Source organism: Sinohyriopsis cumingii, chromosome 16 (assembly GCF_028554795.1).
Source record: "Sinohyriopsis cumingii isolate HCF-2022 chromosome 16, ASM2855479v2, whole genome shotgun sequence".
Taxonomy (NCBI): domain Eukaryota; kingdom Metazoa; phylum Mollusca; class Bivalvia; order Unionida; family Unionidae; genus Sinohyriopsis; species Sinohyriopsis cumingii.
Window position 1 is genome coordinate 35,782,420 of NC_142976.1, and position 144,179 is coordinate 35,926,598.

The following is a 144,179-nucleotide window of genomic DNA, read 5'->3' on the forward strand; positions in this document are numbered from 1 at the left end:
ATATTCCATAGGAAGGTATTCCATAAGAAGATATTCCATAGGAATATATTCCAATAAAAGGTATTCCATAGGAATATATTCCAAAATAAGATATTCCAAAAGAATGTATTCCATAGGAATATATTCCAGAAGAAGATATTCCTAAAGAAGATATTCCATAGGAAGGTATTCCAAAAGAAGAGATTCCATAAGGAGGTATTCCGTAGGAAGATATTCCATAGGAAGATATTCCAAAAGAAGGTATTCCATAGAAATATATTCCAAAAGAAGATATTCAATAGGAATGTATTCCAGAAGAAGGTATTCCATAGGAAGATATTCCATAGGAAGATATTCCTAAAGAAGGTATTCCATAAGAAGGTATTCCAGAAGAATGTGTTCCAAAAGAAGATATTCCATAGGAATGTATTCCAGAAGAAGGTATTCCATAGGAAGGTATTCCATAAGAACGTATTCCATAAGAAGGTGTTGAAGAAGATATTCCAAAAGAAGATATTCCATAGGAAGGTATTCCATAAGAAGGTGTTCCAGAAGAAGGTGTTCCAAAAGAAGATATTCCATAGGAAGGTATTCCAAAAGAAGATATTCCATAGGAAGGTATTCCAGAAGAAGGTATTCCATAAGGTGTTCCAGAAGAAGGTGTTCAAAAAGAAGATATTCCATAGGAAGGTATTCCAAAAGAAGATATTCCTAAAGAAGATATTCCATAGGAAGGTATTCCAGAAGAAGGTATTCCATAAGAAGGTGTTCCAGAAGAAGGTGTTCCAAAAGAAGATATTCCATAGGAAGGTATTCCAGAAGAATGTATTCCATAAGAAGGTATTCCAGAAGAAGGTATTCAATAAGAAGGTGTTCCATAAGAAGGTGTTCCAGAAGAAGATATTCGGTATTTGGGCAATTTATGTCCAAGAGATCTTTGAAGGAAATGGATGGAAACTGGTTACATTTTAATATTTTAGCTGTTGTATTTTGAACAATGCGATATCGTGAGTCAAAGAAAAATTATAAATAAATAAATTCGTTGGAAACATAATTTTAATATGCAGATTACTGGTACGTTTTAGACACTTTTAATTTCTCAGAATATTGAAGTTGAATATAAAGATTACTGGCAAGCTTTAAATACCTTGGTTTTCTTTGACTGTGCTGAAAAATGGCGTTAAGCCCACAACAAGAAAACAAAATAAATTTCAATAATCCTAAATATCCTAGCACAAGTCAAAATATATATATAGAAAGTTCCCAAATGAATTCCAGTCGTCTTGGATGTCTTGATAAAACGCAATGATCCAATCTAGAATGTTTATGAATGAGTTCACAATCCAAAGAAATGTATCATTCCACACTGTAATGAGCACGTTTTAATTCCAGTGAATAGAAAAATAATTCCTCTTGAATTTTATCTGATTTAAAGAACACAGCTGTAAACTCTGATCACAAAAACTGATTCCCACAGACTGATATAAAACAGGAATGAATAACTTTTGTATCAAATCCCTATTTATACACAGCATTAGTTGATCTATGTCGTAAACGATATGAAGCAAGCCAACGGAATAAACCTAGCTAATTGTAAACAAGACTGACCTTGAACTCAATTGCTATGCAAACATCCAGTTTACAATCATAGATAAACTATAGCTATATAAACATGTGTTTTATATCTTATAATCATATAAATGAAGTATACATAATAGTACTGTTTTAAAGGAAATTGTTTGTTCCTTAGATTATTGGGGCTATGGTGTGATTGACCGTGTGTGTTGTCGTGCACACCGTGTTGTACTAGACAATGTGTATTGCGGTGCACACCGTATTGTACTAGACAGTGTGTATTGTGGTGCACACCGTATTGTACTAGACAGTGTGTATTGCGGTGCACACCGTGTTGTACTAGACAGTGTGTATTGCGGTGCACACCGTGATGTACTAGACAGTGCGTATTGTGGTGCACACCGTGTTGTACTAGACAGTGTATTGTGGTGCACACCGTGTTGTACTAGACAGTGTGTATTGTGGTGCACACCGTGTTGTACTAGACAGTGTGTATTGCGGTGCACACCGTGTTGTACTGGACAGTGTGTATTGCGGTACACATCGTGATGTACTAGACAGTGTGTATTGTGGTGCACACCGTGTTGTACTAGACAGTGTGTATTGTGGTGCACACCGTGTTGTACTAGACAGTGTGTATTGCGGTGCACACCGTGTTGTACTAGACAGTGTGTATTGCGGTACACACCGTGATGTACTAGACAGTGTGTATTGTGGTGCACACCGTGTTGTACTAGACTGTGTATTGCGGTGCAGTCTGTACTGAGTCGCTGATGTTATCCTAGCAGTGAAATCTGGTACTCACAGTTGCTATGGTTACATTTCAGTCTCTCCCACCACCCACTCAAAAAATACTGGATAAATTATTAATAGTAGGAAGTACATTTTGATTAAAATTTATTTTGGATTTAGACACATTGACCGTTCAAGACTAAAAAGTACAATGTACGGAATATTTAGGGAATGTAATTGCATATCGAGTCTTGTTCTATAGGGATGTGAAAATAATGTTTCAATATGCTTACTCCTAGCACACACAAGTAAGATAACAAAAGAAAATATACTCTCAGGTTTATATGACAAAAGGCATTTACCACTATGGCAATATTTACAGGTGTTAAGATATATTTTATGAAGATGTTATGTACGAAAAATTTTGACACTGTCAGAGATGAGAGAATTTTGCCCCCATCTTAATTTAGAAAACACTTTTACTCTCATCATAAACTTGTTGCTGGAAATGGATGCGGTTCCTCACTATAATTTTGCATATGGTCATTCTTGCTATACACAAACTTGCTTTGACTATAGAGGAGACCGTTTAGTCTTCACTTAATCATGTCATATAACTCAATATATAACAAATGTAATGTGGGATCGGTCTATTATGAGCAAAACAAAATGTTCCCAATGACACACCATTGACTGAAGTAGCTTTAAGTGTACTCTTCAGGATAGATAATGGACGTCGTCATAGAATGTGTCTCCTAAAACCAACAAATATGTATCCGAAAAAGCAAACAGAAAACATAAAATTGCCATAGCCTAAACGATGACATTTTGTTTAAATTGTTAAATTAAAAAAGAGATGACTTTTTATATCAAAGTTACGTATATATTTTGCTTGTGTCCCAGATACGAGTAACTGTGAAAAGAAACTTGCAATATGTTTCGATGTTGCGTAAAATGTCTTTCCTAGAAAATAAGACCTAAATTAAAGGGCTCTTTTTGCCCTGCCAAAAGTATTGAAGGGACGTATAGTGTTGCCCTGGTTTACATTCATTTGTCGCACTTTGATTAAGGTTTATTTAAGTTTCTGAGTCATAATTGACTGCAGGGCCTTGCAAAGAGATGAAGTCGGGTGATGTTCTTTGAATATCTTTCTAGTTACTTGTTATTTTGGCAATAATTTATGTATATTAGCTAATGTTGGAAATAGACTATGCTCACTAAAAATGTATGAAATACAAGCTAAATGCTCTCCCTACGTACCCATGATAAAATTGCCATTTAGAATAAGGCCATGCCATAATGACAAAAAGGGGGGAAAAGATAATATTGATACCTGCAAAATCATTTTTTCTTCTTCTAGATTGATGTATTCTTTAATACTTCTGAAAGTCAAAGAATATATTTGAATCGTCTTACTCACTATGAATAGATAATAAAAGCCATCTGTTATAATTCATTAAATGTGTCTGATGGCGTCATTCTGAGAAAGGGCAGCATACAATTCACTTTCGGTTTCAAATCTCAATGCCAATACTGAATATTATTATACAGCTTTCAATGTTTTACTCAAGAAAGAACAAGAATTTTACCATTATTTCCTAGAAGCAGAAAACCATACTCTCGTTTTCTGAGTCCGTATCAACATCCTCTCAAACGAGGCTGGTACTTCCTTTACGTTTGTGTTTCACGGTTACATCTGAACAAACGTGTGTAACTGTGCCATAGCCTCACTTTATATGCAAAAAGGAAATGTATTACATCCTTTGTAACAAATCTGTATCATCGTGTTGCAAAAATACGCCCAATATCGTTGCAGATAACTGTCAAAATAATGCTATTATAATTCTCTTGCCATGTCCCAATCAGAGCCTCTCACATCGCCTTTAGCCTGGACTCGGAGATCTTTCGTATTCGTGTTTCTAACAGTAATTGTAGTGAAAATAAATGTTTCACGTACTTCATTCATACACTGTGAAATGCGAGTGCATAACAGCTGATCAATATTTTAATTTACAATGAAGTTCGCATTATACTAAAGTTGAAATTTCAAGCAATTTACTTTGGGTTTTTTTCAGTTAAGCATAACAAATTTGTTAAATTGTCTGAAAATTGTTTAGGTGTATAAAAAATGTAGCATCATCAGAGCGCCTTGATGTCAACATACATAAAACTCAAGTCTTATAATAATCCGGAATTTCCTATGCTGGTAACTCGACGTACTCTAGCAATGAAAATCGTATTATAACAATGTTACGTTTCTTTTTTAATGCAGTAAATTGACAGTTATAAAGTAAATTAAAATGATATTTATAATGCCATTATGAACCATTACTTCAATCAATATGAAGTTTTACAAGTATGTAAACCTATTACACTGACTTCAGATTCGCGTCGGTTATTGTGATGTTCACTGGGTCACAAAACTTCATATTAACCTTGAGAAGGTCTACATATAATTGAGCAATGTAAGACTCATTATTTGACTAAGAAAATTTCAAACTCGCAATAATTAATGAATTTGCAACATCTCGTGGATTTCTTGCTCTTACTGTCACCAGTACAACTTACACTTTCACCAATGTATGTACAACTTATACTGTCACCAAAGTTTGTACAACTTATACTGTCACCAATGTTTGTACAACTTACACTTTCACCAATGTTTGTTCAACTTATACTGTCACCAATGTTTGTACAACTTACACTTTCACCAATGTTTGTACAACTTATACTGTCACCAATGTTTGTACAACTTTCACCAATGTTTGTACAACTTATACTGTCACCAATGTTTGTACAACTTATACTGTCACCAATGTTTGTACAACTTATACTGTCACCAGTGTTTGTACAACTTATACTGTCACCAATGTTTGTACAACTTATACTGTCACCAATGTTTGTACAACTTACACTTTCACCAATGTTTTTACAACTTACACTTTCACCAATGTTTGTACAACTTATACTGTCACCAATGTTTGTACAACTTATACTGTCACCAATGTTTGTACAACTTACACTTTCACCAATGTTTGTACAACTTATACTGTCACCAATGTTTGTACAACTTATACTGTCACCAATGTTTGTACAGCTTACACTTTCACCAATGTTTGTACAACTTATACTGTCACCAATGTTTGTACAACTTATACTGTCACCAATGTTTGTACAACTTATACTGTCACCAGTGTTTGTACAACTTATACTGTCACCAATGTTTGTACAACTTATACTGTCACCAATGTTTGTACAACTTACATTTTCACCAATGTTTGTACAACTTACACTTTCACCAATGTTTGTACAACTTATACTGTCACCAATGTTTGTACAACTTATACTGTCACCAATGTTTGTACAACTTACACTTTCACCAATGTTTGTACAACTTATACTGTCACCAATGTTTGTACAACTTATACTGTCACCAATGTTTGTACAACTTACACTTTCACCAATGTTTGTACAACTTATACTGTCACCAATGTTTGTACAACTTACACTGTCACCAGTGTTTGTACAACTTATACTGTCACCAGTGTTTGTACAACTTATACTGTCACCAATGTTTGTACAACTTACACTTTCACCAATGTTTGTACAACTTATACTGTCACCAATGTTTGTACAACTTACACTGTCACCAGTGTTTGTACAACTTATACTGTCACCAGTGTTTGTACAACTTATACTGTCACCAATGTTTGTACAACTTATACTGTCACCAATGTTTGTACAACTTACACTTTCACCAATGTTTGTACAACTTATACTGTCACCAATGTTTGTACAACTTATGCTGTCACCAGTGTTTGTACAACTTATACTGTCAACAGTGTTTGTACAACTTATACTGTCACCAATGTTTGTACAACTTATACTGTCACCAATGTTTGTACAACTTACACTTTCACCAATGTTTGTACAACTTATACTGTCACCAATGTTTGTACAACTTATACTGTCACCAGTGTTTGTACAACTTATACTGTCACCAATGTTTGTACAACTTATACTGTCACCAATGTTTGTACAACTTATACTGTCACCAATGTTTGTACAACTTACACTTTCACCAATGTTTGTACAACTTATACTGTCACCAATGTTTGTACAACTTATACTGTCACCAATGTTTGTACAACTTACACTTTCACCAATGTTTGTACAACTTATACTGTCACCAATGTTTGTACAACTTATACTGTCACCAATGTTTGTACAACTTTCACCAATGTTTGTACAACTTATACTGTCACCAATGTTTGTACAACTTATACTGTCACCAATGTTTGTACAACTTATACTGTCACCAGTGTTTGTACAACTTATACTGTCACCAATGTTTGTACAACTTATACTGTCACCAATGTTTGTACAACTTACACTTTCACCAATGTTTGTACAACTTATACTGTCACCAATGTTTGTACAACTTACACTTTCACCAATGTTTGTACAACTTATACTGTCACCAATGTTTGTACAACTTATACTGTCACCAATGTTTGTACAACTTATGTCACCAGTGTTTGTACAACTTATACTGTCACCAATGTTTGTACAACTTATACTGTCACCAATGTTTGTACAACTTATACTGTCACCAATGTTTGTACAACTTATAATGTCACCAGTGTTTGTACAACTTATACTGTCACCAATGTTTGTACAACTTATACTGTCACCAATGTTTGTACAACTTATACTATCACCAATGTTTGTACAACTTACACTTTCACCAATGTTTGTACAACTTATACTGTCACCAATGTTTGTACAACTTACACTTTCACCAATGTTTGTACAACTTATACTGTCACCAATGTTTGTACAACTTACACTTTCACCAATGTTTGTACAACTTATACTGTCACCAATGTTTGTACAACTTATAAAAAAAAAGACGAGAAGATGACAAGAACAGCTTAATGAAAACTATAGAAGTATAGGAGGAGAAAAGAAAAATGCAATATATTAATTACAACTTTTATTAAGTACATGCAGGCACACTTACAAAGAGCATGAGAAAAGAAAAATGCAATATATTAATTACAACTTTTATTAAGTACATGCAGGCACACTTACAAAGAGCATGAGTATTTACTCAGTTGCTAGTAAGAATTACGTAGAAAAATCAGCCAGCTATAACCTTTGTATTGCTAGTTGTTGGGGGGTTGGGGGTTCAGTTTGTAATTCATTACTGGAAGTAAATGGTTCAAAAATTAAACTGGTACATGTGCCAAACTTGTATGTCTTTTTATTGATAACAGCTAATCATAGTCCAACCAGTCTAATGCACTCTTTACAAACGTTTTTTTTTGAAAAATAGTAATTTTAAAAAGGAATAGAGATTTTTTTGTATAGGTAGTTTTATATTTGTATTCTTTTATGCAATAGATGTTAACTTCTAGACTTTTACTAACGGCATGTTTTAATTACATGACCATGATGTAAACTAGCTACCAGCACATTATGTCAGTCCAAAAAAAGATATTTAATGAATCCAGTTATTCATTTAAGATGGTGGTCCGGACAATTATTTCCGTAACCTGGTATGGATCGCAGTTCGATGCAGGGCGGCGGTCCTCTAAATAGCCCCTCTTTTCCTCTCCTACATGGCGTGGAATTCTGATACTCGCGCCACGATTCGCCACACCAGCCGTGAAATCAGTGATTTTGGAAGTTTCGTGGTGCCCTGTGAGGCGCCTTGCATTATCAAGTCCACCCTTAGGGTCATAGTACTTAATATGGATATCATGCCGCTTGGATAACTTTTGGATAGCCTCTTCGATATATCTAAAAGAAGAAGGGAAAAATAAGATAAGACAATGATGATGACAATAATGTATTATAGTTAAAGAAGCTATATAATAAGACAACAAGCAGATGATTAATAATTATTAATTAGATTGGTAATTATATATTAATATCTGTCAAATACAGGCTTGAGCCTCAGGAGTCCTATAAAACAGTGTCAGGTACAAGCTGATAGATAGTCGTGTAACAATTTTAATTTACCAGTGCTTCCGCCAATTATACTCTGAAGATCCAAATAAAAAAGTTTCTTCTCTACAATACAGAGTGAAAATTGAAAAGACTCTTACAGTAATGTGAATTAGGTCCCAAATAATCCTAAATGTCATATCACGAGTTCTAAAAAGTATAATGTTCCGAATGAATTCTGATAGTCTTAAAAGTACCTATGTAACAAAATGATGCAGTCCAGAATGTTTCTTAATGAGTTCACAATACTCCAGATGTAGTGTTTACATCCAGAAAGTCAATGAGCTCTTTAGTGATTCCGACGAATATTTTAAATTAATAACTCCTCTCGAATTATATCTGAAAGAGTTATCTAAAACAGGATTGAATTATTTGTTAATCAAGTCCCTATTTATATACGTTTTCACTTGAGCTATATCGTACTAAAATGTTAAGATTCGAAAAGCAGAAACACCTTAAGTAATTGAACTCTCCATTTTAATCCTTTGAAAACTGAAAATGACTCCGAATGCATAGCATAGTTTGCATTCGGATCCTGCTGTAATGAAACTGAGGTTGATACTCACATCATCCGATACATACTGGTTGCTTAAATAAAACAGATTCTCGCTAGCATAAGTATTTCCGGATTCAGTTTAAACAAAATACTACACATGTACGGACAATTACTGGTTTCGCAGGTAAAGAGCAAACAAATATGACAACATCCGGTGTATTGTTAAAGTCGTCGAATACGGAAATGAATCTGAGAAATTATCGCTTATAAATGTGATAAAAAAATTAAATCTTAGGTAAATACCAACTTTCATCATCATCATCATCATCATCATCATCATCATCATAATAATAACGAGGACTTTGTATAGCGCCTAATCTTTAGAAGCTCTAAGCGCTTTACAACATTAGACAACACCTATGATTACAAACACAAACACCATGAAATTAGAAAACATAGAAAAAGGCAAACTGAGGATATTTAAGGTATTTAAAGTAGGAAACATTATTAGATATTTAAGTTTGTTCTTGCAGTCGAAATAAGTTTTGAGAGCACTCTTGAATGTGATCACTGTGTCTTTGTGTCTAAGTTCAGTGGGTAATTCATTCACGTTGCTGGGCCCTGGTATGCAAAAGTACGGTGTCCATATGAATTTGTTTTCATAGCGGGAATAATGAGTATACGATTGTCAGAAGAGGAGCGTAAGTATCTTGCTGGTGTTTACACATGGGTGAGGTCGGATAGGTATGTTGGACTAGAGTCCGTCAGTGAAACGTAGCACAGAGAACAAATTATGTGTTTGATTCTGGATCGAATAGATAGTCATTGAAGGGTACAGAGCAGCGGGGAGGTGTGCTCTGATCGTGATACTCTAAGAATGATCCGAACAGCTGTGTTTTGAACTTTTTGAAGTTTTTGGAGTAGATATTGAGATGAACCAGACTGAACTGAGTTACAATAGCCCAGTCTTGAAAGTTCTAATGAACACACAAGTGTTTTAGTGACATCAGCTGAAAGGTATTTGCGAATGGAGCTGATTTAATTTTTTTATCACATTTATAAGCGATAATTGCAGCCTTGCATATGTTCATGACATGTTGGTGCAATGTGAGAGTACTGACCAGAGTAACACCTAGGTTTCGTACTGATTGTTTGAATTTAATGTTGGTGTTGCTGATATTTATTGCTTGAGGTAAAGGATGTGAATGAGAAGTCTTTGTGTTGTAATCAGAATGGGCTCAATTTTATCATCATTCATCTGCAGCTTGTTACATGTCATCCATGATTTCACATCAGAAATGCACCTCTCTACACCTTGGATGGTAGCATCAACTTCGGTTGGGTGGCTAGATTTGTATATTTGGGTGTCATCAGCGTACAACTGGTGAGACAATGGATGATGATCTATGACACTTGAGAGCGGCTGAGTGTATAGAATGCAAATAAAAAAACAGGGTCTGTCAGTTTGCTTCCCTTGAATGTTCTGCCTCTTTACATTTGTGCTGGTCTGAATGTGAATAGAGGTGGTTTGGTTTCTATCATGCCATCATTACAATGTGTGGGTTAAGCATTCGACTCCTTCCCAGATCGGACAATTACTTCTAAAAGTGGAACAACAATTTTAGGTAAAGAATTGGATGTATCTGTGCTTTCTGTTTCAGTGCACATGTATATATGACGTGTACAGCACTAACACACATATCACATACGTAAATCACCTCGTTACGGTGGCGCTATACAGTTTCGCATTTTGCATAGGGTTAGGAATTTAAAGAAAAAGAATGTCCTCGGCTTTCCTCACTGGTTATACTGGCTATTTAAAAAAGACCTTGTATATCTTAGGTATAATGCAAAGAACCTTTAATTCCCTTTATTTTGGTGTATGATTGATGGGTGTACTATGGGTTATAGAGTATACAGCTTGGCCTTACTTCAAATATACACCTTTCAAAAAAGTGCTAGCTCTACTTGGTCATTTTCACTTCCTGAACTTCAGAGGTCAATTGTATAAAAAAGAGCCGATAACTTTTTTTACATTTTATATATTTGGTAATTCATTCATTGCACTTTCAGAAGCTGGTATTGTCTAGTCTGGCAAAATTCATTTTCCCTATTTTAATAGCTGCTATGTATAGTGTACTTTAGACTCATTCAGACTGATTTTTTAACACAAGGGAGCAGTCATTTTAGTTAGCAGTGTGCTTAAATCATGTAAAATTTCCAAAAGTACAATATCCAAAAGAAATATCATCCACATTACATTAATGTAGCATAGAGGTATGCAAACGTTCTCTCCACTGTGCATGTTTTAAATGTGAACTACTTCACCTTACATACGTCACTCTCTCAAAAGTACATATTATCTGGTGAGCGCCACCATAAAGAACATGTAGGTATTATTTTTTTATGATTTAATTATGTTTATATGGCTGAAACATTTAAGTCGCAAGCATCAAAACAATCCTTATGAATAATTCTCCTGCCTTTTTCCCCACAGAACAGTATTTATGAGTGTCAGAGTCTCTAACAAGTCCAGCCTACCCCCCCCCCATGATAAAAGTGAGCTATTTTAAGAATGCACATTACATTTTGTAAACATAGCAACCAATGTTATGCTGAATGATAGGAACATGAAACTAGCCAGAATTATTTCTGAGATATCAACAATGAATTTTACAATTAGAAAAGAGAGGTAACTCATCAGCTTCATAAAGGTCAAAGGTCAAAGTGTAAAATATTTGCCTATTGTTTAATATGGAAGAAGCGAATTCACTTTCTCATCATTTATTTTTTTATTTCATTGCAAATAAATGAAAAGAAACATTTTCACCATATATTTCTGTCACTTATTGCAACAGTTTTAAATTTAAGTTGACTCTATTCCTGTATTCTAAGTCTTCTAATTTCCCCATAATTAAGGTCACTACTCACACAAACATACCTCATGGCAAATTATGTAAGCAAGAGAAAAACGATCATAATTAGCTTATTTTCATGCTTAAATGCAATATGAATGTACCATTTTATTCAGAACATCATACATAATTATATGAAAATAAAAAAAAATAATTGCAAACATTTTTTTATTTTCTTTAAGGTGGCGCTATACAGTTTCGCATTTTGCATAGAGTTAGGAATTTAAAGAAAAAGAATGTCCTCGGCTTTCCTCACTGGTTATACTGGCTATTTAAAAAAGACCTTGTATATCTTAGGTATAATGCAAAGAACCTTTAATTCCCTTTATTTTGGTGTATGATTGATGGGTGTACTATGGGTTATAGAGTATACAGCTTGGCCTTACTTCAAATATGCACCTTTCAAAAAAGTGCTAGCTCTACTTGGTCATTTTCACTTCCTGAACTTCAGAGGTCAATTGTATAAAAAAGAGCCGATAACTTTTTTTACATTTTATATATTTGGTAATTCATTCATTGCACTTTCAGAAGCTGGTATTGTCTAGTCTGGCAAAATTCATTTTCCCTATTTTAATAGCTGCTATGTATAGTGTACTTTAGACTCATTCAGACTGATTTTTTAACACAAGGGAGCAGTCATTTTAGTTAGCAGTGTGCTTAAATCAGGTAAAATTTCCAAAAGTACAATATCCAAAAGAAATATCATCCACATTACATTAATGTAGCATAGAGGTATGCAAACGTTCTCTCCACTGTGCATGTTTTAAATGCGAACTACTTCACCTTACATACGTCACTCTCTCAAAAGTACATATTATCTGGTGAGCGCCACCTACAAGTGCTGTTTCGAATCCTCGCCATGTTAGAACGGACCGATACAATTTCAAATGAGTTTTACAATTTTACCCTACTGGCTGGTAATCTAGATTAAATTGTTAAAATTCACGCAGTCCTTGCGTGCTGATTCTTGTTTTCATTAGGTTATTTCAGGTGGAATATAAATACAACTATCGTATATGCAAGTGTAGATGATACAGAATTGTAAACCAAAAATCTGTACTCACACAGCTGTGTGACATATAAACACACGTGTTTGACATTAGATAGTTTCTAGTTTATTTTCTTTTCTTTTTTTCAATAACGTACCATGTATATAATATGAACATTTATAGAGAGCTAACAATTTCAGTTACAGTGTTGCTTTCAACTTTATATGGGATAAAATCAACGAATATACTTAAGTCTGATAGCTTGTGAAATGCATCGAACAATATCATTAGACCATATTTGTTGGAAAATGGCGTGAAGCCGATGGATCTCATGAAAACAGAAAAGGAAGAGCGGAAGTTAACAGCTTCGTGGGATTTCTCCTACTCTCAATGGTCTGAAATTCAGGGCTAATGAAACCCACTCATCCTATCGTGCTGACCGGGTGAAACTTGACTGTGCCGAGGAAATCTTTGCTAATTCTCGTCCATAAGCTGAGAAGATGCAGATATTCACTTTTAGAATAAATCGGAATACAGTCTCTATCCTTACCAAACGCAGTATTCAACATTGCTTAATGTTTAGCGTGCGTCAAATATATATTGTTTTCATCTGTTTCACCGACTTGTTAATCCAGAACATGTCACAAAGTTTGTTCTTTCTTACAGTCACCTGACGCAAACTTGGTACTAAAACTGGGTTTAAATCAGGAACAAATTACGTTTGAAGTGAATAAAGCAGGTTAAAAACCATTCTAATAATACATACTCCATTATGCAAATATGTAATGCTTAAAGACTTTTATCCTAGGTATGTAATGATACAAAGCTTGTATCCTCAACATGTACAGATACAAGGTTTGTATCCTAAACATGCAATGATACAAGACTAGTATCCTAAACATGTAATGATACAAGGTCTGTAACACGTTTGGATAATCTAGACACTTTTCTTCATTTGAACAATTGTTCCTTTTCCACGAATTAACGCACAATTTTACGAAATTAACTTTCGATAAATTAGGAGACAGATAAAATGTCAAAATGTGTTGTGTTTTTTTTCTCCAGCATTACATTACTCTTGTCTCAGGTCGACAGTATTTTCAAGACCGCACAGCTTTATTGACACATTGTAACGCCAAAACGAAAAGACCAGCAGTTATTTATGTTATTATGCCTCTGTATTTCTCACGTATCTGTCTCTCCCTCTGTATGTTTGTCTATTTCACACTTATATCTGTATGACAGGGATGAGTATCTGTTAAAACTCACTCGTTTTAAGGACGAGTGCACATAAAAAATTTCCTCAAGCCCTAAACATGCTACTAAAAATAGTAAGTATAAAAAGTGTATCATTTAGACCAATGCCAGGAAAGGAATTTCGTGCATCTATAAATAGTTTTCACGGTGACATACAAATGACGTACCTGCCCTTATTATATAGAGGAAACGATCATAGAAAAAAAATTGCAAACACTCTTAACGACAACCTAATGTAAACTAACACTCCTTATTGTCTCGCCTGTGTATGCATCTAGTCATAGGTATCACCTTTTTGGCGTGGACGACAACGTCAAAAGTGTTAGAAGTGTGCATTAAAGCTTTTGAAAGGTCACTTCAGAAACACCATAGAGTTGATTGCAAACGAGATATAATTTCCCACGGAAAACATCTGAATTAATTAGGCATTCGACGGAGATACACCGGCCCACGTTACACATCTGAATTAATTAGGCATTCTACAAAGCACGATCATTCAATATTTTCTTTCTGAATACACCAAACATTATAACGTTCGCATGGAACACTGTTGTACCCATATATACTCTGCCAGGTTACGGAAGGTATTCTTTGCCAAACGGGCAAAAAAGGAATGACGCAGATAATAAGGTCCAGATGGAATGTATCGTATCAAGTTACTAACTAGTGGGATAGCATTGCACATAGGTTATTTTAAAATTGTTATTGAAATTAAGGATACATATCCTGTAACCTGCTTGATACCATTTGTATCATTCAGTGTATCGACATTCACTGGAACTGACAGTATTTATTATATTCGTTATATCCACATATACTGCAACTGCCAGATATTATTTGTTGTAATTCAGTTTATCGACATTAACTGGAACCGACATATATTTATATAATTCAGTACGTCTACATTCGAGTATCGGAAATTCATTCGGTGCATTCGATTCTTTTGGACTTGAATATAACCTTTTAGGATTTATTTGGATTCATTTCAAAATACTGAAAGTTTCTCTGAAATTTTCATATTTTAACTTTCATTTGTTGTACTACTTCTCGGACCTGATAACAAACTAAGCACATATGTTTGTATCTGCCTATGAATTGTGCGGCACACGTACATATAAAATTCAGCGTCACATTAAACATCCAAAATTTCGATGTAATTGTATGAAGAATTCCGAATGATCCTGAGAGCTCTTCAGCATCCTTCCCCTTAGGGCAACTCAGGTCACCAACCTGGTCGTTGAGAGCACGAGAGTTGTTGAAGTAGCTTAATAAACGTTGCCTGTAATACTTGTACAAGTGATGTGAAATCGATATACTTGTACTTACTTTATACCCCCTGTCTCTCTCATCTGCTTGGTGCTATAGTTGGTGTGAGCTCCTGCGCCATTCCAGTCCCCAGGTATCGGTTTAGGGTCAAAGGACACAACCACCCCGAACTCTTCCGCCACATGGTGTAGGATGTAACGCGCCACCCACAGCTGGTCTCCCATATCGATCCCCTCGCATGGTCCTACCTGGAACTCCCACTGGAAAAAGGAGTAGATCGATACGTTTAGGTAGGTAGGTAGGTAGTTAGTTCGAGTATAGTTCATTTTCAGATACAATTTTTCGCTGATCAAACCTATCCAATAGCCATTTCCGGTATGGTCATGCGCATTTGACGTAGGGATACTCGAGTGACCTACACTTCTTACACGAATAGAACAGTTGTCATTATAGATCGCTGCAGACAATAGTAAACAATAATATGCCAACCCACAAGTATAAGAGTTGAAATGTACTTTTTCATCAAGTATTTTTTAACAATAAATGAGTATCTATTACTTTATGTTACTGCATTGTGACTCTCATCTTAACCCTCCCTCTTATGACTACATGGTAATGAATACTCCGACATGTAGCATCATATCCCACCCAGTCACATTATCCTGACACCAGGCCGACCAATCCTAACGCTAACCTCTTAATGCTGAGAGCCAAGTTATGTAGCTGTTAATACCATTGTTATGTCTCTGGTATGACTCAGCTGTGTTTCGAACGAACGAGCCCCCGCATCCGAGGCGGACTCTCTAACCACTAGACCACCGGTGCGGTCACTGCACTGTTGTAAATTCGTTCAAAAATATCACAAAACTGAAATGGGTACACCATCGTACTTTGTGCTGATTAAAAAAGTATGTTAATGATCCATATTCAGAAGACTTCATTTGCAAACACGCTGATCTCAGCACTTCCACAATTTTTGAACTCGAATTGTTATTGTTTTCTGCTTGTTTTTGTTCGTTGTTTTGGGTTTTTTTTAGCATTTTTAAAAACATTAATGTCAGAGGTAAGACTGGCCCTTAGACGCAATCAAGTGCGTTGTTGTTGTTGTTGAGTTTAATTATAGTGGCGTGCGCACAATTGTGCATGTGCCACTTTTTTCTGACTGCACCGCAGTCTGCTAGTTGTTCCTGGGGAAGGGGATGGTGCCACCTCCCCCAGGCTTTTATGGATTCAAGGAACCCTGATAGTTTGGCCTCAATCTGTGGGTCCATAAAGGTCCCTACAGTTGAATGGTTGGCTGTCATTAGTGGGAAGGAGAGCTCGGGAACGGTCCTGCTTGCTTTACATCGCTGGTTTCTTGTTGCATTTGCCTTGTGTTTCTTGCGATTTTTTTTTTCCATTTTTTTTTTTTCTTCTTCAAAATGTTCTAAAAGGAGGGGGGAATGTTCTATGCTGTTTATAGAGGTTCTTAGTAGAAATCATGTATGAAGAGAGATTTTCAAGGTTATTATGGTATTACTAGTCGAGGTGTTTAGGGTGTGTTTCCTACGTTATGTTATTTATAAGTTTTTAGATATTACCTCTTTAAGTTATTTATTAATTAATGTTTTTAGAGATTGAATGTTATTTATACTTTATTTAGCAAGAGACCAGAGTCCTAGCCGATTACACGGTTCGTTAAGGACATCAAGGACCGGAATCCTAGCTGATTACTCGGTTCGTTAAGGACATCTAGGACATCCGATTTTGCGGTTTCCTTAGTTTTTTATAGGTGCTTCGTAAGTGAATTATTTATTAATACTTTTATAAAATTGAATGATATGTTATGGGTTTTTATGTGGTGGCTTCTAAATTTATTTAGCTAGTTACTGGGTCTTTTGGTTTTGTGGGGACAGCAATTATATTTTGTTCCTAAGTCCTGCTGAGTCTATGAATTGATTTATATTTTTATATGCTGATTGTTTATTTTTATTAAAGTCCATAAGTAACTCTGGGTATGTGTGTGGTGATCCAATATCTTTTTGGTTTTTGATAAATATTTGATGAAGTGCGTTAGAAAAATGAATATAAATGGAATAGATCTACTTTCAGTTTCTTTTAGTCCAATGACCACAATGCAAAACAAACACTAACCTCTTAATGCTGAACGCCTAGCGAAGCAACTGCTAGTGCCATTTTTTGCAAGTCTTTTTTATGACTCGGCTGGGGATCGAAACCAAGACCTTCCGCATCCGAGGCGGACACTCTAACCACTAGGCCACCGGAGCGGTTAAGGCAACTTGTCTAAATGGCAGCAAACAATGAACACCAAAGGCGGCACATCACAGATTAAGCAGATTCGTCAAAGATTTGCCATTTAGTTAATAAATTAAATGGGAATGAATGTGAATCCCAAAACTGCTTATGATACATTGGATTGGCTAAGAAATTTACTCTCTCTCTCTCTCTCTCTCTCTCTCTCTCTCTCTCTCTCTCTCTCTCTCTCTCTCTCTCCTTAGTTTGCTAAATCCTTGAACAAATATGGATAATAATGATGAGTTAACTCATCAACGGCCAGTACTATCAGCTATCAGCTATGTGTAACTCGTGTGGCTTCTCGGATTGGGCTTGGGATCTGATTACGTTGGCATTGGTTGTTGTTGTTGTTGAGTTTAATTATAGTGGCGTGCGCACAATTGTGCATGCGCCACTTTTTCTGACTGCACCGCAGCCTGTTAGTTGTTCCTGGGGAAGAGAATGGTGCCACCTCCCCCAGGCTTTTATGGGTTCAAGGAACCCTGATAGTTTGGCCTCAGTATGTGGGTCCATAAAGGTCCCTATTGTTGAATGGTTGGCTGTCATTAATGGGAAAGAGAGCCCGGGAACGGTCCTGGTTGCTTCACATCGCTGGTTTCTTGTTGCATTTGCCTGGTGTTTTTTTTTTTTTTTTTGTTTTTTTTTTTTTTGGGGGGGGCATTGATAATGTTGTGTTCACCTGTATGCATTCACCCACTATCAAATTAATTATATGCAACAAAGAGATTTGTAAGGCCTCATGTCTTTGCGAGTATATAGTTTTGAAGAGTCATCTAAATACACGTAGATTTGTACAAATTGTAATTCTGGTCACATACGAAATTCGTCCAGACACCCCTTTCCTTTCAGAAATGGATTATCCAAGTTTGTTAAGTCCTATCCAGGGCCGCGGACAGGGTAAAACAAATTCCGGGGGAGTCCGCCGTTGTTTCAATTTGTAATTCGTTGGGGCCTACTGGAAAATTTTTCCTAGGGCCCACAAATCCTGTCCGCTGTTCTGGTCCTCTATGGTGGTTTTTGTGCTCATATCTACTTTTCTCTTTTAGGCAGATTACTGAACTATTCACTCATGATTTTAAACACACTATTTCTGTGAAGGGTGTATATATGTCAAATCTTTAAAAATTTGTTTGAAACTATTATCACGAACATACACTATGTTAATGGCAATTGCTTAAAATCTGTCATACGTTGATTGCGCATGCGTTAAATATTGGAGTGGAAAAACCCAAATTCGACTTCCTTTAAAAGGTCTATAGGTTCATGTAGCTAGCTGGATGAAAAGATGGCAGGTGTGCTGGTGGATCACTAAGTACTCAAGAGAATTGCTAAGTACTGTATTTACTATCTAAATTAGTAAGCAGATTGATAGACTCGGTGGGTATGTGAGTAAGTAGGCTTTTCTGCTGGATTGAAGTGATGGAGGTAAAGGGTAGGTTTAAGAGATCGATATATTTATTATTCCATATTTCGACGTGTTTGCAGGTTGCAAATTGCACAGACAGAGAGACTGGTTCATATGTATATAGATTTAGTTGACTGACTTTTTGTCAACAGTTTGTTTCGCTTGATTATTAAGTAATACTAGTATATGGTATGTGAGTTCTCCGGTATGTGTGTGTGTGTGTGTGTGGATAGATAGTTGAAACTAACAAATGGGAACATGGATAATATATAATTATTATTTACCTAACACTTTTCGGAAATAATTACAACTATATAGTTTGAGAATGAAGAATGATTCTTCAAATTATTTGTACCAATCAAAATTCGACATTTCAAGGACAAATATGCAACAATACAATTATGTACTGAAACACATGGGCGCTAACACTTGCATTGTACTTCTTCCATCCTTGTTTGCTTGACTTTAAAACGCTTCCATTTCTGAAATATAAAGCTTTTACACAAAGTATCTTTTGATAGCAAAGAACTGTCGAACTTAAAAGTTCAGATTGAAGAGCATGTTGAGATTTTATTACATTTCTAGATTTATTTCCATAATTTATTTACCCGTTTGCATTATTATTATTATTATTATTATTACTAAATGTATGGTACAGCTCTGTGTCACCTATTAGGGTATGATAATAAAATGTCACGGTCTTATGATGGGGTCGAATTTCTGTCCAATATGTTTGCAATTCATATCCACTCACATCACCACCACCCCCATCTGTAAATCTTGACTTTTCGTGATCGGATGAGCAGACGTACCTGAGCAGGCATCACTTCCGCATTACATCCAGCGATTTTGACCCCGGCGTACAGACACGCCCTGTAGTGGGCTTCGACGATGTCCCTGGCATAGACTTTATTAGCTCCAACACCACAATAATATGGTCCTGGAAAATTTTTATTTTCTAAATCAATATATTTACAAGGGAAACATAAATCAATCAATCAATTAAACAATCAGTCCACGTGTCATTACACATTCATCCATCTTCGGATGTATGTTGTTGTTGTAGGGTTTAACGCCATTTTGCATCACAAGATAGGCTATACATGGCGGCCAGTATAAGTGGTGGAGGAAAAACCCGGGGAACCCCAAAAAGAACCACCAACCCACGAAGTTTCTCACATACTAGCATTGGTCGAATCCGAGACTCAAACCCACGCATACGGAGGTGAGATGCAGTGATCCATAACGGTGAGCGCCTTAGACCACTCGGTCACTCCGGCTCTGATGTACGTAAGTACATCTGTCTATACCGACGAACATACATACATACACACACACACGCACACACATACATGCATACATACATACATACATACATACATACATACATACATACATACATACATACATACATACGTTGCAAGGTCTTTTTCATTTTCTTTGTGATATTGGAACTCGGAATTTCAAAGGAAAAACACGAGGTGTAAATTGGATACCACGACCTAAGGCTTCATATGCGACTCCTCGAGTCCTCTCGGTCACAGGTACTGCACTAATTGCGTACATTTTATATCTGAAACATGCATTTAGCAAGTAAGCAGTTATAACTGACAATAGTATGAGGTTTAATTCGAATGGTATGAGGGTATGTGCTTTGTCTCGCAATATATTTCCATATATAGATGATAATTTAAATGGATCGAGTGAATAATGGATATATATCACTGAGTGGGTGACAAACTCAATATTTTCGCGAGTATTATTCTCACGTATCGCCCCTACTGCATACATTCATTATGAAAATTACAACAAATCAGGTTTTACCAGAAAACCACTCCCAACCCCAAAACCCCCACCCCACAAGTTAAAACTATAAATTGTCCGATGTATCTGAGCAGTCACTATTAAACGAATGTCCGACTTAAGACGAATACTCAAAAAGCAACCAGTATAAAACGAATGTCCGACTTAAGACGAATACTCAAAAGGCAGGCACTATTAAGCGAATGTCCGACTTAAGAAGAGTATTATAAATGTCCGACTTAAGAAGAATACTCAAAAAGCAGCCAGTTTTAAACGAATGTCAGACTTAAGACGAATACTCAAAAAGCAAGCACTATTAAACGAATGTCTGACTAAAGAAGAATACTCAAAAAAGCAGCCACTATAAAACGAATGTCCGACTTAAGAAGAATACTAAAAAAAGCAGGCACTATTAAACGAATGTCCGACTTTAGAAGGATGCTCAAGAAGCGGCACTATAAAACGACTGTCTCACTTAAGAAGGATGCTCAGAAAGCAGGCACTGTAAAACAATTGTCTGACTTAAAAAGGATGTTCAAAATACCGGCACTATAAAACAAATACCTGACTTAAGACGAATGCTGAAGAACCAGGCACTATAAAACAAATGTCTGACTCAAGAAGGATGCTCAAAAAGCCAGCACTGTAAGACAAATGTCTGACTTAAGAAGAATGCTCAAGAAACATGCACAATTAGACGAATGTCTGAATTAAGACGAATGATGATCATTCAGGCACTATAAAACGTATATCCGACTTAAGAAGGTTGCTAACGAATCAGGCACTATCAAATGAATGTCTGACTTAAGACGAATGCTCAAGAAGCAGGCACTATAAAACGAATGTCCGATTTAAGAAGGATGCTCAATAAGCATGCATCATTAGACGAATGTCTGTCTTAGGACGAATGGTCAAGAATCAGGCACTATGAAACGAATGTCTGACTTAAGACGAATGGTCAAGAAGCAGGCACTATGAAACCTATGTCTGACTTAAGAAGGATGCTCAAGAAGCATGCATCATTAGACGAATGTCTGTCTTACGACGAATGGTCAAGAATCAGGCACTATAAAACGAATGTCCGACTTAAGAAGGATGATAACAAATCGGGCACTATCAACTGAATGTCTGACTTAAGACGCATGCTCAAGAAGCAGGCACTATGAAACCTATGTCTGACTTAAGAAGGATTCTCAAAAAGCAGGCACTATAAAACGAATGTCTGATTTTAAGACGAATGCTAAAGACTCAGGCACTATGAAATGAATGTCTGAATTAAGAATGATGCTTAAGAAGCAGATAAGACCAACTTTTTAAATCAAGTTAATGTTAGTTCCTTTTCAGACAGTGCATTTTGTCTAAACACTGAGTTTTGACACTATTCCACTAGTCACACACACACACACACACACACCATCCTTAACTATTTATGCACAAGAAGCGGAAAGAGGACACGATACCACCAATACAAATAGAAAATTGTAGTGTACACTGTTCTCATCACATCACATCGGCCGGGTACACTTTTATGTTATTATGGTGAACCTTTCTCTTAATTTCTTAATTAAAGATGAGAAATGGGTCCTGTTTTGGCGGTCACTCACACTGTTCTCTTTACACCATTCCGCTCATATAATCAATCTCACTTGTATGAGGCTGAGAATAAAAGCACAATAAGAAAGTACTCTTTGTTGTATTAAAGTAGACTTAAATTCCCACTTTGATAAATTTGTATGTATTTTAATGGTCAGTAGACAATGAATAGGATACTGGATTTGATTGGTCATTGGCCAATAAATAGGGTTTAAGAAATGTTTATATACGTGATTGGACAGTAGTCAGTACATAGGATACTGTATTTGACTGGTCAATAGCCAGTACATAGACTTGAGAAATATCGAAGTAATTGACTGGTCAATACCCAATATATAGGTTGAGAAAAATGCCATGGTATTTTATTGGGCAATAGCTAATATATGGGATACTGTATTTTCAGTTCTCATCGGGTGTACGGATATACATCCTGAAATAGAATTCATATTTAAATATGCCCATGGTAAATAATGTCATTAGTAAGAGCGTGTTGGAAAAAAAAGTGTCCACTTGTCACTGTTAAGGACTTAGAACTGTCATAATGCTAAGTACTACGTGATGACTAAATTGTAGTCATCAAACGCCTTGGAAAAAGTGTCCACTTGTCACTGTTAAGGACTAAGAACTGTCATAATGCTAAGTACTACGTGATAACTAAATTGTAATCATCAAACGCCTTGTTACTACTTATAACTTGTTACTACTTATAACTGTCATACGGTTAGGTACTACTTTATGTTACTATTTATAACTGTCATACGGTTAGGTACTACTTTATGTTACTACTTATAACTGTCATACTGTTAGGTACTACTTTATGTTACTACTTATAACTGTTATACGGTTAGGTACTACTTTACGACTACACTGTAGGTCATTAAAAGCGGACCCTAACAAATAAAACGATTTGTTATTAAACAAAAAATGATACCAAAAAAAAAAACTACCAAACCGACTTTCAGAGGTACTAATTATAGTGTTATGAGAAACATTACCACAAAATCACTCACGTTTGGAACAGATGCTTCCTCACTACTAATTAATAGGTAATTCTTTGCTATCCCTGGACGCAAAAGAAGAGATTTTTTTAACGATCTCAGGTTGAGCAATAGAGTCCTATGTATGACAAAAATTTCTGTTTATACCTAAGTTGGTTATTTGTTTTTATTTCTTTAGCTTAGTACAAAAATGTCCTTAGAGACAATTAAATTAAATTTTGTTTTTTTCAAAATGTTCTAAAAAGGGGGTGTTCTATGCTGTTTATAGAGGTTGTTAGTAGAAATCATGTATCAAGAGAGATTTTCAAGGTTATTATGGTATTACTGGTCGAGGTGTTTAGGGTGTGCTTCCTACGTTATGTTATTTATAAGTTTTTAGATATTGCCTCTTCAAGTTATTTATTTATTAATGTTTTAGAGATTGAATGTTATTTATAGTTTATTTAGCAAGAGACCGGAGTCCTAGCCGATTACACGGTTCGTTAAGGACATCTAGGACCGGGGCCCCGAGTGGCCGAGTGGTCTAAAGCGCTCTCTGTTACGGATCACTGCCATCTCACCTGTCTGCGTGGGTTCGAGTCTAGGATTCGGCTAACGTGGGCATGTGAGGAAGCTCGCCAGTAGCTCTCGTGGGTCGGTGGTTCTTCCCGGGTTCTTCCTCCACCATTAATACTGGCCGCCATGCATAGCCTATCGTGTGCTGAAATATGGCGTTAAACCCCACAACAACAACAGCAACATCTAGGACCGGAGTCCTAGCTGATTACTCGGTTCGTTAAGGACATCTAGGACATCCGATTTGCGGTTTCCTTAGTTTTTTATAGGTTCGTAAGTGAATTATTTATTAATATTTTTATAAAATTGAATGATATCTTATGGGTTTTTATGTGGGCTTCTAAATTTATTTAGCTAGTTACTGGGTCTTTTGGTTTTGTGGGGATAGTAATTATATTTTTATAATATACGGTTACGTACACCTCTGTCTGCGTGGGTCTGAGTAACGGGTTCAGCCAATGTCGGTATGTGAGAAAGCTTGCCAGTAGCTTATCGTGGGTCGCTGGCTCTTTCCGGGGTTTTCCAGGGTTCTTCCTCCACCATTTATACTGGCCGCCATAAACACTACAACAACAACGACAAGAGATTGTCCCACATAGTATTGCGTGCAAAACAAAGCTCTTTCACTCAGACTGAACACCAGACAGTTTACAATAAATAAACTAACGAGGTTTCACAGTGGCAATACACATAGATACACATGTCTGTCTGTTAAACATGCATTGTTTGATTTGCCATATTTTAACCAATACAAGACCTCTGACAAAGGTCATTTTGAATTTAACTGAGAACTCATGTATGAATATTTCTACTTAGAATATTGACTTATTTTGAACCCATCCTGTCATATTTCGAATTTACAGATTATCAGTGTCAATACTGTCAGAATTTGATTGTAAAATAACAGATTCTTGCTTACCCTGTGGGCCCGGAAAACCATTCTTAGGCCAACCAAAGGGGTGGCCGTCCACATCTAGTAATGTGTATTCCTGTTCGATACCAAACCATGGCTCCGTAGCCTTGACTTTTTCCATAGCCAGATTACAGTCATGGCGCTTATTTGTGGCTGAAAATATATTTTAGAATCTTTATTACCTAACTTTTTTCTTTCTTTGCGATTTATGTTGTCCGTTTTCGCCTTACTCTTGTTGCTTTCTTCTATCTATCTATCTATCTATCTATCTATCTAATATCTATCTACGTATCTAGATATATCTCCAGCAAGCTAGCTAATTGATCTGTCCGTTTGTTCCCTAACTTGATACGCTCCTTTGTGGCTTGCGTTTATAAATAAATTCATACTGATTTCAGTTCATACGCTCTCCATTGATATAACTTGAGTTTAACTTGTCTTTATATCATCTATGTAATGTTTATAATAATCTTTATATTTCCATCTACTAGTCATAATGGGTTGCGTGGTAGTTCAGTTTGTGGAGCGTCAGACGGTTGCAGCTTCGAAATCCAAGTGTTGCAGCTTCGAAACCAGCACACACCAGTTAGGATAGGCTTCCTGTGTATGCCCTCTGGGATTTCATATAGCTCACATTTCCTGGGTATGCCCTTGGGGATTTCATTTAGCTCACATTTCCTGGGTATGCCCTTGGGGATTTCATTTAGTTCACATTTCCTGGGTATGCCCTCGGGGATTTCATTAGTTCACATTTCCTAGGTATGCCCTCGGGGATTTCATTAGCTCATATTTCCCGGGTATGCCTTCGGGGATTTCATTTAGCTCAAATTTCCTGGGTGTGCCCTCGGCGATTTCGTTTAGCTCACATTTCCTGGGTATGCCCTTGGGCATTTAATTTAGCTCACATTTCCTAGGTATGCCCTCAGGAATTTCATTAGCTCACATTTCCTGGGTATGCCCTCGGGGACTTCATTTAGCTCGCATTTCCTGGATATGCCCTCGGGGATTTCATTTAGCTCACATTTCCTGGGTGTGCCCACGGGGATTTCATTTAGCTCACATTTCCAGAGTATGCCCACGGGGATTTCATTTAGCTCACATTTCCTGGGTATTCCCTCGGGGATTTCATTAGCTCACATTTCCTGGGTATGCCCTCGTGGATTTCATTTAGCTCACATTTCCTGGGTATGCCCTCGTGGATTTCATTTAGCTCACATTTTCTGGGTGTGCCCTCGAGGATTTTATTAGCTCACATTTCCTGGGTATGCCCTCGTGGATTTCATTTAGCTCACATTTCCTGGGTATACCCTCGGGGATTTCATTAGCTCACATTTCCTGGGTATGCCCTCGGGGATTTCATTTAGCTCACAATACCTGGGCATGATATACTCAATAATGTTTAAAAATGCCGTCAAAACCAAAAAGAAACAAGCTTAATCACGGAGCTTTGTTTACAGCTGCTGGCTAATACTAAATCATAGCAATGTAGAAAGGGACACAGCTGCGATTATGCTTACGTTTATGTTACTAACATCGATAGCATCCCTTGTTCAACACTACAGCGACTAAACCTTCTAATGCAAGAGTCATCAAAATAGGGGACGTAACTCTGCTTACAACTTCGACAACGTGGAGGGAAGGGTTGAATGAAAGTATACTCGTAATATTTTCATTAGGAACGTTTTTTCTTTAGACATGACTCTCCATGTATATCCGATATTTACATTTTTATACACTCTACGTGTCTTTAACAATTTATATTCTTGTTTGACATTTACAAATCAACAATACTCCTTAAAGCTCGCTGGTCACAAATGAGATTTGGATGACCACCTGACAATGATTTACATATTGAAAACTGGTATTGGTTGGTCCTCCATTAAACATCTGTATTCAAATTCACATCTCAGTCGTGCCTCTTGTGACATTAAATTAGGGTGGCACCTCAGCGGTATATATGGAATAAAGCGTTCCTAGTTGGGGACTAAATTATTTCCTTAAATTCAAGTGAATCTAATTACCATCTGTAAAACTATTCACTTACCAACAGGCTTTTTCTCGTGGTTATAAACTTCGCAGAGAACAATTTTGTTTTTCCCGCGCCGGAAGGGGTCGTTGAAGAGGGCCACCGGATGTAAATAGAGGTCAGAGTTCACACCATCCGCCTGGTACGTGCTCGAGCCATCATAGTTCCATATAAGGCAGTCTAAAAATTTAATCATCGAATCTATTCATTTATGATTTTTTTCAAGACTTTTAAGAATAAATCTGTTATCGAAAGATTGATTTAATTAGATAAAACTTAAAATGTATCTTCCCATATAGGGAAAGAAAGAAAGAAAGAAAGAAAGAAAGAAAGAAAGAAAGGGTATTGAAGGGCCGATTGATAGTAAATGCACAAAGTCTTGATCTGTATCGGTTTTGTTTTTTTTTTCAACATTCAGCACGTTGTTTTTTTGTTGGGACAAAGAAGAATTCAGTCAAAAAAGAGATACAAGATCGACAAATAGTTAAACAGAAAGTATATTAAAGAATAGAAAGAAGGAAGCAAACAGTACCCTTGGGTTGGAAGAAGAGAAGGAAGGAAGAAAACAGTACCCTTGGGAGACTTTGGTTCATCATCCACCGTCTTGCACTTGCTCCTGATACCTTCTCCTGTACCGTCTATCCAAATGTATTCCAACATGAACTTGTCACTAGGCTGGGGTATGTCTGTGTACCATTTCAACACTCCCTTGTCCGTACAACCGGCAAAAGTCCGTGCCATCTTGACAGGGTCTTCACTTCTTGAAACTGCAGAAAAATATACATATCTGTACAAGTATTTGTATGTATTGTTTTCTTTATATGTCCAGAAAATACTTGAGCTTTTCGGAAGATATGAGAAAAGCTCTGATAATCTGTATTTCGGATCGGATAGATAGATACATAGATAGACATACATACATACATACATACATGCACCTAATTTATATATCAAGAATCTCTATCCTAACCGAATACACATTCCAGGAAAATTGCAAAATCCTGACCAATTATTTATATACGTTGTGAGAATAAATATTGTAAATTATATACACTTCGTATTAAGGGTCCATGAACCTGGTTTAAACTTATGTATTCATGCAAATTAGTCAAATCATAATTAAAACTAAAATTTCATGTTGCTGCTTCACGACGAATTTCATCCATCAGATATACCCTAGTGCCTCTAAAATTACTGTAACATAAATTTCGTACATCTTTTTATATTGATTCTATGTGATTTTGCTGCAGTGTCGTGTCCTTTTACACAATGCTTTATCAGCATTGCCTAAGATCTAACAAAAACCACTAGGTAAAACTCCTTAAAGTCCGCGTTGCCAAATCAAACCATAAATACTGTGTCTTTGATGCATACCGATAATTAATGTCATCTGAACGAAATCTAATCTCGTCAAAGAGAGAACGCTGCGCTTATGGGAATTGGGTACATTTTGTATGCTTCGTCTCTGCCATTGAAAATACAGGTCATGCATGCAATACTAAGATTATTTTGTTAGAGATTGTTGTCATAGATACGCATATAAAGAAGGTAAAGAAACAGAGCAATGTTCTGAGAGCATGGAAGTAGAGCATTATGCACTATGATAAAGTGTGTTATTGAATTGGCGATCGTTTATAATTAGGTCAGGAAACCAAACACGTGCACAGACAATGATACGTGTATGACTCACGCATGATGAATACGTGTATGATCTATGATGAATGATATGGAGGAATATTACATGCATGATCTGTTTTCATTTTCTGCGGCTACATTAAGTCAGACAACCGAGGTAGCTTAACTGGTTGAATAGACTCATACTCCAGGAGTCGTGGATTCGATACCTACCCAGGCCAGTCCATGTCAGCAGCCTCCGTGTGCCCGTACGTAGGGCCCTTATCTCCCATTACCTCGGCCAGACATAGCAATAAAGAGCCGTTAAAACCAATCATCGCACCTTGTACTTAGACAATCTTTTTATTTTATAAATTGAAAAATATAATTCAAAAGGAAAACATGATTACGCACACAAATTAATGTCTGAACATTTGCATAGGTATTAAGGTAGTATTACTGTATACAGCCATCTTCGACAAGCAATATCTCTGTATAAAACTATTTATTTGATATAAAATATCTCTTCTCCTAGATTCTCTTTATGACATTTAGAATTAAATATGTATAAAAGGCACCAAGGACAAACATAGGACACAACTGTCTTTTTCTTTTTCCTCAATAAATTTCACATAAAACTATTTTGCAATGATTAATCATTCCGGACTTCATCTTGCATATATTAATATTTCATAATTGTCAGCACCAGTTTTTATATTACGTGACCAGGTGTACAAATTAACATAAACATGTGACTTGTTACATCAATTAACATTAGCTACGTAAAGGTATGCATGTGATTTATCTTTTATTTTTGCTTCAATCCATTCTTTCCATTTTATTAATTTTATTTTTTCCCCCTCCACAAGCTGAAATCATAACATGAAATTACCCCTACCCACCCCATTCCATAAGAGATGATACAACATTTCAGATATTATTGGTTTTTTCTTAAATGTACTCTCAACATTATGTTCTATATCTTGACGATGAAACGGGATTTAAATGCCCTCTCAAAGGACAACCCGAAGCAGCTGAATTGAGTTGTTGCGGGTGAATATCGAACCCGTTTTCTTCACCAAATGAGCCACCGCTCTCCAATGACAGCGGTCGACTTATATCCAATAATGACTTTAGATTATTAAAAAATAAAATAAATTAATTTTAGTAAATACATCAAGAGTAATTAAAAATACAAGGACAGGAAAAGAAAGGAATAATGAAATTAAGGGGCAAAAAAGAAATAGAATTATAATATCTATATTATTATTATTATTATTATTATTATTATTAATGGTAGTATCAGCAGCAGTAGTAGTAGTAGTTACACACGCAACTGTATGACAGCCGTCCAATTTTGCAAAAGCAAACAACCACATTACGACTATGCAAGTAAAATGCAAATGTTTAGACAAAAATTGGTTGGATGTGTCGTGTCATATTGTGAGTTTCGTATTTTAAATCAGCGTATTGCAATTTAATTCGGTCTCCTTTCGTAACAGATGATTTTCATATTTCTGTATCTGGTACCGAAGAAAATTTCTAGCTAGAAGCTCCAAGTACAAGTACCGTATATACTCGTCTGTGAATTCGGACCCAACGGCAAACTGCATAGGTCCAGCTTTTAGGACGCTTATGATGGGTCTATGCAGTTTGCTACAGCTAAAAAGTAGAACAAACAACATTGGCCCTAATCTACCTGCGTGTTATGCGATGGCATATCAAAGTCTATATTCTCTGCACTTAGACCTGACAATAAGCGAGTCTATACGTCATGTTTTGTCTCTTTTCACGTGCGCGCTTGAATAACAATTTTTTTATGATGGCATATATTATCTATCAGTTTACCTGTACTAATAATGTATTAGTAATTGCAAGGATTTAAAAACTAACAGGTAAAATCAGATTTATGTAACGCATAATGATCAAAGGTAGATGAAATGAAGAAAATATTTTCCTCTAAATTAAAGTATATTCTGGGACGTTTATGACCTTGCAAAAAGCGCATGGCTACCTTTAACACATATACATATTTTATGTATCTTTCAGGTAGGTCCAAGACAGATGACGATCGATAAGTTAACTATTTACATATTTCTACTGAATTTTGACACAGAAACTTTAATAGAAACTTACTAAATTTTCAGCACATCATAAAAAGTTGGGTTCTTTATGTTATTTACACAATTATGACGTGAATTATTTCGAAGTTCGTGTGTTAAAAAGATATGACCAGTTTACTAGGTAATCGAATTACATATTCCAGTCTCAGAAAAGCTAAACAAATATTAAAAGAGAAAAAAATATATGTACTCTTTTTAACTCTGTACGCTCAACCGAAATGATTAATGTACAAGCAAAAGGATTTATTTTAAATCGTCCATACACACACTAACCACCGTGTACTGTTTTCTTTTTTTTAAAGTGCGTGTAAATCAAAGTACGGTTCAAAGTCTCTGTAGCTAGACGTAATTTACCTGTCAAAAATGTGGTATATGCTTCATTCTTCACAAACGAGAAATATGATGCATAAAAACTTTAAAGCTGACTGTTAGCTGTCACACGGCCCAAACTGGCATACCAAGATCATTGGCCGGTAACTAGTAAAACCTATCTCCCAAATGATAAGTCATTGACGTCATTCACACAATAGTGACGTCATCCCATAACGGCTATTAGTATATGCTAATTTGTTTCCGTTCACTTTACATTAAAAAGTTCTGCAAATCCGAATTAAATGAGCCATGTCATGGGTTCTCAAGTTTGATTATAAATTTCGAAACTGTAATATAATTTAGACTATATTCCAAATGCAATTACATCTTCCTTACTGCAGTCAGATGAAATAAATATTAAATTCCATTGCGTCTTTTTTTTTTTATAAAAATTGCAATTGAAAGGCTTTATGTTTTTCCCACATTATGATTTAGAAGAGTCAATGACAGAACAGAAACACACTTGCAGATGTCAATACGTTTCTCCCTCTCTGCTTCAGTCCGATGTATTTCATGTAGAATTGGCACAGATAAATCCAATCCATAATCACGAAATTTCGTAGAATCGGCAAAAATATCAAAATCTATTCATTCCAGATCAAATGGTAAAGTTGTTGTAATGCGCATTCAGTCTCAATATGATTTAAAAATTTCAATTTTAACTCGACACGCCATTTTCTTTCGAAAGTTATGTCTAGCGCGCGATTAAGTTCAAATTTATCGGGGCGGAGTTATGTGAGCATTAATAATATTGTTGTTGTGTAATGATAAATCTGCGCTTGTGTATTTAGTTTTGAATACGGCATATATTCAGTTACTTTGATTCTTGTATTGTATTTTTGTTTATATAATTAAGCCTTCGGCAGAATAAGAAAATGAGCATAAGTAGTATGGGGGACGATTCAGCGACAATGGGAATTAGCATTAAAAACACCCCTGGGACTGTTTAGCGACTATGTAAATTTAACATTAACCACCCTGGGACTGTTTAGCGACTATGTAAATTTAACATGGACGAAAAATCTTGGGAATGTTTAGCGACAAGGGAAATTAACATGGAAAATAGATTTTGGGACTGTTGAGCGACAAGGGGAATTGAACATGGGAATATGGGACTGTATAGCGTCAAAGGAATTTAAACAGGGTGGGACTATATAGCGTCAAGGGAAATTTAACATGGGATTTTTTTTTAAAAAAATAAATAAATAAATAAAAAAAGTGGGTTGGCAATTGAAAGTCAATCTCTTTTCGAGACCTATAAGTGGCCCTGAAAAGGGCCTTTGGATTTATGTTGATATGCCCTTAACATAAAGGGCATCTGCGGCATCTTCTTGTCCTCAAGCTGCGTCTTACTCGAGGGCCATAAATCAGTGTCCTCTTGAGGCAACCTTGTCTCTCCACGTACACTCTTTGTATCCACAGACTGGTGTCTGACTTGTGGACAACTGTCCACTTGAATCGGACATACATTAGCATGTCCGTCCTAAACATCACTGAAGAAACAAGGGTGGATGATTCGACTGTGGTCCACATCTTGTGGCGCCGAGAACAGGTGAACCAATGCAGTGAACTGCGCTTATTTATAGGGGTAGGAACGATTGAAATGGATTGAGTTCATTGACCAATCCAAAAACGCGTTACAAAATTCAGTCAGTCCGCATCCAATCCGAAGAGAACAGTCTGTGACGTCACGTGGTCTATATAGATTTGCTAGCGCCTGTGTGTAGTCAGTCTATGCGACAGTGATTCAACATGACGGAAACTCAGAAAACGATCCACTGGGGTGCACCAGCAGTGGAGACCGCCCAAGGGAACCCGGACTTACTTTCAGAAGAGGTAAATTGGGATTTTGTGGATTTTCTTACCTCGCAAGAATTTGTTCCGGAACCTTCGTCACCTTCATTACCGCAATTGGAGAATTTTAGACAGAGACAGAAAGAAGAATTGGAGAAATTTATACAACGACAAAAGGAAGCGGAACAAGCTTTTCTCCTACAGCAACAGGAGCAAGAAGAAGAGGTAAGAAAAAACAAGAAGAAGAAGAAGTAGCAGCAAAGAAACAAGAGGGTGAAAATCAAACGGTCACGGTACTGTTGGACATTTGAGCGGAGTTAAGAAGTCTGAAACAAATGTATCAGACTTCTTTATCACGACCGAAGAGAATACGACCTTCCCGAGCTAAACATGCCAACCCTGTGACTAAGCCTACCGTACCACCCTTAATGATTTCAACCAAATCATCATCATCAGAAGTAGGCCTCGGCCGTGGCAAAGGCTTAAGGCAGTTAAAGTTGATTGCTTAAACTCACCCCTACACCAAAAACCAAAGCCCCTTTTCAGGGCCACCCAATTCTCTCGAAAAGAGATACACTTTCAATTGCCAACAACTCAAGATCAACAACAAAAAAACCCATTATACCCCTATAGTACGTGTATATGAGTGCGTGAGTGTACGTTCTTATTTAAAATCAAAACTCAAAGACACTTACCTTTTTATAGCTAATTTATTCTTTTATCCATAGTTACAATCCAATTCACAATTCACAACAGAGCACTTGAAAAAGTACATTCACTTCTTCTGTCTCACTGTTTAGTCTCTCTGTTTTTTAAATTTCTTCACCGTCACAGTCTTTTCCTCCTCACTTTCTTCCCTTCTTCTTTTCTTCTCCTGTTTCTTTTTCTTCACCTGTCTGCTATCTTCCTCCTCTTCTTCCTCTGAAGAAGAATCCCTCTCTTCTGAAGAAGAATCCCTCTTTTCTTCTGACTCCTCTTGTTTCTTTTTTGGGCAATCTGGAGACCAATGTCCTTTTTCTTGACAATAATAACAGGTATCTTGACTTTTGTCTCTTTTAACCCCTGTTTTTTTTCTTCTTTGACGGTCTGGACACTCTGAAGACCAATGCCCTTTCTTCTGACAGATATAGCAAGTATCTATACTTTTATCTCGAAAAGAAGGAGAGTAGTCCGTCGGCTGGTCTGAAGAAAATTTTCTAATGACCCCTCGCAACGCTCTGATGAAACGTTCCATCTGGGTAGTCTCTTCCATCGTTGTGCTCGGTTAGAGAGTGAAATAAATAGTGAAAGGACAAGACACACACCCTTTTATATACGCTGGTCTGCTAGGACTATAAATTAGTCCATGGTGTTTAAACTTGAGTCATTTGACGTTTTTCACTCAAGATGAAACGATGCTATTCATTCGAGAAGAAAGAAGAAGAAAGTAAGAGGCAGAAACGTGATCTATCGCCTCGTACCAGGGCTGAAGTCTTGGCACAAATTCATGCCAGTGATTTTGAAGAGGACATGAGTGAACCAGAATCCAAACCCTCTAAACAAAGTTCACTACCCTTAGTCAACCCTGAAAAGTACTATTCCATTCGAGAGACGGAAAAGCGCTCCTCTAGAAAATTTAGAACCACGGCTTACAAATACACGGTGAAGTTTAAAGATTTCAAGGCCGAAGTACCGTTAGAGAAAGCAGAAGGGTTCATCACTGGGGTGTAGGATTGTTTGCTCACCGCACTCAAGCGACAATGTCAACCCAAAGAAGACGATCGCTTGAGACTTTCCATACAACACGACGGTTTGAAATCCCCTGTTTGGATCGAATTTAGCAGACCCGCAGAACTAACTGCTTCCAAAGTCATGGACAAGATTCAACACGTGCAACAATCTAATGACCAGTTTGACATCACCGATGGAAAAGCCACACTGGACATGACCCACGTCTCTCCTCCTCAAGGGACCGGACAACGCAATAAGGTGTTACTGGTGAACAACCTTCGCAGCACCAAAAAGAGTCTCGTCCAAATTCACAATTCTCAAGACCAGATGTGTTTAGCCCGAGCCATCGTGGTGGGACGAACCTATGCCAACAAGAACGACACGGTAGAATGGAAAAGAACCTGGAAAACTATTCAACGATCCGACCGAGCCAAACAACGAAATGAAGCAGAACTCCTGTTGCAACAAGCTGACCTATCCAAAGACACACCCTGCGGCATTCCTGAAATGCAAAAATTGCAAGATGTCCTAGCTCCACGCTACACCTTGAAAGTGCACCCTCAAGAAATGCGTGGGCCGCTGTTGTTTCGAGGCCAAGACTTTAAGGATGGAAAATACATTCACCTTTATCATCACGATGAACATTTCGATACCATTACCAGTATCACTGCATTCCTAGGATACGGTTATTACTGTGAGAAATGTGACCATGGTTATAATAATCGAGAGCAACACAAACATTGTGGATTGAAATGCTCAGGATGTTTGGCCTCTCCACCCTGTCTGAGCGAAGGACAAGAAAGAGTACATTGTCCTGCTTGTCTGCGCACGTTTGTCTGCCCTGCCTGTTACCAACAACATCTGAAGACGCAAGGTTCACAGCAGAAATGTGCTTGTCAACTCCTGAGATTGTGCCCTACCTGTGGACAAGAGCTACGTGCCAATAATTTCAAGGCACACGTATGTCAAGGAAAGAAAAAGTGTCACATTTGTCATCACATCGTGGACTTGGAACACCAATGCTACGTGCAAAAATACCACCCCCACCAGAGAAAGAGAACGGTCACAAGAAGAAAGGCAATTTCGTCTTTTTGATTTCGAATGCATGCAAGAGACCGGCATTCACATTCCTAATTTCTGCGTGGCTCATCGAGCGTGCGAGAAGTGCATTCAAGAACCTATCTTCAGTCATTGCCCTCACTGCAGCAAGATTCCTGGAGGACGTGAAAAAATCTTTCGAGGGCCGAACACGCTAGCTGATTTCGCCCGATGGGTCTTAGACCCCATCGACAAGACGTGGAGCCAAGAGGACATCGAACGTTACGGAGATTGTCATTGTCATGCCACGGTGATGGCTCACAATTTCTCCGGATACGATGGACAGTTTCTTTTGAGATACTATACGGAACAAGGCACCGAGCGTCCTAAAGTGACTTTGAACGGAGCCAAAATCATTTTCATGCAAGTGGGACAAGTACAGTTTAAAGATTCGATGAGTTACTTGGCCATGCCTTTGAGTCGAATGCCTAAAACGTTTGGAATGACAGAAATGGCTAAAGGATATTTTCCACACTTTTTCAATACGGAAGCCAATCAACATGCCGTTCTACCCCATTTGCCTGAGGCTCACTATTACGACCCCGACAACATGCGTACCGAACAACGAGAAACTTTTTACGCTTGGTACCAGGCTCACGCCTCGGACCCTTTCGACTTTCAGGAAGAAATGCTAAAGTATTGTCGTTCCGACGTGGACATTTTACGGCGTTGCTGCGGAAAATTTCGAGAACTGTTCATGGAACACGGAGGGGTCGATCCTTTGAAAGAAGCTTGCACCATTGCCAAAGCGTGTTCCTTAGTGTACCGGCAACGATTCATGCCTGAAAACACCGTGGCTGTCATCAGTCCTCAAACGACCCACTATGTCAAACGTCAATACTCGGTCAAAGCCCTACGCTGGTTACATTACTTGTGCGACAAGGAAGACAAATGGATTCAGCATGCCCGCAACGGAGGAGGCGAAAAGACCATCGGAACGCATTCGGTCGATGGCTAGGACTTAGAAAACCCCAAGATCGAGAACGAGTTTAACGGTTGCTTATTTCACGGATGTCCCGTCTGTTACCCTGATCGTGACACTAAAAATCAGTTTTTACAACGAACCATGGAAGACTTGTACCAGGCCACTTGTCAGCGACGCCTAAAGTTAGAACAGGAAGGATACCAAGTAGTGGAAATATGGGAACACGAATACGATCACCGTTTGAAAACCGATCCCGAGTTTAAACGCCTCGTGGAAAGTTACCAGTTCATGGACCCCCTGAACCCGAGGTATAGTTTGTACGGAGGAAGAACCAATGGCACCTGTTTGCTGTACCAAGCCGACGAAGAGAAAGGAGAAGAAATCAAATACTTGGACGTGTGTTCGCTGTATCCCTACGTGTGCAAATATTGTCGCTTTCCTGTAGGGCACCCACAATTGTTGACGGAACACATCGACCTGAAAAACATTCGACAATACGAAGGTCTGATGAAGTGTAAAGTTTTGCCTCCCACGGACTTGTACCATCCTGTGTTACCTCACCATTGCCAAGGCAAACTGATGTTTCCTATGTGTCGTACTTGTGCCGAAACGTGCAACCAAGATCAGCCTTGTCAGCACACCCAGGAAGAACGGGCCTTGACGGGAACCTGGGTCAGCGTAGAATTGTTCAAAGCTCTGGACATGGGATACCAACTGTTAGAAGTGTACGAAATTTGTCACTTTCCCAAGACACAACAATACCACAAGGGTGACCCACGCAGAAAGGCATTTTCGCCGACTACGTGGATGCCTTTTTGAAACTGAAGCAAGAAGCTAGCGGCTATCCTTCCTGGTGTCACACTCCCGAAGACCAAATAAAATTCAAAGAGAAATACTATGAACAAGAAGGCATCTCTTTAGACCACATCGAGAAAAACGAAAGCAGGCGATCGTTTGCCAAAGTGATGTTAAATTGCTTGTGGGGTAAAATGGCACAACGACCGTGTTTACCCAAGACGGAGTATTTGACAGAACCTTCCCGCTACTTCCAGATGATTCACGACAAAACCAAATACATGAAACACGTGGACGTCGTTCGAGAGGATTTGATCTTGGTCAATTACGAAGAAGATCTGGACTTTGTACAAGACGACCCTTTTGGAAATGTCATCATTGCGGCTTACGTGACAGCTCATGCTCGCTTAAAATTGTACGAAGCTTTAGAACTGTTAGGGGAACGCGTCTTGCACTTTGACACGGACAGTTGCATTTACATCCATCACCCGAGTCAACAGCACTCTGACATCGAAGGAGACAGTTTAGGAGCCTGGACAGACGAGCATCCCGACGACAAGATTCTAAGTTTCGCTAGTGGTGGTCCTAAAAATTACGGTTACGAATACCGGGACAAACAAGGAGAAGTGCACACGCAGTGCAAAGTGAAAGGATTGACTCTGAATTATCGTACCAGTCGAGTGGTCAACTTTGGGGTACTGAAAGAAGCCTTGCAATCGGGAGAGGATGGAAACTTTAAAGTGACCACCTATCAACCGAACAAGATTGTACGTTTACCCACTCACCACATCGTCAGTCGACCCTTGGAAAAAGTCTATCAAATCGTGTACCAGAAGCGAGTGCGACTTCCCAATCATTTCACCTTACCGTATGGACACGTCGGTATTGGTCTGTATATAAAAAGGAACCCTAGGCAAGATCGATAGTTCATTGTGACTACCAGGACCGAGCGAACAAGATGAATACTTTCAGAGAAACACAAAACAAGTTTAGAAAGGCACAATTCAAGTGTGGGACTTCTGAAGTGGAATGCGATTGTGAGCCTTGCGATGGGAACGATGCTGTACGTTGTGACCTTAGCTATGCCGTAAAGCATCGTGGGAACTTTGTTCTCACTACCCCTATCATGGAAAGTGATGCTGTGCGTGTCAAACCTGAGGGATGCGAAAGCGATGCCTCTCGTCCTCTTGGACACTTTAATGGGTTTCGTTTTAAAGGGGAATGTTCACCTTCACGTCTACCCCCCTACGGATGTCATCCAGCTCTGAGCAAACTCCTGCCCATGTCACTCAACCCTCATCGAAACGAACCTGTGAAAGACGATTATTCGTTCCTGTGCGTTTCTCGGAATACTGCGACTTTGAAAATCGTCTTCAATCGTTCAAAGGAAAATGGCCTAAGTATCTGAGAGGACCGACCCCCGAAGAATTAGCCAGAGCCGGATTGTTCTACTTGGGCGAAGGAGATAAAGTAAAGTGCTTCAGTTCGGTGTGTCACTTCATTACTGGGAACCGCAAGATTCGGCCTACGTAGAACATGCTCGATGGTCACCGAATTGTCATTACTTACCCTTAGTGGGACCGAGACATTAAAGTAACTTACTATGTCGTTGACGAAGAAGAAACCAGTTTGGCTAGGAGTCAAATGTTGGACATCACCGAGACCAGTATTTAAACTTCATTTCAAAAACGATATTGAATCATTACCTAAAGAACTGCAAGAGAAGATTTACAAAGAGGTTTGGCAGGGACTTGCCAGAGTGAAATTTCAATGGGTGACTGTAGAACTTTTGTGCAGAGAAATTCACAAGAGGAAAGTGAAAAAAGTCAACCAGTGTGTTAGATTTCTTTGGGTCAAGTGTGCATTCTTCCTATTATATCGCTTTAGACCGTTTACATCAAAAGAGTTCAGTGACATTATTGGACGTTACCCTGAATGGCAGTGGTCAGAAATTACTCACTTTGTGGATTAATTTTGCTCTAGGAGAAGATTGTGAATTGTACGGACTGGCCTATTCATGGACACTTTACAAGAGAACATTCGTGCTTTGCCTGTGGAGTTGAGAGAACGGATTTACCGAGAGCTGGTCAAAATACAAGTGAAACGTAAAGAACAGTTGCATCCGTTACGTCACCAGATCTTTAACCACTGGTACCTGAATGGTATAAGAGGACTGATTCGTCAGTAATTCTTTCAGGGGTCAGACCTTGTTGAACACTTTCAGTTAGTGAATGATCTAAACGTTCGTAATTTTGGTTACTTCGAGATTCACCTACTGCAACGTATTGAAGAAGACGAGTTAAAGGATTACCAACATATTTTACGTGGAATCTGCTTAGCGGAAGACGAAACATCTAGACAAACTCTGACGTTTCGGTTACAGTATGCAAGATTTAGATTCCCTACTGGAGAACGAAGATGTCTAGTTAGAAATTATCTTTATTGCTTCCGAAACAAAGAGACTATAAAATCAGGCTGCCATGCCACGGATTATGTCACATGTTATTGAACAGATTCCGTGGAAGGAACTCAGTGACCATATTCAAACCGTGGATCATTACCATCGATTATTACAAGAACTGTATCCATTCAATTTGTTTTCTAGGATTTCGTTTACCAGCCGATTCTTTGTGGACTCTTTACGATCAGTACTTACCACACCCCCATGGCCCTAAATGGTCACGAAAGACTCCTTTTGCTCAAAGCCTTACGTTTTCATCTGGATACTTCTCGACCTTTACGGGAAAAAAAGATTCGTCAACTTTTAGCTACCCAAGACGTGTATGACGATGTGTGTGTAGCTTGTGACTTACACCCCCATTGGACAGATGTCCGTGCCTGGAAAGAATGGGATTTTGAGGCTTGGACCCAAGAAGTGGCCCAGTATGCACGAGAGTTGTTCAAGGAAAAAAGTTACTTTTTAACCTGTGTTAGTGACGGTGCCAGAAGAACCCGTCACCCAGGACAGGACTGTCGTGGACAGGCCTGAAAGACACTTTCGGGAGGACACTTGTGTGACCTTACCCCCTATAGAACTGGCCAGAACTTTACCCAAAACATGTTGTACAGACACTTGTGTTTATTCCACGTTCATCGTTATCATGTGCCTTTTATCCTTGTACTTAAGCCTTTGGCTTTTATGTATTTTTGTCTTTCGTATTCATGTTTAAAACATTCAATAAACGTGTCCTCAAAAAAAGTATATAAACTCTTGTCTTGTTTGTTTTCGTGTCACAAGTGACATTCCTAACACTATGGCTACCTCTGCTGCCTCTGCTCCTCTTCCTCCACTGTCAAAGTCATCGACAAACACTTAGATCGTGCCAGTTGGGAGGCTTTGTATCATCGCCATCCCTTTAACATGCTCATTGCTGGACCTAGCGGTTCAGGCAAAACCGAATTTGTCAAACGTTTGATCGAACATAAACATCATTTGATCGATCGACCACCTCAGCGGATCGTGTGGTGTTACAAAGAGTGGCAATCGGCGTACAGCCTCTTGCGAGAAAGTCAAGGCGATTCCATCGTGTTTGTGGAAGGCATTCCTAAAGAAGGCGACGGTATCGTCTCTGACTCCCGTCAAACCCATTTGATCATTTTTGACGACATGTTAGGAGAAGACGAAGAAGAAATTAAACTGTGGTTCACGCGCAAAGGGCATCACCGTAATGCCAGTGTCGTTTACATCACCCAAAATTTCTTTTCAACAAAGTAAAGCCCATCGCACCATCAGTCTCAATGCGCATTACGTGATCTTGTTTAAAAGCCCTCGAGATAAATCGCAAGTGCAAGTCTTAGCCAAACGGTTAGGAACGCCATGGCTGACTCAGGCGTACGACAATGCCACTCAAACTCCACACGCCTATTTACTCGTCGATTTCAAACCTACGACCCCGATGATTTGCGATTTCGTACCCACTTGTTTCACCACTGGTGCCAAGACGGAGGGCCTGTCCTGTACACGTCTCCGTCGTCGACTTAATTTCATTCCACAAAAAAATCTATAAAATCCTCAGACCCTTTTCCTCTGTCTCACACAACGTCAACATGACGTCCCTTCAGTCGCATCTTCCCGTCAAATTGATTCGTGCCTTGTATGGCATCAGTCGAGAAAAAATCCACAAATACGAGCTCGTGTCTTAGAAGCTAGTCTCAAAGAAGCCTTACGATGGTTCACGGTGACGGCACGTCAATTACTCCAAGGGATCATTCAGATTCCTCATCAAACCAAACACTTTTTTGATAGAAACAAAGTCGCTTTGACCCAACTGGCCGATCTCCGCATCGACACTCAAACCAAAAAACAAATCATTTTGAAACCTGGAGGGATCGGTACTCTAGGAGGGGTCATCATTCGCTCTCTCTTAAGATGGGATCCTAATGCCCCCAAACTTCTCCCCAAGAAAAAAGTCAAGCGAAGCTCCAAGAAGATGAAAAAGACCAGGTCCCCAAGGAGAATTTCTCCAGTGGCGGGACCCTCCTCTTACCAGACACCACCCCGGAAAAAGAAAAGAAGCCCCCAGAAAAAGAAACAGAGAAAAAGTCCCCAGAAAAAGAAAAGTCCACAAAATAAAACTAGTCGCAAGAGAGACACTTCGGCCAGGACGCAACCTTACACTCGCAAACCAGGACCTGCCACGACGGTGACTGCGTCTCTGGCAGCCTCACGTTCATCCACTTCTCCGTTGATGACACCAAGAACTGAAGAGTACTTGGAGACGTTGATCAACCAAGAACTTCTCCGTTGATGACCCCAAGAAGAACTTCCCCAGTGGCAGGACCCTCCAATTTAGTGGCAGTGGCTGCTGCTCACAAAGTACCTTCTCCCAAAATCAAAGTCCAAGAAAGATCGGGCATGTTACAAAGTTTACTGGATTTGTCCAAGCAAGAACTGGCTCGATTTAGTCCGTTGCGAACCCCTCCACGACGTGTCATGCCTGTCCTCAAACTGATACGACGTAAAGACAACCAGTGGCGACGCGTTCCAGTATTAAAAAGGCCTGTGACCAAGTCGGGGTATCAGTGTTTTTGGTGCTCCTGAAGACTCAAAGATGTCACCCTCCAGAAAACATCCCTCTTCTAAACAACCCCAAGGAAAGAAAAGAAAAGGACTGCCTCCTCGTTTAGTCAAACTTGGGGACATATTATCTGTCCTGTCCAAAGCTTCTCCACCTCTACGAAAAAAACTCATTCAATCAGCCTCCAAAGAGGTCATCGATACCGTGTGCGAATGTTGTTTGAACATCTTGAAAGGCACGATCCCTTTGTCCAAACACCAGAAACAATGCTTAGGCAAACATCGTCACGTTCTTCGGCAAATGGTTCAAAAGAAAATTCCCATTCGTCAAAAGAAGAAGATGTTGGTCCAACGTGGAAGCATTTTACCCCTCTTGTTAGGCCCCTTACTGAAAGAAGTCTTGGGAACCATGTTGGGAGGACTAATGGGAGCAAGATAAAAAGGCCCTCTGAAGTCCCAAGATCTCAGAATCGACCCCTGACAACCCCATGGAAGGACGAAAACTAGCTTTAGTGCCTCACAAACGATGGATGGAATACCATCGTTGGCAAGAACAACGCACCCCGCATTTACCTCCCAATCCCCATTTGAGCGAGATGTCCCAGTTACAACACGAATTGCAGTCCTTGATGGATCGCCAAGATTTGTCCGAAACAGAAAAATCGCAAAAGTACGGTCAACTCTTGCAACGACTGCAACTCTTTCACCAGAAAGCTTTAGACGAAACAGCTCTACCCACTCTGAAAGATTTTAAGACCTTGATGAAAAGTCCAGCACCATCACCAGTACCAGTACCACCACTACCAGTGACCAAGACAGAAAAAGGAGAAGAAGAAGAAGGGTTTCAAACTCCACCAGAAAAAAGTGCGCAAGTTAACAACACCACGTACCTCCAGAATTGGATGGATTAAAAAGATGATGACCACCCCTTCTTCATCACAAGAGAAAAAGAAAGTGAAGACAGAAGTGAAGACAGAAGTGAAACAAGAACCGATATCCCCTGTTCACACATCCTCCTCCTCGACACCTATTGCCGGTTGCACACGCAAAGCATTGCAATCCAAGAAAATACCCCAAGAGAAAAAGAGTAGCATCCTCCAAGAGTGGGTGTCTTATTAACACACAAACACAAAAAAATGGAAAAAGTCTTAGCCAGCATTTACTACGATCCCTCTCCTCCTGCCGGTTACGCAGGAGTTCAAAAATTGTATCGTGCTGCCAAAATGCGACTAAAAAGTCTCCGTTTACCTCAAGTGCAACGATGGTTACAAGAACAAGCTACCTACACTTTACACAAACCCATTCGACGCAAGTTTTCCAGAAGTCGCACCCGAGTGGAAGGCATCGATCATCAATGGCAAGCCGATTTAGCCGATGTCTCTCATTTGGCCAGCTACAATCGTGGCTACAAATATTTGTTTTCTGTCATCGACGTCTTTTCCAAATTTGCCTGGGTCGTGCCCTTGACTTCCAAATCAAGCAACGAGTGTTGCAACAAAGTGTTCGTCACCCTCTTCGATGGCAAACGGACAGACAAAGGCACCGAATTTCTGAACCAAGCTTTCCAAAAAGAATTAAAGAAACGTGACATTCATTTTTATACCACCGAGAATCCCGAAACCAAAGCCAGCATCGTGGAACGTTTTCAACGCACTTTGAAAGAACGCATGTGGAAATATTTTACGCATCACCACACTCTGAAGTACATCGACATCTTACCGCACCTGGTGCAAGCGTACAACCAATCTTACCATCGAAGCATCGGACGTGCCCCGCAAGACGTGACTCCCGACAACGAAGTGTTGGTGTTTGAGCGCCTGTTTGGTACGTCCCCGACGAGGGCTGTCCCCAAGAAAAGTGGAATGTTGGCCGTAGGAGATTGGGTGCGCATTGGCAAAACCAAACGCACTTTCGACAAAGGTTACTTACCTAACTGGACGACCGAATTGTTTCGTGTCACTGGACGAGTGCATGGTCGTCATCCTGCCGTCTATAAATTGGAAGACATGAACGGAGAAGTGCTCAAAGGAACGTTTTATTTGCCCGAGTTACAACGTGTCACTAAAAAAGAAGACGACGTGTACGACATCGAAAGCATTCTCGAACGCAGAACCCGTAAAGTGGGCAAACGACGTGTCAAAGAAGTCAAAGTACGTTGGAAAGGATATCCACCCAGTTTTGATTCTTGGATCGACGCTTTGCAAGTCATCGACTATAAAAAGAAGTGACCATCATGCCCTTTCACACAGACGCAGCTACTACGGCTACAACTCCTTCACCCAGTTCTTCTGTGCAAGATTTACAAAAACAACCCTAAAACGCAAATCGTCTTTTTCTGCCAAATCTTCGTAGTGTATTGTGTCATCGGGGCAGCCATTGCCAAGTGGAGTTTGCAACAAGGAGAGAAACAATTGTGGAAAATTTTATTGAGCGGTTGCATCGGTTACCTGCTTCCCAATCCGTCCCTCAAATTCTCTTCGAACGGGAACCACGGGAACCTTGTGTCCAGTGCCAGTGCCAGTCACCACTCCAATAACAACAACAACGACCCCATTTTAGGCGGAGAGACGCCTCTGACGTCCAGTAAACCCTCGGACAGCCACAGAACTCTGGAATTATGAGTCACCAAAACCAATTTTACTTAACCTTACCCAGTGACAGTTCCATGGAGGTGTTTCCCAACAACACGTTGTGCTGTTACACGGCCAAATTACCTCAGGCCATCCCATTAGATGACGAAGCCCATTGGGAAGTGGCTTTAGTAGAAATCATTCACCCAACCCAAGTCCTCAATGTCCTTCCCAATCAAAATGTTTTTGATGTGGAAGTTCATGACGAACCATTGCAACAATACTTGGATACCTATGGCAAATATGACAAGAAAACCCCTAGCACAAAAAATCAAAAGTACACCACCTATCACTTGTTCATTCCTCCAGGCTATTATTTTAGTGGTCAACATTTGATGAGCACCATATCCTCCAGGTTTAATGTCGTGTTTCTTAAAGCTTTGGAAAGTGTCAAAATAAGTGTCACCATGGAATACCACAAAGCAGCTCGTCGCTTCTTGATGAAATTTGACGGGAGTAAAATCGTGTCTATTTTATTTTGTCCTGAATTGTTTGACATGTTGGGCGGAGACATGGACATGAGAATGGCCATGATCAAGAAAAAGGAATTACCAATCATTTACGACAACGAGTCTTTTACCAAGTTATTTCGAGCCCCGGTAGAACTGAACCAAGGACTGAATTTGATGTTCGTGTATTCCGATGTAGTGGAGTACAATGTGGTGGGACACACCTCTGTGCCGTTACTGCGTGTCATTCCTTTCAAAGTGGATTCTGCCACGAACGCTGACGAGGAAGGTGGAAACACTTATCACGTCCACCGCGAATTTGTACATCCTCACTATTTGCCTGTCAGCAAGTCGTATTTGGACACGGTCAACATTGCTATAAAAGGAGATCTGGGACAAAATATTCCATTCACCAAAGGAAAAGTCACGGTGAAACTCCATTTTCGAAAACGGTTCTCTCACGATTCGTAAGTCATGTATCCAGTGTACCGAGGGGTTGCTCGACAGCGAGGACACGGTTTAGGAGATATGTTAAAATCGGCCTTTCGTTCGGTGGCCCCTGTGTTGAAACCGATGGTGACACGCGGATTGCACGCCTTGAAAGATGCGGCACTGACGCAAGGCAAGGAATTTCTCCAAAATGTCATCATCGACAAACAAAACCCTAAAGAAGCCTTCATGAGGGCAGGCAAAAATGTCTTGCTGCAAACGGGCAAAGACCTTTTGGGCCGCCGAGAAACACCTATAAATGCCCTGCACGCTACCGAGTCAGGCATTCAGCAAGGACAAGGCAGAAAGAGACGACGAAGAAAACACCCTTTCACCAGACTTCACACTTCTAAAGCGAGAAAGGCAAAGAAAAGAAGAACCGTTCGAGACTTAGACGTTTTCGATTATTGAGACACAGAACAAAATGATGCACCGAGAATCTTGCGCTTGTTCCAAGTCGGAACTGGATCTGTTTGCCATGCCCCCCACCATGATGACGATGCAAGAATCCCAGTGGGTGGAATTTCATCCCGTCTCCTCATTGACCGATTCCGCTCCCATCGAGTTTGAAATCAAAGGACAGCCCGAAGATTACATCGATCTGAATAGCAGTTACCTGTACTTGAAAGTGAAAGTGATCGAACCACCCAACGCTAACCTAGACAATGATGATGCAGTAGCTCCCGTCAACAATTTCATGCATTCCTTGTTCAGCGAAGTGGACTTGTACTTGAATAACAAACTAGTCAGCAGCAGCATGGATACTTACCCTTATCGTGCGTACCTGGAAAATCTCTTGACGTACGGAAAAGAAGCCGAGAACACTCATCTGGATGCTTGCGTGGTATATAGACCTGACAAAGCGACTAAGTTCAACGGCCTTACACTTGCCGGGGATGCTTCAAATACAACGGGATTTGTAGAACGACGAACGAAAATTCATCTAAGTCGTAGTTTCGAACTGATGGATCGCTTGCATCTAGACATGTGGTTGCAAGAAAAGTATTTGCTGAACGGGGTGGATGCCCGCCTGAGACTGAATCGCAGCAGTGCCGCTTTTCATTTGATGGCTGCTGATGGTTCCACTTACAAAACCATCATCCAAGAAGCCAGACTCTACGTACGTCGTGTGGAAGTGTTACCTAAAGTGGGAAACGACGTCAGTCAGACGTTGAGCAGAACGACCGCCAAGTATCCGATACGTCGCGTGGAAGTGAAAACCTTCACCATTCCTGCTGGACAGCGATCCATGATCGAAGATCATCTGTTCCAAGGACAGTTACCCAAGCGTTTGATTGTTGGTATCGTCAAGAATTCAGCCTTCAACGGAGCCTACCATGAAAATCCTTTCAACTTTCATCATTACAATGTGTCCAAGATTGAAGTCAGTCGCGATGGAAAGACCTTGTGTACCCGACCCTTTGAGCCTAACTTTGGTGACAGGAATTATTTGAGATCGTACTTGTCGCTGTACGAAGCCACCGGACAGTTAGGAACCAACACCAGTCACGGTATTACGTACGAGGATTATGCAGGAGGCTATACTTTGTGGGCTTTCGATTTCACTCCAGACCAAGGCAGCGACGAGGGACATTTCCACCCTATAAAATCCGGCCAAATTCGTGTGGAAATTCAGTTTGAGAGTCCACTGGATGCAGGGAACACAGTGAACGTCATCCTGTATGCAGAATTTGATAATACGATAGAAATGTTTGAGAGAAGTCATTCTAGACTATTAGAAGCCATGGAAGACTGTTATCCCTCTTTACCTAGTGGAGAAACTTTGGAGATGGAATGTAAGGAGACCGTGGAAGGAGAATCCCAAGACAAAGACGATGAAGTTATGATGAAGTCAAGATGGCCAGAACAAGAAGCCCATTTAGTCTCCTGTTTTGCCAAACACTTGGTCGAAAAAATGATGGAATTGATCAAGAAAGATTGCTATGGATGTCAAAACGATTATCCCAGTCAAATTCAACACGACAAATGCCTGATGTTGAGTCAAGAAGAAAAATTGGACGAGTATCTGGACGAAGCTTGGAGTCTCATCTCGGACGAAGTCGTGTTGCATCAGTGGTATAAAGACTTGCGTGAACATTCTTGTCCACCATTAACCATTCAAGAGATCCATCGTATCGAAGCTCTCCTGAATCAGAGTGGGGAGACGAAGCGAAGAAACGGTTATTTGTCAGACATTTTCAAGCAAAAAGTCAGGATCGAATTGATGACATATTATTACCTGTGAAGAAGAAAAAAACCACACAAATGGATACCTGGGAACTTTATTACCTTTTGAACCACAGTTCGTATACGGCTTCTTGGAATCCTGTCGTCTGTGCTAAAGATGAACTCCCTCATCGCAAACCTCAAGACCATCTAGCTTATGTCATCAACACGGACGACAGTCATCTCCCAGGAACCCATTGGGTAGCCGTCTACTTTCCTCAAGAAGGATGTGCGGAATATTTCGATTCGTACGGATTGCCCCCTTTGGAAGACGATATCATCGACTTTATGAGAAGAAATGCTCAGACTACCCGATTCAATAATGTGAAATTACAAGGCACAGATTCCTTGGTGTGTGGACAATATTGTGTGTATTTTCTGCATCATCGCAGCCTGGGCTATTCCTAAGAACATTTAGTGACTCATTTTGATCCTCGTTCTTCTTCAAGAGACGATGTGAAAGTAGATCTATGGTTTTGTGACCATTATGCTTATCTTTTGTCTCAAACTAGGAAACGTAGTGTCCATCAATGGCCTAATGACTTCCAACAGTGGAAATCACAATTTCATTCACAACGTTGCCAACCCTGTCCAAAATAATGTGTAAATTGAAAAAAATGTTTGATGTTATATTGTTGGATTATTGTTAAAAATGTTAGAGTTGTTTGTTAGTGTTAAGTGATTTTGAATAAAAAATGTTGTGTTTTGAAAAAAAAATGCCTTTGTCTTTTGTTTGGCTATAAGAATGTTGATTCATGCTCTTTGACTTCTTACTATCCCTCTCATGACACTCATTGAATGTTGCGACTCGAAAACCGTAGAGGGATGTTTTCCTTCACGTCCGCGCTTTGACTTTAAGAACCGGGGTAGTTTCCAGTCAAACCATCCATTGTCGACTCATCCTCCTACGAAGATGTGCTCCAAACTAGCTAAGCTAAACGAAACCTACGTGAATTTGCATAGGGTCAGACAGAGTCTGATACCGAAGCCAGAAGAGATAGAGAATGTGAGAATGTTAAAAGTCACTGAAGACCTGATAGAAGAGCTCTTCAGAGAAGAAGTGAACAGGGAGAAAGAAGAATGGACAGAGAAGTACAGACTTCAGAAACAACAGAGAGAGCAGCAACAGCAGCAACAGCAGCAGCAGCAGCAACCTGAACCTGACAGAGGCTTTGTCGATTGTCGTATCGACACCAAAGAGTTCTTCTTCTCTTTCCGAAGAAGCAGACCTATCGTCAGAAAGTCTATCCTCAGAGGACGTCGCATTCTTAGAAACTAAAAGATTGCCATAGCAAACAAAAAAAACCAGCCCTTTTCAGGGCTACCCAATACTCTAGAAAAGAAATAACAATCCATTTGCCAATTTGTGTAGGTAGAGTACTGTGAATATAAACACTAACTCTTTTTTATAGTGTGAGTGTATGTGTTTGTGTATAGGATTGTGTGTTTGTAAGTGCTCACGTACGTTTGTGTGGATAGTAGATTAAGATCATGTTTTTTTGCTGTTTGAGGTGTGGGGAGAGTAGATTTGGGGTTTGATTGTTTTGCGTATGTGGATAGTATATTGAATTGATTAATGAAAATTTTTAAATTAGTAATGGGCAGTATAAAAAAAGTGAGTGAGTGTTTCTTTTAGGTCCGCGCGTTGTTTGGTCATGATCTAGGTAAGATCAATTTTGTTTTAGGGGATGTTTTCCATCAAGTCCGCGCTTTCAGTATAAATTGAAACTCGCTGGGCAGTCTAGCTACCCTGTTCATTCGTTAACAAGACAATGAATACCAGAATAAGTAAACTTCTTGAACTCCAGATACATCTGGAATATGTCAGGCGCCTGTTAAATGAACTGGCCGCGGAGTTATCCATAGTAGAAGAGGAAAGAATAAAGAAGGAAGAGGAGGAGAGAAGACAGAGGGAAGAGGAGGAAAAGAAAATAGGAGAGAGGATGGCTTACAAGATACCAGAGACAGAAAATTGGGGTGCTGAAGCCAATCATCCTCCCTCTGCGCTTTCAAGAAAAAAAGTAAAAGGAGACTGGGGAAGAAGATGTGTGTGTGGTGCCAGGCCTGGAAGGTGCTATCATTAACCAGGTGTCACTGGAGTTCAAAAACAAACAGCCCTTTTCAGGGCTACCCAATACTCTAGAAAAGAAATAACAATCGATTTGCCAATGTGTGTATGTAGAGTAGTGTGAATATAAACACTGACTCTTTTTTAAAAGTGTGAGTGTATAAGTTAATGTATATGATTGTGTGTTAATAAGGGCTAACATAGGTTAGTGTGAATAGTAGATTAGGGTTTCATTTTAATGATTTGCGTGTGTGGATAGTAGATTCGGGGTTTGAATAGGATTTGATTTTGATGCTTGGTTTGTGTGAATGGTAGATTTTGGTTAGTTTATTGCTGCTTCACGTATGTGGATAGTAGATGATATGAAATGAGAAAAGTAGGGGATGTTTTCCTTCACGTCCGCGCGTTGTTTGGTCATGATCTAGGTAATATCAATTTTATGTCTTAGGGGGATGTTTTCCATCACGTCCGCGCTTTCACTATAAGAACCCACAGTATTCGTCGTTCAAACCATTCTACAAAGAATAAAAAAAGAAGATGGAAGTGTCCCAACTGTTCAATGATTTAAGGCATGTTTATTTTTGGATGGTGGATGGTGAATATGGAGTTGAAAGGATTGAAAGATATTGGAGGTTAAGAACCAGTGTGCACTACGTGAACGAACTAAAATTAGCCAGGGAGATGATAGAAGGATTAATTGAAGAAGAAGTGAAGAGACTGAGAGGGCTAATAAATCCCCCTTATGTCAGAGTGGGAACATTAAATAAGGCCCTGGAGAAGGTAGAAGAAGTAAGAAGGTTTTTGGAAGAGATAGAAAAAAGGTCAGAGTGGCCCTTTCTCAAAAGGAGTGTGTTGAAAGATTGAAAAAAGGGGAAGAAAAGATGAGAAAGGTGATAGATGAAGAAGTGGAGTAAATAAAGGACAGGTGGGCAAAAGATAGAAAAGAAGAAGAAAATAGAAAGAAAAAGGAAGAACTAGAGAAACTGAACGCTAACTGGATAAAAATCCAACAGAAGTTCCGAGCCATGGGTCACCCGGACTGGATACCGGAAACAGAAAAGAAGAAGAAAGGAATGATGGAAAAAATAAGAGGATGGATAAAGAAATTAAGGAGTTAGAAGAAGAAGAAACCCAAAGGCCCTTTTCAGGGCCACTCATAGGTCTCGAAAAGAGATTGACTTTCAATTGCCAACCCTCTTTTTTTATTTTTTTTTATTAAAAAAATCCCATGTTAAATTTCCCTTGACGCTATATAGTCCCACCCTGTTTAAATTCCTTTGACGCTATACAGTCCCATATTCCCATGTTCAATTCCCCTTGTCGCTCAACAGTCCCAAAATCTATTTCCCATGTTAATTTCCCTTGTCGCTAAACAGTCCCACGATTTTTCGTCCATGTTAAATTTACATAGTCGCTAAACAGTCCCAGGGTGGTTAATGTTAAATTTACATAGTCGCTAAACAGTCCCAGGGGTGTTTTTAATGCTAATTCCCATTGTCGCTGAATCGTCCCCCTATACTACTAGCATATAATAAAAAGGTTACTTTACTTGTATGGGAAAATATGAACTCGTTTTGTCGGTCGGATGGATATACTGCACTCCCAAGGTCGTGCAGTATTTCCATCCGAAAAACTGGTTCATATTTTTTTCGTACAAATGCAGTAACCTATAATTAGTATATGCTACTTTATTTTCCGTTAACTTTACACTATCAGAATCGTTCAGTATTTTGCGATAATTGAACTCGCGGCTCACTTCAAATTGCACTCATAAAGGAACTACTTTCTATTGTGAACAAACAACGGACGCAGACGGCAGCACTTTTGATTTGTAAACAAATCATGTACACTTACATAGTAGGCGTTTTACATTTTGGTTGATTGCAATTGTTTCTGAATGAACTAAAGCAGATGTTTCGTGGACTGCCACATGCCAGCTGCTTTGCTACATTCCGCATTAACATTTTTGATACTATGTTTCGGATTTAGGTGGGCGATAGACGCCAGATTTCATAAAATTGATGGGTACCTTCAAATAACATGCAATTGACAAGGAATAAACTGTCTTCAATAAGAATGGCAATAAATATATGATTTCAAATATTCAATGATAGAACAGAAACACGCTTGTAAATGTCAATACGCTTCTGCCTCACAATTTAAATCCGATGTGTTTCGTGTAGAATTTGCACAGATGAATCAATTCATTCTATAATCACGAAATTTCGTAGAATCGACAAAAATACCGAAACCTGTTCATTCCAAATCAAATGGAAAAGCTGTTGCAATGCGCGTTCATTCACATTATGAATCTAACTTTCAATTTTAAGTAGACCAAAACGCCATTTTCTTTCAGAACTTATGTCTGGCACGCGACTAAGTTCAGATTTATCTGGGCGGAGTTATGTTCGCATTAATAATGCTGTTGTTGTGTAATGATGAATCTGCGCTTGCATATTTAGTTTGAAATATGGCATATATTCAATTACTGTGTTTCATGTAGTGTATTTGTTACATAATTAAGCCTTCGGTAGAATAAGAAAATGAGCATATAATTATAAGTTACTGCATTTGTATGGGAAAATATGAACGAGTGTTTTGGATGGAAATACTGCACGACCTTGGGAGTGAAGTATATCCATCCGACAAAATGAGCTCATATTTTCCGATACAAATGCAGTAGATCGATCCATACAGTGAAGATAGGGGAGTAGCAAGTTCTATCTCTCACAAACCCCACGTCATAATTATCAGCATCGGTGTCTTACATTGTACGACTGTGATTCCATCTGTTATAATATTAGTCTTTGATCTCACCTCCTCCCAATCCATATATCCATTTGCCTATAGTTTTAAACTCATTTGTAACGAGCTGGAGTGAAAGTCCTGAAGTCCTAACGTCCTTGGCTGATTTTGCGTTTCCCGGATTTTGAAAACCCAGTCAGCGATTATTTATCTTAAAGAAAACGACAAAGATTTTTTATTTGAATCTGTCAAATCTATTTATTCAGTTTTCTAAATAATATATAAACCCACCACTTTTATTTCGTTTTAAATGTATGTAGAGTGTATGGCTTCCGATTCCATGTTTATATCAGTTACTTTACACGTGTGTCACGGAATTATATAAATCCTTTTGTTTATTAAAAGCATGTACTTGGGTTTCGTTTTATGTGTGCAACGATACCAGAGGGTAATTTATGTATACTGTACAATATTTCAAAACAGTGAGCTCGGTTCATCGTATGCCACACGTGCGACGTGCTTTCGATGTGAAGAACAGAATACTTTCTGCGCACAGACGATGTATGGCGACATCGTCTGTGTATAAATGCATCACCATAAGACTTAATCTACACATTACTGAACGTCTTGTCCGTGAGCGGTCTACTTTAAGGACTTGCACAACACATCACAACGGAACGAACGAGGACGTCGATCAAGGATATTAGAACTCTTGGCTTGGAATTTCTAAAGAAATAAAACCGATAAAACATACTATAAAACAAATCATACTAGGTAAGACAACGGATCAGGAACAGATACGGACTTCGATTCAGGACTATGGATAAAATACATATAGAACTTCAAATAAGGTACTTCTTAAGTATTACCCATGAAACGAGACTCTTCACGGAGCCTAACCAAGAACACAATTAGTAAACCCATGCAATATAACAGAACAGAGGTGGAAATGCACATAAGTGATACAAACAGGACAGAAATTATTCTAAACGAAGCGAAGAAAAAGGTCTTTGAAACAGGAAATAGAGCACCAATTACTCAAGACAACAGTATAACCCACAAAAACGAACTTGCACAATTTAACAACGAAACAGAAAAGAAATCAAAAGAAAACAGATTCCATGCATACAGAATTTCTGTACTATTCATTTTGCTTCTTCTCTCACTTTCATCCACACTTCTAATGATCTAATTGCAGACATGCAAACACCAAACGAAAACACATGCTATTAGACACATTATTTATTTATTACTATATAATATTTTGTCTTTAAAAACTGCTCAGACCATTTTGTATTGATCTCTAAATTTTAATGTATATACTTACTAAACTAAAAAAAAAAACTACTTTCCCATTTTAAACATTATAGATAGACTATAACCCAAACCAAGATCTAGACAGTGTCAGTCCTCTCACAAAATTGGGGCGCAACTCGAGAAGGAAAACGTATGTCAGGACTAACTATGACTGTCCTGAATGAGGAGGAAAACGTATGCCATGACCAACTATGACTGTCCTGAGTGAGGAGGAAAACGTATGCCAGGACTAACTATGACTATCCTGAGTGAGGAGGAAAACGTATGCCAGAACTAACTATGACTGTCCTGAGTGAGGAGGAAAACGTATGCCAGGACTAACTATGACTGTCCTGAGTGAGGAGGAAAACGTATGCCAGGACTAACTATGACTGTCCTGAATGAGGAGGAAAACGTATGCCAGGACTAACTATGACTGTCCTGAATAAGGAGGAAAACGTATGCCAGGACTAACTATAATTGTCCTGAATGAGAAGGAAAACGTATGCCATGACTAACTATGACTGTCCTGAGTGAGGAGGAAAACGTATACCAGGACTAACTATGACTGTCATGGGTGAAAAGGAGAAACAGAAGATACAAACTAATATAATGATAAATGATAATCATGTCTAGTAGAAAGATCATTAGCGGTTAGGTTGTGATTAAAGTATCAAAATCTTTCATGCTTACAGAAATGTGCATAACAGCATTGGAATAGGAAATGCGTATCGTTGGTATCGCAGCGTGAGCTGCAAAACGTGTCTTGTAAAAAATTAATGCAAAGATATATACACAAAGTTGTTATGGCACGATAGGCATGACATTATCAAATGCGATCAAGGGAATAGCAAATAAAATGTGCAATGTACTCTGTTGATATATAATTGTGTTACCGCGTGATTTCAGTTATCATATAATCTCGCTTAACATATGAACAAATTATACGATCTGTTGTCACACACATTGCTAGTTAATACATATTGTTACATACATGTCTATACCCAACTATATACACTAATATCCAGAATATTTTAAATAAGAATTTATAAAACAGATAATAACAGGGAGTTATATTAAGCGCTTCTCGTATCATCTGTTTGAGATGTTTCTGGCTGAAAAACATTTTTCCCTTTTTTTATAGTACGAATGAACCAATTTTTTGATCAAACTGATTAGTAATATTTGTTAGGACAAGTTGTCACCAAATTGCATCTCTTAGCAACAATTTCGCTTTGAAAACAACCTGGTGACAAACTATTTTTAACATGTTCTCTTGAAGGTTGGGGCAATTTTGATCAAACTTGGTAACAATGTTTACTAGAACATACCCTATACAAATTACTTAGTTCTCTTAGTAATGATGTGCATTCTAAAACATCAAGATGGAAAAGCTTGTTATTTATATCTATTATTTTTCTAAATTATATTCATGTCTGTAAATTTTAGTAATTGTCTAAAGGTACATTTTGTATACGGATATAGGATATATTTTAAGACTAAGTGTGTAGATTGCGTAGACACTATAAATAAGTACTTATGTAGGTGTTTACAATTATTTATAATAATATAATTAATAAAATCTATTTACGAGTTTTACTTTTTTCCCATTTGGACAAGCCCGTCATGTGGGTTCTTAGAAGTCATTTGGCATTGTATAGGTTAGGTTATATAGGCTCTTCTTTGAGGTGAGATATTTGTGCAGCAAAATACGTTTTCACTATTATTTTCGACTGTTGTGAATTATTCAAAGGAGCTCTAGTCAATGCCATTTTGATACATCAGGACTGTTGGCAGACCAGTACATTCGTTGATTTGAAATTCATTCGTTACATTCTATTCTTCTGGACTTGAATAAAACGTTTTATGATTATAATACTGTAAGTTCATTTCACATTTTCAAATTATAACTTTAATAATTACATAGTTTCATAAGTTTTACAAAGCTTGCTGGTTTTGCTTCTTTTTGTTTCTTAGTTTATGATCATAGGGTCGTAACAAGATACAAAAGCTACTTATAAGAGATGACCCACTCAGATGAGATGATCCACTGTACTCTGCATCCAGTTCAAATAGAGTCACCGGTTTTGAACAAACCAAACTTAATGCTACTGACACATCCAATAATGTCTTTGTCCCCAGCTTCATGTTTACCTTGGACCTTTGAACTATTCTCTGGCACCATTACCTTCTCGACCCAGCTTACAGCACAGGACGAGATAAAACAAATAATACTCAAGCGTTTTAGCCAAAAATTAGTCTAGTTTACGTAATATCGTCAACTATTAATATCAATGACTTTAGTACAGGAGTTAAAACAATCAGGTAAAACAGAGGATAATCTTACCAGTCGGACTCCTTTGCGTTAGCCAAAACAAATCCCAAACAGAACAATGACAACGACAAAACGATTAATATATTAAAATACACAACCTACCTTATAATTACTTATTAACTTATTAATAGGTGAATAATTACTGAATTTACTTATACATCAATTATTTCCATCGAATATTTAGTTGTTACGGCAATTATTGAAGGAATAAGGTCATTGATGTGGTAAACAGGTGACTGATTCGATAGGCAAATTATAACAAACTGTAAGCAAGAATGATATAGCTATCAAAACACTTGAGTTACCAAAGTAAATTACATGAAATACAATATTAAGGGCATTATTGGCAACTAAGCATCTACATTATAACATTCTTGCAATGTAAATATTAAACATAGTAGACAGCTGCAAATTAAACTAACAATTACGCGGTATCATAAATAAATTCAGAAATCTAAACAAAATTATGAGTGCAGAACACTTTGCGTCAATGAGTTTTCATAGCTCACACGACTTCCGAATGAAATCTTGCTCCGGTTTTATGCACTTTTCTCTCTGTACCGTCTTCACCTGCATATAAAAAGAGTTTATCTACAAACAACGTAGAGCTTGATCCGCCTTTGCAAAATGAGTCAGCATATCAGACTCGTCGCTTATTTTACTGATTACTCCTAACATCCTACATATACTCATATCTGCATTCAAATGTTGCAACGGCATATATGGGACAGTGTGTGTGTGTGTGTGTGTGTGTGTGTGTGTGTGTGTGTGCGGTCAGATATGGGACAATGCAGTTTGCAATTAAGCTCAGCTTATAGTAGAGATAGAATTAGTTCACAGAGCATATCAGTTGCATATAAAAAGAAACATAACAACAGTGCCTTGATCTCCGGTGTAAAGCAGTTATCATGCTTGAGGTTGCTAATGACTTTTGAAGCTGCAGAGTATAATTGTATATACGCCCTCCATCGCAATAACTTTGATAGCTTCTAGCTAAGAGACTCCAGCCTTTGTAAATCATAATGAAGTAAATAAAGTTAATAATATTCTATCATGCAAACTTTTTCTTTCTTTTTCCGTGTGAAATATATATATATATATATATATATATATATATATATATATATATATATATATATATATATATATATATATATATATATATATATATATATACGTCTTATTATTTGCATATCCAAATGTTTCCTTTCTTTCGTAATCAAGGTTGTCGGACTTGTTTGTATTGCAAACTGCACTGCGGCAATTCTGAAGCTTCTGTATGTACATGTCCTCTTCAGCGTGAAGCTTCGAAATAATTATAGAAAATCCAAATTCATTTCTTAAACTATCTGATAAGCTTAAATATGAACCTGAACCTAACGTGTTTGCGGATACAATATTTTGATCAGGTTCATACACGTATTGCGCTTGATTTGATAATAAATTTACATGTGTGAAGAATACATTGCTTTATAGATTCGTATAATGACTTGAATACAAAACCTTTTACACTCTCTCTCTCTCTCTCTCTCTCTCTCTCTCTCTCTCTCTCTCTCTCTGTGACTACTAATATCGAGAGGGAGATTAGTTTAAAACCATGAATTTCGTCTGGGAAACACATCGACTCGTTTAACTTAGCCGATCAGGATTACCTTCTCTAACCGCCAAATTTTAATACCCATATCGAAGTCAAACTAAAGCTCTCTAGTATGCTTTACTAACAACTATTCTGGAAACTATAATTTCATCAAACCTGCATCAAGTGGCCTAAGACTTGCCAAAATCGTTTGCCCTGGATTGTCTCAAATCTTGTCATTTGCAACTACTGACCTTACACTGACATATCTGTCGGACCATTATCAGAAGGATTCATATCAAAATTAAATTTATGCCGCGAACAGTGCAGATTACATCCCTGTCAGTCAACAATCTACTGAGAGTCTAGCCCAGGGTTGGGCAAACTACGGCCCGCGGGCCGCATGCGGCCCGCCAAGGGTTTTCATGCGGCCTAGGAACAAGTCATTATTCGCACTGACTCTGTTTATGTTACTCTGTTTATCAAATAAATGTGCTACTTTTGAAGTTTAAGTTTAAGTTTTCAAATATTAACAACATATTAACAATTGAAAAATAATTAGATGTTATTTAGAAAACCTTTTGTTTTTGTTATTTCAAATATTAATTATTTTACTTAATGAACTATGCGGCCCGCGACAAGGTGTAAATTTGTGTATGCGGCACTTGCACTGGAAATTTTGCCCACCTCTGGTCTAGCCCATACGTTACACTTAATATGTACGTGTCACGCTCACCACGACAGAATGTACTGCGAAATCATCCCTGCAATTTATAACCATTAAATCGTCTACACCACTACCTGGAACTTTCACTTAGAAACCATTCCGAAATTTGTTTGATCGACTCCGTGCTGTAAATTTGACAATTAGTTTAGGTAAAAGTGATATTTTGCCATGCTTGTGATTCCTTTTTTGGATATATTGTGGGACACGGTTATGTTAAATCTGTAGAACTTAAGGTCACTGTTATCTCTGAATTCCAAACGCCTGTTATCAAAAAGTAACTGATGCGATTTTTGGGTTTGGCTAAATATCATAGGAAATTTTCTCCGATCTGTTTCCCTTTATTTCTGAACCCATTACTAATTTGCTGAAAGTAGTCAAAGTTTCATTGGTCTGAAAAAATGTCAGAAAACTTTTTATAAATAAAAAGCCATAATTAAGAGTGCACCGGTTCTTTCAGATCCAAATTTCAGCCAACCATTTAAAATGTACAATCGTGCTAGTGATGTAGATTTGATGAAAATTGATTCAAGAAGACAAAAATGGCTAAGAGTTTTCTGCAACCTTCACAACAAGATGTTTGATATTGAAATTCTTGTACATATGGGCAGTTGTTGCAAGCACTTATTTGTAGTTTTCTGCAAGGTATTAGTTCACAAAATAAGTCCGTAGATGTCAGCATTCTTTTTCGATATTAAAAATCGGGTCATGGTTTTAAAATTATGGCACTCATCTAAGAATTAGAAAGAAGCAAACCCAGCAAGCTCTTGTAAAATTCAACAAACAATTTATTTCCTTCGAAGATAAGGTGAAAATTTACAATGGTAGCACACGTTGAGCAAAATTCATATAGCTATCAAAACACTGAGTAACCAGAATACATTACATCAAACTCAGTATTAAGGGCATTATTAGCAACTAAATGTCTGCATTATAACACTCCTGCAAGGTAAGTATCAGACAGTTGCAAATGAAAAATACAATTACGCGGTATCACGAGATTCATAACTAATATATTCTAAAATATAAACAACCTTAAGAGTGCAAACGATTCTGCGTCATTGAGTTCTCACAGTTATCAAAGCCATGCATAATATCATCTCCATCTGTCGCTTCATTTATTTATTGACTTCCAAATAATTAAATCTTGCTCCGGCTTTATGCATCTTGCCGTAAATACTATACGTGTAAACTCATTTGGGTCTTATGCACTATTCCGTCGGCACATCTGTACTTGCATTTTAGTCGAGTCTATCTGCAAAGAAAGTATAGCCTGGTCCGCCGTTGCAAATGCGTCGGCAAATATGCCTCTCCCTTGCTTGTTTTATTGATTACTTCTAAAGCATTGTTCAGACCCGATCTGCTGGGCCATTATGTTACGGCATATTTGGGTCAGTGCAGGTTGCAGTTAGACTCGTATAAGCGAGTATTGTGTTAGTCCTCACAATCTGTAAGTATCAGTTGTATATAGACATAAACTTAACAACAGTGCCTTGATCTCCAACGTAAAGCAGTTATCAAACATTAGGTTGTTAATGACTTTTGAAGCTGCAGAGTATAATTGTATATACGTACTCCATCGCAATAACTTTGACAGCTTGCAGCTAAGAGACTCAGTCCTTGTAAATCATAATTGCGACGATAAGTTAATTTTTGGTTTTCTTTTCTTGTTTGTGGAAAGTATATCGATGTCTTATTACTGACATAGAAATATGTTCCTTTGCTTCAAATCGAGGTTGCTGGACTTGTTTGTATTCTGGACTTACAATCAGGCAATAGGGACATTCGTATGCAGATATACTTATCAGCGTGAAGGTTGGAAATCTCCGTTTAATTTCTGTGCAGACCTGTGTATATTAACGTGGTCGTGCGTTCTATGTGCTGGTTTTAATGGTAGGAAAGCCCAATTCATTTTTAAACTATCTTACATGTTTGCAAATGAGAGTGTTCCCATTGTGTTTGCGGATTCGATCTTTGAATCCGATTAATACGTGTATTGCACATGTTTTTTGTAATACACACACTACATGTGTGAACAGTAATAGAGGTTTGTAGCTCCGAATAACAATTATTTAATGCAAGAAAGCATTGAATCTCTCTCTCTCTCTCTCTCTCTCTCTCTCTCAAAACCTAAATCTAAAAATTATATAAACCAAAGGTCATTGGAGGATTCAAGAAAGTTTTACTTCATCAGTGTATACTGGCACAATAGGATTAATATGCAGGTCTGTATTTAGTCAAGTATGGCGTGTCATGGCATTAACATGCAGGTCTGTATTTGGTCAAGTATGGCGTGTTATGGGGTTAACATGCAGGTCTGTATTTGGTCAAGTATGACGTGTCATGGCATTAACATGCAGGTCTGTATTTGGTCAAGTATGACGTGTCATGGGGTTAACATGCAGGTCTGTATTTGATCAAGTATGGCGTGTCATGGGGTTAACATGCAGGTCTGTATTTGGTCAAGTATGGTGTGTCATGGGGTTAACATGCATGTCTGTATTTTGTTAAGTATGGCGTGTCATGAGGCTAACATGCAGGTTTGTATTTTGTTAAGTATGGCGTGGCATGGGATTAACATGCAGGTCTGTATTTTGTCAAGCATGGTGTGGGATGGGGTTAACATGCAGGTCTGTATTTTGTCAAGTATGGTGTGTCGTGGGGTTAACATGCAGGTTTGTATTTAGTCAAGTATTGCGTGTCCTGGGTTGCAATTTAATATTAATTGTTTGTTTGTTTTGATTTTTTGGCTCGGTTCTTTGTCGTTGTATTTTGATTCGTTTTGTTTTGCATATGAAATAATCGTTCATTCTTCTACGTGATATTTACTTTTCATTTGTAATTTTGTTATAGTAATTAGTATAATATTCATTCATATCGTAAAATGTATCCTGTTGTATGTATTACATAATCCATTTAACCGATGCATTATATATTAAATTGTAAGCTCTTTTCACGTCGATATCTCCTAGCCTGATTCCCGGCCCCTATCTACCTACCGTAATTATGTGTACCTGGTGCAAGCAAATACTCTATTTCAAAATTGGTGGCAGACTGGTTTACGTCATGTTTTTTCACTATGATAAAATTTGAATATCAATGCAAGGGAAACTTGACAATATAGTGGTCTTGTTAATTATGAAAAGACGTTAAGAGCGCATTTTTGTTTATACAGTTTCAATAAAAATTTAGATTGCGTATTTGTCAAATATTGATCTTAATAAGTTAAGCAATAATTGTGCATGTATTAAATGTCCTTAGATGAGACTGAGAGCTATGATGACTATATTCAAATCACGTGCTAATTACACAAGTTCAAGACGCGGCTGAATTGCATTGCTTTTAAACCTATATCATAATTGTACTATGATTTCGTAATGTTCTTTTGTTCCAGATGAGCTAGCCAGTCTTGTCCAAATGAAATCACTTAAAGAACATTCGTATACGCTTTGATTAGTGCCAACGAGTGGGCAACACGTTGTCGCAAAACAAGTACCCCCACCCACCTTAACTAACATGTGAATTCAGTCCATGTTTTCCAATCAATTGTGTTCAACACATTAATGTCCAATTGCATTAAAATAATGCACACGCATCAGCGGTTTTTTTTTCATACATGCAGCTTTAGGTTTAATCCAATTTTGTGAGTGCACATCACACTATATTAAAATGAAGCCATTTTTTTACCAATCACTATTTTGAAATCAGCTGGCGTTAGAATACATTTATTCAATCTGGACATACCTGACTGTGCTGTCATTCTATATGTGTATATTTGACCCCTATTACTCAGCTTGTGCAAGTGGGCAGCACCTTCACTGGGTATTGTAAATCCCACTCATTCGTTATTGTCTTTTAATACCATTTTGAATTTTAATTATTCAATGTAGTTTGAGAGATATTTAGTTGAGAAAGTTTGTTCCTTGTAGTTTGTTGATTTTCACAAAACGATAAACAATGATAGAAAAGTATGTGTCTGTAACACTGTAAATGATACCAATAGGCCTACCTCCATTCCTGATTTGTAAAATCTGAATTCCTTATAAGTTGTAATCAGAAGATCGGCATTAATTGAGTTCCTAAAACGTAGTTCTTCTTAACTGAAACACAGTTCTCTTTATTTCTTTGATACACAGTATGATGAATTACCTTCAGCATCTGCAAGTGACCAACACTTAAGACGGACTTAGAATATCATAACAACCAATTCCTATATTTCAATCTATCTTTTTGTGGACAAATAGTCAATCCAATGCTGTCTCAGCTAGGGACATTTAAGGAGCTGTGTCTGCTGATATTTTTATGTGCTGCATGGTGCTAAATTTCCTCAACCTTTATGAAAGAGGAGCACCTAATAAAAGAATTCCCCAGTCCATACTGTTCTATAAATAAATTACGTTTCCAGATAAGAATATTATAAATACAATTTAATTTCCAACTAAAATCAAAACATAGGAGCATACTACTTTCGTTCATGGTATTAAAAAAAAATCTTCGACTAGTGGATATAACTTTTTTACTTTCAAGCTTCACCAATCGAAACAAATATCTTGCTTGCACTTATATTGTAAGCGCGGTATCTGAAAGAAATTGCATATATATTCCTTATAGGTTGCCATATATATATATATATATATATATATATATATATATATATATATATATATATATATATATATATATATATATATATATATATATTGAAATGAAACTTATATTTATTTATTTTTTAAATCGTAATATCAAGGTTAATCAACAGTCACTTATGGCTTATGGTGGGCAAACAAAATATAGTAACCATATTTTTTTTGTAAAATTATGTAAATGACCCGAGTATGCTTTAAGGCAGTCACAGCAATTTTTGTCCAATTTTTACACCTTTATTAATATTCTGGATTTAACTTTATGTTAACAAGTACGTAGATGCGTATCTGAGGAAGGGATACGATTATGGTGCAGTCAGAGGTGCATCATCATCAGTCTCATGAACTAGTGTGGTCTTCGAGGCACTGTGCTGCTGAACATCTGACCAGTTCCCTCCACTTGTCTCGATCATGTGCCAATGCCTGTGTCTCCGCAAAACCTTTCCTGGTCCATTCTGTGATGTTGTCAGTCCACTTTTTTCTCTGTCTACCTCTCCTTCTGCCACCCTGGACGCTGCCCTGCAGGACTGTTGTGGATAGACTGTTGGCTCTAGTGACATGGACATACCTTTCAGCTTTCTCTTTTAGACGGTGGTGAGGAGGTCCTCATATTGGCCTACTTCGCGCCTGATGGTGTTACGCACTTCTTCATTTGTGATGTGGTCCATGTAGGAGATACCAAGGATGGTTCTGTAGCATCTCATTTAAAGTGACTGGATTCTTCGTTGTAATTCTGCTGTCAGGGTCGATGCCTCACATGAGTACAAAAGGACTGAGATGACTAGAGCTCGCAATAGTCTGATTTTAGTTTTCAGACAGATATTATTGTCTCTCCAGATGGGACTTAGCTTTGACATAGCTGCCATTGTTTGTGCTGCTCTTGACAAAATTTCTGCTCTTGATCCCTCTTTAGTGATTATGGAACCAAGATATTTGAACTGGCTCACTGTTTCCAGTTCATGTCCTCTGACTTTAATCTTGGCTGAGATTTGTTTGCCACTATTTGTCATCAGCTTTGTCTTCTCAGCGCTTAACTCCATGTCAAATCTGGAAGATGTTTCATCCAGGTTCTTCACTAAGGTGGCAAGCTCGTCTTCACTGCCTGCCAGCCCATCACTGTCTGCAAAGCGGAGGTTGGTGATGTTACGCCCTCCAATGCTGACTGTCTCACAGTGGTGATATTTTGGTGGTGATAGTTAGAGGTGCAAAACAGTTTAATTTTCCAGTCAGCGTGCCCTTTTCTAGTAAACGTTTATAAAATTTGTAAATCCCTGCAAAACGTTATGAAGATTTACCATTTTGCACTTACTAAAATATCACCTCATCAGTTACACAAACAATATTGACAGCCAGACTGTGGTCATTTATCAACACTGTTTTTTTTTATATCCATTTCACTTTAAAATCGGTTATATATCAAGATATTTTGACAAGCTGTCATTGGAGATTGAGAACACTAATTTTTATCAATTTAATTGTTTACCAAGCAGTAAGTATACATCGGTCACCTGTAATTATCACGTAAACAGCATGTCATACATATCGCTTATGTGTTCAATTTTCGGTACATCGTCAGGCTTCAAATGAAATCATCCTGGTATGTTACTCGTTAAAAACGAGTGCGTTTTATATCTAAAGACAGGTGTCAATGAAATATCGCGAGTTAAATTATTAGCAGTTAACAATTACTCAGTTAAAAGTAGCAACATGCAAAAAAACAGTCTTTGGCAAGCCGGTTGTTTAGAGTCGGAAAGCTTACTAACGTATCGAGGCTAGATTAGAACTTGAAAAATGGTTAATCTCCGATACGTACAAAATAGGTATTCATTGTTTGTCAAAACGTGCCGGCCTTGTTAGGAGTCTAAAATTTACTTAATCTAACCGTAAAGCGTATTGTCTGAGATCAATATGAGCCTAAAATTAACTCCTTAATTGACCTATTTAATGTTAGATTAAGTTAATTGACTTATTTCAATTTATATTAAGGTAATTTCCTTTTGACTGCCATACATATGATAAATTTTAGACTCCTATTGATCTCTGACAATATGCTTGAAGATTAGATTAAGTAAATTTTAGACTCCTATCGATCTCTGACAATATACTTGCAGATTAGATTAAGTAAATTGTTACCTCCTGTTGATACTTGTAGATTAGATTAAGTAAATTGTTACCTCCTGTTGATACTTGTAGATTAGATTAAGTAAATTGTAAACTTCTATTGATCTCTGGCAATATACTTGTAGATTAGATTAAGTAAATTTTAGACTCCTATTGATCTCTGACAATATATACTTGTAGATTAGATTAAGTAAATTTTAGATTCCTATTGATCTCTGACAATATACTTGTAAATTAGATCAAATACATTTTAGACTCCTATTGATCTCTGACAATATACTTGTAAATTAGATTAAGTAACGTTTAGACTCCTAGTGATCTCTGACAATATACTTGTAGATTAGATTAAGTAAAATTTTAGACTCCAATTGATCTGTGACAATATACTTGTAAATTAGATTAAGTAAATTTTAGACTCCTGTTGATCTCTGACAATATACTTGTATATTAGATTAAATAAATTTTAGACTCTTATTGATACTTGTAAATTAGATAAAGTAACGTTTAGACTCCTACTGATCTCTGACAATATATTTATAAATTAGATTAAGTACATTTTAGACTCCTATTGATCTCTGACAATATACTTGTAAATTAGATTAAGTACATTTTAAAACCCTGTTGGTCTCTGACAATATACTTGTAAATTAGATTAAGCAAATTTTAAAACCCTGATGATCTCTGACAGTATATTTATAAATTAGAATAAATAACATTTAGACTCCTATTGATCTCTGACAATACTCTTGTAAATTAGATTAAGTAAATTTTAGAATCCTAGTCCTGAGGAGAGCGATTATTTATTTAATACGTGCAAATGTAATAATTCCAATTCTTCCAAGATTTTTGTATTTTATTTAGTATGATATACTTGATTGTTGTTCATTTGATCTTTTCCTTTCCGGTGAGTTTTCTCTGTTCTTTTTATATTTTCCTTTCCGGTGAGTTTTCCAGCTCATGTGACCATACAGTTTTCCATACAGTTTTCCATTTCTACGTGTCGTTCTACTCTTTGCTTGCTTACCGACACACATATACTTACATACATGCATAGGCACACACATACATGAATACATACTTTGAACGCCTACACATATGTTCACGCCAATGTATGCTTTATATATACTTCATGTATAGTATCCCTTCATCTTACGCTGCATATATTAACTATATGTTACGTTGTCAGCGAATATATTAATAATGTTACACTGCATACATAAATTATGTTACACTGCATATATTAGTTATATGTCACACTGCATACATTAAGTATTTGTTATACTTCATACATTGAGTATACGCTATACTGCATATTTTTTTTTAAATTGTTCGATGTTAAGCAACAAATTTCTTTGAACAGTTATAGATATATTTACATGATTAATATGCTGTGTCTTCATTGATATCGCTTGAATGTCTTTATTACCAATTATGCAATAATGAAAATATTGCACATGTTTTACAGAGGAAAACAAAAGTCAGCCAGTCCGTGATTCACTGTTTAAATAGGATGCATAAATGATTATGCAAATCTTAAAATGTTATATCATTCATAGATTTTGTAAGGTTCATAAAATTCCTGGGCCTTTTTCGTCAAATCGAGAATGAAACCTCGAATGTAGTTCGCCGTCATATATTCGGAACTAATTTTGCTCGCGTAACAAACTGTGGACACAAAGCCATAACCTGAACATTATCGACCTTTTCTGTTGCAATATAAGTGGTTCATTCCGCCGGAAGCGAATCACCAAATCCATCAAATTTATGTGAATTCTTACAACTGCATCCCAGATTACTTTTCGACTTTACGGAAGAGAAATCAAGCGATGTTTCGATTGCATATACAATGCTGATTAATCTTGTTGTCAGAAATAACAGTCAAAATGCGCGTAAGATATTGTACTCGGCAGTCATCTCTCTCTCTCTCTCTCTCTCACACACACACACACACACACACAGATATATATATATATATATATATATATATATATATATATATATATATATATATATATATATATATATATATCTACATACACACGCATGCGCGCGCGATTTGAAACTTCTTTCTTAAAGAGAATGTAACACTAATGATGAAATAGCAAATGCTTAAAATAATATTTCCTGGATGACCATATAAACCGATATTTCATAAAAATGTGGAGACTTACTATGTATGTTGATGAACCGATGAATAATCCAAATGGCGGATTTATTTTTATCAAGATGCAAATAATCCTGCTAAACGTTTAATTACATTTCAATACCATGTATCCAGTACCTTCTTGTTTATTTTTTTTCTTCTTCTTTTATTTATTATTGTTGCTGTTTTTGTTTTGTTTTGTTTTGTTTTGTATTTCCCTCAATTTCCCTTATAATTCAGCTGGAGGGCAAAACAGACGATTACTCTAATCCAATTTACGAAAGCACATGGATTGGTCGATATGCAAATAATTAGATACGGAAAATAGTATGTACACAGTTTAAAGCACCACTCCCACCCCTTTGCGTGCTAGGCGATGTAGAATATGCCAAACATGAACCCCGTATTTCGTACGAGGTGCATTCTAGAGACAGGAACGGTAAAGGTACAGTTTTTAGGTAGCTGAACTCATGGCCAGAAGGGTCAAGTGTTACCATTCTATGATTGTAAGTCGGCTATCGTCGAATGTCCTCGGGTAAGGCACTTTACTTCGATTGCCTCAGCGCTAAATACCCTACCTGTGTGGCTGACCTGTAAAACTCCAGACCAAATCTAAATCATGACAATCCATGGAAAACCACAATATTATTGACAGACTCGCCTAACTGAGAACGGATAACTCACCGAAGTTGGAGCCGGCTACACGTTCTTCCTAAACCGCCGAAATAAATAAGAGCGACCTGAAGCTGGTGATGGATTTGCAATAAAATCACAGCTAGTCTGCAAGCTGAGAAATCTACCAAACAGCGTGAATGACAGACTAATGCAAATGAGACTCTCACTATCTGGACACAGCTATGCAATATCATCAAGGCCTATACGTCCACCATGATCGTCCCAAATGAGATCAATGACAATATTTATGAAGACGTGGAGTCCCTTATTTCTGCAGTACCAAAGGTAGATAAGCTCATCGTCCTTGATAACTTCAATTCTAGAGTTGGCACAGATCACCAGACATGTCCAGGCGTCATTGGCAAAAATTGGCTTTGCAAATCCATCACCAGCGGATTCCTACTACTGTGAAAATGCTCTAGACATGACCTCCTAATGACCAAGACGGTTTCCCGCCTGCCAAATAGAAAGAAGGCGTATTGGATGCACCCACGCTTCAGATACTGGCATTGTATTGACTACGTCATCATCAGGAAAAGAGACAGACAGGATGTCTGAGTGACGAAGGTTATGGGAAGGGCAGAATGCTGGGGTGACGACAGGCTCATAGTGGCAAAAATCAGTATCTAGATCCAGCGCAGCAGACTTCCACAAGGCAACAAAGGTTACTAAATGTCACCAGATTGAAATAGGAGAATTTGACACAGGCACTTGTTGAAGAATTCCATACAAACTCTGAGAATGTCGAAGAAAACTGAGCATCTTTAAAATACTGGTGCATTCAATTACATCCAAAACTCTTGGTCCCAACACACGTAAGCATCAAGATTTGATGAGAAAGATGCTGACAAACTAAGACTTCTGAATAAGAACATTGTCTACAGAAGGTCTATCTAAAAGACGGCACCTCATCATCTAAGAAGGCAGCCTTCAACAACGTTAAGAGGAATGTCAAATGCAAACACAGAAAAGTGTACGACTCGTGGCTGAACAATAAGACAGATGCGATTCTGTCCTGTGCAGACAAGAATGATATGAGGACCTTCCATGATGCTTTGATGTCAATATACGGGACGCAGTCAGTCATCAGGAACATCTATAATACTGAGTTCTGACAGTTCCACACTGCTCACTGACAAACAAAAGACACTTCAGCAACATCCTCAATCGGCATTCATCTATCAGCGACGAGTCAAGTGATCAACTTTCCCAAGTGGAAATTAACATGACACTTGCTGATTCCAAAGAGCTGACTGAAACTGTGAGAGTAATCCACCTGATGTCAAATTGCAAAGCAACTGGAGTAGATGCTATACCTACAGAAGTCTGAAAAGTCCGAGGCTCACATATGGCACAGGAACTGACAGAACATTTCCAATCAACGTGGACTCACGGAACTATAGCCCGGGAGTTGAATGATGTGTCCATCGTCCACTTGTACAAGTGGAAAGGCAACATTCAACCCATTGACAAACATCGGTGCATCTACTTGCTTTCAGTAGCTAACAAAATTCTTGCTAGTATTATGCTGAATCTCCTTGTGCATGAAATCGATCAAGGGCTTCCGCCAGAGATTCAGTGTGGCCTCAGTAAACAAACGAGGATCGACAGAGATCGCGTTTGCAGCTCGTAAAATCCAGGATAAATGCCAGGAATAGAACTCAAATTTGTACACCACAGTCATCAACCCAACAAAATATATTGAATCAGTCAGCTGTGTTGGCGTTTAGAAGATCATGGCAATATTTGGTTCGGAAAGTCCATGATTGCATACTCGTTCGTTTTGTGGATGACGGTGAGTCATTGGAAACATTCTCGATCACCTTTTGAGACACGCAAGGCTGTATGTTGGCTGTTACTCTCTTCAGGATGATGTTTTCCTCCATGCTTACTGATGACATCCGCAACTATGACACTGAGATCGACTTCTGATATCGAACTGACGCCAAACAGTTAAATCTGAGAAGACTGCAGGCAAAGATGAAACCACAGGAAGTAACTGTTCGTGATTTCCTATTTGCTGACGGCTGTGCCTGAAGGCCAAATCTTCCGCTTGTGACAATTGCGGTATCCCAGTTAGTACCAACAAGATAGAGGATATGCACCAATCTGCTCAGAAAGATTTGTGTACAGCATATCATCACAGTAAATGGCCAAACCCTCGAGGCACTTCAAGTTTACCTATCTCGGCAGCACACTGTCACCTCCAGTCCATATCGATGATGAAACCAACGCCAAAATTACTAGAGCAGGTGTGTCCTTTGGCTACTGCGTACAAGTATGTGGGAGCGCAGAAGCATCATTCTACAAACAAAACTGAAGCCCTAAAAGGCCATTCTGTTGTCTACCCTACTGTATGCATGTAAACCCGGGACTTCGTACAGACGCTTTGTCAAAAATGTTGAACCGTGTTCACATGGGCTGAAGCGGAATCTGATGAAGATAAGGTGACAAGACATGATTTCAGACCACGGGGTTCTCTACTGATTAAATCACAGCTGAGATGGGCAACATCACAGTTGAGATAGGCAACATGACCAAGATGTCAGAAGAGCGTCTACCAAAGAAGATATTCTACGACGAACTGAAAGAGGGAAGCGATCTCAGGGTGGTCCGAAGAAAGGCTTGAAAGATGTCCTCAAGTCACAGGCGATTCAGAGCACAAATTTGCCTAATCAGCCATTTACGTACTCACAAAAAAAACCAAACCAGTCAGTGATGTTCTGATCGTCTTCGTACTCAAAGGACAAACAACAACATGTCATACACTACATATAGCTGTCAGATAAAAAGGGCTATTAGTGAAGAATAATTGGGATGATAGTACTTTGTAAATATGCGCATCTTCCAACGATGATCACAGCACGTACAAAGGTTCATAATGATTTCGTTGAAAACTGAGATTAGTTGAATTCGCAAAATTATATCATACCCTTAATCGGGCCCCTGGTTCTAAAATACGGTTCATTACTACCAAAACTCACAGACACACAATGATTTTTCTGTGATCAGTACAATATTTCTCTATTTTCAAAGGGATCTAATGCAATCTGAAAAACTAATTGTATTCGCATGATTCTGTAGTATACTACATTCAGCGCCAGTGCAATAAAGGGCATTAACTCTAATGAATTTGGAAGAGCACATTAATTTTGTTTAAATACTCATTTTCAAGCGATGACCACAATACGTACCACTTTTCATGCCAATCAAAAACTGGTGGACTCGACTAGATAAACATGAGCATTCCTAAGTATTCCCAGTCTTCGGCGTGGCGGAAGGTTTATCAAGACCACAATATGCAATGTGGTGTATAATAATCCGTATGTAGGAGACTGGCCTATAGATGATTAATATACGACTGTGTTCTCTTTATGTTAATACAGGTCAACGCACCCTGTTTAGTAATGAAATATGGTTAACCAATCCTAACCCGATTTATAGCAGAATGTCGACAGAGCCTACGCATCGCTCAGATTAGATTTCATGGCTCCATCTCTAGGTCACGTGGGCATAAGGGGGACGCGTGGTCCAAGGCACCAAACAAATTAGGAGTATCTGTTTCTGAACATAGGCCTGGATGGTCCAACCGTAACAATATAATTCAATTGACCCAAAGGTACGATATTTACTGCGGAATAGAGGATGTTCGGTCAATGGTGAAATGCAAGACTATCCGAATGATAATTACATCTTCCTTCCCATTACTTGTCTATTCGTCAAAATCGGGGAACCATTGTTGAATTTTCTCCAACACGTCATGAACTGAACAAAGTATGAGCCGTATTGAATATTGAAATGTTCCTGATTATGGCTAGGATCAGTGGGAAATTAGTATAGTCTAACAACAACCTCTGTGAGGTCATGAACGAAACTCTTGAATTGTGTCTTATTTGAATAGTTTACAATTAAGGGTACAATATCAAATTTTGAAGCCAAGAAAAGGAAGTGCATACATATTTTCTTAGAATGAATGAATGAATGAATGAATGAACGAATGAGGAGCTTAATGAATACATGAGTAGTGAAGTGGGCCACCCTAGCGTCAAGGGGAATTAGCATTACAGAACCCCTTGGGCCACTCTAGCGTCAAGGGAAATTTAACATGGGGAAAACTCATGGGCCACTCTAGCGTCAAGGGAAATTGAACATGGGAAAAACTCATGGGCCACTCTAGCGTCAAGGGGAATTTAACATGGAAGAAAAAAATATCCATTCTAGGGACAAGGGAAATTTAACATGGAGAAAAATCGTGGGATTGTATAGGGATAATGGGGTCGGGACCCTATTTTAATAGGGTCCCGACCTGATGGGTCTATGGAAAGGGAACAGGCAAAAAATTGAAACAGGGAGGGGGTCTCTATTTTTTTTAAATTTAAAAAAATATATTAAAAAAGGGGTAGGCAATTGAAAGTCGATCTCTTTTCGAGAAATGTGGGTGGCCCTGAAAAGGGCCTTTGGGTTTATATATGCCCTTAACATGAAGGGCATCTGTGACTTCTTCTTGTCCTTAGGCTTCGTCTCACTGTAGGACCGTAAATCAGGGCTCTTTTGAGGCATCCTTGCCTCTCCACGTAAATCCTACGTATCCATAGGTTCCTGGCGGTCCTATGGACAACTGTCCATTCGGATCGGACATACATCGGTATGTCCGTCCTGAACATCATTGTTGACACAAGGGTGGAAGATTCAACGTCAGTCCACATGCTGAGGCGACGAGAACAGGTAAATCAATGCAGTGAACTGCGCTTATTTATAGGTAGAGGAAGGATTGAAACGGATTGAGTTCATTGACCAATCCAAACACGCGTCACAAAATTCAGTCAGCTCGCATCCAATCCGAAGAGAACAGTCTGTAACGTCACGTGGTCTATATAGATTCGCTAGTGCCTGTACGCTGTCAATCCATGCGACAGTTATTCAACATGACGGAAACTCAGAAAACGATCCATTGGGGTGCACCAGCAGTGGAGACCACCCAAGGGAACCCGGACTTACTTTCAGAAGAGGTGAATTGGGATTTTGTGGGTTTTCTTACCTCGCAAGAATTTGTTCCGGAACCTTCGTCACCTTCATTACCACACGTGGAGAATTTTAGACAGAGACAGAAAGAAGAATTGGAGAAATTTATACAACGACAAAAGGAAGCGAAACAAGCTTTTCTTTTACAGCAACAACAGCAAGAAGAGGTAAGAAAAAAAAAACAACAACAACAACAACAAGCAGCAGCAAAGAAACAAGAGGGTGAAAATCAAACGGTCACGGTACTGTTAGACATTTTAGCGGAGTTAAGAAGTCTGAAACAAATGTATCAGACTTCTTTATCACGACCAAAGAGAATACGACCTTCCCGAGTTAAACACGCCAACCCTGTGACTAAGCCTACCGTACCACCCTTAGTGATTTCTACCAAATCATCATCATCAGAAGTAGGCCTCGGCCGTGGCAAAGGCTTAAGGCAGTTAAAGTTGATTACTTAAACTCACCCCTACACCAAAAACCAAAGGTCCTTTTCAGGGCCACCCACTTCTCTCGAAAAGAGATAGACTTTCAATTGCCAATAACTCAAAAAAAAAAAAAAAAAAAAAAAAAAAAACCATTTTACCCCTATAGTAAGTGTATATGAGTGCGTGAGTGTACGTTCTTATTTTAAAATCAAAACCCAAAGACACTTACCTTTTTATACCTAATTTATTCTTTTATCAATAGTTACAATCCAATTCACAATTCACAACAGAGCACTTTAAAAAGTTCATTCACTTCTTCTGTCTCATTGTTTAGTCTCTCTGTTTTTTGAATTTCTTCACCGTCACAGTCTTTTCCTCCTCTTCCTCCTCACTTTCTTCCCTTCTTCTTTTCTTCTCCTGTTTTTTTTTTCTTTACCTGGCTGCTTTCTTCCTCTGAAGAATCCTTCTCTTCTTCTGAAGAATCCCTCTTTTCTTCTGACTCCTCTTGTTTCTTTTTTGGGCAATCTGGAGACCAATGTCCTTTTTCTTGAAAATAATAACAGGTATCTTGACTTTTGTCTTTTCTAACCCCTTTTTTTCTATTTTGATGGTCTGGACACTCTGAAGACCAATGCCCTTTCTTCTGACAGATATAGCAAGTATCTTCACTTTTATCTCGAAAGGAAGGAGAGTACTCCGTCGGCTGGTCTGAAGAGAATTTTCTAATGACCCCTCGCAAAGCTCTGATGAAACGTTCCATCTGGGTAGTCTCTTCCATCGTTGTGCTCGGTTTGAGAGTGAAATGAATAGTGAAAGGACAAGACACACACCCTTTTATATACGCTGGTCTGCCATGACTATAAATTAGTCCATGGTGTTTAAACTTGAGTCATTTGACGTTTTTCACTCAAGATGAAACGATCCAATTCATTTGAAAACAAAGAAGAAGAAAGTAAGAGGCAGAAACGTGATCTATCGCCTCGTACCAGAGCTGAAGTCTTGGCACAAATTCATGCCAGTGATTTTGAAGAGGACATGAGTGAACCAGAATCCAAACCCTCTAAACAAAGTTCACCACCCTTAGTTAACCCTGAAAAATACTATTCCATTCGAGAGACCGAAAAGCGCTCCTCTAGAAAATTTAGAACCACGGCTTACAAATACACGGTGAAGTTTAAATATTTCAAGTCCGAAGTACCGTTGGAGAAAGCAGAAGGGTTCATCACCGGGGTGTGGGATTCTTTACTCACCAAACTCAAGCGACAATATCAACCCAAAGAAGACGATCGCTTGAGACTTTCCATACAACACGACGGCTTGAAATCCCCTGTTTGGATCGAGTTTAGCAGCCCTGCAGAATTGACCGCTTCCAAAGTCATGGACAAAATTCAACACGTACAACAATCCAATGACCAGTTTGACATCACCGATGGAAAAGCCACACTGGACATGACCCACGTCTCTCCTCCTCAAGGGACTGGACGGAAAAAGATGTTATTGGCGGACGAGCTTCGCAGCACCAAAACAAGTCTCGTCCGAATTTACAACCCTCAAGACCAGATGTGTTTAGCCAGGGCTATCGTGGTGGGACGAACCTATGCTAACAAGAATGACACGGTAGAATGGAAAAGAGCCTGGAAAACTATTCAACAATCGGACCGAGCCAAACAACGAAACGAAGCAGAACTCCTGTTGCAACAAGCCCACTTGCCCAGAGACACACCCTGCGGCATTCCTGAAATGCAAACATTGCAAGATGTCCTAGCTCCACGCTACACCTTGAAAGTGCACCCTCAAGAAATGCGCGGGCCTCTGTTGTTTCGAGGGAAAGACTTTAAGGACGGAAAATACATTCACGTCTATCATCACGATGACCATTTTGATACCATTACCAGTATCACTGCATTCCTGGGATACAGATATTACTGTGAGAAATGTGACTATGACTATAACAATCGAGAGCAACACAAGCATTGTGGATCGAAATGCTCAGGATGTTTGGCCTCTCCACCCTGCCTGAGCGAAGGACCAGTGTATTGTTCAACTTGTCTGCGCACGTTTGTCAGCCCTGCCTATTACCAACAACATCTGAAGACGCAAGGTTCACAGCAGAAATGTGCTTGTCAACTGCTGAGATTGTGCCCTACGTGTGGAGAAGGCATACGTACCAATAATGCCAAGGCACACGTATGTTCAGGAAAGAAAATATGTCACATTTGTCACCACATCGTGGACTTGGAACACCAATGCTACGTCCAAAAATACCAACCCCCACCAGAGAAAGAGGACGGTCACAAGAAGAAAGGCAATTTCATCTTTTTCGATTTCGAATGCATGCAAGAGACTGGCATTCACATTCCTAATTTCTGCGTGGCTCATCGAGCGTGCGAGAAGTGCATTCAGGAACCTATCTTCAGTCATTGCCCTCACTGCAGCAAGATTCCTGGAGGACGTGAAAAAATCTTTCGGGGACAGAACACGCTAGCCGATTTTACCCAATGGGTCTTAGACCCCATCGACAAGACGTGGAGCCAAGAGGACATCGAACGTTACGGAGATTGTCATCGTCATGCCACGGTGATGGCTCACAATTTCTCTGGATACGATGGACAGTTTCTTTTGAGATACTATACGGAACAAGGCACCGAGCATCCTAAAGTCACTTTGAACGGAGCCAAAATCATTTTCATGCAAGTGGGACAAGTACAGTTTAGAGATTCGATGAGTTACTTGGCCATGCCTTTGAGCCGAATGCCTAAAACGTTTGGAATGTCAGAAATGGCTAAAGGGTACTTTCCACACTTTTTCAATACGGAAGCCAATCAACATGCCGTTCTACCCCATTTACCTGAGGCTCACTATTACGACCCTGACAACATGCATACCGAACAACGAGAAGCTTTCTACGCTTGGTACCAGGCTCACGCCTCAGACCCTTTCGACTTTCAGGAAGAAATGTTAAAGTATTGTCGTTCCGACGTGGACATTTTACGACGTTGCTGTGGAAAATTTCGAGAACTGTTCATGGAACACGGAGGGGTCGATCCTTTGAAAGAAGCTTGCACCATTGCCAAAGCGTGTTCCTTAGTGTACCGGCAACGATTCATGCCTGAAAACACCGTGGCTGTCATCAGTCCTCAAACGACCAATTATGTCAAACGTCAATTCTCGGTCAAAGCCCTACGCTTACTTGTGCGACAAGGAAGACAAATGGATTCAGCATGCCCGCAACGGAGGAGGCGAAAAGACCATCGGAACTCATTCCGTCGATGGCTGGGACTTAGAAAACCCCAAGATCGTGTATGAGTTTAACGGTTGCTTATTTCACGGATGTCCCGTCTGTTACCCTAACCGTGGCACTAAAAATCAGTTTTTACAACGAACCATGGAAGACTTGTACCAGGACACTTGTCAGCGACGCCTAAAGTTAGAACAGGAAGGATACCAAGTGGTGGAAATGTGGGAACACGAATACGATCACCGTTTGAAAACCGATCCCGAGTTTAAACGCCTCGTGGAAAGTTACCAGTTCACGGACCCGCTGAACCCGAGGGATAGTTTGTACGGAGGAAGGACCAATGCCACCTGTTTGCTGTACCAAGCCGACGAAGAGAAAGGAGAAGAGATCAAATACTTGGACGTGTGTTCGCTGTATCCCTACGTGTGCAAATATTGTCGCTTTCCTGCAGGGCACCGACAATTGTTCACGGAAAACATCGACCTGAAAAGCATTCGACAATACGAAGGCTTGATCAAGTGCAAAGTTTTGCCTCCCAAGGACTTGTACCATCCCGTCTTACCTCACCATTGCCAAGGCAAACTGATGTTTCCTTTGTGCCGTACTTGTGCCGAAACGTGCAACCAAGACCAACCTTGTCAGCACACCCAGGAAGAACGAGCTTTGACGGGAACCTGGGTCAGCGTAGAATTGTTCAAAGCTCTGGACATGGGATACCAACTGTTAGAAGTGTACGAAATTTGTCACTTTCCCAAGACACAACTATATCACAAGGGTGACCCCACTCAGAAAGGCATTTTCGCCGACTACGTGGATGCCTTTTTGAAACTAAAACAAGAAGCCAGTGGCTATCCTTCCTGGTGTCACACTCCCGAAGACCAAAAGACATTCAAAGAGAAATACTGGGCACAAGAAGGCATTACTTTAGATCACATCGAGAAAAACGAAGGCAGGCGATCGTTTGCCAAATCGATGTTAAATTGCTTGTGAGGTAAAATGGCACAACGACCGTGTTTACCCAAGACGGAATATTTGACAGAACCTTCCCGCTACTTTCAGATGATTCACGACAAAACCAAATTCATGAAACACGTGGACGTCGTTCGTGAGGATTTGATCTTGGTCAATTACGAGGAAGATCTGGACTTTGTACAAGACGACCCTTTTGGAAATGTCATCATTGCGGCTTACGTGACAGCTCATGCTGGCTTAAAATTGTACGAAGCTTTAGAACTGTTAGGGAAACGCGTCCTGTACTTTGACACGGACAGTTTCATTTACATCCATCACCCGAGTCAACAGCACCCTGACATCGAAGGAGACCGTTTAGGAGCCTGGACAGACGAGCATACCGACGACAAGATTCTAAGTTTCGTCAGTGGCGGTCCAACAAATTACGGCTACGAATACCGGGACCCACAAGGAGAAGTGCACACGAAGTGTAAAGTGAAAGGATTGACTCTGAATTATCGTACCAGTCGTGTGGTCAACCTTGAGGTATTGAAAGAAGCCTTGCAATCTGGAGAGGATGAACACTTTAAAGTGACCACCTATCAACCCAACAAGATTGTACATTTACCCACTCACCACATCGTCAGTCGACCCTTGGAAAAAGTCTATCAAATCGTGTACCAGAAGCGAGTGCGACTTCCCAATCATTTCACCTTACCGTATGGACACGTCGGTATTGATCTGTATATAAAAAGGAACCCTAGGCAAGATCGATAGTTCATTGTGACTACCATGACCAAGTGAACAAGATGAATACTTTCAGAGGAACACAAAACAAGTTTAGAAAGGCACAATTCAAGTGTGGGGCTTCTGAAGTGGAATGCGATTGTGAGCCTTGCGATGGGAACGATGCTGTACGCTGTGACCTTAGCGATGCCGTAAAGCATCATGGGAACTTTGTTCTCACTACCGCTATCATGGAAAGTGATGCTGTGCGTGTCACACCTGAGGGATGCGAAAGCGATGCCGCTCGTCCTCTTGGACATTTTACTGGGTTTCGTTTTAAAGGTGGATGTTCACCTTCACGTCTACCTCCCTACGGATGTCATCCAGCCCTGAGCAAACTCCTGTCCATGTCACCCAACCCTCATCGAAACGAACCTGTGAAAGACGAATATTCGTTTCCTGTGCGTTTGTCGGAATACTGCGACTTTGAAAATCGTCTTCAATCGTTCAAAGGAAAATGGCCTAAGTATCTGGGAGGACCGACCCTCGAAGAATTAGCCAGAGCCGGATTGTTCTACTCGGGCGAAGGAAATAAAGTCAAGTGCTTCAGTTGCGGTGTGTCACTTCACCACTGGGAACCACAAGATTCGGCCTACCTAGAACATGCTCGATGGTCACCGAATTGTCATTACTGACCCTTAGTGGGACCGAGACATTGAAGTAACTTACCATGTCGTTGAAGAAGAAACCAGACTGACTAGGAGTGAAATGTTGGACATCACCGAGAACGAAGATCTCTGGCTAGAAAGTACGTGTATTGTTTCCGAAACAAAGAGACTATAAAAAGAGGCTGCCATGCCACGACTTATGTCACATGTAATTGAACAGATTCCGTGGAAGGAGCTCAATGACCATATTCAAACCGTGGATCATTGCCATCGATTATTACAAGAACTGTATCCATTCAATTTGGGTCGATAAGTGGTGTGTGTCTTAGTGACTTGTTTTCTGGGATTTCGTTTACCAGCCGATTCCTTGTGGACTCTTTACGATCAGTACTTACCACCTCAATGGCCTTAAATGATCACGAAAGACTCCCTTTACTCAAAGCCTTGCGTTTATATCTGGATACTTCTCGACCTCAACGGGAAAAAAAGATTCGTCAACTTTTAGCTACCGAAGACGTGTATGACGATGTGTGTGTAGCTTGTGACTTACACCCCCATTGGACAGATGTCCGTGTCTGGAAAAAAAAGGGGGTTTTGAGGCTTGGACCCAAGAAGTGGCCCAGTATGCACGAGAGTTGTTCAAGGAAAAAAGTTACTTTTCAACCTGTGTTAGTGACAGTGCCAGAAGAACCCGTCACCCAGGACAGGACTGTCGTGGACATGCCTGAAAGACCCTTTCGGGAAGACACTTGTGTGACCTTACCCTCTATAGAACTGGTCAGAACATTACCCAAAACATGTTGTACAGACACTTGTGTTTATTCCACGCTGACTGTTTTGGTGTGTTTTTTATTCCTGTACATAACTATTTGGCTTTTATGTATTTTTATCTTTCGTGTTGTTCATATTTGAAACATTCAATAAACGTGTCCTGAAAAAAGTATATAAACTCTCGTCTTGTCCGTTTTCGTGTCAAAATTGACATTTCTGACACTATGGCTACCTCTGCTGTCTCTGCTCCCTCTTCCTCTACTGTTAAAGTCATCGACCAACACTTAGATCGTGCCAGTTGGGAGGCTTTGTATCTTCGCCATCCCTTTAACATGCTCATTGCTGGACCTAGCGGTTCAGGCAAAACCGAATTCGTCAAACGCTTGATCGAACATAAACATCATTTCATCGATCGACCACCTCAACGCATCGTGTGGTGTTACAAAGAGTGGCAATCGGCGTACAGCCTCTTGCGAGAAAGTCAAGGCGATTCCATCGCGTTTGTGGAAGGCATTCCTAAAGAAGACGATGGCATCGTCTCTGAATCCCGTCAAACCCATTTGGTCATTTTTGACGACATGTTAGGAGAAGACGAAGAAGAAATTAAACTGTGGTTCACGCGCAAAGGGCATCATCGTAATGCCAGTGTCGTTTACATCACTCAAAATTTGTTTCAACAAAGTAAAGCCCATCGCACCATCAGTCTCAATGCGCATTACGTGGTCTTGTTTAAAAGCCCTCGAGATAAATCGCAAGTGCAAGTCTTAGCCAAACAGTTAGGAACGCCTTGGCTGACTCAGGCGTACGACGATGCCACTCAAACTCCACACGCCTATTTACTTGTCGATTTGAAACCTACGACCCCCGATGATTTGCGATTTCGTACCCACTTGTTTCACCACTGGTGCCAAGACGGAGGGCCTGTCCTGTACACGTCTGCGTCCTCGACTTAACTTCATTCCACAAAAAAATCTATAAAAACCTCAGACCCTTTTCGTCTGTCTCACACAAGGTCAACATGACGTCCCTTCAGTCGCATCTTCCCGTCAAATTGATTCGTGCCTTGTATGGCATCAGTCGAGAAAAAAATCCACAAACACGAGCTCGTGTCTTAGAAGCTAGTCTCAAAGAAGTCTTACGATGGTTAACGGTGACGGCACGTCAATTACTGCAAGGGATCATTCAGATTCCTCATCAAACCAAATGCTTTTTTGATCGAAACAAAGTCGCTTTGACCCAACTGGCCGATCCCCGCATCGACACTCAAACCAAAAAACAAATCATTTTGAAACCTGGAGGGAGCGGTACTCTAGGAGGGGTCATCATTCGCTCTCTCTTAAGATGGGATCCTAATGCCCCCAAAGTTCTCCCCAAGAAAAAAGTCAAACGAAGTTCCAAGAAGAAGAAAAAGACCAGGTCCCCAAGGAGACCCGTGTCTCCAAGAACTTCTCCAGTGGCGGGACCCTCCTCTTACCAGTCACCACCCCGGAAAAAGAAAAGAAGCCCCCAGAAAAAGAAACAGAGAAAAAGTCCCCAGAAAAAGAAAAGCCCACAGAAGAAAACTAGTCGCAAGAGAGGCACTTCGGCCAGGACGCAACCTTACACTCGCAAACCACGACCTGCCACGGCGGTGACCGCGTCTCCGGTAGCCTCAGGTTCATTCACTTCCCCGTTGATGTCACCAAGAACTGAAGAGTATTTGGAGACGTTGATTACACCAAGAACTTCTCCGTTGATAACCCCAAGAACATCCCCAGTGGCAGGACCCTCCATTTTAGCGGCAGTGGCTGCTGCTCACAAAGTACCTTCTCCCAAAATCAAAGTCCAAGAAAGATTGGGCATATTACAAAGTTTACTGGATTTGTCCAAGCAAGACCTGGCTCGATTTAGTCCGTTACGTACCTTTGCACGACGTGTCATGCCTGTCCTCAAGTTGATACGACGTAAAGACAATCAGTGGCGACGCGTTCCAGTATAAAAAAGGTCTGTGACCCAGTAGGCTCTCAGTGTTTTGGTGCTCCTGAAGATGTCACCCTCCAGAAAACATCCCTCTTCTAAACAACCCCAAGGAAAGAAAAGAAAAGGACTGCCTCCTCGTTTAGTCAAACATGGGGACATGTTATCTGTCCTGTCCAAAGCTTCTCCACCTCTACGAAAAAAACTCATTCAATCAGCCTCCAAAGAGGTCATCGATACCGTGTGCGAATGTTGTTTGAACATCTTGAAAGGCACGATCCCTTTGTCCAAACACCAGAAACAATGCTTAGGCAAACATCGTCACGTTCTTCACCAAATGGTTCAAAAGAAAATTCCCATTCGTCAAAAGAAGAAGATGTTGGTCCAACGTGGAAGCATTTAACCCCTCTTGTTAGGCCCCTTGCTGAAAGGAGTCTTGGGAACCATGTTGGGAGGACTGGTGGGAGCAAGATAAAAAGGCCCTCTCAAGTCCCAAGATCACAGAATCGACCCCTGACAACCCCATGGAAGGACGAAAACTAGCTTTAGTGCTTTACAAACGATGGATGGAATACCATCGTTGGCAAGAACAACGCACCCCGCATTTACCTCTCAGTCCCCATTTGAGCGAGATGTCCCAGTTACAACACGAACTGCAGTCCTTGATGGATCGCCAAGATTTGTCCGAAACAGAAAAATCGCAAAAGTACGGTCAACTCTTGCAACGACTGCAACTCTTTCACCAAAAAGCTTTAGACGAAACAGCTCTTCCCACTCTGAAAGATTTTAAGACCTTGATGAAAAGTCCAGCACCATCACCAGTACCACCACTACCAGTGACCAAGACAGAAAAAGGAGAAGAAGAAGAAGAAGGGTTTCAAACTCCACCAGAAAAAGTACGCAAGTTAACAACACCACCTACCTCCAGAATTGAATGGATTAAAAAGATGATGACCAGCCCTTCTTCATCACAAGAGAAAAAGAAGGTGAAAACAGAAGTGAAGACAGAAGTGAAAGAAGAACCGATATCCCCCGCTCAGACATCCTCCTCTTCAACACCTATTGCCAGTCGCACACGCAAAGCATTGCAATCCAAGAAAGTACCCCAAGAGAAAAAGAGCAGCATCCTCCAAGAGTGGGTGCCTTATTAACACACAAACACAAAATGGAAAAAGTCTTAGCCAGCATTTACTACGATCCCTCGCATCCTGCAGGTTACGCAGGAGTTCAAAAGTTGTATCGTGCTGCCAAAACGCAACTGAAAAGTCTCCGTTTACCTCAAGTGCAACAATGGTTACAAGAACAAGCTACTTACACTTTACACAAACCCATTCGACGCAAGTTTGCCAGAAGTCGCACCCGAGTGGAAGGCATCGATCATCAATGGCAAGCCGATTTAGCCGATGTCTCTCATTTGGCCAGCTACAATCGTGGTTACAAATATTTGTTTTGTGTCATCGACGTCTTTTCCAAATTTGCCTGGGTCGTACCCTTGACTTCCAAATCGAGCAGCGAGTTAGTGCGAGCCCTGCAACGAGTGTTGAAGCAAAGCGGTCGTCACCCTCTTCGATGGCAAACGAAAAAAGGTACCGAATTTCTGAACCAAGCTTTCCAAAAAGAATTAAAGAAACGTGACATTCATTTTTTTACCACCGAGAACCCCGAAACCAAAGCCAGCATTGTGGAACGTTTTCAACGCACTTTGAAAGAACGTATGTGGAAATATTTTACGCATCACCACACTCTGAAGTACATCGACATCTTACCGCACCTGGTGCAAGCGTACAACCAATCTTACCATCGAATCATCGGACGTGCCCCGCAAGAAGTGACTCCCGAGAACGAAGTGCTGGTGTTTGAGCGCCTGTTTGGTACGTCCCCGACGAGGGCTGCCCCCAAGAAAAGTGGAGTGTTGACCGTAGGAGATTGGGTACGCATTGGCAAAACCAAACGCACTTTCGACAAAGGTTACTTACCTAACTGGACGACCGAATTGTTTCGTGTCACTGGACGAGTGCATGGCCGTCATCCTGCCGTCTATAAATTGGAAGACATGAACGGAGAAGTGCTCAAAGGAACGTTTTACTTACCCGAGTTACAACGTGTCACCAAAAAAGAAGACGACGTGTACGACATCGAAAACATTCTCGAACGCAGAACCCGTAAAGTGGGTAAACGACGTGTCAAAGAAGTCAAAGTACGTTGGAAAGGATATCCACCCAGTTTTGATTCTTGGATCGACGCTTCGCAAGTCATCGACTATAAAAAGAAGTGACCATCATGCCCTTTCACACAGACGCAGCTACGTCGACCACTCCTTCACCCAGTTCTTCTCTGCAAGATTTACAGAAACAACCCTTGTGGGTGTGGTGTGGAGAACGTGTGCCTAAAACGCAAATCGTCTTTTTCTGCCAAATCTTCGTGGTGTATTGTGTCATCGGGGCAGCCATCGCCAATTTAAGTTTGCAACAAGGAGACAAACAATTGTGGACCATTTTATTGAGCAGTTGCATCGGTTACCTGCTTCCCAATCCCTCCCTGAAATTCTCTTCCAACGGGAACCAGGAGAAACTTGTGTCCAGTGCCAGAGTCAGTCACCACTCCAATAACAACAACAACCCTATTTTGGGCGGAGACACGCCTCTGACGTTCAGTAACCACTCGGACAGCCACAGAACTCTGAAATTATGAGTCACCAAAACCAATTTTACTTAACCTTACCCAGTGACAGTTCTATGGAGGTGTTTCCCAAGAACACGTTGCGCTGTTACACGGCCAAATTACCTCAGACCATCCCATTAGATCACGAAGCCCATTGGGAAGTGGCTTTAGTAGAAATCATTCACCCGACCCAAGTCCTCAATATCCTTCCCAATCAAAATTCTTTTGATGTGGAAGTTCATGACGAACAAATGCAACAGTACTTGGATACCCATGGCAAATATGACAAGAAAACCCCTGGCACAAAAAATCAAAAGTACACCACCTATCACTTGTTCGTTCCCCCAGGCTATTATTTTAGTGGTCAACATTTGGTGAGCACCATAACCTCCAGGTTTAATGTCGTGTTTCTGAAAGCTTTGGAAAGTGTCAAAAAAAAGTGTCACCCTGGAATACCACAAATCAGCTCGTCGCTTCTTGATGAAATTTGACGGGGGTAAAATCGTGTCCATTTTATTTTGTCCTGAATTGTTTGACATGTTGGGCGGAGACATGGACATGAGAAAGACCATGCTCAAGAAAAACGAATTACCAATCATTTACTACAACGAGTCTTTTAGCAAGTTATTTCGTGCCCCGGTAGAACTGAACCAAGGACTGAATTTGATGTTTGTGTACTCCGATGTGGTGGAGTACAACGTGGTGGGACACACCTCTGTGTCGTTACTGCGTGTCATTCCTTTCAAAGTGGATTCTGCCACGGTCACTGACGAGGAAGGTGGAAACACTTACCACGTTCACCGCGAATTTGTATATCCTCACTATTTGCCTATCAGCAAGTCATATTTGGACACGGTCAACATTGCTATAAAAGGAGATCTGGGACAAAATATTCCATTCACCAAAGGAAAAGTCACGGTGAAACTCCATTTTCGAAAACGGTTCTCTCACGATTCGTAAGTCATGTATCCAGTGTACCGAGGGGTTGCTCGACAGCGAGGACACGGTTTAGGAGATATGTTAAAATCGGCCTTTCGTTCGGTGGCCCCTGTGTTGAAACCGATGGTGACACGCGGATTGCACGCCTTGAAAGATGCGGCACTGACACAAGGCAAAGAATTTCTCCAAAATGTCATCATCGACAAACAAAATCCTAAAGAAGCCTTCATGAGGGCAGGCAAAAATGTCTTGCTGCAAACGGGCAAAGACCTTTTGGGCCGACGAGACACATCTATAAATGCCCTGCACGCTACCGAGTCAAGCATTCAGCAAGGACAAGGCAGATAGAGACGACGAAGAAAACACCCGTTCACCAGACTTCACACGTCTAATGCTAGAAAGGCAAAGAAAAGAAGAACCGTTCGAGACTTAGACGTTTTCGATTATTGAGAAAGAGAAAAAATGATGCACCGAGAGTCTTGCGCCTGTTCAAAGTCGGAACTGGATCTGTTTGCCATGCCCCCCACCATGATGACTATGCAAGAATCTCAGTGGGTGGAATTTCATCCCGTCTCCTCTTTGACGGATTCCGCTCCCATCGAGTTTGAAATCAAAGGACAACCCCAAGATTACATCGATCTGAATAGCAGTTACCTGTATTTGAAAGTGAAAGTGATCAAAACGGACAACACCAATCCAGGAGGCGATGCTAGAGTAGCTCCTGTCAACAATTTCATGCATTCCTTGTTCAGCGAAGTTGACTTATACTTGAATAACAAACTGGTCAGCAGCAGCATGGATACTTACCCATATTGTGCCTACCTGGAAAATCTCTTGACGTACGGAAAAGAAGCCAAGAATACTCATCTGGATGCTTGCGTGGTATGGAAACCTGACACGGCAGGTGTAGGCACGTTTAGCGACACAGTCCTGACAGAAGATGACAATCATCACAATGTGGGGTTTAACGACCGTCGTAAGAAAATTCTGCAATGGCGAAGTTTAGAACTGATAGATCGTTTGCATTTGGACATGTGGTTACAAGAAAAGTATTTGCTGAACGGGGTGGATATCCGTCTGAGACTGAATCGTAGCAGTCCCGCTTTCCATTTGATGGCCCATGCCAATGAATACAAAACTGTCATTCAAGAAGCCCGACTTTACGTGCGTCGTGTGGAAGTGTTACCTAAAGTAGGAAACGACGTCAGTCAGACGTTGAGCAGAACGACCGCCAAGTATCCGATACGACGCGTGGAAGTGAAAACGTTCACCATTCCCGTTGGACAGCGATCTATGATCGAAGATCATCTGTTCCAAGGACAGTTACCCAAGCGTTTGATTGTTGGTATCGTCAGGAATTCAGCCTTCAATGGAACCCACGATCAAAATCCTTTTGAGTTTCAACGTTACAATGTGTCCAAGATCGAAGTCAGTCGCGACGGCAAGACCTTGTGTACCCGACCCTTTGAGCCCAACTTTGGTGTCGCGAAGAATTATTTGAGATCGTACTTGTCCCTGTACAAAGCCACGGGACAGTTAGGAACCAACACCAGTCACGGCATTTCCTACGACGATTATGCAGAAGGCTGTGCTTTGTGGGGTTTTGATTTCACTCCAGACCAAGGCAGCGACGAGGGACATTTCCACCCTATAAAATCGGGTCAGATTCGTGTGGAACTTCAGTTTGCAAATCCACCTCCAGATCACACAGTGAACGTCCTCCTGTATGCAGAATTTGACAATACCATAGAAATCAACAGTTTCAGAGAAGTCATTCTAGATTATTAGAAGCCATGGAAGACTGTTATCCCTCTTTACCTAGTGGAGAAACTTTGGAGATGGAATGTGAGGAGACCGTGGAAGAAGAAGAATCCCAAGACGAAGAAGTTATCATGATGAAGTCAAGATGGCCAGAACAAGAAGCCCATTTAGTCTCCTGTTTTCCTACAGTCCAGCAGATATAATGAAAGAATTTATCAAGGAAGAGTGCTATGGGTGTCACAACGATCATCCCAGTCAAATTCAAGACGACAAATGTCTGATGTTAAGTCAAGAAGAAAAATTGGACGAATATCTGGACAAAGCTTGGGGTCACATCGAGATAGAATTCGTGTTGAACGAGTGGTATAAAGGCTTGGATAAACATTCTTCTCCTCCATTAACGTCTCTGGAGTGCCGTCGCATCGAATCTCTCTTTGACCAGAGTAAGAAGTCGGATCTAAACGCCTTTTACTTGTCAGACATTTTCAAGCAAAAGTTCAGGATCGAATTGATCACTTATCATTACCTGTGAAGAAGAAGAAAAAAACCCACACAAATCAATGGATACCTGGGAACTTTATTATCTTTTGAACCACAGTTCGTACACTGCTTCATGGAATCCTGTCGTCTGTGCTAAAGATGAACTCCCTCATCGCAAACCTCAAGACCATCAAGCTTATGTGATCAACACGGACGACAGTCATCTCCCAGGAACCCACTAGGTAGCCGTCTACTTTCCTCAAGAAGGATGTGTGGAATATTTCGATTCGTATGGATTACCTCCTCTGGAAGACGATATCATTGACTTTATGAGAAGAAATGCTCAGACCACCCGATTCAATAATGTGAAATTACAAGGCACAGATTCCTTGGTGTGTGGACAATATTGTGTGTATTTTCTGCATCATCGCAGCCTGGGCTATTCCTTAGAACATTTAGTGACTCATTTTGATCCTCGTTCTTCTTCTAGAAATGATGTGAAAGTAAGTCGATGGTTTTGTGACCATTACGCTTATCTTTTGTCTCAAGCTAGGAAACGTAGTGTCCATCAATGGCCTAATGACTTCCAACAGTGGAAATCACAATTTCATTCACAACGTTGTCAGCCTTGTCCAAAATAATGTGTGAGTTGAAAAGAAAAAAAAAATGTTTGTCATTAGACAAAAATGTTTGATGTTATATTGTTGGATTATTGTTAAAAAATGTTAGAGTTGTTTGTTAGTGTTAAGTGATTTTGAGTAAAAAAAATGTTGTTTTGAAGAAAAAAATGTCTTTGTGGTTTGTTTGGCTATAAGAATGTTGATTCATTCTCTTTGACTTCTTACTATCCCTCTCATAGCACTCATTGAACGTTCCGGCTAGAAAACCGTGGAGGGATGTTTTCCTTCACGTCCGCGCTTTGACTTTAAAGCCGGGGTAGCCTCCAGTCTAACCATCCATTGTCGACTCATCCTCCTACGAAGATGTGCTCCAAACTAACTAAGCTAAACGAAGCCTACGTGAATTTGCACAGGGCAGACACAGTCTGATACCGAAGCCAGAAGAGATAGAGAATGTGAGAATGCTAAAAGTCACTGAAGACCTGATAGAAGAGCTCTTCAGAGAAGAAGTGAACAGGGAGAAAGAAGAATGGACAGAGAAGTACAGACTTCAGAAACAGCAGCAACAGCAGCAGCAACAACCTGAACCTGACAGAGTCTTTGTCGATTGTTGTATCGACATCAAAGAGTTCTTCTTCTCTTTCCGAAGAAGCAGACCTATCGTCAGAAAGTCTATCGTCAGAGGACGTGGTATTCTTATAAACTAAAAGATTGCCATAGCAAACAAAAAAAACAACAGCCCTTTTCAGGGCTACCCAATACTCTAGAAAAGAAATAGTAATCCATTTGCCAATGTGTGTATGTAGAGTAGTGTGAATATAAACACTGACTCTTTTTATAGTGTGAGTGCATGTGTTTGTGTATATGATTGTGTGTTTGTAAGTGCTCACGTACGTTTGTTGTGTGTTTGTAAGTGCTCACGTACGTTTGTGTGGATAGTAGATTATGATGATGTTTTGTTTTTTTGCTGTTTGACGTGTGGGGAGAGTAGATTTGGGGTTTGATTGGATTGCTTTGCGTATGTGGATAGTATATCATTTGTTTAATAAAATTTTTTAGAATAGTGATGGGTAGTATAAAAAGTGAGTGAGCGTTCCCTTGACGCTAGAGTGGCCCATGAGTTTTCCCCATGTTCAATTTCCCTAGGGGTTCTGTAATGCTAATTCCCCTTGACGCTAGGGTGGCCCATTTCACTACTTACATGAATATAGGAATTATTTTTATTAAACACGTAGATGTTATATTTAACACAAATAAATGTAAGTAAATTTACAGTTGAAACAGTTTCTATGAACAAGTTGAAATGTGTCAATCAAGGTAGAATCAATGTTCGCATTCAGAAATTTACACAATTGAGTTTACAATTATCTTTAATTTTCTTGCAATATTTTGTTTTTAAAAATCCATTTAACTACATTTTGACAAAGATATTATTATATCCACAATCTGAAAAGGTAAACAACAGCAAGAGTCCTTTTTGAAATATGATTTATTTTAAGTGTATATTTAAAAGGCAAGTGTGAGCACTCTCAAAGGACATACATTATGTGTGCAAATTAGCCATGATGAGATTATCCATTATGATCGTGGTCTTGATTTCGGGCCTCGGTCACATATAGACTGCATGACATTCTCACTCCATGAACAATTTTCTACTTTGTTTGAAACCAGGAACACCATTCAGTCTACATGCTTGATTGTTTGCGTGTTTACTTTTAATTTCACCTTTACTGGGAAACAACGCGTTTAAATAATTATTTTCACAGAAGACCATTACAAATACTGTTGGGAATATACAAGAATTTCTATAGTTGACCGTCAAAGATAAGTTGTATGTAACTGATTTATTTTTTTTGGTTTCACCAAAATAATATTTAAAAAAGAAAATAATTAAAAAATAGTTTAATAAAAAATATATCTGAATATTAAAGTATTAATTATTATGTATGACGGTATATCCTAATTGCCCCAAAACGTGAATATGCCATTGAAATTCCGTCGACCAACTACCCTCTCAAAACAGCAACAAAACAAAAATAATAAGAAATACAATGCTAACTCATGTATCCAGATATTTCGCTCGTGTCAGAAGGCTGTATTTTTGTACCTGACAAAATATGTACCTAATAATATATTTATTACCTGTATTTTAAAAATGTAATTGCTGTTATGTACGTAGTTTGCAAGGAGTAATCGAGATAAATTCATATCGACATACCCGAGAAACCAGTTTATAAGGATGTCCGATTTGAGCCCGTTACTCCTGGAAACAACTATTCTCTATATCTCCAACTGACCCCCATCGAGTTCGTATACAAAGTCAAACTAGCCCCATCGAGTCAAACTGGCTTCGTCGAGGGCGTATACATAAACAAAGTGGCCTCATTGAATGCATATACAAGTCAAACTGGCCTCACGGAATGCATATACAAGTCAAGCTGACCTCATTGAATGCATATACAAGACAAACTGACCTCATTAAATGCATATACAAGTCAAACTGACCTCATTGAATGCATATACAAGTCAAGCTGGCCTCATTTAATGTATTTACAAGTCAAACTGGGCTCATTGAGTTCATATGCAAAGTGAAACTGGCCTCAATGAATGTATATACAAGTCAAACTGGCCTCATTGAATGTATATACAAGTCAAACTGACCTCATTGAATGCATATACAAGTCAAATTTGCCTCACTGAATGCATATTAAAGTCAAACTGGCCTCATTGAATGCATATACAAGTCAAACTGACCTCATTGAATGCACATACAAGTCAAACTGGCCTCATTGAATGCATATACAAGTCAAACTGGCCTCATTGAATGTATATACAAGTCAAACTGGCCTCATTGAGTTCATATGCAAAGTGAAACTGGCCTCAATGAAATGTATATACAAGTCAAACTGGCCTCATTGAATGTATATACAAGTCAAAATGGCCTCGTTGAATGTATATACAAGTCGAACTGACCTCATTGAATGTATATACAAGTCAAACTGACCTCATTGAATTTATATACAAGTCAAACTGGCCTCACTGAGTGCATATACAAAGTCAAAATGGCCTCATTGAGTGCATATACAATGTCAAAATGGCCTCACTGAATGCATATACAAAAGTCAAACTGGCCTCATTGAATGCATATCAAGTCAAACTGACCCCATTGAATGTATATACAAGTCAAACTGGCCTCATTGAGTGTATATACAAGTCAAAATGGCCTCGTTAAATGCATAAACTGGCCTCACTGAATATATATACAAGTCTAACTGGGTTCACTGAGTGCATATACAATGTCAAACTGGGCTCATTGAGTTAAAGTAACAAAGTCACCATGGATAGTTTCGTCATGTCAGTAAACTTAAGAGATCAAATTGGTACAAATTATTTTCTCAATAGAGATTAATACCGTCTGCCGTCACCTTGACACCTAAACTTATCCATTATCACTTGAATGACAACAACGTTTCCTCTCATCCCTACTTTTGTCTAGATAATAAGCAGGTCTAATGACATTACAGATCTCACATTTTCCGTCATAATAAGCAGTTCTATTGACATTACAGGAGATGTCACATTTTCAAAAAATAAATAAACAGGTCTAGTGGCATTACAAGAGGAGATCTCACATTTTTCTACATAATAAACAGGTCTAATGGCATTACGAAAGATCTCATATTTTTCTTCATGATAAGCAGGTCTAATGACAGTACAGGAGAGATCTCCCGTTTTTCTACATAATAAGCAGGTCTAATGACAGTACAGGAGAAGATCTCCCGTTTTTCTACATAATAAGCAGGTCTAATGACAGTACAGGAGAAGATCTCCCGTTTTTCTACATAATAAGCAGGTCTATTGACATTACAGGAGAAGATCTTATATTTTCCTACATAATAAGCAGGTATAATGACAGTACAGGAGAAGATCTCATGTTTTTTCTAAATAATAAGCAGATATATTGACATTACAGGAGAAGATCTCACATTTTCCTACATAATAAATATTTCTGTTGACATTACAGGAGATCTCACATTTTCCTAAATAATAAACAGGTTTATTGAGATTACAGGAGAGCTCACAATTTTCTACATAATTAACAGGTCTCATGGCATTACAGGAGAAGATCTCACATTCATTCTTTGCAGGTTTGTTGACATTACAGGAGTAGAGTTACATATATAGACAATCACAGTGTCAGACGTGGAAGAAGCAGGCTGCATGATCAGATATAGCTAAAATAAAACAGGAAGATTTGGAAAGTCAGTTTAAAGATCACACAAATTACACATGCCCAATACAAATGGAGATGAACTTTAAATAATCATTTTTGAAAGGCTAGTGGACCTATTTAAATGCAAAGAAAAACATCTGGACTGCAAATCACGTTGCAATTATTTGTGATGTAGCATGATGAAAATGATCGATGCATTATATTAAATAAAGATACGATGAACATGCGACTACGTAACACACATAAATGTTTTGCAAAATACCTACCAGTACAAATTATACCTCATCATCTAGGTTCATTTCTATTTCATGGATACAAGAGACAACAATTCCTTCAGATACGTGTTACTTTATATTATTATTATTATTATTATTATTATTATTATTATTATTAATACTATTATCATTATTATTATTATTATTATTATTATTACTGTGTCTCGATCACATTTATTGGATTAAGAGAAGTAAAAGTACACATAGATCTTCTTTGCATATCACTTCTCGTAATACATTCAAATGTTTAACTTTCATCTGCCGTGTTTCCCAGTCTAAAGTGTTGCTTAAATAAGAACTTGTTTTGTTGTTTCATTTGTGTTTAAATCTTGATTCAATTCCCAGTCTTGGCCGAGTCGGAAGCCGTGTTGTGTCCTTTGGGACGACACTTTACTCCTTTTGCCCAACAAAACTAATTAAAGCATTTAGAAAACACCTCAAAGCAGACCCATGGCAACCAAAACAAAAATGTTTTGCACGTTTCGGATACACACTAATAAAGGTTTGGTTGGCCCCCATTAACCAATGTAGCCTGAATGGCTCTTGAACAGTGAATTTTGCTGGACACTCCAGACACCAAACTCTGGGTTCAGAAAACCTTCCATTACTCCAAACACCAAAAACTCGTGACTCTAGATCCTTGACTCTACTGAAGACAACATTTGGTGTTTTACACGACAGAGACAAAAGTATGCCAGACCATGCTAGTAGTAGTAGTGGTGGTAGTTTTAGTGGATGAGATAGAATGTTGCTTTGTTTGAGTACACGGTTATGCTATATTCCTTTTAGTGTTCCTTAACTAACCGTCTAATTCCATTTTCCACTTAAATTTACTTGTGAATGAGGGTACGATAAACGGCAAATTGCATATTTACATCACCTATGAGCATTTTGCATATTTGAGCAGCACAAAACGAGACGTTGATGAGTGGTAAAGAGATATGGCAACGGAGATGAGCAGTGCGCATGACAGCACACGGAAGCGAGTCTGATAAGAATCTATACATACCAATTTATTAAAGCTATCATTCATCAACAATGGAGTCTGGGGACTCTTAATCAACGGAATCTATAAATCACCTCCCTCTAGAGTTCGGCTATTATCTGTGGAAAACAAACCAAAAAGGAAAACAGGGAGCCCAAGGTCAAAGGGCATACAGGGACCAGCGTGGGAGATAGATAGAAATCGACACATGTTTCCCTTTAACATGAACCGGACATGGGGAGGAAGAGAGGCACACAAAAATCTTTGGAAAAAGATACCTTGCTGCAGATTGTTGCTTTAAATCGCACGGCTCTGAGTGCAAAGGAGTACAAAGTAGTTCCTAGATTTGTTGCGTGAAATTGCCCAGCTCTGAGTGCAAATGAGTGCAAAGTAGTTCCTACATTAATTGCCTGAAATGGCACAGTTCTGAGTGCAAGAGAGTACAAATTAGTTCCTTGATTTATTGCCTTAAAAGGCACGGCTCTGAATTCAGGCTGAAACCGAATGAATGTCCCTGAGTAAGATAGTCCATATTAAAATCTAGTGGTGTGCATTGGTGTTGTGACTGCAGTGGCAGTATTTACGGTAGGGAACCAGTAAATTACACAAAGGATTAAATAAGAAGGGACTCAGCAGATACCGTTTATGTCACCATGGTGGCGAAATGTGTCTGGAAACTATGAGTTGACTGGCCTACGGTGGCGTAGTTAAAATAGTTCCCAGTGTTAGAGGATACTCGTATATTTTCTAAGGCGTGAACGGCCGGCGGTACGGAAACCTGATGAAGATAAACCATGCAGATGTGCGGTTGATAGATACTTGGCAGGTTGTTTTATCTGTGGTCTTACCATGATTAGAGTATAATTTAGGTATAGCATGGACACGTCGGGCTTTCTAATTTACAACTGAAGTTGTATGGAAGTCTTGTATGGAAAGTTGAGGTAAATTTATGACTTCTAGCAGGAATCGCGCGCACACACACACACACACACACACACACACACACACACACACACACATACATACATACATACATACATACATGCATACATACATACTTGTAAGTCTTCAGTTATCAGCCATCTGGTTATACAAGATGCATTCCTACACATGGTTGCCGTGTAGTTTAAATCAGTGTCCGGTCCATTTTCTTTAATTTTCCATTTTCTATTCCATATAATTACCAAAAAGCTTGAAATCTGTCCTGGTATTATTTACTAATTGTTAAAGTCATTTAGTTGTTGAATTTATATTTAACATAGACCTCTTAAGAAAACAAAACTTTACCACCATAAAAGAAAATCTTCTCCATCATAATCAATTCTGTGAATGCCATGGACGAATCGCCGAGAAAATTCACCATACTGACCTCAAATCCACAAATACAATATTCTTGTCCCCGAGTTTCGCGGACACCCAGGACATGACCCCCTCCCCCTTACTAGCACATGCCTATTGATTAAAGACTAAATAATAATAATAATAATAATAATAATAATAATAATAATAATAATAATAATATCAGAACTATATAGCTATATCATTTATGGGCATTTTCGTCAAACTATAATATGCAGAACAGATTGAGGGTAACTCTTAATGTAATGTTGCATAGATGGTTCCTCTTGAATCTACTGTTTCAATTATTTTTGACTTCGACTCCAATGTAGCAATTAATATGAAACTTAGTGTGTGTGTGTGTGTGTGTGTGTGTGTGTGTGTGATATCACTACGATGTCTGCCAGTGTGGCAGTTTATATTGATCTCTAGCACTGGGACATCATGTCGCAGACATCTAGCACGATGTCCCACCAGGTCACATTATCCTGACACCAGGCCGACCAGTCCTAACACTAACCTCGTAATGCTGAGCGCCCAGCGAGGCAGCTGTTAGTACAATTGTTGTAAGTTTTTGGTATGACTCGGCCGGGGATCGAACCCACGACATCCCGCATCCGAGCCAGATGATCTAACCACTAGGCCACCGGAGCTGTGTATGAAACTTAACCTTCTTCTTCTTCCTACATCATTGTTTTGTTTCTCCACCATGTTTTCTTCTGTTCAAAATCTGCTTTAGTTATGTCTAAGGTGAGTATAATACATGCAGTCCCATTAATGACCCAAATTAGTATAGTGTTTATTCTAGAATGACTGACCCTGTGTGTTACAAATGAAGCAAAAAAATCTTTTTCTTTTTTACAAGCTTCCTGTGCGACGCAGACAGTTACAATAATTTTTATAAGGTATATATATATATATATATATATATATATATATATATATATATATATATATATATATATATATATATATATATGCACCACCACTTTTCCATGCATGTGCATGCCACGTCACACCAGAATATGAAATAAATTGTTTGCATATAGAGAATTTGAAATTAGATACTCAAATACTTAAGACAAGACTATGCTCAGAAATGAAAAGTAGAACGTCTGAGAAAAGAATAAGATTAATCAAATAAAATATTGCACTACTCAGCGTTATGGTGATCAAAAGTAAAAACTTACAGCTCAAAACCGGAGGCGTTGTCTCCAGCACTCACCTGCTTTCAGTATTGTCTTCGTGGCAAACTATGATGCATACAAGATAGGATAGATTCAAGGATTTCCAAAAGTGTGTTCCTGGTTTCCTCCCTTTGATTACAATATAAATGCAGGACATTACACGTAAAAGAATAAAGAGAAGCTACATCCTTTTCAAAGGTCTTGGTACCTCCATGGGTTCTTACCTCCACTCCCACCAATGGCGCCCCTATATAGGCACTTGTCCTTCCCCACCCGATTGAACCTCTAAACATGTTTTGTCCTGCATCCATACAACTTAATAGCTGACCACTACATGTTTGCTCTCCCTTCCCCACGAAAAGAAATATGCGGGTGGCACTGACTCCTACCAATCATACACACATACACAATCACATAGAAACCTTCTTAATGTGAGCTACACAAAAAAACTAATTCAAACGGAACTAATAATCATGTTAAGACACAAGGTAAAAAGAGACGGCGTATCTACAACTTCTACTTTTGTTCATAAAACGCCAAAAAGTGAAATTGCTTTCAAAGGGGCGAGTACTATAGTGCCTCTTTCTGGCCCAAAAATTCACAAATTTTCAAAAACGTTGTTGATCTCGTAATACCATGGCAAAAATGTAATTGACATATGAACCATTTAAAATTGCAATTGATTTGTAACAATTATTTGATATGATATCATACAATCATGTCAATAAAATAGCCATTTTATGCCAAAATTGTAAAATTGGAGCTATTTTAAAAACATTGAGATGGTCACAACCAAATTCATATTTTTTTATAAGATATCGATGTATGCGTTGTAACCTTGTACTAACTATCGTTATATAGATGTTATGTGTTGTAACCTTGTACTAACTTTCGTTATATGGATATATGTGTTGTAACCTTGAACTAACTATCGTTATATAGATGTATGTGTTGTATGTGTTGTAACCTTGTACTAACTATCGTTATATAGATGAATGTGTTGTATGTGTTGTATGTGTTTTAACCTTGTACTAACTATCGTTATATAGATGTATGTGTTGTATGTGTTGTAACCTTGTACTAACTATCGTTATATGGATGTATGTGTTGTAACCTTGTACTAACTATCGTTATATAGATGTATGGGTTGTATGTGTTGTAACCTTGTACTAACTATCGTTATATAGATGTATGTGTTGTAACCTTGTACTAACTATCGTTATATAGATGTATGTGTTGCATGTGTTGTAACCTTGTACTAACTATCGTTATATAGATGAATGTGTTGTATGTGTTGTATGTGTTGTAACCTTGTACTAACTATCGTTATATAGATGAATGTGTTGTATGTGTTGTATGTGTTTTAACCTTGTACTAACTACTTTTATATAGATGTATGTGTTGTAACCTTGTACTAACTATCGTTATATGGATGTATGTGTTGCAACCTTGTACTAACTATCGTTATATAGATGTATGTGTTGTATGTGTTGTAACCTTGTACTAACTATCGTTATATGGATGTATGTGTTGTATGTGTTGTAACCTTGTACTAACTATCGTTATATAGATGTATGTGTTGTATGTGTTGTAACCTTGTACTAACTATCGTTATATGGATGTATGTGTTGTATGTGTTGTAACCTTGTACTAACTATCGTTATATAGATGTATGTGTTGTATGTGTTGTAACCTTGTACTAACTATCGTTATATAGATGTATGTGTTGTATGTGTTGTAACCTTGTACTAACTATCGTTATATAGATGAATGTGTTGTATGTGTTGTATGTGTTTTAACCTTGTACTAACTATCGTTATATAGATGTATGTGTTGTATGTGTTGTAACCTTGTACTAACTATCGTTATATGGATGTATGTGTTGTAACCTTGTACTAACTATCGTTATATAGATGTATGGGTTGTATGTGTTGTAACCTTGTACTAACTATCGTTATATAGATGTATGTGTTGTAACCTTGTACTAACTATCGTTATATAGATGTATGTGTTGCATGTGTTGTAACCTTGTACTAACTATCGTTATATAGATGAATGTGTTGTATGTGTTGTATGTGTTGTAACCTTGTACTAACTATCGTTATATAGATGAATGTGTTGTATGTGTTGTATGTGTTTTAACCTTGTACTAACTACTTTTATATAGATGTATGTGTTGTAACCTTGTACTAACTATCGTTATATGGATGTATGTGTTGCAACCTTGTACTAACTATCGTTATATAGATGTATGTGTTGTATGTGTTGTAACCTTGTACTAACTATCGTTATATGGATGTATGTGTTGTATGTGTTGTAACCTTGTACTAACTATCGTTATATAGATGTATGTGTTGTATGTGTTGTAACCTTGTACTAACTATCGTTATATGGATGTATGTGTTGTATGTGTTGTAACCTTGTACTAACTATCGTTATATAGATGTATGTGTTGTAACCTTGTACTAACTATCGTTATATAGATGTATGTGTTGTATGTGTTGTAACCTTGTACTAACTATCGTTATATGGATGTATGTGTTGTATGTGTTGTAACCTTGTACTAACTATCGTTATATAGATGTATGTGTTGTATGTGTTGTAACCTTGTACTAACTATCGTTATATGGATGTATGTGTTGTATGTGTTGTAACCTTGTACTAACTATCGTTATATAGATGTATGTGTTGTATGTGTTATAACCTTGTACTAACTATCGTTATATGGATGTATGTGTTGTAACCTTGTACTATCGTTATATGGATGTATGTGTTGTATGTGTTGTAACCTTGTACTAACTATCGTTATATAGATGTATGTGTTGTAACCTTGTACTAACTATCGTTATATAGATGAATGTGTTGCATGTGTTGTAACCTTGTACTAACTATCGTTATATAGATGAATGTGTTGTATGTGTTGTAACCTTGTACTAACTATCGTTATATAGATGTATGTGTTGTAACCTTGTACTAACTATCGTTATATAGATGTATGTGTTGTAACCTTGTACTAACTATCGTTATATAGATGTATGTGTTGCATGTGTTGTAACCTTGTACTAACTATCGTTATATAGATGAATGTGTTGTATGTGTTGTAACCTTGTACTAACTATCGTTATATAGATGTATGTGTTGTAACCTTGTACTAACTATCGTTATATAGATGAATGTGTTGTATGTGTTGTAACCTTGTACTAACTATCGTTATATAGATGTATGTGTTGTATGTGTTGTAACCTTGTACTAACTATCGTTATATGGATGTATGTGTTGTATGTGTTGTAACCTTGTACTAACTATCGTTATATAGATGTATGTGTTGTATGTGTTGTAACCTTGTACTAACTATCGTTATATAGATGAATGTGTTGTATGTGTTGTAACCTTGTACTAACTATCGTTATATGGATGTATGTGTTGTATGTGTTATAACCTTGTACTAACTATCGTTATATGGATGTATGTGTTGTATGTGTTATAACCTTGTACTAACTATCGTTATATAGATGAATGTGTTGTATGTGTTGTAACCTTGTACTAACTATCGTTATATGGATGTATGTGTTGTATGTGTTATAACCTTGTACTAACTATCGTTATATGGATGTATGTGTTGTATGTGTTGTAACCTTGTACTAACTATCGTTATATGGATGTATGTGTTGTAACCTTGTACTATCGTTATATGGATGTATGTGTTGTATGTGTTGTAACCTTGTACTAACTATCGTTATATAGATGTATGTGTTGTAACCTTGTACTAACTATCGTTATATAGATGTATGTGTTGTAACCTTGTACTAACTATCGTTATATAGATGAATGTGTTGCATGTGTTGTAACCTTGTACTAACTATCGTTATATAGATGAATGTGTTGTATGTGTTGTAACCTTGTACTAACTATCGTTATATAGATGTATGTGTTGTAACCTTGTACTAACTATCGTTATATAGATGTATGTGTTGTATGTGTTGTAACCTTGTACTAACTATCGTTATATAGATGTATGTGTTGTAACCTTGTACTAACTATCGTTATATAGATGAATGTGTTGTATGTGTTGTAACCTTGTACTAACTATCGTTATATAGATGAATGTGTTGCATGTGTTGTAACCTTGTACTAACTATCGTTATATAGATGAATGTGTTGTATGTGTTGTAACCTTGTACTAACTATCGTTTGTGGATCTTGCATATGGACCGTGTGAAAAACGATAAAATTTAAGTGCAGCAGCATTTGTTGGTAGCTTGCATTTCTAAAAACGGCTAAGTTGGCAAACTCAAGAAGGCAGCAGTTCCGGTATAGAGGATAAACATCAATTCTGGCGCACAATAAATTTTGTATTATAGGTTCAAGATTGAGAATATACTAGACATAAGCCTGTAATCTATCTTACTGCGATACAAGTGCACATGAGTTCTCAAAAGCCTGTACTGCAAAGGTAAATAACAGATGAGGCGGTACAGGTACATATAAGATGACAGAGCGTTCTGTACAAAAAAGAAAACAAAAATAAAAGGTTAGAAACACAGGATCTTAATTTTTCGATGCATAAAGCAAGAATATCATTAGATATGTATACCGGTCGCATATCCTTTTGTTAGGCACGATTAAAACATCCTACTAGAAAATACAGAATATGAGTTACGCCTGTAATTGTGCCTTGGCGTCATAATAATTTTCTTGTAATATATTTTGCAAATATTTTTGGGGGGATCCTAGATTCAATTCTGCACAAAAAATGTTTAACTCTTGCATATCTCTTAGTATGTTTTTCTGTTTCGTCCTTCATCAAATACATCTAAGATATGACTGCAATGACCTCTTATAAGGTGATCTTTTGCTCTTCCATACGTTTTCCTCCAATTTTTTATTCCTCTCGTCATAGATCTTCCTAATCGTAGTATCACCGTCGCTATGACAATCAAAGAAACTAAATTTGTTTCTGATTGCAAACAAATATTCTGAAACATTTTTTGTCTATTTCGTAGGAAAGCAACAACATGGCCTAGTCACCGTATTTCGCTTTCACAATGTTGTAATAGCTCTTAGCTCTTGCACGGCCAACCCGACTTATATCAGCTTATTAAATAATAGGCATGTTTTTTGCTGTGGAGGGAAAGTATAATTCCATCAAATATTTCACAGAAATAAATTCGGGGCCTGAAAACAACCTGTCTCGTCGCACAACATCGTTGACTAATTCTATGTCGACTCTATTCTTGATTATTCTCCATCGTCTTACCAAGTACATAATCGTTCAAAAGCTGGACGAAATCTAGCTTATTTTCATTTGTCTGTGTTGTAATAAAACCAATGTAATGTTTCTGCCATGATTCTTGTCTGAATTTAATAATGAACTCTATTCATCCTCAAGCCCAAGGCAATGGCTGCTTCAGATTTGGAATTAGTGTTTGGGGCATTAAACTTTCCAACGCCCAGTTATTTCATAAGCGCCGTCGAATACTTACCCAACATGCCAACATCCACAATTATGCTCTTTGACGCGAAAGGATAATCGTCATGCAGAGCACGCAACTCTTCTGGATAGTTCAAATCGACCTCGAGAACGTGCCATGCGTGATGATCGTTATGCAGTAATTTCTCTCTGAAATATTCTGGCGCCTTCTGAGACATGGTTCTGCCATGCAAAATATTTGTTTAACATTACGTGGTAAATTTCTTTTCATGTGCTTATTCACAACCACGATGATATTTATTTTTTATTTCAAATAGTCTTAATGGGATCTCCTCGCATTCTTTTCTCAATGAAATTATACAATATCAGTAAAAATTTCCGCTTCAATTTTGTCATTTTGAGTACGGCATCTCATGATTATCCAAGATAGGAATAATAGCAAGCAAGATCCAAGTTGCTCTAATACGATATGCAGAGATCAAGAATACGGCAACCAGCAGCAGCGCATCCTCGGATAGAGGTCTTGATATTCGGCAAGAATTTTTTTGCCCAAAATTCGTTCGAGATGTTGCCAGCGTAATCATAGTACGCTTCGGATTGGCTGGTTGCATTAAATTTTTCCCATGATAACATGTACACATACGGATAAATAAAACATGTATACCAGTTGCAAGCGAAACAAGATCATAAGAATACAACAAAAGTAGTTCTCAATACTTGCCATATATCAGGGAGATGTAATAATTACTGAGTGGACACATGCTTATTTGTCTGTGATAAGTCCTGTTTGTCAGAGAGATGTTGTGGTTAATTCTTGTCAATAAAATGATCATGAGGCAGACTCGCCACCAAGGTCTGCAATTCGTTACAAATTAGGATTTTGTGAAAAATATTTCTGACTAAACAAACATTCATCATGTCCAGTTTTACCTTTGACCTTTCTCGAATGCTTTCTTGATTCTTTAAGTTCCAAACACTCGGTTATCCACATTTAACTTTTGTGCGAAAAATAATTTATTTTACACATTGTCTTAGTTCTCTTTACCGTTAGCTGCCGCTGGCGTCATTTTAACACTCGTCTGTTATGTATCATTATATTTATCCCTTAGCGATTGCAGTTCATCCAGATATTTTATTCGTGGTTTTTTTTTTTGTGTGTGAAATGTTTCCAAAATATCATTCTTCAACGTCCTGCTAAATCTTTCAACGACAACGAACTTGCCTTTGTTGAACGTCGAGTAATTACGAATTATGTTTTCTCGAGCCAGTTCTTAAATGTATTATTACAAAATGCGCCACCATAGTCCACTCAAAGTTTTGCTGGTCTGCATGACAAAAAGGTGTAAATATGGATCCAGTTTAAGTTTCACTGGTACATTCCACCTGTTCTTACTATTTAAAAAAAATCATCAACAATATTTAGCAGATATCTGACGCCTCTGTTTTCTCTGGAATAGTCTTTGACGTCTTTGCTATTTGATGACCAGGTGTCAACAACGCAACTCGCAATGATTCTGCGTCTTCGAAAACGGCGTCTTCCTGGCTTATGTAATTTTCTGCAAGTGAGTCATCTATTTTCACTTGGAAACTATTTTGTGCCTGCTTTTGATTAGCTCACTTTTGGTTTTCCGAATTATGGTTTGCTGGCTTTCGGTTTTCTGGCTTTTGTTTCTCTGGACATAATTGTTGTTACGCCAAGTTTATATTTGAGTCCAATGAAGCCTCAGACAAAAGCTTTGCCGACAAGTTCTCTCATGTCAGTTGGCTTTACTGTGGCTAGCTGGTCAAGAATAATTATATAACAATGTTTGTTTTCTTCTGTACTATCCCTATACTATAGCAAATGCCACGTTGCATAGCCGTGGCGTATCCTTGGTTATATAGCTCATGGCCAGGAAGCGGCTGATCATTAACGTCAAGTTGTCTGTCTAAAGTTGTTGTTGTTGTTGTAGGGTTTAACGCCATTTTTCAGCACACGATAGGCTATACATGGCGGTCAGTATTAATGGTGGAGGAAGAACCGGGAAAACCCCCCGGAAAGAACCACCGACCCACGAGAAGTTACTGGCAAGCTTTCTCATATACCCACATTAGCCGAATCCGAGACTCGAACCCACGCAGACAGAGGTGAGATGGCAGTGATCCGTAACGGAGAGCGCTTTAGACCACTCGGTCACTAAAGTTTTAGATCGGTCGGTATATGGGTATCATATTGCCTTCTTATAATATAGCCATCCGGACAGTATTTGATGTCGTTTATTTTGTGTGTGGCAGATCGTTGTTTATTACTTTCGTGCCCATGGTGATCTCAATATACTTTCTGATGAATGGCTTAAATAATGCTCCCCCAGAGGCAAATCAAAGTTATGTATGCTTGTTGCCTGATAAGCTTGATTATGGCTACGCGTTCTGATAGATACAAAGAATTCTGGTCAGCTCAGAGCTGCCTACTGTGATCGGCGTAAACAAAATGGAGTAGAATTCTTTCGGCTACTGTTCATCTAATATGAACTCACCAATTATTCCAAGACAGCAGTAAATTCCAACGTTTATAACATAGTGTCTGTTCAATTAGGCAGCTTTACTGAAAATTACAATCTGATATATAAGCTATCATAAGCTCTGTTCATATTTAGTCATAATCAGTCATCAATTCTGTGTCAAATCAAGGTATAAGCTATCATCATCTGCCACCAGTTAGGTAATAATAATAATAATCATCATCATCTCTAACAGTAGTCGCAGTAAAAAGGACTCGTTGGGCCTCACGCAGAATCCTCTTTGCTTTTTCAATAACAAATTATGCAGACCAAATTCATTCCATAGCTGGACCAATAACTGTGCTAATGTTGAGTGGACGTTTTCTATTGTCCTGTGCTCTGTGTTCACATTGCATAACCATAGCTGAGCATCTTTTACATCTCACTGCGTCGCCACTTCATGGTATTGTGATTTTATATGATATTTTCCACGTCACCTGGATTTATTTGTAGATCTGTTGACTGCATCTTTGTCTCTTCCTCAAACAGTTGAATATATAATTATAACTGTTCTAGACTCATTTCGAAAAAACCGTTGAAAACGTCAAAATTTTGGATGCAGTCAGCGTTCGTTGACATTTTTATTTCGACCTAGACAAAAATAGTTCTTCCAATGCGGGCAGATTATAATCATATAAGAAAGCGGTGAATAGTTGTACTTCACTCTGGTCAATACCGCCGGGTATTGATTCGTAGCAACAATGTTAACTAATGGGATTATTTATGAAGTAAATAATAAAGTCCTATACATTGCAACGTCACTATCGTATCCGGGCACTCTGTTTCATTAATTCAATTCTTTGTCTCTAATAGTTTAATGTCCCTATTTATGTATCCAATTAAAAAATATGGAAATACGCAACTACTGACTCCGTACCCCCCATCATGCGTACAATGTTTGTTATTATTATTCATCTTTATTTCCTCCTTTCGGAGATTAATAACAGATAATTGGTACATACAAAGGACAAGACGTACAATATATATATATATATATATATATATATATATATATATATATATATATATATATATATATATATATATACACACACACAAACAAGTACATATAATCATACAAACACACACAGCAATTACATATTCATACATAAATAAAAGGAATATACTTTGTATATGGAATTCTGATAATTTGTCATTATTATATTCTCTGACTCAACATTATATATGAGATACACAATATAATTATCGATGTTGAGAAATAGTAGAGATATTACAACAAATATTATGAGCAGTTACATAACTACGTAGTCAGAACGGTACAGTCAAGTTATCCGTGAGGTAACCCAGCGAGATAATTTTGAGATAATTTGTCGTTCTTTAGTTAGCTAGCATAAAACCCGTCAGAAGATAACAAACATCCCTATTAGTTACAAAATTCATGTAGGCTTCCTGCAGAAAATATAGCAAATGACATAAAATTTATGTAGACTTCGGGGTCATTGAGTCCACATGTGTATGGGAATTCCCTTCCTAGTAAGTGCTGAACAAATTCTTCGTCAGATATATTATGAAGATATGCACAAAGTACAATATCAAAATTATTGATAATATGAGACCAAAATAGATCCCTCATTCTCTGAGTTTCTGAACACGGGATAAGAATATGAGTGATAGTATTGCAGTGCTGGCAAGTATGACGTGTCATACTGTATGGAGTTACCAGAAACCTGACCAAACCTTTGACCAATTTAGGCTCTTTTTTTGACCTAGGTATTTGCCACAAAATGTCGGGTTTAATGGAATGACGTATATTTTTGAATCTTTGAAAAGATGGATCATTAAAGCACATGTGCTTAAAGGAGACTAGAAATCAAAATTTTCCTTTTACGTATGTAATTCTCTACAGATTTTAATTCGACTGCAATGTTTATAAATTAAATATCGTAAGCGGGTAGTGATTATATTGCGTGGAAGATACCACGATTCCGTAAATTGCCGAGTTTTTCCGAGTTTTGATGAGACGACAGATCACGTGGTACCGTGACGCTATACTAGCCAGTCCTCGAATACAAACATAAACATTGGCGAGCGAGAAAGACAGGAGACCAGATTTGGGTTGTACATTCAAAAGTTGAATCTGCAGTCTGATATAATAGTTTATGTACTGTACTGGTAAGTGCTAAAAGAAATTTGTTAGGCACAGGCCCCGGGCTAGTGACTTAAATAAACTAAAGTCCTGAATGAAATTCGACAAGCCCGGACAGTTCATACCTGTCAACTCTCAAGCCGGGAGAAAAACATCCCGATTTTGGGGGTATTTCCTCATCTACCTCCCGATCTCGTAATATCTCTCAATTTTGCGCAGCGAAGTCCCGATTATTACATTATGTCTGTCAATTTTCATTTGTCAGAAGGAAAAAACCCAAACTCAAACCATTTTTAAATATAACGTATGCAATCCACAGTCTAAACTGCCACACTGCAGACATCGTAGCGATATGACTGAAAAATTGTTAAAGCTACGTTAAAAATTCAAATCACACGCACACACGTCTAAACCGGCACTGGACGAAATAATTAATATCATACAACAGTTTTTTTCTTCTTCAGTAAATAGAACGTGAAGATTAAACATTATTCAAGTAAATTTCAGATTTTTTAAACAACTACAACAGTACTATAGTATTAAAAAAAATTAAAAGAATAAAATTGTCACCAATTAGTTTAAATGAATGATCACTTTGAAATTTTCTCTGCAAACAAAATCGCATCTCCATTTCCGCCAAAGAAACTCGGCCAGTTAACACCTGACCATCCTCTACCGTATATGAAAAGTTTAATTATCATGATTAAATTACAAGGAATAAAACAAAATATACCATGCAGTATATGTAGGCCTAAATAACTAATTCTGAATAAATATTTTATTCAGCAAACTGTTACAGGCATTAAAACTTAAACCTAAGGAAATAAGGTGGGGCATAAAACGTGAGAAAAACAGTTGCCACAAGTACGGTAACTTGTGACTGCAGATTTGAACTGTTAAAATGAAGTCCATGGCATCGTAAGTAACAACAAAATAGGCATCGTTTATTTGGTAATCAATTGCTGGTGCTTACGCATACACACACTGTCGAACGTGGTTTCTTTGAAGTATGTCCGAAGGGAAGTCCTTTTCACAAGATCAATGCAAGGATAAGGATTATGTTCATTAGTCACACCGGCTTTATCGTTTGCGTACTTAAATCAAAACTTTAGCTATTTTGCAATTTAGCCAGAACTGACCAGAATATGCAAAAGGGGCTTGTCATTGGGGAATAATAAGGCGTATCACAGGGAGAAAAGGCACGTCAAATGGGCGGTCGCACATTGGGGCAAGGGGGGGGGGGTCAGTAGTCCCCCCCCCCCCGTTCTATTGTCAGACAGTTAATGTAAAACTTTTACCTCTTTTTTTTAATCGCTGCTTTTTAAACTGCCCAAGGAATAGTTTTATATCAGTTCCAATTATTACAGATTACCGTTTATGCATACTACATGTATACAATGCATTTTTTTTAAATTTTTAATTTTTATAAGATTATTGAAAATTGTGTTTTCTCGAAACACGACAGCTTTAGACTTATTTTTAGCAAAGCTTCCATTTGATTAAAATCAAATCTAAATTTCACCTAGGACAGTGGCGATTTGATTTAGATTGTGCCGTGTTAAGGCATGTATGTCAACATCTTGAAAATACATTTACTCATTTCACCAGCGCAATCAAAGTTTCCTCAGGCAAACAATTTTTGTTTCGACAAGCCTGACAGGCACCTCACTTTGAATACAGGATGGGCCGGAACTGAAACCAGAAGGAGCCCAGGGTGTCGGGCTATCAGATTTGTTTTTAGCACTGCTGTTTTTAGATAAAAGATATGTGGATTGATTGTTGCATTTTGTGGTCACTTACTCGTCCTTCTGCCTATTTTCGTAACTCACACATTTAACACTTTTCCCAGGATTTAAAATGTCCAAAGGTATGTCTGGAACAGCGCCAACTTTTAGTCTAGGCCTAGCATTTGCGTATCTTTGAGCTGCTATTTTTTCATGATCCCTCTCGTAACATTCCTTTGAGAAATGTAACGATCACATAGTACTGTATGGTGTTGCTTTGAAATCGACTCTTTTGTAATAATGTACCCATTCTTTCATTATGCCTTTATCTTTCGGAAAAGATTTTTTTTAATTTATGTCAACAGGCTTTTCTTAATGTTCTATTACACCCGTAAGCAACGCAAAACGGTATTGTCTTTTACTCTGGCAACTCCCACTTGGGCTGCTGGAGTCGCTCCTATGACGTCACATCCCGAAAGTAACCGAATAGGCGCGGAAATTTTGCATACGAGGTCACGGAAATTCAGCTCCTAGAAGATAGGCCAATATTTAAATATTGGCATTACGGTCGCAGATGATACTTCAGAATAAGGTTTTCAGCTATAGTACTTTTATTATTATTCTATATTTCCATTGGTTTCTGGTCTCCTTTAAAGCGACTATTCTCACATTCATTTATGGTATCCCCATCGTGCGTATATTGCTTGTGTCTCCAGTCACAATATAATGTATAAATACATTCAGAATGTCAACTATAACCCCTCGTGTTACCCTAGATTTTTTAAATATTTATTTGTATTGTGCTTTCTTACCAAGAATCTTGAAACTGATGGCGCATTTATGTCAACATATATGGTTTGCAACTTTCACTAATGTATATTTAGCAAACTTGTTCAGTTTAAGTTTTCTTGTGAATTTTGTGGAAATTAATGTGCACATTTTTTTGCATCACAAATTACATTTAGATTTTAATAATGCAGACCACTGCTGATTTTCGTTAGAACTTCGTGCAGTTTTTCTCGTGGAAAAAGCTCCTAAAGAGGTTGGATTATAGCTACTCATGCACTATTGCCATTTCGTTTGCGTAACATTTGTTTATCTTACAGGCGGATCAAGCAAGATACCAGGGAGCTAACATCGTAGAATTTTGTACATGGATGGCCAGGATTCAAACAATGTACTTAATGTACAAAGCAAATTTAAAATGTATGTTTATATGAGTCATATGCTACTTGTAGATAACTGCACTCGACGAACGTGGCTGTCTTTAAAATATTGATATCTATGCAAACAAATCCATGTCAAGGTGCCGAATACATGTGTGCAATTACTTCGTCTGCCCTCGGGCCTTAACCACATCACATATTAACCAGGATAAAAACCAGGCAACTTATACATGTAGACATCTTAGATAATATCCCAATCATGTCCTAACTGCTTAATTAAACGACACCCGCTCACGTACTGCCAGACATAAAACAAATAAATCAAAACGAGCGAGATGTTACAGAAAGTCATCATATAGAAACATGAGACCTCCAGCACATCCCCACCCCAGGGCTGAAATGAAAGCAATTTATATATGAGGCTATAAATGACAAAAGATCATTTCGTTCTTGGTTGTCTATCCTTAAAGCACGAGTCACGTGAGCTACATAAAAGGGTACCGATGATGAATCAATCTTCATCAACAATCAATTCTTGTTACCATATGGAAATACGTTATTAGTTCTCGGCTAAAATCCAGAATATTGATGTACACAGTTTATTAATGTTAAGTTGCATTTAGATTTGAATAAGGCAAAGTGGGGCCCAGGTGGCTGAATCGTCATAGGCGCTCGCCTTTACAGGCCACTCACGTCTCATCTAGTGACATCTCAACCAACGTGGGCATGTGAGAAATCTTTGCTGTAGTTTCATGTTTTGACCGGTGTTTCTTCCAGGAGTCTTCTTCCACAAAACATTCTGGCCGTCATGTGTATCATGTGTAAATAAACCAAACCGTGAATAAAGAAAAGTATTGATTATGTTCATTAGCAAGTCGTGCAGGGTTTGTTTTTCCTGTTCGAAGAAAAAACAACCATCTATCTAGGTTAGATATGCATTGGCTTATAGTTTCCCTTGCACTACAAATATTTTATGGAGTATTTGCAATTTGTCAACAGTCATGAATCGCATTCGTATTTATCTACTTATTTCATCCTTGTTGCGAAGTAAAAGAAGTTTATTTCGTGACATGTACAAGGATCACTGAGTTACTGTACAGAAATAAAATGCAAGACATAATCTTCTCTGTAAACAGTGACTTCGTCCGTAAACCTTTACTAACCGGAAGGCTTCTTTCGGACAGCTACATGTGCAATCGTGTTGCTGATTTAACCATGCTAAGTCATCATTTGTAGAGATTTTATGAATAAGGTTCCGCATATTTTAAATCCTGTTCATGAGAAAAAATCAAAACTGTAAATAAATAAATAATGGACACGCAAATGTTATCCTTTTTTCCCGTGGATTTTATGTTGAACACGTCCGTCGCAGTCATCCCTTAAGGTTTTACTCCACACATTACATGTATAAGACATAAAAAGAAATTGGCCAATCTCTGTTACATAGTTAAGCAATATAAATAATGATTTCCAAAACGTATTTGGACTTATTTTACATCCACGTCTTTATCTTTCCTAATAAATGGACCGTCACTTAAAACCCTTTCTTTGATCAATGACGTAAGCACTATGCATGTACTTGTCTCTTTTTCTTCTTCATCAAACCAACGAGTTTTTAAGACAGTGTGACATAAAAAGGATAATTTCAAAGTCAGATCGTTGTACAGAGGTAACTAGCGATAGCTCGGCCCTTGAAATTAATCCAGTTTGATATACAGACTTACTTTTTAATTACTACAGAACAATATGCTTTCATCATTTCTGAGATGGTTACCAAGGGAATGTATCCGAAATTAAAGTTTCGGATTCGATACGCCAGGAAAACTCACTTTTTACAAAGGTCTTTAGGAAATAATAATAATAAGAAGAACAAGAAATCAAATGTTTTGAACAGTCATCTTAAAACGAAGTAAAATGTGTTACATACACTGTCAAATATGTGTACAAATATTTTAATACAACGTATTACATACACTATAAAACATCTATACATGCATTTAAACAGAAGTAAATTATATTAATACACTATAAAACATGTATACAGACATATAAAAATACTAAAACTTCTACGATCCAACGAATAACACCAATGCATTAACAGGACGGATACCATGACGAGATAGCGGACGACGAATAACAGCGTACTGACTCAAATGTTAAAATTATTGGTCCAATATATAAGTTGTTAACAAAAACGTCTAAAATTTGAACTTGAAGATTACCATCGTTGTCCATATTTCTAATTTGTTGTGGAAGGACATTCTATTTTAGGACACCAGAGTAATTGAATGATATTTTAAGGAGTTCTAATTTGGTGATGGCAAAATTAGTTGGCTTTTTTTTTTTTCCTCGAACGTAAAAGATAGCCTTTGGCCATACTGGCCACTAAAGATATGGTATATTCGGGATCTTTATGATCAGTACAGAAGGCATTCCTTGAATCGTCGTCGGCCTTATCAGCAGAGCCACTGCAGAGGCTAGTTGAAATAAACACTGCACATTTGTTGAGTCGGGACAATGTTTCATCCATATATACACTTAACATTGTCTTTGATGTCGCTGCATTTAAATATAAATATTAATCAGAGATCTAGAGAGTCAGTCCAAAAATGTTCATTTTTGTATACTACATGGACATGCAATTTAGAGTCCGAAGTAGCTTAGTTACTAAAGAGTAACTCTTAAACCAAGCGTCGCCCACACCAGACTCGATCGCCTGCCTCGGTGCGTCTTTGGGAAAGTCAGTTGGCTCCCATTTCCTCGGCATGATGTAACTAATAACGTGTTAAAAGTGACTTTTAAAGAAACGCAACACAAAACAAACAAGAAGTTCCTTTTATTTTGTTACCTGTTTCTTTGGGGGGGTGGGGGGGTGGGGGGGTGGGTTGTTTATTACGTGTTATGCTGCTATTTAAAAACTTTACAAAGGCAACGGAAGATATGTTTATTGAGTAATTCAAGACGACCAGCCCATAATATATGGTATACAGACAATCTATCACAAATTCAAGAGCGTTGTTGTTGTTGTTGTTGTAGGGTTTAACGCCATTTTTCAGCACACGATAAGCTATACATGGCGGCCAGTATTAATGGCGGAGGACGAACCCGGGAAATGCCCGGAAAGAATCACCGACCCTCGAGAAGCTACTGGCAAGCTTTCTCACATACCCACGTTGGCCGAATCCGAGACTCGAACCCATGCAGACAGAGGTGAGATGGCAGTGATCCGTAACGGAGAGCGCTTTAGACCACTCGGCCACTCGGGGCCCCCAAATTCAAGAGCGTACGAATACAAATAATATTACAAGAAAACTAGTTATGCATCCTTATACTACAAGCATAACTACCTTTTTTTACATCAAATAATCTTTTCTATTAAATGTCTGGTACACAACAATTCCATGGTTACAAGTACTATTTGGAAATGTCAACTGTAGCAATGAATACAAATTTTCATAAATGGGAAGTTTGACACATTCATTTGGTTTTATTTCTCCAACCACCATTGATAGGAACAAAATATCACAGCACTGTACTACATCCTGCATGTCCTTCTGTAGATGCAGTTATAATTGTGCGATGTTTTTGCTTCCTTTGAACATACTATAGCGTGATTTGTGTCTTCCATTAGATGCAGTTCTAATTCTGTACGTGTATTTTCCTTTCAACCCACTACAGCGTGATTTGTCTTCCATTAGATGCAGTTCTAATTCTGTACGTGTATTTTCCTTTCAACCCACTATAGCGTGATTTGTCTTCCATTAGATACAGTTCTTATTCTGTACGTGTAATTTCCTTTCAACGCACTATAACGTGATTTGTCTTCCATTAGATGCAGTTCTTATTCTGTACGTGTAATTTCCTTTCAACACACTATAACGTGATTTGTCTTCCATTAGATACAGTTCTTATTCTGTACGTATAATTTCCTTTCAACACACTATAACGTGATTTGTCTTCCATTAGATGAAGTTCTTATTCTGTACGTGTAATTTCCTTTCAACACACTATAGCATGATTTATGACATTCCATTTCCATTAAGTCTGCAGCAAACAGAGCAAGAGGAGCACATACAATGGAGCTAGCGACGGAATTAATACCCCCCAGGCGTTGATCGCAATAAAAGGTTTAGATCTTTTTGTTGCCTCCTGCTGAGTTTAAGAGCCCAACAAAGTAGACCTACGCTTTTCTTAATCTGGGAGAATAAAGAAGATAAAAGAATAAGGCACAGAAGTCGCCGTGGGGGAAGGAATATGCAACAGCAGAGGGAGCAGTCAGTGCAGACCCAGCCAGTATGCAGTCGACCTAGGTCGACTCAACATACAATTAGCAACCAACAGCCGACAGCGCCAACCAAAAAAACTACTCCGGAAAGAGTGGTATAACAACATGGGGTCCGGATTAATGTCGCTTATGTACTGCAACAAACATCACAGGAGACATTTGCGAGTATAGTAACACATAATCCTGTAACACACGTAATTTCACTAAGGCAGCAAACCACGAGCAAAACAGAGGACGCACTAGCAGCTGACCTAGAGATGTCTTCAGCTTCCAACGACAGTCCAGAAGAATCTTACAACGCAAACGATGAGAGTGAAGACGAAGAAATAGAAATAGAATGTGAGGAAGAAGAAGACGAACCTAACATCCTAACCATTAAGTACAAAGAATTGGGCCTAGCACCAGCGATGGAAAATGTAAAGAAAGCAGGACATTTCACTAACGCTGTGAAATACATTGCCTATGAATCTTTGGACACCTACAAGCCGAATCCTGTTCAATGGTATTACGGGGTCAGGATACTCACGTAGTACTACTACCACGCCTATACCAATTATCCTCTCTGGCAACTAGTAGAAGCTGTAGAATTTGTGTCCACCCTGCACCAATACGCCTTCCCGCAAATTAAAGGACAAGACAGACGATGAGCTGAAAAGGTCAAGATTACAGAGGACCGCCGTGGCACCTTCTAGCCACAAAAACAGCCCTTCTAAGGGCTCTAAATTGCCTCTTATATTTAGGGAACCATTTTGGCTTGGTTTTCCCATTTTCATAAAATTATATTAACACAAACTTTGATTGGATGGCCACATCAAAACTTAAAACTTTTTATAACCTAATAGTATCCAAACTTTTTTTATATGTCGCTTAGACATGTTAGTTAAATAGGACAATTAGGGCAATTTATTATGTACACTATGAACTAGAATTAGATAGATTTGTTAGGAAGTAGGAATTTGTTTTAGACTTGCTGGATTTGATCTAATTGCACAGGTGGCTAACACATTGTTGGTATGTTTTTTTACTGTCTATTAGAATAATTGGACTAGATTTGAAATAAATACGGGCTTGCGTTTCTGGGAGAACACGACATCCATGGCCGGCTTGCCGAGTTCCTTGCCCTCCTTGCCTCTTTCGGACATTGTACATATACGGAGATGTGGGACTATGGCCGCTATCGCTTAACCGGCTTGAAGCAGCTGCGTCGTTTTTTAGTGCCGTTTTCATGATATTTGTGCTTGTTGCCTGTTTTCATCTTCGTTATTGTGTTCATTATGTATTGGCTGTTAAATTCGTATGTGTTTCTTCATCTCCTTGATTTGGAAACGAGAATAATTAGACTTTATCTCAGCTGTCTTGCTCCACTGTTTTTGAACAAACCGCCATCACGTGATACTCGCCAGTCAACCCGTTTATGCTACGATGGACCCTCATTAATTGCTTTAAATGTTCACTCCTTGGCTCTCCACACCACATTGTGCTCTAGACTAAACGAACTGGGACTATATTCATCATTACCTAAATGTAAACAGAAGCGAAAAAAGAAACGTTGTTTCAAAGCTGGCCGGAGTAGAACAGGAAGAATTCCAGTTATCTTCCTTATTTCGGCACAACCATTTAAAAAAATTTCGACCGTTAATTTAGATAACCTAATTCAAATCCCAATTAATTCGTCAACCTTTGTGTCAACTATCCAAGAAATACCTCTGCGCATTGCATTATTCAATGCCCAGTCAGTAGGACCGCCGGAAAAGCGCACAGAAATAGTTAATTTTATCAACGACCAAAATGTTGACATATTTTTCATGACAGAAACATGGCTAAAAATATCAGGCGATGATCTCAAGTGTGCGGATCTAACACCCACTAGTTACTCCATCAAGTCGTTCCCCCGTAATTCTCGCGGAGGTGGAATTGCTGTCATCACAAAGAACTCCATGATAAAACATCCTAACTATACCACAACATTCAATTTCGACCACACATCGTTTGAACTAGTCCAAACCACACTCACACTGGAGCAAAGGTCAGTCCATTTTTTCTGTCTATACCGTCCTCCTCCTAGTAGAACAAACAAGCTGGCTGACTCTCTCTTTTTGGAACAGTTTCCGAATCTCCTGGACTATGGAAATTCGATATTTGGTAACCTGATTATTCTTGGAGATTTCAACTTTCACTTTGACTGTCCCGGAAACTCAAATACATCAGACTCATAGATTCTATTAATGTTTTCAACCTCAAACAGTCAGTTAACCAACCCACACATAAACATGGTCACATTTTAGACTGGATTCTTCACAGACCTGATGATAACATTATACGGTCCTTCCTGGTATCCCATGACCTTGCATCAGATCACCTCAGCATTATATGCCATCTTGACGTATCAGTCCCTAACCCTCCACCTTTATCTGCTACTAAGAGAAACCTCCGTATGATAAATAGAACCAAACTAATGCACGACATCCACGCTAACCTAACAACTTCCTTACCTCCTACCGCAGAACAACTCGATAACTGTCTGCGTTCATTACTTGACAAACATGCCTCAGCTACCAAGTGCAAGGTATCAATTCAAAAGTGTTCTCCATGGTATAGCAGTGTTAGGGACCAGCTTCGCACTGCTAAAAGAGACCGCCGTAAAGCTGAGAGGCTCTGGCTTTCCACCAGACTCACTATTCATAAGCAAATCTATGAAGTCGCTAAGAAGAATGTCACAAATATGGTCCATGCAGCGAAATCAGCCCACTACACTACTAAGATCATGGAAAGTTCCAGTTGCAAAGAGATATTCGAGATTACTAACAAGCTAATGTCAAGGAACAAATCAACACCACTTCCAACTACCTTCTCTCCAGTCGACCTTCCGGACATGTTTGCAAATTTCTTCCGTGACAAAGTACAGACCATTAGAGATAAGCTTGACACCACAATTTCAATTGACTCGTCGTCACAATACAGTTGGGATACAGAATTTGAGAGGCAACCATTAGCAGCATCTGAACCGGTCTCTATGGATTTCGTACGTACAATCGTGATGAAGAGTGCACCAAAGTCATGTGAACTTGATCCAGTTCCAACATTACTGCTGCTTGAGTGCTTAGATCCAGTATTGCCTTCACTAACTGATGTTATTAATACCTCTCTCTCATCTCGGGAATTCCCATCATTTTTCAAAACTGCCATTGTAAAGCCTCTGCTGAAGAAACCAACACTAGACCATAACGATTTAAAGAACTACCGCCCAGTTTCTAATCTCCCATTCATTTCAAAAATCTTAGAAAAAGTTGTTCTATCCCAGCTTGTGTCTCATCTAAATTCAAAGAGTCTTTTTAGCAATGTACAATCTGCATATCGCCCTTGCCACAGTACTGAAACTACTTTTCTAAAAGTAGTTAATGACATTCTGTCTGCGTTGGATAGCTGAAAGATTACAGTCATCACCCTCCTTGATTTATCTGCAGCATTTGACACAATAGACCATGATATATTACTTCACCGTCTCCAGCATGTATTTGGCATTCATGATACAGCCTTACTGTGGTTCAAGTCCTACTTGGTCAACAGGACACAAATTGTATCTGCAAATGGAATACACTCCAGCCCAGTTGATCAATGTTGTGGTGTTCCACAGGAGTCTGTTCTTGGACCTGTTCTCTTCATTCTGTACACTCAGTCGCTCTCAAGTGTTATAGATCATCATCCAGTGTCTCTCAACTGTACGCTGATGACACCCAAATATACAAATCTAGCCACCCAACTGAAGTTGATGCTACCATCCAAGGTGTAGAGAGGTGCATTTTTTATGTGAAATCATGGATGATATGTAACAAGCTGCAGATGAATGATGATAAAACTGAGGCCATTCTGATCACAATACAAAGACTTTCTCATTCACATCCTTTACCTCAAACAATAAATATCAGCAACACCAACATTAAATTCACACAGTCTGTACGAAAGCTAGGTGTTACTCTGGACAGTACTCTCACATTGCACCAACATGTCATGAACATATGCAAGGCTGCATATCTTGAGCTGAGATGCATCAGCTCAGTTCGCAAATATCTTTCAGGTGATGCCACTAAAACACTTGTGTGTTCATTAGTACTTTCAAGACTGGACTATTGTAACTCAGCTATGTCTGGTTCATCTCAATATCTACTCCAGAAACTTCAAAAAGTTCAAAACACAGCTGCTCGGATCGTACTTAGCGTACCACGATCAAAGCACACCTCCCCGCTGCTCTGCACCCTACTCTGGCTATCCATTTGATCCAGAATCAAACACAAAATTTGTTCTCTGTGCTACATTTCACTGTCGGATTCTAGTCCAACATACCTATCTGACCTCACCCATGTGTACACACCAGCAAGATACGTACGCTCCTCTTCTGACAATCGTATACTCATTATTCCCACTATGAAAACAAAGTCATATGGACAGCGTTCTTTTGCATACCAGGGTCCAGCAACGTGGAATGAATCGCCCACTGAACTTAGACACAAAGACACAGTGATCACATTCAAGAAGGCTCTCAACACTCACTTATTTCGACTGCAAGAACAAACTTAAAGACCTAATAATGTTTCCTACCTGAAAGATTCTAAGCATCTTTTTTAATTTCTAATGTTTTTCTAAATTTATGTCGTTTGTTTATTTAATAATATTATTATGTTTCTCATATTATATGTGTTGTCTAATGTTGTAAAGCGCTTAGAGTTTCTAAAGATTAGGCGCTATACAAAGTCCTCATCATTATTATTATTATTATTATTATTTCCACCCGTCAAAAAAACAGGTATCCTAATGTGACGTCATCACTGCCGACCAATCGTAGCGGGCGTTACATACTGCTTGGTTTATTCAGGTTTTTTTGAACACATAAATGCCTGGGGGATGAGGCACTAATTCCTTCCCCCAGGAGTAATTAAACATCCAGCTTTGCTGGAATAAATCCTCGGGGGAAATCGACGTTAATTTAATTCAGTCAGTCGGTGATTTATGTCTTCCATTAAATGCAGATCTAGTTCTGTACGTGTATTTTCCTTTCAACACACTATAGCGTGATATGTGTCTTCCATTAAACGCAGTTTCAATTTTGTACGTGTATTTCCTTTGAACACACTGTAGCGTGATTTGTGTCTTCCATTAAATGCAGTTTCAATTATGTACGTGTATTTCCTTTGAGCACACTATAGCGTGATCATATGTCATCATAGTATATTTGCATATGATATATACATATTATAAATAAGAGATGACCAAGGATATAGCCTTGTGCCACCCTCGTGGCGACAGACTGCAGGTTTGTAAACCTGTTGCCTAAGATACACTTGTGCTAATTATGTTCAGTGTCTGACTAGATTTATTTTAGACTCAATAAATTACTTAGTTAGTCATCTTGATTTGTACAGAACTATTTGAAAAGTGAGGAAATTAAAGGCCATTTTTACATTAACAAAAACAGTACGTGGCAAAACAGAACAGAAAAAAATATTCAGGATATTTATAATGGGCAAAGGAGTCAAGAGCAATCAAACTAAATTATATGACATCGCCATGGTGTCATGGCAGTAAAGAACAAACTATATTATATAAGACGTAGTCCTTGTTCTACGAGTCAAGAACAATCTAACTATATTATATAAGACTCGTCATGGTGGCAAGCGAGTCAAGAGCAATCAAGCTATCTTATATAAGACGCATTCAAGGTGGCATGCGAATCCAGAGCAATCGAGCTGTATTATATAAGGCATCGTCATGTTGGCATGCGAGTCAAGAACAAACTGTATTATATAAGTCGTCGTAGTTTTTACGACTCAAGGATAATCAATCTATATTATATATAATGTCATCATTGCGACACACGAGTCAAGAACAATCGAACTATATTCTACAAGAACTCGTCATGGTGGCATTCTAGTCAAGAACAATCAAACGATAATTTATATTATACTTCGTCATGGTGCGTTACGAATCGAGAATGTGTGTGTGATTTTGATTTTTAACGTAACTTTAACAATTTTTCAGTCATATCGCTACGATGTATGCAATGTGGCAGTTTATAGTGATGTCTAGCACTGGGGCATCATGCCGCAGACATGTAGCATTATGTCCCACCCAGTCACATTATCCTGACACGAGGCCGACCAGTCCTAACACTAACCTCTTAATGCTGAACGACAAGCAAGGCAGCGGTTAGTACCATTTTTGTAAATCTCTGGTATGACTCGGCCGGGGATCGAACGCGGAACTAATTGTATGGAATAATGGGAACCAGCCTGGAAATGGGTGAACATAAAAAAGAGTATATATGGGTTTTGCTGGCCAGGATTGGTTAATAATATAAGTTATTGTTTAGGAAAAAGAATCTTCTGAGAGTTTATCCTAGTTGTAACTGGAAAATACCCAACAGAGATATTGTTTTATTGGTGGAATTTCAGTCCTTTAACAGTCTTGAGTTTGGAACACTCGTTACTGAAATTAGCACCTGACTATTTGGTGCGGAATTGAAAGCACATGTTTCAAACACATGTAGGTAAAGAAAATGCCCCGACTCATATCATTTCCGATACACAGAAGCTGATATCCAGGTTTTATCTATACTGATAAATATAGGTTTGATCATGAGCACTCAGAAATTTAGAGTTATTGATTGTTTAACATCATGGTGATTGCATAGATTTACTATGGGAACTGAATTAGTACCGTGAGTCCTGCAATACGTAATCGTACTGCCATCCAAGTCAAGAACAATCGAGCTATAGTATAGAAGACGTCACCAAGGTGACATGCGAGTTAAGACATGGTCATTGCGGCATGCTAGACAAGAACAATTAAGCTGTGCTATATAAAACGTCAAGATGGTGGCATACGAGTCGGAAACAATCAAGCTATGTTATATAAGAGTCATCATGGTGGCATACGAATCGAAAACAGCAAGCTATGTTATATAAGACGTCATGATGGTGGCATACGAGTCGGAAACAATCAAACTATGTTATATAAAACGTCATGATGGCGCTCACCAGTTATTATCACAGCGAACGAACGTATATTTTAGCTCTGATATTTTTGCAAATTTTATTGCAGTTACTTCACAAATGGATACAGTTCTGTTACGGAATATTACACCATGTTGCCGAGAGAGAATTGTGTAATTTTTTTTTTTTTTTTTTTTGACGATTGTTTCAATACCCTTTAAACACATTCAGAATTACATAGAATGACAAACTATCATATGTAAACTAACGTTGGTTATTTTAGTGACGTCATTCCCATAACGTTAAGTTTGAAAGCTATCTCTGAATTTTCTTGATTTGTTTACTGTGTAAAACCGGCTTGGTGTATAATGCTAAAAAGTTCTACTGAGTGCGGCTACCACAATCACCAATTACCAAACAACAAAGAACAGGAAAACAACAACAAAGAAATAATACTAAGAAGAGGAAACGAATATCTGCCCTCCAAGCCGTGAACAAAGGAAGCGCACAGAACGAAGGTACTCTCAAACAAAGGAACGATAGGAACATGCAGTAAGATCGTAATATAGTAATATAATTTAAGCCTGCGGGCAATTGCATTTTCTGTGCTGTTTTGAAGTATTTAAACTCATTACACTTAACACTACCCTTATATCTTTCTATTTTCTCTTAACTAACAATAACAATCTTATTCTATTGGCGCCATTATCCTAAAGCAAGTAAAACAAGTCCACTTTTTCTCATCTCCACTAAGCAAAAATAAACTATCTAATACAGAGATAAAATCTTATTAAATAAACAAAATTTAATCGATACCTACATCATATAACTAATATCTCCACCTTACTACAATATTATTAAGCAATCCAACTTACATAGGAAATTAAATAAGACAATTCCATAAAATCAAAATTTACAATAAAAATCATCACTTGAAATCAATCTATACACAAAGTTAACTAAACCTAAACTACAACTATCCAACCTAAGGAATTTACAAAAGAAAGGTCTCAACTTAATAGTAAAACATCATTATTCCATTATTCCCACTTAGTCAAACAGCTAGACAATATGGCTCAAAACAAGTATAAACACAAAATGGCGCTCAACGCCAGAAGAAAACCAAGATAGGCAACTTAACAACATCAGAAAAATGTCACTCACCAACCAAACAGAAGACAATTCCCCAATACAAAAATGACAACTAGACACTAACTTGAGTCCTTCAATAAAACAAATCCAACAAAGAAATCTAACTTTCACTACCAGCTCCCAAACAATATGTTAATCGCAGCAATAAACAATCTTGACCCAACCTCACATATAGACTTCAAGCGCCCTGATCAGACATACGAATATGAGGATTTAGATGAGACAATACCCACACTATACGTGGAACACATAATCTCACCACCCCCACCCCGAATTGGACCAACACTTAGATGTCAAAACAACGCTACCTTCACATAAACTACTTGAAATTCCCCAATCCAAACACCAGTTGGCATCCAGATAAGCAAAGAACCAAAACCACTATTACCCACCCAAACCACAGCTAAACCAACATAATGTAAACGATCCACCAACCAATCTAAACGTAACAGCTACAGCTACAACTACACAGCAAATTACTACCCGCCCCTCCACACTCAACACAGCAAAATCCAACAATGATGGAATGCAGGATGTTTCAAAGAATAAACCAAAAAAAGAAAACATCCAGAACAGCCAAACCCCAGGCCCCTCAGGGATCAATCAAGGTAATAAAACCAACAGCCAACCACCTAAAAATAAACCCCCTAAACCCAACTACCCCTCTACTATAAACAAGACCAAAAAACAAGTAACCTATTTATGTAAAGGAAAGCTTCCTATGGAGAGAAAAAACCCACCACCACTCCAACCCGAACTGGGAAACAGGATACAAGAACTACCAAACCCTTTTCCCCAGGCAACAATCAGGAAGTAAAACCAAGATTTCATTCACTGGAACATACATTATACATAAGCATACAAGGGACAAGCAACTGCTCCACCGAAGCAACAACAGCATTATAGGTGCTCTTTTCCGAGGACACCGTGAGCAATTTAGGTTAATTAGACCAAAAACTGACTACGTAATTGTTCACTGAAGCACGCTCAACCAAGTGGAAAAAATTCCTGCTACTGGAAATCCTATGCCACATTAGAGTTAAAATCGAAAGGCACCACAAAATACAAAATAAACCTACTAAACATGACAGCAAAAAAGACTCTGAATCAAAAAACAGACAACAAAACTACCAAACCACTCCTAAACACGAACTTATATCAGTACTAACCCTCAAAGGATATAATAAGGACCTAACTGACCAAATACTGCTTAAAAAACTCAATGAAAATGGTGCAAAAATAGAAAAGGCATACCGACTTAAAAATCGTAAAGGACTACCCACCATAAAAGCAGTTATAGTATCAAAAGAACCAATTACAACCTTGATAAAATTAGGTCCCTCCGGAGTAAGACACAGACAGGAGCCTTTTGTCAACAAACCCCGATTCTGCACCAACTGTCAACATTGGGGACACTACGCCAACAAATGTCGCTACAGATATAGATGCGGCCGCTGCGGGGGCCAACATACAGAGGCAAGTAAAAAGAGAATTATCAAATGTCCCAACTGCAGAGAACCACACCACCCCAGAGCATCTGAATGCTTCTGTACTAACAAAGAAAATCAAATAATTAACCTCATGAATGCCAAACATTTGACGCGTCAGGCAGCATTTAAAAAAAACCAATTCATAAGAGCAACACAACCTCTATCAAATTGGAACAAAGGAAGTCACCTAACCTCTCAACTCAAACCACAACAAAAAATCCACCTCCACAAAAAACTAATCCGCCCCAAACTATACCAAAATCTGAAAACAAATCAGCAGGAATGCAATCAGAAAACAAAATCAGAGCCATAACTATACCAAAAAATAAAATCATACACCCCACCCCCACCAAGGTTATCAAAACATCATGACATGGCAGATGTGGATTGAACTGTTCAAAGAGATAATTAAATCTAACAACACCAGAACCCCCACATTAGAAAATACAATAGAACACCTAAACTCACGTGTTACCAAACATTATCATGCTAAACTCACAATTACTCCTCAGACCACCATCATAACCACAACCACCACCAGTCTCAATGGATAACACAACTAATAAAAAAAAAACTTACTATCTGGCCATGGAATTGCAGGGGCCTATCCAAAAGCCTACCTGAACTAATTCACAAAATCATTAATAAAATCAATAAACCTGATATAATCTGCCTCCAGGAAACACATTTACCAGAGAATCCGAAACATATACCCAAAATCTCCGGATACTCACCAGGCATATTCAAAAGTCGTAGCAATGGAAAAAGGGGAGGAGGATTTGCAATATTTCTAACTGATTCCCTGCCCCACTCTGAAACATTAACGATCCCAAATGCCAATAAACATAAATAGCAAAATCGAAATTCAATGACAACCCAGTCAACTTAGAATCGCATCGACAAATCTCCACTAACCAGTATGGAAACCTAATCATTTGTGGCGACTTCAGTGCTCACAATGAACTATATGGAGAAAGTAGAAGGGATAAAAGAGGCAAATTAATTGAAGAATATTTGCTGAATCAAGCCTAACCATACTCAATGATGAGTCTAAAATTCGACTTAATCCTGAGGATGGCTCTCTCTCAGCAATCGATCTTACTATATACACACCAAAACAAGACCAACTTACAAACTGGTGGGTTGATCAAGATAACACATTATGTAGAGACCATTTCCCCATCATAATCTCCCTCCAAATATCAGTTCAGCACAACCCCCACGAAGTTCCACCCAAATGGAGATATGATAAAGCTGATTGGGATAACTTTAGAAACATCCTAGCCGCAGCTTTCTGTCCAAAGAGCTCGAAGACCAGATATAACAATATTTCATGACAATGTAATTAATACTATAATTAATGGAGCTACCCTAAATATTCCAACAAAAATCCAAACACTCAGTACCATGGTGGGATGATCAATGTCAAAAAGCACACAGAGATAGAAAAAGCACTTAACAAATATAAGCGAACAAGAGACTCAATAGATATCATCCAATATAAAGACCAAGAAAAACACCTTAAAAGGATCATAAAACTAGCCAAAGAAAAAACATGACAAGACTTCTGCTCCAAATTGAACCTCAAATCTAACTCTAAACAAGTATGGGATAAAATAAAATCTATCCGGGGGAAAGCTATCAACTTAACACCTAAGCTGACAAATGCTAAAACTAACCGTGACAAAGATGAGCTACTTGCTAACCATTTCTCGGCCACGAGCAGTAATGCCAATCACACTAGGAACTTCCAAGAACACAGACAGAAAGCTGAAACCACACTTCCTAACCTCTTTAACGACCAAGGGTTCAAGAACTCAGATTTAAATTCCGGAATAACACTATAAGAATGGAAAATAGCTCTAGGAGCTAAAAACGAAACATCACATGGGAAAGATCGAATTGGATATATCATATACAAAAATCTTCCAAACAACATTACAACAACCATTATAAAACTGCTCAACCAAATTTGGTGAAGTGGAAAGCTACCACTCAGCTGGAAACAAGCAATTGTCAACCCAATCCCTAAACCAGGTAAAGACCCTAATAATATTAATTCGTATCTTCCCATCTCCCTCACTAATAACATATGTAAAATGATGGAAACAATCCTAGCCAACAGGTTAAAACACCACCTAGAAAGTAACAAAGTCCTATCAGAAAACCAATGTGGCTTCCGTAACACGCGCTCCACCACAGATCAACGTTTAAGACTAAAAGCGGATATCAAACTAGCTTTCAACTCCAAAAGAAAATCAGACAGACAACTTATGGCAGTCTTCTTTGACCTTGAAAAGCGCTTGATCTTGTCTGGACCAAATGATTGATTGCAAAACTCAACCGCTTCGCAATTAATAGACGCATGTTTAACTGGATCGAAAACTTCCTAACAGGTCGCAGAATAATCACTAGAGTAGAAAACACCACCTCAGAAGAATACCCCCTTGAAAACGGTACCCCACAAAGGAGTGTACTCACTCCTACGCTATTTAACATCATGATTAACGACCTTGACCTCAACCTAGCGACAAAACGGGTTAACATTTCCCAATTCGCCGATGACAGCGGCATCTGGAGTGCAGGAAACCCTGCTAGCAATCAAGTAGTCAAAAAAATCCAAAAAAGCCTATATAACATAGGGAGATGGGTAGATAAATGGGGTTTTAAGATCTCACATGGAAAAACAGTAGCAATAATCTTCTCCCCTAAACGCAATAACCAGATTTTTTCCCCCAACTTCTATATTCAAAACCAGTTAATCAAATATGCTAAGGTAGTAAAATTCCTAGGTATGTTCTTCGATAATCATCTAACTTGGAAACACCAGACTGAACAACTAATTCAAAATTGTAGTAAAGATAGTAATCTCTTAAGAAATCTTAAAGGGACCACCTGGGGATCCAATCAAGAAACCTTATTAACCATCTATAGATCACTTATAAGGTCGAAGTTAGATTACGGATGCCAAGTTTACAACTTAGCGAAACAAATATTACTGAACAAACTGGATACCATCCAAAGCAAAGCATTATCTGTTTGCACCTGCACTCTACCATCGACATCATTGGACGAACTTCAAGTCATCACCGGTGAACTGCCATTAAAAGTAAGAAGACAGGAAATTCTCCTCCGATACTCCAATCGATTAACAAATCACCCCGACTCGCATCCTACAAAAGCAACCAGTAGCAAATGCAACAAACCATTTAGCCGCAAACGAGTTCCTAACCCAGCAGGTGGCAAACAAATCCTAGAACTCAGGGAAAAGCTGCCAACACTTGCTCTACAAGAAGGGTACACTCACTCCCCTGACCCCGCCCCCTGGACAAACCCTATCCCTACGATCAACACTAGAGTCACCAATTATGGAAACAAATTGGAACAAGAAACTAAACTCAGAACCGTCGTAGCAATGGAAATACAAGACACCTACTATGGCTTCGTAAACATTTTCACTGACGGATCCAAAACAACCGTACCCCCAGAACAGCAGCTGCAGTGGTTATTCCCGAATTCAGCATACAAATGGGATCCAGGTTACCAGATCACTGCTCTACTTTCATCACAGAATTCTGGGCAATAATAGAATCATTAAAATGGATTAAAGACCAAACAGTTCCAAAAGCAGTTACCATCAGTGACTCACTTAGTGTAATAGAATCCATCAAATCTCACAACACCAAATCAAGAGAACAATTCTTGGCTAGAGCTTTATATATGCTTAAGAAACTATCCATAGCGGATCAGATAGTTGAATTTATGTGGATACACTCACATATAGCAATCCCTGGTAATGAGCTAGCCGACAAAGTCGCAAAAAACATGTTAGGGAACCCTAACCCTGCCCCAATCTGATATAGCATGACAAGCCCAAAGCATAACAAGAAACTATATTAACCAGAAATGGCAGGAGCACTGGAACTCCACTTACAAAGGCAGGATACATTACTCCATTGTAAAAGAAACCAATAGGTCCATCAAACCACCCAAAGTGAACAGCCTGGACCAAAACATTATCAATCGCATCGTAACCGGAAAAACAAAATTAGCAGGAAGTTTTGGCAAACTTCTAGGACCCAAGCCTGCTAATATCAATTGCTATCACTGCAAAACCATTGAAGACCTGCCACATATATTCAATAGCTGCTCAAAATATCAGGAAGCTAGAAAAAATTGGATCCCCTACCACTTACCCAGATTTCGTTAAAAATAACAACCCCAACATAAACACGACATACCAAAACATACTTAAATTCCAAGACACATCCAAGCTAAAAGAAAAATATAAAACACCCTAAAAACATAAAATAAACAACCCGATCTCACTTAAAAATAAATTTCCACTAGCAGATGGGCACCTTTAACATGTCCTGGGGGGAACTAAGTACTCAGCAAGGGTGTCCCTCTAGCTTAAAAATAACAACATGAAAAACACAAAACCCACCCAAATACTCTCTAAAACCAGATTAACATACATAGACGGGCGTTTTTTATACGTCCATAGGGACCTGAATACTCAGCAAAGGTTCCCGTCTTCTTAAATCCCAAATATATCCTAAAACATCAACAAAAATAATATTTGTTTAAAAAAATCTTCTCTGCTCTCTTCCTAGCCCTAACATGAAAGACAGCCAATGTAATACTGCGGCCTACTTCCGTGATACAGACCATACCAACACTAAAGCAGCACAGAGTTTTCCATCCAATGCAACCTTGCAACCTAGCTCATCTTTAGACAATTTCAGACACAAGAACCAAAACTCAAAATTCGTGCAAGTACATCCATTTAGACCCTGGAATGAGCGGACTCCTGCCCGTAGATGGTCGCCTGCATTCCTGGTCACTCCCTCCCTTGCCTCAGTCGGACACAAATAAGCGTGCAACGCGCGCATGAAACACCCAACATAAATAAAAGCAAAAATAAATAAATAGCGAGTGGCGCTATGGTGTCAGAATCCTTAAACAATTCTATCAAGAGGCCTACAAAAACTACCCAGTCAAGCAGCTAGTAGAAGCAGCCAACTATATTTTTTACGCTACACAGCTACCATTTCCCCGAAATTACCTGAGAGGAAAAGGGACTGCGGAGAAATGTAAAGAAGCAGAAGAAAAACGGGGAACTTTTGCTTAAAAAGCCCTTCTAAGGGCTACTAATATTGCCTCTTTTCCAGGGAACCATTTTTGGCTTGGTATCCCGTTTCGATAAAACTATTATGTACACTAAATTGATCCTTCAATCCACCGCTTCAAAATTAAAACCTTTTATGACCTAACAGTGACCAAACTTTTTATATGAAGCTCAGACATATTATGTATTAAAAAGACTTTTAGGGCATCTACAACGTACACTATGGACTAGAATTTTTACGATTGTTAGGACGTAGGAAAGTTTTACAACTTGTTTTGATTTGACCCAATTGCACAGGTGGCTAGCACATCATTGACATTTTTTATTGTCCATTAGTACAATTAGACTAAATTTGACTAAGTACGGGCTGACGTTCTTGGGAGTGCACGACAACCATGGCTGGCTTGACGACTTCCTTACCCTCTTGGACATCGTATAACGTTGGAGATGTGGAACAATTTCCACCCACCTAAATCTAGGTGTCCCGATGTGACGTCATCGTTGCGACCAATCGCACCGGGCGTTTCATACTGCTTGGGTATACCCTAGTGCAGTCAATAACGGACTGAAATCAACTCTTTGTTAACACGAGTGTGTGTTGGGTCCATTCCCACTCATGAAAGCCCTTCATTCAGGTCGTTAGAGACATATAGTCCTCCGACCTGACGGCTAAATTAGCAGTGCTCCTTGAGCACATAAACGCCTGGGGGATGTGGCACTAATTCCTTCCCCCAGGAACACGTAGCATCTCGCTGTGCGGGAATAAACCCGTCGCACATGCCCTTTTGGGCGCACGCGACTTAAATCCAAGTAATCAATCAAATCAAATGGTTGCATACGAGTAGGAAACAATCAAGCTATATAAAGATGTCATCATGGTGGCATAGAAGTCATGAACAATCAAGCTGTTTTATATAGGAAGTCATCAGGTGGTATGCGAGTTATGACGTCATCTCGGCGGCATGCAAATCAAGAACAATCAATCTATGTTAAAAAAGACGTCGTCATCAAGGCATAACATTCCAGAAAAGCAAGCTGTAGTATACAAGATGGCATCATTGTGAAGGAGAAGAGAAAAAAGAAACAGGAAACCAGATAAGATGTCTACACATTAAGTTCTAGTGATATTGGAAGAAACGTGAACTTCACCTTTCAAATGCTTAGCCTGATTACTGGATAAAACTAATATCAATGATTTAAATAAAACAATCGGCATGTGTTAATTAACATTTCAAGGGTTTTAGTGGATTCAAGTGAATTAACATACGTATCACTGAGACCTATATTCAGCTTCTATATTTTACCTAATTTTGCAAAAGGGTTTGACGATTATTTTATTTGTATTTCTCATTAGGTGTTCATATTTTCAAAATAGTCACAAGCTTTTAATAACATTTCTGAATGAATTTCAGTCGTCTATCCGACCTAAATAAAGATACACACCCAAATAAGTAATGCAATCCGTTATCAAAAATGAAAAAAAAAAAATATTGCTCTGACATACCGTCTTCGATTCTCAGATGGAATTATATCCCATCTACTAGATTCAACGGGTATTGAATGGGTTAAGCCCTAAATAAAGATACACACCCAAACAAGTAACGCATTCAGGTCATCCAAGAACATTCTGACGTTTGGTACATTTTCGGCTCTGATGGAATTGTATCCCATCATCCAGATTCAAGAGGTATTGAATGGGTTAAAAGTCGTTAATTTCATGACACGTGTTCTTGAAATTTTGTTTAAGTATTTTTTCTATTTGACATAAATTTCTAAAACAGCTAACAAACATTGCACAAATATTACAATTTTTGGAATTCTGCCATAAATCATTTTTTTAAGACTCGTCATTATACGAGTTATGGATTACTATATGCGTGTGTGTGTAAAATAGATAGGCATAGCATTGTCAGGGCGATCTTTGCTCATTTCTCTTTCAAACTGGACTCATTTTACCTACCTTCAATATATCTAGGAAAATGACTACGGATGCCAAGATGAATTATGTGGGCTAGTGGCTGTACTAACACATAACTAGAATTTTAAGCATTTTGATATGTATGTATGTATGTATGTATGTATGATCCATTGGTGGCACAGATGGTTCCAAAAAAATCTGGAAGTTTTGTTTTTGTCTAAAATTCGGACAACGTCGAGCACAAATACTGGCACAGATGATTCGACTGATCTGACATGCGTTTTTGAATACAGTAGAGATTGGCATAAAATTGACAGGGCTTTTTCACTTCTAAACTGGAGTTGTGTTAGCCACTTTCAACATATCTAGGAAAATGACCACGTAGATACTAAGACTGAATATATGGGACTTATATGTTGCTAATACAGGACTGCACGGATGCTATGATTTATTATGTCGGTTATGTTCGTTGCTACTACATCACTGCAAAGTTGAAGCATCCATCCTGTAGTCTTTGGTTATCGAATTTGTTATTATTATATCACGTATGTGCATGCTCACCATATCAAACGGATTTTCTGTATGTTATCAATGTTAAGTCATGCATGACATTGTGGTTTGTAGTTATTATATCTGATCCGACAAATACTCCTGGTTGAGTTTAGCTAAAATATCTTGTAATTATGTTTTGAATGATAACAAGGGACCTAACATTTGAAATATTACGTTTGAATGGGTAAGAGTTAAAAGTCTCAAGTTCTCATTTTTATTCTCCTCAAGCCAGGACTGATTTCGGTTATTGATGTGCAGAAAAGCACAAACAATATCCACATCTGGTGAAGCAAGGTACCTCAGCAGTTAAAGTGATGGATTTACACACAGTTTTTGCAGGTTCGATTCCCAGTGCATGCTGTGTTGGCTGAAGTGCTGTGTCCTTGGACAAAAAGGTTAGTCTCATTCCCCTACAAAACTTATCAAAGCATATGGACAGAACACCTTCAAGCAGACTGCGGCCTATCAAAGACATTCAAGCACACCCGGGCCTATCCAACACCTTAAGCAGACTTGGGCATACCAAACACCCTGAATCATACATTTTAGGTCTGAAAGGATCAAGAGCTGCTTACAAGTGATAGTTGTAAAAACAATACAACCGTTACCAAGTTAGATCATGGTGGCCTTGAAACGATACATCCACATTTCAAGTTTGATCTCCAAATGATCATTTGTGCTGCAGAACTTGAATGAAAAACAGATCATATAGTATCAATGTCATATAGTATCTTTGTCAAGAAAGAATGAAAGGAAAGAAGCAGTATGGTATCGCTCTTCTTGAATGTTACCTTCCCTGAATCAGCAAAATATTGTGGAAAGTGAGTATTTTTGGCTGAAAATAATTTCTAGCAATTTACGGCATTACCATTTCTTCTTTTCAACTGTCGAGTGTTGACACCATCTCTGATATTCTTCAGTAACAATTTTTTTAAATTGGCTGCTGTGGTACACATACTGGATGTCAACGTGACACCATTTTCAATTAGGACAAAGCAAACATTATAAGACATTTGGTGAAAACCCTCATGTCATAACGATCATCCATCCTGTGTGGCAGCCATATCAGATGCATGACTGGGCACCATTTGCATTTAAGAGCAACTAGGTGCCATAAGAAGTCTAACTGGTGAAAATCCAAACTGGAGAAGAGTCGATACAATATTTTCAGGACATTACCAATAGCAATAACAAGATTTTTATGATGGCTGTTGTGGTGGCCACACTGGATGCCAGATGGACAACAATTTCATTTCTGATAAACTGGGTGTCATAAGCCAGCCTTCCAGTGAAAACACCATGTCAACATGACTTTCTCAAGTAAAGTTGTGATGGCAAGCGTGTCAAGATGGCTGAAACATATTGGATCAGCATTTTGATTAGGACCAGCTAGACATCACAAGTCTTTTAGTGAAATGGATGAATACTGAGAAAAGATTTTCAATATGTCTGCTACACTGGACTTCAGATCAAGACATATTTTCAACTAGGACCAACTAGACCAGGGGTGCACAACCTTTTTCAGCCAAGGGCCAGATTGCATTTTCTAAGACCACTCAACGGTTGCAAACACTAATTTCTTTAATATAATTACCGTTCACGGGCCAGATTTCTGTGTTGTTTTAATTTGCTCTGAGGGCTGGACAGAACATTTTCAAGGGCTGGGTGTTGTGCACCCCTGAACTACACATTCATAACTTTTAGTAAAACCCCATGTTGATAGGACCATTCACTCAGAAGAGACACGATTTCCAAGATGGCTGACTGGAAGGCCATTTGGATGCATGAGCTGCACAAATTTTCTAAGGAACAAGAAGTTGGGATGAATGTGCGTATAAAGAGTTATGAATACCATCCACATAGTTTAGGAGGCATAGCAGTAACAAACTTGTGCAAATGGATCGATGGACAATAGACAACCCCATAAACTCAAGAAGCTAAGAAAAAAGTCTGCAAAATCATCCAGTCTTCATACTTTTGTACAAAGTTTAATACTGAATTCAGCTATAGGTTTTTCGCCTAATAAAATGCCCACTTTTCTGGGGAGAAGTCCATTGATGCATACTATAAGGGATCATTTGTTTTTCTGGGGAGAAATCCATAAAGATTAAATTAAAAACTAAGGTAATTGCACTATAAAATAATATTTTGTTCATTTTCTTAAATGTAGCAGCAGTCTTGATTATGAAAATATATTCATTACAATTAAATTTTGGTTTACTTCACCTGATCAAATACACTCTTTTCTGGGGAAAATAAATATTAAAATAAAACTTATGGTAATGTATTAAAATATTAATATTAAATATTTTGCTGTTTTTTTTAAAATTAGCAACATTCTTGAAATGGAAAAAAAAATTACACTACAATTCTGGTATACTTTCATAGTCATCACACAAATTCTAATCATTCATAACTATCTTACTCAAATTCAGACATCCATTCACAACTATTGCACACTCAAATACTTGTCTCAATTCATAAACATTACAGAAATTCTGGAATCCGTTCATAACCATTTGTTTCTACCTTAAAATCACAAATGAAATATAGTTTTTAAGTGAAATGGTGATAAAGGCATTGCACTTTTAATGTCCAATGTTCTACCATACTTTGTGTACATGGATTTCTGAACTTGCTTATTAAAGATATAATGCGCAAAATATGTATAATAAAATGCCCAGAATTACTTAAACAAACTCAGGTCCCCATAAAAGGGAAAAAAAATTAAATAAATTTTTGTACAAGCTTAATGGGAATATGTACCCGTCTGTAAGAATAAATCCTGAAAAATTCTGCATCACAATAAAATTAATTATCCGTAATGTTTCAGGTGATAAAGGAAAAACACCGCATTACAGCATGACAATTATGTACCTTATTAAGAGTCAATAGTTTATTAGTCAATTATAGGAATGCTGACAGGAAAAAAAAGGTCATGTTGTAACACAAGTCAACTAAATAATTCACACATACATGTACACATTCCTCTCCAACGCTTTAGCACATGGCATTGCACATCACATAAGACTTCACCTATGTAATAGGTGAACACAATATCATTGGTACTACAAGTTTTTCTTGTTCATTTAGCATCTGTGATAAAACAAAGCTTGACATTCCGACTTGTATCCTACTAAAACCTTAATATCAGGAAATTAAAAACAAGTACAATACTACATTCAGACGTACCATTAGCTTGCAAAGTAAAATGACTAATACCTGGACTACAACAGAAAATTGTTCTTTATGCCTTTAATAATATTAAAGTTAATCAAGATTATGAGCAATTCCAGGTCTCTGTGTATCATCCATAATTTGTTCTATAACTCGTAAAATATGATGCATTCTACACATGCAATTTCATGTTGCTCAATCTTGAGACCAGTCCATGTGTAAATTGTTAGTCCCATTGAGCTTGTAGCGTTTATAGTCATAACATAAATTGGTTGATGCACAGATCACTTGCAAACAAAAACGGCTATAAAAAATAAATTTCACTTGCATGCCATTCATACATTTTTGTCTGCCAATACATTAACATCATCACACTCAACCTTGAACTTTTACATCACGAAATGTCACAATACAACCTGAATCTAAAACTGCCATTATATTTCTCAACTTCTCGTTCCCCAATAGATTCTTGTGACATTATAGATCAATACCTGAAGATGCTTCCAATACAAATTTAAGAGCAATGTGTCTATCTTATAATTGTATCCTTTTTCTAAACCCAGTTTCTGATTTGTTCATTTCACAACCTAATAAAGTCTTGAATTTATTCCTCTAAGATTGTAGTTAAAACAATAACTTCTGTCACTGAATATGGGTCACAGTTAGATGCCGGTCTTCTGTCTTCAAGGTAGCCCATTCCATCTTCGGCTACCTGACGAGGGATTCGAATACTAGCACCTCTGTTGGCAACACCTGCTGAGAAATCTTCAATGCTCGACGTCTCGTGATGTCCAGTCAGACGTCGCTTGTTATCTTCACCTCCCTTTGGATCATAGGCCTTGATATGTCTTGCATGCTGTTTGCTGAGTTTTTTGATGGCCTCCTCAATAGCTCTGTGAATACAAAAGTTAATGATTAGTTCTGAAACAATATTAAACAGGGCCTGAAATGTGAACTTCCTTCTAAAGGTGGCTGCTATGACAACTTCTGATTAACATATCTTGCTGAATATTATAACCAACGAAATGTGTACAAAGCAATATATTAGGTGAAAAATAAAATGTGTTTCTGGTCAGCCAACCACCCCCATTTTCTGTTCCCAACCCTTTGTCCATCTAATTGAGGTGGTATAGCCCAGTACTTGAAGCGTTTAGTACATTTCATATACTAATCATAATATATATGAAAATCCATACCTAACTGCCCTAATTTTAAAATCAGTGCAATAGGACAGACACCTTTGTTTGGGGCCTTAGTGCAGGAAAGGACCATTCATTTCTCTAAATTAGATATTTATATTTTCACTGACAGTGTTCCTATCCTCTCCAAGCAAAATTGGATTACTGTTGAAAAAATGTCATAGCTTCATTAAAAAATTCCATTATTAACTAATTAATTATTCCATTATTTAAATGATTTTTAAAAATCTCACTTGATGCCTCCTGGTTCCCTCATATCCTGAGTACTATAGTTGGTGTGGGCACCTGCACCGTTCCAGTCACCTGTCATGGGCTTGGGGTCATAGGTCACAACAATACCAAAATCTTCCGCCACTCTATCCAGGATGTATCTTGCAACCCATAATTGGTCTCCCATGTCGATACCTTCACAGGGACCTACTTGAAATTCCCACTGTAATAATAAATGCAAACTTTGTGAAATTTTTTAATGCAGGAAGTATGAAATAATGGATCACACGAAAGGATAGGTAGAAAACAAAGAAAACTAAATGAATTATGGGATGGGTAGAGAGAAAGAAAGTTTGATGTATAAATAGATGACAAAAATATTAGTCCCATGTTTCTTAGTAAGTCAGAATGCCAAATGAATTATTGACCAAGCAGTCTTGCTACTTAATGTTCCAAATCTAAATATTATTAAAACAGCATCTTTTATAACAATTAAACTGATACTGGAAGTAATGTGTAAATGAACTTGTTAAATAATAAATCAGAATCACTTCTTACCTGTGCTGGCATAACTTCAGCATTGCACCCTGCAATTTTGATACCCGCATACAAGCACGCTCTGTAGTGCGCTTCTACAACATCTCTACCGAATACTTTTGTAGCACCAACACCACAATAATATGGCCCTGACAAAAAGAGAATGCAGGTAAATTAATTCATTAAGCACATAAACATGGACAATTTTCAGTGATATATTTATCATCGTACAACTATCCAATATTTGCTACAATACAATTGACAGTTATGTGAGCATTTGTAGCTTTAACAATTTCAGTCACTCTGCTATGATGTCTGCAGTGTTTCAATTTATAGTGATTTTACAAGTTGGTCATTTAGTCAGAAATTAACAAATTTGTCCCCATGATGTTGTACTTTAGCCTTTGGATGAGTTATACGGATGATACCACCAACAAATGCTACCACAGCAAAACAAACAAAAAATTGCTCATACCTTGTGGACCAGGAAATCCGTTCTTTGGCCAACCAAATGGATATTTTGTGCTGTCAAGCAATGTGTACTCCTGCTCGATTCCAAACCAAGGGTGTGCATCCTTAGCCATCTCCATTACTTTCTTACAACTCTGTCTTTTGTTGGTGTCTGCAATAAATAAAGATCTGGTCATTCATGTGGCATAGTCCAACTTGCTTAAAAGACCATTTAAAAACTTGTTACATTTTTTTAAAAAGTGGTTGCTTGCAAATACTGGTAATCATTTCTCAAGAACGTACATGAGAAGCAAACAAGTTGCAACAGTTATAACATTACAAAACTTAAAAGTTTCCAATGGCACAATGGTTTAGATCAAAAACATTTGCTTGTGAGGTTTCTTTTAGTGCATACGAGTGGATATCAAAATAAAAAGTTTGAACTAAAATGACAAAATTACCTGCTGGTGTTTTGTTGTATTTGTAAACTTCACAGAGAACTAGCTTGTTCTTGCCCCGACGGAAGGGATCTCTGAAAATGGCCACAGGGTGAAGATACATGTCAGAGTTTGATCCCTCCGCCTGGTATGTGCTAGACCCATCATAGTTCCAAACTGGACATTCTGAAATGAGAATGAGACGTTTTGACATCAAAATTTCTTAAAGGAAAAATATATTTATTGTTCATAGTCTTGCCCTCAAAATAAATTTCTTTGACCAAACCATAAACCACTAAAATAAGGACTTGCCATCAAACATGCCAAAATCACTAATGGACAGACAGACAGCTACTGTGTACCTAATCTAGAAAAACTATCTGCATTGGCACTGAGTATGTAACTGACATAAAATTATTTGTATGGCTGCAGCATAAATGATATTCTGTGAAATATTCTCGTTTTGGTATCTGATTATCCTTAAATCTGTATTTGCAAGTTATCATTGTTTAAACTTGTAAAATGCAATACTCGTTCACCTCCGGTAAAAATATACATTTTCCAATAAATATTCATTTTGGAGTACATGTATTGTCATCCAATTGATTAACTGTATCCCTTTACTAAGAACAAATTTTCTTCTCAGTTTATTCTCATACAAGTTGGCTATAGTATTTTCACACCCTTACATTTACCCAACAACCAATTTTAAAACTGAAAAGCATCAACGACATAAAATATGCAAAATAACTTGGTCATTTATTTCATCGATTTTTAATTTCTAACCTGATTGCCACCAAGCAGTCCTTAACACTGTCAAGTTAGCGGCAATTCACTGAAAACAGAAGCTCCCAATGAAAAGAAGACTGCTCACTGTCCATTTTTAGTTTCTAGAATAATCGATTTTATTAAAAACTGTTGTTGTTTGTAATCAGCATTTGCAATGTCAAGTTTTCATATTTCAAAAACAAATTAACAAGGAATAGGAGGAACTCTTTCTTGTATACATGTGTCCAACGAAATGTAAATCCAAAATTTATGTAATTATTAAGATTTTCAAAGAGAGTGAACTATTCATCTGTTGCTTGAAAAAATACACCAGCCCAAACAAATATGGCTACATGTTGCCAAAGAAACTCCTGTTTGATTAAAAACACAGTAAGTTGACAGAGTTGGGGACCCCTGACGACAATCGGTTAGAACTTGCAAATCAGTGTACGAAATTACTAAGTTTTGTGCATTTTTTTTATATATCTATGATGCCTTCTGCTTTTTAAATCTGTAGGGTGGTACAAACAAATGGGATGGAGCGAGGATACTATAGTTAAAGTGTGTTATGAGTAGATAATGAGATGTTTACCATTCTTGTTACAAATACATTTGCATGGTAAATCCAAATAACAGAATTCTTAATTCAAGGTAACAAAGCATGCAAGAAAATTTATGCTTGCAATGTAAATCTGTTGTTGTTGTCGTTCTATGGTTTAACGCCATTTTTGCAGCACAAGATAGGCTATACACGACGGCCAGTATAACTGGTGGAGGAAGAACCCTGGAAAACCCACCGACCAACGAGAAGCTATTGGCAGGCTTTCCCAGCAATGTATATCTGAGCAACATCATTCTTTCATAACTTAAGAGAATAAGCATTCACTAAAAGTATTCATTCACTAAAAGCATTATTAGAAATGCAGAGAGAGATCTGATCCTGGATCATTTGCACAACAGGTCCACACATTTCCACTTGACAAAAAAGATATACATTAGAAGTTAACATTTTTTTTTTACATACGTTATGGCTGTCTATTCAAAACCAATTCTGTCCAGTTAAATTAAAATTATCAATCTATTTTCTCTTGAGAAAACCACTAATTCACAGACTAACCTCAATTGTTTGCACAGCATTATTACCCAACTGAGACAAATTTAGTACATCGCCACCAGACTAAATAGACGCTATGAAACAATTTCTTTTTTTATGATGTTTTGAAATCCGATTAACATGTACATGTACATAAGGGTACATGTTATGTCTAGCGGTGTTGGTATCATTTGGAATAGTTTGGACTTGTCCCTAATGCATTGGCCCGTCACTATGCGGATATACTTTTCAATAGATAGATCCTGAATGACATCGGCTGCTGTATTTGTAGTATGCTGGCAGCTTTACCGTTGACTTTAAATGGAGTTTTAAAGTTGAAATAAATTCATTACATCTTGAGATACTATTAAATAACATACATACATACATACAAGCTATAATAATTTATAAGATGATTTAGGCTCACTGTTTTGCCTCAGTGAGCCTTGTTCAAAATTGGTCGGATATAGGAAATACTGCATGGTTACCCGTCGTCCAGGTGATATGGGCAGAACATCGTCTGCTAGTGACCTTATCGAAAAGCAGCTATTGTACGAAAACATCGGCCGTGCGAATACAAACTTCCTTTAAATGGGGGGAGGAGCAATGACGAACATATTTCTATGAAAACAAGTCCAGATCCCGAAGAGCACTTTCTTCTTCTAAGAAGACTGACGCCCGTCACGTCGAGGGAGAAGGAAAAAAAAGGCCGAGAACCACATGTCCACAGGAGACCGGACGTGTTGAAAGATGTAGTCGAACGGAAAGGATTTACGACATCACTTTCATTTTTTAAATTAATTTTACATTTCAAGTCTGTAAATACGTTACGCAGAGGAGTAAATTCCAATCGTGTCTGCATTTATGCCAATATAGCATGAACATTTGTTGACATGTCAATGAATTTAATATGTGGTGGGTGAATAATTTATATACTCGACCAAACCAATGATTCTTAAATTCTCAGGGAAGAACATTCGTCCCAACTGTAATCGAGTATTACTATATTGGCTGCTTTCATCGATTTGTTTTATTTTCCTGCAAAAAGTCACGTGCTTCATCTGTGAGCAGCGTGTTACAGAAGGGTCGCCTTTAATCGTTGAAATACAAGACATCTCGACATATATTATCATCGATTTTGGAGCGTTAAACTGCAATTCCTCACATAACAAAGGTTTCTTTCTTTTTTTTTAAAACATCCCCTCTTATCGTCCACATTGACGAGTTTTGAATTATGCTGCCCTCTCAACCCAGACAATTCCAGACATTACCGGTACTGATTTAAAGATCACGCAAGTCGTGCATGATTTCTCACATTCACTAGAATGCATCTAAATCCAGTCACGCGTTCAACCGATGTATTAGCCTACACCGCTGGTACGTACTTGTTTACCTACATGTACAGGCAAGGTAACCCATATAACTCATGAAACCGGATTAATAATAGGTCAACACGTCTCTATAATCTGAACATATTTTTATACTGTTATCAGTTGTTGGCTTAAGACCCCATATTGCGTCCCAACACTCAAAATAGTGTCAGAGATATCATAGGCATTACATACTGTGTACCAAATCTTAAATAATGTCCGAGATATCTGCTTCACTAATTTACATACTTCATATTGTGCCCTAGCCCTCGAAACTGTGACAAAGTTATCCCTGTCATTACATGTTTCACAGATGGCCCCAACCCTCAAAACTGTCACAAAGTCACCCTTGTCATTTGCACCTTAAATATAGACCATATATGAAAAAATATCGACTTCAACAAAACGTAAAACAAAAGAAACTTTAAAAATTATATTTTTCTTTCTGTCCACTTTTCTGGAGACCTACGATTTTTATTGCGTTACCCCACCCACCCACCGTCCGATGGTGGTCGTAACCCAAACATTATATAATGTACCGTTCGTGTCCTTAAAAGAATACATGCATGGGTTTCGAGAACAAACATTTGAAAATGTCAGTCTTTTTGCAATCTGTTCACATTTAACACTGGACCTCCAAAAAGTTGACGTCATACCTCTCTTGCAAATAGTCAACATATGGTACATTTACACCACAAATTCTCTTGTACTTTGGGGGTGATCGTTTAGATTGCAGGAGAATTTACCTGAACTATCCTTATGTAGAAATCTTTCTTGTGTTAGATCTCGCAGGCACCTGAATTGTTTCTTAAAATACTACAACTATTCAGCAAATTTACAAATCATTAGACTGACCTGTTGGATCTTTTGGCTCAGAATCCAATGTTCTGCATTTGCTTCTGATGCCTTGACCGGTACCATCAATCCAGATGTATTCACACTGGACCTGGTCATCAGGCTGGGGGAGTTCCAGATAGTGCTTCAGTACATTTTTGTCTGTTAATACGGAATCCATTTCTGGTATTTATCCTAAATAAAATGAAAAATACGTTTAAATGCTGGTTTTCTCAGTACCCAAGATTTTGATCAAGATGTCTAATAGTAAACTACACTACTCCCATCTTAAATTTTTGTCTAACAGAATTAGTCACAACATACGGAAAACTGGCAATCGTTTAAATAACCGTTTAGATCCAGAGATGAGTGTCGTTTAATCACTCTTCATTAAGTGACCGGGGAAAAAAAAGGTATTCTAATAAGATCAAGTCAATACCATTACACAATATGTATTATTACCAATTGGTAAAATATTCTAAACTCGTCCCGAATAGTTTTTACGGTTAGGTTATTGATGACATCAGTTTGGTGGATAGGATAGCATCGTTTTCTGTTTTTTTGTTGGTGTGTTGTTTTTTTATTTTTTAATTGGGGGGAGGGGCAAGATAGCGTTGCTCTTTTTTAAAGCTACGAACTGCTTATGATTAATATGTTCTCATGAACCAGTCCCCGAACCCAGCCTAAACCATGAACCAGTCCCCGAACCCCACCTAAACCATGAACCAGTCCCCGAACCCCACCTAAACATTTGACATTGTGTGTGTAAACAGTTTGTACAAGTGAATGAATATAGACACCATCCTATCCTCAAGTTTGGCGGGATTTGTATTACCTGCTGTCGTCAAGGTCTATGAGAAAAAAAATGGTTGTTATGGTTATTGTGGGTTCGAAATCCCCACCGTTGGATTCTGATACAAGTAAATCTTTCTGAACCAACCCGTTAATCCACTCGACCTTTGGCAACCTTGCACACATCTCATTTTTTAAATTTTTGATATATCGGGAAGGGCGCAAAAAATAAAAGTAAACAAATTATTTTTTTAAACATCTGGAGACAAAGTCCTATGACGTACAAATGATAGATAGATAGAGATTCATATTTGTAAAAAAAAAAACAAAAAAAAAACACTTGTGACCATAACGAGTGACGTCAGCAGAATTCAGGAAACAAGATACGTGATATTTTAGAGTTTACAAATACGAGCTATATACGTAGTCATTTTACACCAACAGGTATACACGCGGAAGTGATTTCATACAACGCCTTCTTGGTTTGTCAAAATAAAGACGCACCTAACTTTGGGGGCGGTTTTAACTGTTTTAAATGACGCAAGACTTTTCCAAATGTTTTCTTTCGCCTGGCCTGTCTTTGATATTTAATCCACGTTTTTCATATATTTCAGATTTCAGATAAGTGATTTTATATGTACGAGAGTCACGGTATATAATCAAAAATATTCTTGATTTCACAAAACTATGTTTTCCCATGCAAAGCAAAGTAAAACATTTTCTTTTTCTCTTCCTGTTAAACTGAAAGAAAAAATTCTCTTATGCATGTTTATAGATAACAGATATAGGCACGAAAAGAACCGTCAGTTAAAAGCTGAAATGGTAAGAAAGAATTGTCACTGACGAATTCAGTTGTACTCTTGTTGAATTTCCAAGGACTTTATGAGAGGCGGAAGTGGTCCCATTCCTCCAAAGGTATTCATTTTTCGGAGTCTGTCCTAAAAGGTCCCTATTGACCTAAAAGGGCCCAAATGATTGTTGTTATTGTGGGCTTAATGCAAACTTTCAGCACAAGACTGGCTATACATGACGACCAGTATAACTGATAGCGAAAGAACTACTAGCATGCTTTCTTACATATCCCACACAGGTCGCGCTCAAGACCAAAAACCCAAACGGACAGAGATGAGATGTCTGTGATCGGTAAAGGCGGGTTGTTTAGTTCCAATCTAAAATTAGATCTCACTGTCCTGCGTTCGAGCGTTACTCCTTCCTTGGGGTGATGATGCCTTCCACACATGCGTCAGCATTTTAAAAAAGGCAAACAACCGAAGGACATACAAGTGTTCTGTTCTGACAGGGATTAATACAAAAAAATTAGTATTCTGCAGGATTTAGTGTTATGGGTCAAGAGAGGATGGATTTTACTTAACATAGGCAGGTCAGTGGAATAAATGTATGAATTGCTAGCGAGAGGCCAACAGTCTAACTTGAAATGTGCATGAAAACTTAATGCCAAATAGTGCCAAAAATCGTTGGTCTCCGCTACCGGTAATGTCAAAAAAAAAGGTGGATAACTACTTGTTGGTCTAAATTTGGACCAACTACAGATCCAAAGTCTTCTCATGAAAGCCCCATGAAATGTTACCGTCATTCTGGAGAACTAGCAACAACGAACTTTTCAAAATGGCCACTGTGGTAGTTATATTGGATTTCAGATCCGAACAATTTTCATTGTTGTTATTGTGGGCTTAACCAACTAGAAATCGTAAGAAGTTTTAAAAAAAAAAATAAAAAAAAAAAAACGATGATACGACCATTCATTTAGAAGTAAACGAAAAGACAAGATTTTCATGATGGTCGCTGTAACTGCCATCTTGGAATCAGATCGGAAGTTCGGAACCTATTTATTGAGGCCAATCCTGACATCGCAAGTCCTTCGGTGAAAATTCGTACTGATAACGACTTTCCATGCTGGAGAAATAGCAACAAGTTTTTAAATATGGCCGCAAGGCGGTCAAATTGGACACCGAGTCGCACCAATTTCATTTGGGTCCTTATATACCATGGCAATGGACCAAGTAGTTAGGATGTGTAGTAACAACTTGTTCTGCTTACGGACAGACGAACGCAGAACAGTCCGTCCCATAAGCTCTATTTTTTATATTTTTTTTTAAATGTGGTCTAGATATAGCTGCCTCTAAATATCGGTGTCTTAAGTGTGTTCCGGAAAGATTTGCATGCAGCAAAGTTGCATTTTTTTTTTTTAATGAACA

The 144,179-nt window shown here is 38.4% G+C and overlaps 2 protein-coding genes across 5 annotated transcripts in view; both read right to left on the minus strand.

Moving 5' to 3' along the window:
- Positions 1-7,267: 7,267 nt before the first annotated feature.
- LOC149780205 (glutamine synthetase-like) lies at positions 7,268-96,696 on the minus strand. Of its 4 annotated transcripts, none has more exons than XM_089936961.1 (7): positions 96,618-96,696; positions 27,382-27,576; positions 26,828-26,989; positions 24,790-24,936; positions 19,734-19,861; positions 15,282-15,481; positions 7,268-8,091 (listed from the first exon to the last, which is right to left on the minus strand). In XM_089936961.1, the coding sequence occupies exons 2-7, from the start codon at positions 27,548-27,550 to the stop codon at positions 7,803-7,805; spliced, it is 1,095 nt and encodes a 364-aa protein (XP_089793087.1). In that variant the 5' UTR covers positions 27,551-27,576; positions 96,618-96,696; the 3' UTR covers positions 7,268-7,802. The 4 variants fall into 4 exon arrangements, with proteins under 4 accessions (XP_089793087.1, XP_089793089.1, XP_089793088.1 ...); XM_089936963.1 differs by lacking the exon at positions 96,618-96,696 and adding an exon at positions 57,005-57,065; XM_089936962.1 differs by lacking the exon at positions 96,618-96,696 and adding an exon at positions 30,901-31,031.
- A 37,255-nt stretch (positions 96,697-133,951) lies between these two features.
- Positions 133,952-144,179, minus strand: part of LOC149780206 (glutamine synthetase-like) — an 11,852-nt gene continuing 1,624 nt past the window's right edge. Inside the window, exons 2-7 of the mRNA XM_089936965.1 lie at positions 141,193-141,366; positions 137,131-137,292; positions 136,695-136,841; positions 136,241-136,368; positions 135,706-135,905; positions 133,952-135,166 (exon numbers count right to left, since the gene is read on the minus strand). Of these exons, the coding sequence (XP_089793091.1) occupies positions 134,878-135,166; positions 135,706-135,905; positions 136,241-136,368; positions 136,695-136,841; positions 137,131-137,292; positions 141,193-141,352 (1,086 nt within the window). The 5' untranslated portion in view covers positions 141,353-141,366 and the 3' untranslated portion in view covers positions 133,952-134,877. The remainder of the gene's footprint in view (positions 135,167-135,705; positions 135,906-136,240; positions 136,369-136,694; positions 136,842-137,130; positions 137,293-141,192; positions 141,367-144,179) is intronic.

Coding starts and splice junctions, on each gene's coding strand:
- LOC149780205 (XM_089936961.1), bottom strand. CDS start 27,550: ATGGCACGGACTTTTGCCGGTTGTACGGACAAGGGAGTGTTGAAATGG. Junction 26,990..27,381: donor TGAACCAAAGTCTCCCAAGG/GTACTGTTTTCT, acceptor TTAAATTTTTAG/ACTGCCTTATATGGAACTAT. Junction 8,092..15,281: donor AGAGAGACAGGGGGTATAAA/GTAAGTACAAGT, acceptor TTCTTCTTTTAG/ATATATCGAAGAGGCTATCC.